We start from the raw sequence: 144,179 nt of genomic DNA, 5'->3' as shown, positions 1-144,179 counted from the left end.
AGGAGTCAGGTGAGGGCATCGTCCCACAGTCTAGAGAATGTGATTGCACCAGTTCCTCCTGTTCCAGTTAAAGCGCCTGGGGCTGGAAAATCAGAGGCTGTCAGGAGACAATGTTTGGCATCATAGGAAGTGACCCTGCACGTACTCTCTGTTGCATTGCAGGGGTACCGTGTCTAGCTGTATACCTGAGGGCTCTATAGGACTTCTGAAAATCAAGAAGCCAGATGGACAGGGATGCGCGGGATCCAAGGTCTCTCAACACACAAAGAAAGTGTGGTGTGTCCTATATACCTGTGCGGGTACTACACCTTTGCATGGGCTGCCTCTGCAACAGTCTTTTAATTAAAGTGCAACTAATTGTAAATACTAGACCCCAGGTACTTTACAAACACATGTGTCATTGGATCCCAGCCGTGCCTCCACGCAGACACCTATCGTCGGGTCCAGGGCATGCTACTGGTCCCTAAATAGCAAGTGTACGTCTTTACTGTGATACCCACTGCTCATGGACAGTGGGGCCCCTACACTTTAATGTCTCACTAGATCCCAGGTTTGCTCTTGTACCAGCTAAGTCAGGAGATCCCAGGAATCCTCCCCTCCTGTCTGTCACTAGTTTCCAAATGTGCCACCGCACGGATACACATGAGCAGGTCTCACCGTGATCTCCTGTTGTGATATTCATTGCAAGATCCCAATTAGAACTCCACCACTGAAGCCTGGATATCCCCCCATTTTTATACTTTTTCCTAAATCACAAGTGATCTCCCACTCTGATACCTGTGGCTAGATCCCCTCCCTCCAATACTAGTCTATAGATCCCCAAGACGTTTACCCATCATAAGATCCCAGAAATAACCCCATCCTGATAAGGTGCTGGATTCCAACATTGCTCATGCCCAATGTATCAAACGAACAAAAATATGCTCATATCTATTACTAGATTCTGGGGGTACATAGCCCTGATATCTGTCTCAAGATGCCACTCAACGTGTGTGTACTCTCAAAAGAGCTAGGGCAACATTAACTCCATTGTGGACATCAGCTTCACAGAAATACTAACAGAGCCATTGATTGCAACAGACTTCCTCAAAACTGACCTAGTTGCTAGTAGAACGGGAGTGCCCAAATGGCAAATTCACATTTTGTCTGAGACTGCAAATTTCTTGGACCTGAAACCCACCCTGGTATTGTTTACTGGACTCCACTCTTACTAGAGCCCTAGAGTGCTACCGCCATGGTAGCCTAGTTTCCTCACATCTGCACACGTCAGTACATCGAAGGCCGCTTCCACACTCTCGCTCTCTGCTGCTTGCCAACCTCTTGTGAACTTGATTTAAAAGCACCCACAGTCCTTGTGCGGGTGGATCCTGGTGGACCTGCAGGATGGCATGCTGCAGGTTGGAATGCTGATGGTTGGAATGCTGATGGTTGGAATGCTGCAGGTTGGCATGCTGCAGGTTGGAATGCTGCAGGTTGGAATGCTGCAGGTTGGAATGCTGCAGGTTGGAATGCTGATGGTTGAAATGCTGATGGTTGGAATGCTGATGGTTGGAATGCTGGTGGTTGGAATGCTGATGTTTGGAATGCTGTTGGTTGTGCTGATGGTATCCTTTGACAGTCCCCTTTTCTTGGTCCTTAGAGTTCCCAAAAGCAGTGCAGTAGTTCCCGGCTTTAGTTCAAGGTAGGGGGGGCTCAAAGCTTCAGCAGCCATGGATGATAGTTCCAGAGGCCAGGTCTAACAGTTCAGGCGGTAGCACTGGACGCTGAGTGTTGGTTGCTGGTGGTAGTATTGGTGAGGGTTCGTTGGCGTGCGTGCTAGTGGTGTGAAGGTGCTTCTTGGTAGCACTGCTGGTTCTGGGTGCAAGTCTTGGTGGCTCTATATGGTAGCACCAGCAGCTCCTGGTATGTAAGCCAAGATTTCCTGCATGAGAGAAGAGAAAAAAGAAGACATCATAAGGACAGATGAGGGAGGATCAGAAAAGAAGCAAAAGTGGGGGCTGGAGGGACATACAATGAACAGTAAGATAATTTGGACATCGACACAAAAAAACAGCTTCCTACCACGTCCAAATGGCTGCCTCTAAAACAACACGAACACCAAGAGGAGGCCATCGCTGCACAGTGCAGGTACAGAGAGGAGCACCACCCCAACATGGATCTACGTGAAAAAGGAGAACGATTAAATGAAAAAATACTACGAAAATACAAAATCAAGAATTCACAATGAAGATTTTATGTTTTTCTTAATACGGACTCATAATGACTAAAGCAAATTAAAGAATGCCATAAGGATCAAATAGAGACCTGATCTCATGTATAACCTTGCAGCAACTTCAAAAAGTGTATTTAGGGGTTTATTGTTCTATTGTATATATATCGAACATTTGAAAAGTTTGTGTCCTTTATTTTTTTTTACACTTATCTAACCAAACTCTTCATATTCGAATGTCTTCATTTTGATATATTATCATGTCACAGGTTTGATTTTCCAGATTTCATTTTTCAAGTGTTGTACTTTGCCAGATTCTATTTTTACAAAGGTTCCAGTTTTGGCAGGTGCTCATCAATACATGAAATTACATAAACAAAACAGGAAATATAGCACGGCATGAATGAGTTACCTCTTATGTCTTCTTTATGAAATCCCTCTGTGGAACTCACTTCTGGGCTGTCGTCTCCTTCGGGCGTGGATCACTCATCGCTGTTGCCCTAACTTGGAATGAGAGGTAGAAAGACATAGAAACATCCTCCCTAAACTAACAGGGCCACGGCCACACCCTACACATCAATCTCCGGAAAAGCATTTTAAGAAAGGCAAAGCATGCACAAGGAACCCACAAATACCCAGGGCTAACCGGATTCCATATGAACATGGAAAACGCAAAAGCCCCACAACCCATTTACAATAGATGGCAAATAACACAGCAGTGAAAAGAAGTATGCAAGCAGAGTACTAGCATAGACATCTATCTACCATCAGTGGCCCTGTTCATATAAGGTGTGCCTGCTGTGTGCCAATGACAACTGTAGAACGAATACAACACCACAAACACGGCAAGGCAAAGAAGTTCAAAAACAAATAGCACAGGGCTAACCGGATTCCATATCAACATGGAAAACGCAAAAGCCCCACATTTCAAATGAGAATAAACAGTAAATAACAATCCAATAATACACACAAACCTTGCCGTTTGCGCACAGGTATATAACATTTGTGACTTGGTTTGTGTTGTGCATGTAGTACCTATTCTACCTTTACAATTCTTCATAAAATAAAACATTCTGTTAACATTTGGAGATTTGAATAAAATGGCTTCTGCGCATTAGCGCCGAGAGGCCCAGGTCCTACCGCAAGATGTCTTCACACAAGCTGCCTCCCTTCAGGGGGGCCCTGTGCGGCTCTTCAAATAGAGAATCCTGCAGGAAGGGTGAAAACAGGTCATATTACAGACCGTGGGAGGGTATGGCAGCACAGTTACATACACAAGTGAGCATCAAAAGAAGATAATACGTTTCTTCCCGGTAACTTCAGTTATCCAGTATTGGTATCTTCCATAGATTCAAATGCTTGAATCACTTCCGGTCGTCGAGGTGGGAGTCGCACGGTACCATAGGAAAGCAGTATGTAATAGTATTATAGGCTGTAATGGCAATAGAAGGCTAGTTTAATCACCTATCTATGTCCTTTTTAAAAAAAAGAACCAAACTTGAATTATGACCAATCAGGTGACAGTACCCTCTAAAACATTCCCAACAGAGGCTCAGATCCTCAGGTTTTCGAGCACAAGGAAAGACCCAAATAACTCGATCCAAGGTGGGGGGCTCTAAGGGGAGGAAGGGGGGTTGCATGTGAATCAATGAAAGATACCACAACTGGATAACTGAAGTTACGGGTAAGTAACTCGTTTTCTTCTCCAGTACTGGATCTTTAATAGATTCACATGCTTGAATCAGAAGAGCAAGCAGTGTGTAAACTTTAGGTAATGTCATTTCCACCACTGCGGATGGAGGTCAGTATTATAAATGAGCATAAGAAAATTTGTATTCATAATAATAGTAAGAATAATAATAATAGTACTTCAACTTCAATGCAAATATATTATGAAATCAGAAAACATTGAAAATCTCAAAGGCTCACCTCACTGAAATAGATGTCCTAGCACTGCCTGTCCGGCTGCTGCATCACTTCGATGTGCTGATCAAGACAATAGGACTGTGTGAAAGCGTGAACGCTCTTCCACGTTGCAGCACGACAAATTGTCTCAAAGGGAACCAGTGAACAAGGCAGCTGAAGTGGAGACTGCTCTTGTAGAGTGCGCCTTTGTAGTAGATGTAAGCAGTTTGCCCGCTTTGGAAAGGTAAAATTGAATAGTTGTGGTGATCCATCTTGCAATTGTTGCTTTAGTAACCGGCCTGCCCTGTTGAACTTGACCATAGGCAACGAAAAGTTGTTGTGACTTGTAAAACTGTTTGATACGATGCAAGTAAAACTTGAGACATCTCTTAATGTCCAATGGATGAAGAGACTGCTCTGCTGGAGTAGTCGGATAGGAACAAAGGTTTGTAGAATAACTGGTTTATTAAGGTGGAATTCAGTGGGCACCTTGGGTATAAACTTTGGATTAGTCCAAAGAATGACAGTGCCGTCTGTGAATCGGAGAAAAGGCTCTTGGATCGTGAACACCTGAATCTCACTCACCCTTCTTGCGATGTCAGTGCAAGAAAAGTGGCTACCTTCCAGGTAAGGAATTTGAGATCTGATTTATGAATAGGTTCAAACGGTGGTTTGATAAGTTGGGAAAGACCAATGTTAAGATGCTGCTCCGGTGGCGGAGGTCTGACCAGAGGGAACACTCGAAAGAGCCCTTTCATAAATTGTTTTATTATCCTTGTGGAGCACAACGAAGGAGCTTGAGAGGAACACCCATATATGGATATTGCTGCAATGTGTACCCTAATGGATACAAGCACCAGACCTGAATGGGCCAGAGAGAAGATACAGTAAGATTTGTTCCGTTGGCGCATCTAGTGGGTGTAAATTGCGTTGTTGACACCACAAACAGAATCTTTTCCACTTTAGTCTGTAGGATCTATTGGTAGATTCTGCTCTTGCACTTTGTTCAATACCCTGCAGTCCTGGGGAATGTTTAAGTTCTGAAACTCATGGAATTCAGGAGCCATCCATATAATTGGAGAGAGCGTGGATCCGGGTGCAAAACCTTTCCCTGGTTCATTGTAATGAGTGTTGGTTTGGTCCGCAGTTGAGTTGGCTTGGACCCTGACAGCAGAAGGAACTTGGTAAACCAATACTGCGGGGACCACCAGGGAGTTATTATGAATAAGTGACATTCCTCCATTTTCATCTTGCTCAGATCCCTCGGAATCACGGGGATTGGGAGAAAAGTGTATGCATATATCCCAGACCATCTTATCAAAAAGGCATTTCCCCATGACCCTCGAAGTGAGTGCCGACTGGCGTAAAATCAGCATTTGCTGTTGTGGTTGGTGACAAAGAGGCCCAGATGTGGATTGCCTCAAAGGTGAAAACTTTCTTTCCAACTCCTGTTGGTCTAGGTCCCATACGTGGCAACTTTGTAGGGACCTGCTGAGTATGTCCGCTAAAGTATTGCTTGTCCCTGCAACATGCTCCGCCTTGAGGGTGATGTTGTGAACTGCGAGCCAGTGCCAATGGTTCTCAGCTCCTAGGGAGGGAGCGAGGGACCTAGTTCCTCCTTTCTTGTTTACATAGTACATGCTGGCCGTGTTGTCTGTATGTACCAGCACCGAAGATCCTTGTATGCGAGGGATGAAGGCTTGGAGAGTGAGAAAAATTGCTTGAGCTCTAGCCGGTTCATAGGCATGTACTTCTGGGAGGCGGACCACCTGCCCTGGATTTGTAGATCCTGGAGATGTCCACCCCAACCATCGAGGGAGGCATCCGTTGTTATGATGAAGTCCGGGTATCAATGGCACAAAGGTTTGGCCCTTTGAGATGTGTGATATGTGCGTCCACCAGTCAAGAGCTTGGACCATTCTTGGCGTGATTTGTATGAGGTCGTCGAATTACCCCTCTGCTTGTATCCATTGGAGTTGCAACTCCTCCTGTAAAGGCCTCATCTTCAGACGTATTAGGGGCACGTGGTTGATTGCAGATGACATCATCCCTAGTAATGATTTGTACAGACGTACTTTTTGGGGAAATTTTGAGAGCGAATTGCACTAGCTTCTGCTGCCTCTCTAATGAGAGAAAAGCCTTGCCTTGTTTGGTATCCAGGATAGAGCCTAGAAACACTATCTTTTGAATTGGGATAGGAGATAACTTTTGAAAGTTTAATGTGAGGCCCAATTTCTGAAAGAGGGAAATTCTGTCTTGTGTGGCCTTGGAAGCTTGCATTGAAGTTTGTGCTTTTAGGAGCCACTCGTTCAGGTTGGTGAACACCTGGTGATCATGTTTCCAGAGAACGGCTACAACTGGTGCCAGGCATTTTGTGAAGATTCAAGGGGCGGATTTGCGGTAAGATCTTGAACTGGTAGTGGGTGCCAGCTACTGCGAAGAAAAGGTACTTGCGATATTTGGGGTGAATTGGAATGTGAAAGTATGCATCTTGCAAATAGAGGGTGATCATGTAATCTGCATGGTTTAAGAGATGCAGGATGTCTGATAGAGTGACCATTCGGAACGATTGCTTCTTTGGGAATTTGTTGAGTGCCCTTACATCCAGAATAGGTCTCCACTGTCCTGATTTCTTCTTCACCAGGAAGAAATGAGAGTAGAAACTCTTGTTCCTTTGATTGAAGAGTACTCGTTCGATTGCACCCTTGGTGAGCATGATGTGGGCCTCTTCTCTTAATAAGTGAAGGAGGGTGGGAACCTCTTGGAGGGCGATTTGGAGGTGTTTTTATGAACTTGAGGGTATGACCGTAGGTCACCAGATCTTATACCCATTTGGTGAAGATGGTTTGAGATGTTCACACCCACAGGGGAAGGTGGCGTTGGGGTAGCTGGCATCTGAATGAGGTCACTGTTTGCGTGTGACATCTCTGGACAAGGTGGGCTGTTTACGTCGGGATGTTTGTCTTGAGTAGGCGGCAGTAGGTGGAGGGCGATGTTGCTGTTGTTGGTAGGATGGTCTATATTGCGTCTGATAGGGTTGTTGTTGCTGATAGCATTGATAGGTTCCTCTGTATGAAGAAAAACCTCTGCTGTGAGCTCCTCAAAAGAGAAATTTATGAAACTGCTGTTCCCAGGGATTTTGCGGTATCCGTGTCGGTTTAGATGGCAAGCAAAGCATCATCGGTATGTTTTCCAAATAACATGTCACCATCATATGGCATATCAACAATTTTGGATTGGACCTCTGGTGTGAATGACGTTGATTTTAACCATCCCTGTCTCTGCAAACAGCAGTTCTGGCCAGCTGGGGGAAACCAGTGGAAGCAATGGCCACTGCACAAACTATAATTTCGGGAAGATGTGCGTTCACCCTCTTGAAGTATCTTCCGGGCTTCTGAATACTGATCTTCAGGAACAAGGTCTATTAAAGTACCGATATCTGACCGGATTTGTCTATCATAGCGCCCTAAGATGGCTAACGAATTAGCCGCATGAATACAGAGGGCAGACATTGTGGAGAAACACTTCCCGATGTCATCTATATGTCTGCCCTACTTGTCGGGGGCAGATATTGGAATGGTAGGATTTTTGGAACAACGTTGTGCCACTTGTGTGACCACCGAATCCGCCTTGGAATGCCCTTTGAGGCAGGTAGGAGAATCGTCAGGGGCTTTGTACTTTTTATCAATACGTGGTACCACAGCAGACGCAGATACCAGAGTTTTCTTAAGCTTGGCGCCCTGTTCCCAAATATGATTTTTTATGGAGATGGCTCGAACAGACTTGTGTACCTGTTCCTTAAAATCATATAGGAAGCAGTCTGATTGCTTTACAGACATAGGCAGTTCAAATCCCGCTGCAGCCCTTTCCATCAAATTGTGGAACCCCCGATATCTTCGGGAGAGGGAGGTAATCTGAAGGGTGTGGTGCTGATGGTGTGGGTATAATTTAGTCATCCCATTCATCGTGAGGTGAAAGGGTGTCAAGAATCTCACCCTCTTCCCTGTCATCATACGAAGATGATGATGGATTATCTCTGGGTGGCGGAAAGGTATTTGAGGCAGATGTCATCCTTGGTGTTGCTGGCGGTGGCATAGGGTTTGGAGTGGATAGAGCATTTGGTAGTGGAGGGGGTTTCCCATGTGGCTCCTGCAGCATTGCCTGCAAACCTTGTACCAACAAAAAAGGCACATGCACTTCATATGGAGGCGTATACTCTGGAGCATGGAAATATGAGTAATGATGTTTTACGTGTGGGTTATTATAATGTCCAGAATAGGTTGTTCTTCCTCATCCTCGTCCTCCTGATATTTTACTTGCAATTCAGATGGGCTATGGATAACGCCGAATGACCCCCTCATCTTCAGAATTGTTTAAATCATTAAGCAAATGATGTGGAGGATAAGGAGACCCCTTGCTGGTAGAACTGTCAATAGGCCTGAAAAAGTATCCACGCCTAGACATTAGAGTGGGGAATCACGACACCAAATTCGTATTGGACAGCGGAGCCTCGCTGAACTATATTCCAGTTACGGAACACGAGAAAATGGTCCCGAAACCCCCACTAACGTTTGCACCGGTCCGTGTCTTCACGTGGATGTCCAAAAAACCACTACCCTGTCTGGGTAAATTCCACACAACTCTCACCCATGACGACATCACCGTACAGGCGGTTATACATGTCATGAAAGGGCCTGAAGCCGACTGCCTACTTAGCCTCCCCACCGCAGAGCGTCTTCATCTGGTGGAAGTCTTATTCAAAGTCAACGACAATCAGAACTGTGTCAGCAAGTTTGTTCACAAACCGGGGAAGGCGGAGAACCCGGCTGACTACATGTCCCGCCACCCTCAGCCGTCGTCAGAATCCAAACCATCGATTGCTGAGGAGTTCATCCACTTCGTGGCTGACCAAGCATTGCCACCGGCCATTCCCATGGATGCCATCCGGGAAGTCACCGCCCAAGACACTATCCTGCAAATGGAACTCCACCGGATCCAAACTAATAGATGGAGATACAACCCGCAAGAAGAAGACACAGACTCTACAATCCGGAAATAGATACAAGCATTCCGGCACGTCCGCGACGAACTGTCGGTCACCACTGATGGAGTCATCCTAAGAGGTCAACGACTTGTCATCCCCAGTCAACTATGGCAGGGGGTTATCGATCTGGCCCATGAAGGCCACAGAGGAGTAGTATCTACGAAACGAGCTCTACGGGAACGCGTCTGGTTCCCCTTTCTGGACCAGATGGTGGAGTCTACACTAAAGGATTGCCACCCCGGTCAGCTGACCAGCAAAAGCAATCCACCGGCACCACTACAAATGACCACCCTACCCAGTGGAGTTTGGCAAGAAATTGCCATGGACTTTTATGGACCGCTGCAGTCTGGAAAATATGTGGTTGCCATAATTGACGAATATTCACGATTTCCCATCGCACAAATAATATCGTCTACAAGCGCCTCCTGCACTCTCAAGGTGCTAGATGAGGTATTTGCAATATGGGGTGTCCCCAAAGTAATCACAACGGACAATGGACCCCCATTCAATGGACACGAATTCAGTGCCTTTGCGAAACACATGGACTTTAAGCACAGAAAAGTCAAACCACTCTGGCCCCAAGCAAATGGCACCATTGAAAGATTTATGGCCACGATCAAAAAGACATTTCAGCACGCCACTGCTGAGAAGAAAGAACTGCAGGCAGCTCTGACTGGAGTTCTCAGAGCTTACAGGACAAACCCCCACTCAACCACCAGACAATGCCCTGCGCCCCTCATGCTAGGGCGGCAAATGAGAAATCGCATCCCGACATGGGAAGGCGCCTTGCAAGCGACATCACCAAATCACATCCATCAAGAAATGGCTGTGACTGACAAGCACAACAAGGACCGAATGAAATCGTATGCTGATGCCAAGAGGAGAGCGAGGTCTCCATCTTTGCATGAAGGAGATCATGTCTTCATCAAACAAGAGCAGCAGAAAAACCGATTCCCGATTCCGTGACGAGCCATTGTTGGTTACCCAACAGAAGGGCACTATGCTGACGGCGGAATCTGAACAACGCAGAGTCACCAGGAACGTCTCCCACTTCAAGAGGCGTCCGCGAGACATGAAAGGACCCGGGATGAATCCGACTGGCACGCCCGCACTTGAAGAATCCGACCCTGGTGATACAGAAGGCAGAGGTCAGCAGAGTGAGCCCGTGCCACGTGTGCACATTGGGGGCATGTCATTGCGGCCACGTCGTGATATTCAGCCATTCAAGAGACTCATTGTAGAGATGGACTGAAGCACTGTTTGTTTGTTTATTTTATTAAGAAAATGGGAGATGTAACGAAGTTAGCTGTCTAGTAGTTGGGGCGGGCGGACCGAGCTGGGAGGAAGGGAAGAGGAGGAGTCAGGACAGGAAGGGGGCAGTTAGTGTAGGGACAAGGCTGAGGTTGGAGGCAAGGAATAAAGCTCCAGTTGAAAGAAGCAAGCCGTGTCTGTGATCATTAGTAGCGCGATGCTACACAGCCCTCGTTCCCTCTAGCCAAATCTTCACTTTTCGGCTCACAGGCAACTTTGCTATTAGGAAAAGGCTGCATGAGAGCACAGACTGTGGACACTGCGTGAGGTATAGGAGCAGGTGTGCTGCCTCCGAAGGGCTCTCTCTGGCCAGCCTCACTTCTCATAACTACTTTAGCATGGCTATTAAGGCTTTTTCAAGTACCACTCACTGATTGCTCAAATGTTTTGCTGCTCACAGCCCTTGTTCAAAAGTCCTTTAGTCTTGCTCACTAAATAACATTTCAAAACCTGCAGAAAGGGGGACAAAAAGTCACCCCGCATCAGCACTTCATTGTAGTAAGGGCCATTCACATTTGTATCAGAGTTCCTTTCTAGCAAAGAGGCGGAGACTTCAATGGGAAAAGCAAATAATGCATAGGAATCTGCATAATGTTTTATTCTGTAGTGGCTACACTCGAGTTCATTCATTCATTCATTGTCTCATTCTCTCATCCACTCACTCATCTGCCCAGTCCACCACACACAAACTCTTCAAACAATGAAGAAGCTCATTCAGTAACAAAGGACGCAACTCCGAGCCTGTTCGCTGTGCAGTCACACCGCTTGTCCCATTGTAATGCTCTGGAATTATTTTGTGGAAATGCAGCCTCACTCACTTGCACGGATGGTGCACTTCTTCTTGCAAGGAATCTCAGCAGCAGTCAGATTGGAGAGTACACAAAGCAGGCGTCTTGGTTAAGCAGGCACAACAGCGATAGAGCCTCACTGCCCAGAGGAACATCCGGCAGAAGATGTGGGTTGCTGATGCGGTGTCCATGGTCACCTGCACCGTCCTTAGTGTATTCACGCCGCTGCTGCTGGATTGTGTCCTCCTGTGCGAGTAGGTGATGAGGCCTCCACATAAGGCACAGTTGCCACACACTGAGCCAAGCTGATGTTGTGCACCTGATCGTAGACAGTGGCGAATTGAACTTGCCGCACGCAGAAGAGCTTGAGGAAGAAGGAGCAGCAGAGAGACAAGACTTAGTCTAAGAAAAACTGAAACAGCATCCAGGGAGGGTGCATTACATCCGGTATCTTTTCCTCTCTTACTCTATCTTCAAAAGACCATCATGTTTGCATTATCTGCGACTACCTCATTATGTTTCTAATCACAACACCTCTAGGCCCCCTGGTTCCGTTAGCTCGTGCAGGGCTCTCAAAAAATGCCGCATACATTCAATCGCACTTGAAGAAAGTTGATGGAATAAAGAGGGCGGCGGCTTGCGGGTCGGCTTGCCTTGGCTCTGGTGATGAAGCCAAAGGTTGGGCAACAGGCTAACCAAGGGCCATTAACCTAAGTGATGACGGGGGCGAGAGTCCAAGCTCACCACTGGCTGATGTGCCGATAATAAGAGGCAGGTGCCCGGCTAGTCACTGGCGAGGAGGATTGTGGTTCACTCACTTCAGCGACTTAGTCGAGGCCACGCCCATCCTTGCTATTATGAAGATGCTCCGCTCCTGTTGCCATGGACTTACTTTCTGAAGAGAATGGTTCTGTCGCTCACCCTGGCTTTGAATTGATGAAAAGGAGGCGTTGGTGCTTTACCCGCTGTACACACACGAAGAGCAGGAGTCACTGGAGGATTGTCATTGGCTGAGATTGAAAACACAACGTGCCTCTGTCAGGCTCACCCTTGTCTGAACTGATGAAGAGGGTAAGTTGGTGTTACCCTGTATATTGGCTCGGGTAGTGGCGGCTGAGTGTCAGTCAAATTCTGAATGGGTTGAGGGGGATTTGTTCCAGACTCACCAGGGGTTGAGGTGATGAAGAAGGGGGGCCAGTGCCAGGCTCACCATTGGCCAGCACGTTGGAGATAAAGTTTCATCGCAGTCCCAACACTGGTTCACATGATGAAGAAAGGGTTTGGTACCTGCACATCATTGGCAGAGGTGTTAAAGTCATGAGGTTAATGCCAAATAAGCAGCTGGCAACATCCTGGGTGATCGCACTCATTATGAAAGGCAATGAATTATTTCTGTATGGGAAAGAAATACAAGAGGTGTTAATGGAAACAAATTGTACATCAGATTCAAAATATTAATAACAGGAATACATTGGCAGTACTGTCCCATACAGGGTATTTGCACAGCATACCCATATCACTAATACACTCAAGTGCATCAAAAACACAACCTTTGCCTAGGAATAATGCGGCGCACCGCATGAGACCTGCAGCATTAACATAGGAATAGGGAAAGATTCTATGAAAAAAATTCAGAATTATCCCAGTCCTCATTGGTTGCCGCCTCAGGCCCCCCTGATGAGCACTGAACCCGAATTCCTCTTCAACTGAGGTTATTTCGTCACAAATCGCCCCTACAGCGCAGGTGAGAAAAGTCACAATAGCGGAGCTGCAGCGCGAGCCTTTGCGATCGTCCACCTACCCGTTCTAAGGAGGTCCAAGGCGTGGACTAAAGAGACGCGGCCTGGTACGGTCTCGGGCGGGTGCGGTCTTGGTCCAGTCTTCATCCGGTCATGTCCCGTCTAGTAGAGACAATGTGCGCTTTTACAGCGCCGTTGCATGGGGCCTACCCCCTCCAAACTGCACCTGTGAAAAGCAGTATGGGATATTGAGTCCTGTTAGCCCCCAATCACATCCAACGCGTTGAATTTTCCATTATAATACTTTTCTATTTTTTGGCTCTTTATTTTCATATAATGCAGGCAATCATATCCGAGGATGCTGAGGCATTATTTTATCGTGCACAAGTGTGACAGAGAGGGGCCTGCCAAGGACTACGCGCACAAAGAAACCCCGTTTCTGAGGCATAAAATAAGAATAAAATGCAATAGCGGAAAGTGTACATCACACAGGGATATTTTGCAAGACTCCTATTCTGATAAGACATCATATGTCACAAGTTTCATTTTTCACACGTTATATTTTTACCACTTGGTTTTGTCATATTCCATTTAATTCATGAAAACATTTTTTAAAAAACAAGAGAAATATGCACTGAATGTCTCACCTCCGATGTTTTCTTTTATTGAACTTCTGGGCTGTCGTCTCCTTCGGGCGTGGATCACTCATCGCTGTTGCCCTAAATTGGAATAAGAGGTAGAAAGACATAGAAACATCCTCCCTAAACTAACAGGGCCACGGCTACACCCTACACATCAATCTCCGGAAAAGCATTTTAAGCAAAGCAGACGCAAGAAACCCACAAATACCCAGGGCTAACCGGATTCCATATGAACATGGAAAACGCAAAAGCCCCACAACCCATTTACAAAAGATGGCAAACAGCACAGCAGTGAAAAGAAGTATACAAGCAGAGTACCAGCATAGACATCTATCTAGCATCGGTGGCCCTGTGCATATAAGGTGTGCCTGCTGTGTGCCAAAGACAAGAATGAATAAAACATTACAAACACGGCAAGGCGAACAAGTTCAAAAAGAAAATAAGTTACTTACCTGTGACGATAGTTCTTCAGTATTGGAATCTTTCATAGATTCACATGCTTTAATCTCGACAATGGGGAATGATTCACGCATGTGAATCTATGAAAGATCCAAAACTGGAATAATAAAAGATTACAAACACAGCAAGGAAAACAAGTTCAAAAACAAATAGCACAGGGCTAACCGGATTCCATATCAACATGGAAAACGCAAAAGCCCCACATTTCAAATGAGTATAAACACAAAAAAATGCAATAAAAAACATAAGCCTTGCCGTGCACTCACAGTTATCTAACATTTGTGACATGGGTCATTTTGTGCATGTGGTACCTATTCTACCTAAGCAATTCTTGGTAATAGAATCATTTTGTAACATTTAGAGGTTTGAATAAAATGGCTTCTGCGCATTAGCGCCGAGAGGCCCAGGTCCTACCGCAGGATGTCTTCACACAAGCTGCCTCCCTTCAGGGGGGCCCTGTGCGGCTCTTCAAATAGAGAATCCTGCAGGATGGATGAAAACAGGTCATATTACAAACTATCCTGGGGTATCAATCCTGGCAGCAAATTTACATACACAAGTGAGCTTTAAATGAACACAAAGGACTTCTGGATGACTTTGTTGCTACAGGACGTGCCTGCATCAGAATGTTGTTGGTTCATGCCCCTACTAGGCCCCGTGGAAGGGGGCATCAAGCATTTAATGCTCCTCATGAGAAGAACATTATTAATTCTGAACTTTCCTTGACAACTCTCATGTCCTGACCCCTTGTTCTAGAAGCACCTCCAGTGGAAGAGTGTGGCGTTCTTCACAACATTTGTATAGAAAGGTTGTTGCAAGATGTCTTCTGGATCACCGCCTCTTTAACCCTATAGTAACTAAGAGGCCGTTGCACCTCTCCCTGTCTACCCGCTCCTGTATTCATGCTGCTGTGGTAGTTAATTTACTAGAACCATGAGAGTGTGTGCTTGTGTGATGTTGCTTTGTGTTACCATAAGACAGGACGCATAGAAAATGCAGTAGGAAACTGATGTATTTAACACTCCGGCCCATCAAGTACTTATGGTAGCAAAGGCTGTCTAGCTTGTCATAACATTAAGTAGTTTGCCTTCTATTGTGTTGACCTCTGCCCCTCTACTGCCAGACGCCCCACAGTCACCAGAGACAGCACTGCAAATCTTCATACCATTACCCCCACAAGCCTGCAGCAAAATGTGTGTGGTTTTAGGTACTAAACACATCCCTTATAGGTCACTGCGGCTCAGCTCAAGCACACATGCGGTCCTGGAACATGGGCCTAACCAGAGAAGCCAGACAGTCGAGCCGCGGTGAGGTCTTGAGAACTGAAAGGGCACTCGAACCACACTTGAGTAGGAAAAACTCTAGGGCCGAGCCTTCAGCAACCCTCGGAGAGCTGATCATCAAATTGGAAGCCTCTATCCTCCCCGGAGCCAGGACATCTAGGGAAATAAGTAGCCCCAGCCCTCCCTCCCGCTAACCAAAGCTTCACCTTTCAGCCCACAGGCAACTTTGCCATTTGAAAAAGGTTGCACAGGAGAACAGACTGTAGACACTGTGCGGGGTGGAGGAGCCGGCGTGCTGCTTCCAAAGGAATCTCTTTGGCCAGCTTGAGTTTCTCATAACTACTTTAGCATGGCTGATCACTTTTCCAAGTAGCGCTCACTGATTGCTCAAATGTGTTGCTGCTCACTGTCCATGTTCTTTAAAAGTCCTTTAGTCGTGCTCACTAAATAACATTTCAAAACGTGCAGAAAAGAGGGCAATAAGTTATGCCCCCTTACCACCACCAGCACTTCATTGTAGTAAGTGCGATTCACATTTTTTCAGAGATCTCTCTTTGCAGAAAGTTGTGCACTTCAATGGGAAAAGCAAAACTCGCATAGATATCTGCATAATGTTGTTTTTTTCTGTAGTGGTTACACTCAATGGTCTAGTACTTCATCCAGCCATTGCCTCATTCTCTCGTCCACTCACTCATCTGCCCAGACCACCACACACAATCCCTCCAAACAATGAAGAAGCTCATTCAGTAACACAGGAAGCCACTCCGAGCCTGTTCCCTGTGCAGTCACACCGCTTGTCTCATTGCAATGCTCTGGAATTATTTTGTGAAAATGGGGCCCCACTCACTTGCACAGCCAGTGCACTTCTTCTTGCAAGGAATCCCAGCAGCAATCAGAATGGTGAGTACTCGAAGCAGGCGTCTTGGTTAAGCAGGCACCACAGCGATAGAGCCTCACTGCCCAGAGGAACATCCGGAAGAAGATGTGGGTTGCTGATGCGGTGTCCATGGTCGCCTGTGCTGCTCTTAGTGTGTTCACGCCGCTGCTGCTGGATTGTGTCCTCCTGTGCGAGTAGGTGTTGAGGCCTCCACATAGGGCACCGTTGCCACACACTGAGCCGTACTGGCGTTGTGCACCTGATCGTTGACAGGGGCGTACTGAACTTGCCGCACACAGAAGAGCTTGAGGAAGAAGGAGTAGCAGAGAGGCAAGACTTAGAGAAATACTGAAAAAGCATCCATGGAGGGCGCATTATCTTCAGTATCTTCTCTGTCTCTCTTACTCAGTCATCAAAAGACCATGTTTGCATTATCTGCGGCTACCTTATTATGTTTCTAAGCACAACATGTCAATTGCCTCCTGGGTTCGTTATCTTGTGCGGGGCTCTCATAAAAATGCCGCATACATTCAATCGCACTTGAAGACATGAAATGGAGTAAAGAGGGTGACAGCTTGAGGGGTGGCTCGCCTTGGCTCAGGTGATGATGCTAAAGGTTGGTCAAGTGGCTCTCCAGGTGCCATTAACTTAGATGATGAAGGTGGGAAGTGAGTCCACGCTCGCCGCTGGCTGATGGGCTGAAAAGAAGAGGTTGGTGCCGAAGATGATTGTGATCGGTGCTGAGTTCACTCGCTGCAGCGACTTAGTCAAGTGGTCGAGGCCGCGCTCATCCTTGCTATCATGAAGATGCGCTGCTCCTGTTGCCATGGACTTGCTTTGTGAAGAGAAGGGTTCTGTGGCTCTCCCTGGCTTTGAATTGGTGAACAGGAGACTTTGGTGCCTAACCCACTGTACACACACGAAGAGCAGGAGTCACTGCGAGGATTGTCATTGGCTAAGATAGCAAAAAAAAAAAAAGGTGCCTGTGCCAGCCTCACCCTTGACTGGATTGATGAAGAGGACACGTTGGTGTTACCCAGTACATTAGCTTGTGTAGTGATGGCCGAGTGTCAATCTAATTCTGAATGGGTTGATGGGGGATTTGTTCCAAGCGCACCAGGGGTTGAGGTGGTGAGAAAGGGGGTAGGGCCAGGCTCACCACTGGCCAGTGTGTGGAAGATAAAGTTTGGTCGCAGGCTCAACACTGGCTGAACACTTGTTCACGAGAAGAAGACAGGGTTTGGTACCTTGCACATCATTGGCAGAGGTGTTGAAGCCATGAGGTTAATGTCAAATAAGCAGCTGGCAGCATCCTGGGTGAAGACTCACTTCATGAAAGGCAATGAATTATTTCTGTATGGGAAAGAAACACAAGAGGGTGTTAATAGGGCACTTGCACGGCATACCCATATGAATAATACACAAGTGCGTCGAAAACCCAACTATGCATGGGAATAAAACCGCACACAGCATGCAACCTGCAGCATTAACATAGGAATAGTGGAAGATACTGCGATAAACTTTCAGAATTGTATCATTCCTAATTGTTGCCGCTACAGGCCCCCCACTTGAGCCTTCAACCACAATTCCTCTTCAACTGAGATTATTTCTTCACTAATCTCCCCTACAGCGCAGGTGAGAAAAGTCACAATAGCGGAGTTGCAGCGCGAGCCTTTGTGATCTTCCACCTACCCGCTATACGGAGGTCCAAGGCGTGGACTAAAGAGATGTGATCCTGGTCCGGTCTCGGGCGGGTGCGGTCTTGGTCCAGTCTTCGCCTGGGCATGTCCCGTCTAGTAGGGACAATGTGCGCTTTTACAGCGCCGTTGACAAGGGCCCACCTCCTCCAAACTGCACCTGTGAAAAGCAGTATGGGATATTGAGTCCAGTCAGCACCAATCACATCTAAAAGCATTGAATTTGCCATTATAATACTTTTCTATTTTTGCTTCTTTATTTTCATATAATGCTAAGAATCATGCCCGAGGATACTAAGGCACAATTCTTTTATGAACACGTGTGATAAAGAGGGGCCTGCCATGTACTGCGTGCAATAATGCACCCCACCATGTGTACATCACACATAGATATTTTGCACGATTCCTTTTCTGATAGCACACTGTATGTCCCAGGTTTCATTTCTCAGGTGTTATATTTTTATCAATTTATTTTTTGCACATTCCATTTGGCAAAGGTCAGGTTTCAGCAGGTGCACATCAATACATGACTACATATCATCAAAATAAGAAAATATCACACAATGAATGTCTTACCTCCGATGTTGTATTTATCGAATTCTTTTGTTGAACTTCCGGGCTCTCGTCTACTTTGGGCGTGGATCACTCATCGCTGTTGTCTTAAATTGGAATAAGAGGTAGAAAGACCTACAAACATCCTCCCTAAACTAACAGGGCCACGGCTACACCCTACACATCAATCTCAGGAAAAGCATTTTAAGCAAGGCAAAGCATGCACAAGAAACCACAAATACCCAGGGCTAACCGGATTCCATATGAACATGGAAAACGCAAAAGCCCCACAACCCATTTACAATAGACGGCAAATAACACAGCAGCGAAAAGAAGTATACAAGCAGAGTACCAGCATAGACATCTATCTGCCATCAGTGGCCCTGTGCATATAAGGTGTGCCTGTTGTGTGACAATGACAAGAATGAATAAAACATTGCAAACACGGCAAGGCGAACAAGTTCAAAAAGAAAATAAGTTACTTACCTGTAACGATAGTTCTTCAGCATTGGAATCTTTCATATATTCACATGATTTCATCTTGACAATGGGGAATGATTCACGCATGTGAATCTATGAAAGATCCAAAACTGAAATAATAAAAGATTACAAACACAACAAGGAAAACAAGTTCAAAAACAAATAGCACAGGGCTAACCGGATTCCATATCAACATGGAAAACGCAAAAGCCCCACATTTCAAATGAGTATAAACACAAAAAAACATGCAATAAAAAACATAAGCCTTGCCGTGCACTCACAGTTATCTAACATTTGTGACATGGGTCATTTTGTGCATGTGGTACCTATTCTACCTAAGCAATTCTTGGTAATAGAATCATTTTGTAACATTTAGAGGTTTGAATAAAATGGCTTCTGCGCATTAGCGCCGAGAGGCCCAGGTCCTACCGCAGGATGTCTTCACACAAGCTGCCTCCCTTCAGGGGGCCCTGTGCGGCCCTTCAAACAGAATCCTGCATGATGGATGAAAACAGGTCATATTACAAATCATCCTGGGGTATCAATCCTGGCAGCACATTTACATACACAAGTGAGCTTTAAAAGAACACAAAGGACTTCTGGATGACTTTGTTGCTACAGGACGTGCCTGCATCAGAATGTTGTTGGTTCATGCCCATACTAGGCCCCGTGGAAGGTGGCATCAAGCATTTAATGCTCCTCATGAGAAGAACGTTATTAATTCTGAGCCTTCCTTGACAACCCTCATGTAATGACCCCTTGTTCTAGAAGCACCTCCAGTGGAAGAGTGTGGCATTCTTCACAACATTTGTATACAAAGGTTGTTGCAAAATTTCTTCTGGATCACCCCCTCTTTAACCCTAAACTAACTAACAGGCCATTGCACCTCTCCCTATCTACCCGCTCCTGTATTCATGCTCCTATGGTCGTTAATTTACTATAACCATGAGAGTGTGTGCTTGTGTGATGTTGCTTTGTGTTACCATATGACAGGACAACTGATGTATTTATCATTTCAGGCCCATCATCTACTTATGGTAGCAAAGGCTGTCTAGCTTGTCCTAACAATAAGTAGTTTGCCTTCTATTGTGTTGCGTTACAAAGCTGAGCTCTGCCCCTCTACAGCCAGACGCCCCCACAGTCACCAGAGACAGCACTGCAAATCTTCATACCATTACCCCACAAGCCTGCAGCAAAATGTGTGTGTTTTTAGGTACTAAACACATCCTTTATCGGTCACTGCGGCTCAGCTCAAGCACACATGGGGTCCTGGAAAATGGGTATAAAGAGAACAGTCGGAGAGTCGAGCCACGGTGAGGTCTTGAGACCTAAAAGGTCTCTCAAACCACACTTGAGTAGGAAAAACTCTAGGGCCGAACGTTCAGCAAACTTTGGAGGTCTGACTATCAAATTGGATGCCTCTATCCTCCCAAAGACCAGACATCTGGGGGAAGGAGTAGCCCCAGCCCGCCCTCAATCTAACTGAATCTTCACCTTTCGGCTCACAGGCAACTTTGCAATTTCTCTGGACTTCTTTAGCATGGCTGTTAAGTCTTTTCCAAGAAGCACTCACTGATTGCTCAAATGCTTTGCTACTCACTATCCATGTTATTCAAAAGTCCTTTAGTCGTGCTCACTACATGACATTTCAAAACCTGCAGAAAGGAGGAGAATGAGTCCCCCTCACACCAGCACTTCATTGTAGTAAGTGCCATTCACATTTTCATCAGAGTTCCTCTCTTGAAAAGAGACGGACACTTCAATGGGAAAAGCAAAACTCTCATAGGAAAGTGCATTGTGTTGTGTTTTTTCTGTAACGTCTACACTCACTGGTCTAGTAGTTCATCCCTCCATTGTCTCACTCTCTCGTCCACTCACTCATCTGACCAGTCCACCACACACAAACTCTCCAAACAAAGAAGAAGCTCATTCAGTAACAAAGGACGCAACACCGAGCCTGTTCGCTGTGCAGTCACACCGCTCGTCCCATTGTAATGCTCTGGAATTATTTTGTGGAAAAATGCAGCCCCACTCACTTGCACAGCTAGTGCTCTTCTTCTTGCAAGGATTCTCGGCAGCAGTCAGAATGGTGAGTACTCAAAGCAGGCGTCTTGGTTAAGCAGGCACAACAGCGATAGAGCCTCACTGTCCAGGGGATCGGTGCAGTGCTGTCCTGCTTCGGGAGGTGTGGCCAGGCTCACAGAAGGGAGAGCACTGGATCTAAGTGGCATTAAAGCTGGTCATCTATGAAAATAAAAGAAAATAGGTTATTAGACAAAAATAAAAATATTTCAGAATTGTGCAACCTGACTGAATGACAAAGAGTGATACAAGCAACTCTCATCAGAAGGCACTGCTCACAAGAAGGTGAATGAGGAATGACAAACACCTCCCAAGAGACATCACGGGCCCAGATCTCTCTTTGTTTGACTGAAATTGAAGGCAACAGTACATTTTTGTAAATAAAGCATTGTGGGGTCTGTGCGCTGGTGCAGTGCAATTGGAAATTTACAACTGGCTGACGAAATCCAAAGTATTATATATTGTCTATTTGTGCATTTCGTGAGCTTTGGTGGAAGCATCTTTGATAAAGGTGAGAGCGCCAACTTTTGTGAATGTCAAGAGCATTGCAAATCTGAACCTGCACGGCAAATCCAGAAAGGGGGCAGCACACAGTAAAGGCTGCTACGAGTGGCAAAAGGTACCCATGACGATGTGTCGTTTATACAGTAAAACCCCTGATGATGTGTCGTTTATACAGTAAAACCCATCCATTCTCTCCATTGGCACAAGGGGCCAAGTATGCCAGATGGAAGGACCATGAACGATTCTGCTCTATTATGTTCTCCTATTTGTTTACATGGGAGTATGTGAGAGGGATTTGAGCATCAACCTAGGCTGAGGTCTCCCTGCCCTCCCCTTGTGTATTTTAAGCTCTGAAAGTCCTACCTCTTTCTGCCAGGAGCAGGTCTGTCCTTGGCTCTTGTCTCGGGAGACGGCTCCGGCTTCTCGTACCTCGAGCTGCATGTAGGTTGTATCTGTGGAAAAGTCTACACCCGTCAGAGGATGTGGGTTGCTGATGCGGTGTCCATGGTCGCCTGTGCTGCTCTTAGTGTATTCACGCAGCTGCTGCTGGATTGTCTCCTCCTCTGCCAGTAGGTGATGAGGCCTCCACAAAAGGCACCGCTGCCACACACCAAGCTGTGCTGATGTTGTGCACCTGATCGTAGACAGTGGCGTATTGAATTGGCCGTTTGCAGAAGAGCTTGAGGAAGAAGGAGCACCAGAGAGACAAGACTTTATCTGAGAAAAACTGAAGAGGCATTCATGGTGGGAACATTACATCCTGCATCTCTTCCTCTCTTACTTGGTCTTCAAAAGACAATAATGTTTGCATTATCTCCAACTACCTTATTTACGTTTTTAAGAAGAACGCCTCAATTGCCTTCCGGTTTCGTTATCTTCTGCAGGCTCTCATGAAAATGCTGTATACATTCAGTAGAACTTGATGAAATTAAATGAAATAGGGAGGGCAACAGCTTGAGAGTTTGGTTTACTTGACTTGGGTTATGAAGCCATAGGCGTGGCAACTGGCTTCCTATGGGTCATGGGGATGAAGTGTCCTTGTCAAGGTCACTGTTGGTTGTGTTGATGACGAGGAATGATGCTTGACTTGCTATGAGCTGAAGTGATGACGATGCTGCGTCAAGGGCAGGGGCATCTTTGGCTGTAATGATGAAAAAGAATCATCCGCAGTCTGCTAGCTTTTGGAAAGGTGAAGAGTAGAGGTTTGTGCCAACTTGCCTGGACTGAGCTGATGAAAACAAGTGGTTGGTGCCTTGAACATCAATGTAAAATAAAAAAGAGGGAAACTGCAGGTCAATAGGATGAGAAGACCATACATTGCTCACCATGGTGCCAGGGCGATGAAGACAAAGATTTGATGATGGGCTCATCATTAACCGAAGAGAAAACAAAACTGAAGCCTGTGCTGGGCTCACCATTGGATGAGGTGATGGATGCTGATGGTCCAGGCGGGGACAGGCTCACCACTGGCTGAGGAGATGATGTAGTAGTTGATGGGACGATGCTGGTCTCACCATTGGATGAGTTGATGGGCGCTGATGGTCCAGAAGGCGACAAGCTCGCCACTGGCTGAGGAGATGATGTAGTAGCTGATGGGACGATGCTGGGCTCACCTTTGGATGAGGTGATGGATGCTGATGCTCCAGAAGGAGACAAGCTTGCCACTGGCCGAGGAGATGATGTAGTTGTTGATATGACAATGCAGGGCTCAGCATTGGATGAGTTGATGGGCGCTGATGGCCCAGGAGGAGACAAGCTCGCCACTGGCCGAGCAGATGATGTATTTGACAGAGTTTGGTACCACGCACATTATTGGCAGAGGTGTTGAAGCCAAGAGATTAACGCCAAGTCAGCAGCTGGCACGCTTCATGTTTAAGACGATGAATTGTTATCTCTGTATGGGACAGAGAAATAAAGGGGCTTCAATGGAAACAAATTACACTACAGATTCACAATACTTCTGACCACAATAAAATGGCAGTGTTGGACCATACTGGACAGGTGCCTAGCAAACCCCTGTGAGCCATACAGAAGAGTGAGCCAAAACCACAGAATTAACATGGGAGTTATGTAGCATACAGGAAGCCTGCGGCACCAACACAGGAAGCCTGCGGCTCTAACACAGGGATCCTGAGCATTAACACAGGAATCCTGGAACGTCTTTCAGGATTCCTGTGTTAATGCTGCAGGTTTCACGCTCCAGGATTCACGCCTGCAGCATTGCCTGCGCAATCACAAATGCAACACAGAGAAAACCCCCTCTAACAAGAACCGTTTTTGACTTAATTTACACATTTTATCTCAGGCCTATTTCACATTATAAAGAATTTCACACAAACTCATTTTCCAACGTAATTTTTTTTTTAAAGCATCAGAATACGAACTCAAAAATGATTAAAAGCCCTCTGATAAAACACATATTGCATTCACACACCATCGAATACACCAATAACACGTTCCTGCCACAAGATCATAGACAAACAGGTATTCCTGGCCCCTCTTCTTCGGTAATGCTAGGCGCACACAGAGTGGACAAACCATAACATATGCCAGTGCACTCCAGCTGGTCATCAAGCCGGTTCTCAACCACAGAGTGCCACCCTCTTTGGTGGGTGAGGGCCCCACACTGGAAGAGGGGAGCTGAGCAGGAGTCCAGGTTGGGGGGCTACAGGTGGTCTCCAGTTTCCTGACACCCAGAACAGGTTAACTGCTGAGTGTTTGTTCTAAGACCCACCAATCAGTTTCTGGGGTATGTACATATTTTGAGGGGCTTCACCAATCAAAGCAAGCAGAATAGGGGAGCCTCAGTAAAGGGCTAGCTTCTGTGCTTTGATGTGTTCAACTCCGCAAGGTCAATCCACAGTCAGGAAGAGACACAGCCAGGAGTGTGCTGACACCACAGGGGGTTTGACTTAACTGGAAGTGGGTGTATTCCACACGCCACTGAAACTTGACTGAAGTGATGCTTCTGGGGTAAGGGCAGAAACTTTCCATAGAATGCTTGGAAATATTAACGCAGGGGGTGTGTCACCCCAGCACACCAGGGACTGGATTTCAGCTGTAGAGACACCTCAAGGGGGCGGGTCCGGTACATTCTAGGTTAAATGAAGGGCTAGCGCAGCCTCAGAGAGGCCCTGGTTTTGAGTTGTCATCTATACAAAGACGTCCCTAAAGGCCCCCCTGTGCCCACTCAGTGAAGCAGACAACAGGCTCCGGGCTCACCCTATCTCACACACGCTCTCTATCCAAGTCCCACATTAATGGGTGAATGATTCATTTCAGAGAGTCTAGTGTAACCTTTTAGCATGAGATGTCAGCTGGCATCCCTCTCCTGAAGCCAACTTGTAAAAGGTCTTTCCCATCCACCATGAATCTATGCTGCCACCAGTGCGTGTCTCAGAGATCACCGAAGAACGCTGGCTTACGGGAAAAGATTGTGTGCTCTTTGTACAGTCAGATAACATGCCGTTGCTGGATGCCAAGCTCAGCGTGTGGTTAAGTGTCCTTGCTGGCGCTTCTACATTCACGCGGAGGGTGGCGGTGGGACTGCGGAGGTGAGCTCTAGGGGAAGGATGTAAAACTTTGGCTTATTTTTTGCCTGCACCACTGACGTTGTAACTTTCAGTAAAGAAGCACAGGAGAGCCACATGAATTGCCCTTTCCAAGATGGCGGCCTGACCAGAGAATTGTGCATGAGGCTCCTAATCCAAGATGAGGCAGAGCCCTTTAATTCCTGTTTGAATCATCTATACGGAGGAATTTACAAATGATGGATGCATTGCAACACTAAGTTCCCTTAATTTTCAGTGCATTATTTGCCCCTTTGCTACAGTTTTGCCCCTACTTCTTACTTCTTGCAGTCGGAACTTTTAGTAATCTCCTTCTGCATGTCCTTGCTTGGCTCGCTCCTCATCGATGTCAGCGGGAGTTTGGTGCCTTGTTATTAACTTCAGTATAAATGTATACATTTTTCTCCTCAGTCAAGAGCTCCAGGACAGCCCAAGAGGATTTATATACCATTTTGTGAACTTTCCTTCTCACTTGGAACATTATAAGAGATATTTGCCACTGTTAGACCTGCCATTTATGGCGTGGTATCCGTCCAAACTTTTTTGCCTTCACTTCCTAATTTTGGCCGTACTCGTTTTGCAGGCATTAGGACTCTGTGCACTTTACCCCGGCTAACCAGTGCTAAAGAGCTTGTGCTCTCTCCATAAAACATGGTAAAATTGTACTACATCCAATTGGCACATTCAGTTTACTTGTAAAACCCAAGTAAATTCGATTTCATGTGCATGTAAATTAAATGCTGCCAGTGGGCAGCAGTAGCGCTCATTGTGCCGCCCACTACAGTAGCTTTAAAAAAATGCCTCAGGTCTGTCACTGCAGCCTGCGCTGCAGCTTTGAACTGTAATTTCGACCTGGCAAAATACAACTTTTTTCAGGCCTAAACCTTCCATTTTAATACTCATGTGTCACCCCTAAGGGAGGTGCTAAAGGCTCAAAGGGTAGGGTGCATGGTATTTAAAAAGTAGGACATGTGAGTTTAAGTTTTACATGTCCTTATAGTGAAAAACTCCTGACATCGTTTTTCACTGTTGTAAGGCCTACCTCTCCCATAGGCTAACACTGGAGATGTACAAAAAATAGATTTCCAGCATTTTATTTTGGGGCTTTGACAACACTGGACCATCTACTGAAGTGGCAAACCCGACCAACAGAGGAGAAATGGGGGCTCTGCAGCGAGAATCATTTTTACATGTTTTGTGTTTCTGTCCCACATTATTAGAACCTCGCAGACGCTTGCTACACCAACAATTTAACCTCCTGAATGCATGGTCCTGCAGGCAGGCCTTTATAGCAGCCCTGAATCCGCCAAACACAGATTTGAACGCCAGGCTGGTCAAATTCATGTCCGTATTTTTGCATACGCTGTAACAACAGGAAAATGGCGAATGAAGTCAACGCCATTCATGATTTCGACTTAATCATTTAGGAAAAAGTGACTTTAATTGCGATCACAAATTCTTGCGCTATTATTTTTAGTTTTATCTGGATTTGTGAATTTTAGATTATGCCTATTCCTCACCCCAGTCCTCTTTAGTTCCCCCTCCGGCCCACCAGCAGTTTGCAAACAACACTTTACCTCTGGCATGTTTTAACATGAAATGATAATGCCTTTTTACCAATTATATATTTTATTCAGTTTTATATATTGGCACACAGACACTTTATATAGTTTTATCATGAGTCTGTTCTTCCACTTAAGGCAGACATCACCTTGAATGTTTTATGTTGGTTTAATTGCAAAGATTTTTTAATAATCATGCAATAACCTTTGATTTACACAGGCTAACACTGGGTTACCTTATTTCGATTAAATAAGGACTAACTTCAGATAGAGAGCAAAAAAGATAAATTATGTTGACACTCAAATGAATTGTAATTTTAAACCCTCTTTAATGGTAAAGCCGGATTTTAGATTAAAACTTTGAAAAAATCACTTTCAGGAGCAGGCATTTTCCTTCTCAGAGTTTCTGAGGCCTTCTCAGGAGTTTCCAGCTGCCTGGGCTTGTTAATAATTCCCCAAGTGAGGATGTGTATTGGGCTCAAAAAATGCACCTGGGTGACTGCTTTATCTCCCCTCGGAGGGATCCTGGGGAGAGTCAGGGGAGCGGGGAACAGACTGCTTTAACTGGAGAGGGTCTCCGAGGGACGCTGGAGAGGGGGACGAAGCCAGGAAGAGAGTGCTTTATCTGGGCAGAGTCTCCTAGGGGCGCTAGAGAGAGACGGAATCCAGGTAGTGACTCCTTTATCAAGGCAGAGAGTCAGGGGAGCGGGGAGCAGACTGCTTTAACTGGAGAGGGTCTCCGAGGGACGCAGGGGGGGGAGCCAGGAAGAGAGTGCTTTGTCAGGACAGAGTCTCCTAGGGGCGCTAGAGAGAGGGGCGGAGGCGGGAAGAGACTGCTTTATCAGGACAGTCTCCTCTGGGCGCTGGAGAGCTCTGTATGGAGAGACAGATACAATGTTTCCGGGGTGCTGCCCGCTCCGGGGGTACAATGCCCCCACCCCCGGCAGCGCTACACTGTGTCCGCTGCAGACCCGGCCTGAGAGGAGGCGCACAGCACCTGTCAGCACACAGAGGTCACCACAGGCACACTCACCCCGTGAACCGACACCAAGCCAGAACCTTACCACACTTACACTCGCACACACTCGATACTTTCCACACACGTTACAAATGTAACCACACAGGAATTGTTCCTACAGGACCGACGGACCCCACCGTCCCAGTGAGAGCTTCACCCCAGGGAATCCCCCACACTTTACCAGACACGACTCACCGCATTGACATTTACCGTTTTAACACAGGGGACCACTTATCGCTTGGGGGGCTGCACTGTGTGGCGCTTTTCACGAGAGGGGTGGACATTACCACACGGACACGTGCGGCCTTCCATCCACGGGCCCTTGAACCACACTCGCCAGAGGCTCCGCGCCTGCGCGGCAGTGAAAGAGAGAGAGAGAGAGAGAGATATGGAGAGATGGGGAGAGAGAGAGAGGGAGAGGGAGAGAGATGGAGAGCGAGAGAGAGAGAGAGAGAGAGAGAGGGAGTGAGGTGGAGTGATAGAGAGAGAGAGATGGAGAGAGAGAGAGAGAAGACGCGGAGGGGGTCTCTCTCAATTGTCAAAGGAATGGTCAGCACGGGCTTTTACCACACAGAGCTTTACATCCCTGTGTAAATTTGAACACACCGACGTGTGTCGCCTTGTACTACAGGAGACCGTCCACAAGAAGCACATTACCCACACCTCGTGTAATGTGACTGGTGCTCAGTAAAGAGCGGGAGTGGTGTGAGGTCTCTCAGGACCCAGGAGCTCCCCCCTCACGGAGGCGTCCGGCAGCCCTTCTCCTGTGTCTCATGTTTCCCGCCTCTCTCTCATATGTTATCCATTCTCTCTGGAGGGGTATTCTCTGACTCTCTCTCGCCCTCTGGCGGCTCCGCGCCCGCGCAACAGTAAAAGGCGGGAAGGCGCGGAGCCGGCCCTGTCAGCAGCCCGCCCTACCCCCCCCCCCCCCCAGGCACCCCTGACCGGGACAGCTCGATGTTCATGCTTCACGCTTAGACCAGCCCGGAGCGGCACACACCGTATGGTCCACTGCCCCTTGGCTCATATTTCACACCGCTCTCTGGTGCGTCCTCCCTTTTCACTCGTGAATTCTCTGACTGAACTCCCCCCCGCCCTTCCCTCACTGAAGGCTCCGCGCCCGCGCAGCGGGAAGGCGCGGAGCCGCGACGGCTCTGTCAGAAGTTCTCGGACCCCCCTGACCGGATACAGTGAGCTCGGCGCCTCGAGGCGCATGTAGTGCTTTGATGTCTGTCTGCCTGAGGGAAATAACACGTCACACTTCTACCGCATGGAACTTACACCCACACAAACATTTACCACTGGAACCACGCATCACACGCAACTTTTACAATACACGCCGGATCTTGACACAAGTAGAGCTTTGGCAAAAATCACACCTTAACCCAGAGACATTTGTCGCTCTGGGTTTTTTTTTCTTTTTTGCCCCAAAGGACCTTGAACGAGCTAGAATTCGTCACACAAATGTGTTTGCCACCTATAACGTTTCCCCACACTATATGAACAAACACCGCAGCGCACCTTGGCCGTCACTGTATAAAACGTCACCACACGGAATGTTTCGCCTTCATCAACACATGACTGACCACGTGAACATGGACCTTTCGGAACCGCATTTGGCATTTCCATGGACCCGGACCTCGTCCCACATGAATCTGTACCAAACATGACCTTGTTTTACCACAGGGAAATGCACCACCACCCGTTTTTTCCACACAGATATTTGCCACCTTTCACCACAGGGGGCAATTAACACACTTGAAATGCAGCATCTTAACCTAGTGACAACTTTACCGCACAGGCATTGCCACGCGGGTCTTTTACTACACCAAACGCAATCTTTCCAGTCAGAGCTGCACTACACGGACATGTGAAAGCTTTTACCATATAAGACCTGCTACCAGAGGGGCACTACTATTTTCATCGAATGCGGCTCTAATTTTCACCACACGGGTCTTTTGTGACAAGACACCCTACCTCAGTTAAAGCCTCTTCCAGACATCGTCTCTTCTTCTGGGAGCTCTGTCCTGGGGCGCCTGAGTGACCGGCGGTCTGTTGGGGCTCAGGACTTCCGCCCCCCCCGGCATCACTAGTTTAGATGGATGCCCCTCACCTTTCTGTATTCCTCCTTTTCTTTTTTCTCCCCTTCTCTTTTGGCTTGTAATTCAGGCCTCTCTTTCTAGAATGTCTCTTTTTCTCTGACTGAACTCTAGTCTCCCACCTCTGCCGGAACCCCCAGTCTCCCATGCCTGTGCACCTGGAGAAGTAGTAAAGAGGTGAGAAGGTGCGCGAGCCTGGCAATGGTCTGACAGAAGTTGCCGGAGTCTGTCAGAAGTTGCCGAGAGCTCCACCAATCACAGGCTGCTCCTGTCCTCCCAGCCAACCAATCCGGTGTCTCTGAGCCCCGCACCGCCTGCTCCTGCTCCAGAGTCGGAGCACTGCGGCTGCGCAGATTGAAGGAGGCAGAGCGGGAAAAAGGCGGGAAGAGCGGCAGGCGGCACGGGTCGCTCATAGCCCCTCAGGCTCACTCAGGGCACGCCGAGGCCTGCGCCCTTGTATATTTAACACCACAGAACAGGCGCTCAGCAGTGAGAGGGACCACTTGGCACAGTAACACAGCACAAGCACGTGGAGAGTGCCCCCTTGACTAAAGTGCGCCCTGACTGATAGACTCTGTCAGGAAGGCAGAACTCGCAGTCTATAACTGGTGATTTGTTATTTATTTTTTTCGTTTAAAACTTTGTGGCAGATTTACAAGCCCCTTGCGCCACTTTTGCGTCCCTTTTCCCATGTTAAAAGCGACGCAAAAGTGGCACAAGGAGTTTGTAAATCTGCCCCTTTATGTTCAACAGACCGAATTTATCCATACAGGACTTTCAGCTCATGGGGGCTTTCACCGACACGCGTCTCCCTTCACAGAAGCGTTACTTAAGTTTCACTACAATGTTTTTTTCTACCACACAATTATTTTTATCACAAGGTCTGTGGCCTTCCCCCAAGCCTCTCCCGAGGCACATCTTTTCTGGATTGGGGTGTGGTGTGAGCTCTGCCAGGACTGAGGGGCGTAACACAGGCCCCCGCATACCCCGCAGTGCGGGGGGCCCTGAGCTGCAGGGGGCCCCCTCAGCACTGTACTCACGCTGGAGAGCTCCGGATTAAATCTGGAGCGGGGCCCCTCTGTGAACCTTGCAGGGGGGCCCCTTCAACTTTCCTTACGCCGCTGTCAGGACTCAGGAGGATCTCCTCCTCACAGAGAGGCCTCTGGGAGCCCCTCTCCTGTGCCTTATATTTCACGCCTCTGACTGAACTCTCCCTCCCTCCCTCCTTCACAGATGCTCTGCGGCTGCGCAGATGTAAAAGGCGGGAAGGCGCGGAGCCAGGTCTACCAGAAGCTCCCTAGAGTCCACCCCTGACCAGGGACAGCTTGTCGTTCATGCTTCACACCCAGGAGCTTATTTACAAGCCCCCTGCGCCTCCGGTGCGTCACTTTTAAGATGGGAAAGTGTGACGTAACGGCAGCGCAAGGGGCTTGTAGATAAGCCCCTCAGTACTTTAAATCTGCCGGTACTCACCGGTACAGAATACCGACACTTTCTCATTTTTTTACCCTAGAGTAGCGGAACTTCTCAGACAACGAGGGTCCCTGCAATCACATGGATATGGGCCCAGCTTCCACACAGGTGGTGCTGCCTCGTGAAAAGAAGTTCTTGTCTCCAGGGCACAGGGATCTGGCTGCTCCGGGTGGCTCAGTGGAGTAATACATTCACAGCAGGGGCCTGTGTTCGACCTCATGGTCACAGGTTAAAATCCTGGCGAGCCCACTCAGCCTTACATCCATCTGAGGTCGATAAATGAGTACCATTAAGTTGTGTAACAATAAACATCTGTTATTCAGTGCCAAGATGTCAATGTGTACTTTACAAATATATGTTGTGTTACCTGTGCTGCTGTGGAAGTAAAGCTAGGATGGGTTGTTGCTGCAGGTATTTTCTTTACCTTACTTAGTGGGGGCAGAAAGGTGACTGTAAAACCCTAATGGGTGGGAAAGCGGAACCCATTGTTCAGGGCTATACAGCCTTTTAGCATGCCATTTGCTTTAAATGCCTGCAAATCTTTGTCCATCAGCAATTTAAAATGAATGTATTTGAATGAAAGAAAACCCCTGCCCTCTCCACTAATTTCCTGATTAACTTCAAACGAAGAAAAAAACTACTTAAAAGGCAAAATAAATTTTAGTAACGTTTCACACATGGCAACTTTTTGATTCAGGTAGAAAACCGTAGTCTGAACCAGATGTGCCACGAGGCTCCATTGAACATGGGACACTTTCATACGGTTTTTGCATATTAGCTGGCAAAACTTTGCATTCTGGGATTTGTAGTTTCATTTGCTCTTTCTAAGTAAGAAACTTTTAAAATCCCAGCATGCAAAGTGTTTATTGCAAAAATCAAGGAGAGACTGAACATGTCACACAGCATGGTGCCCTTGGGAACCACCAATCCCCTGCTCACCTATTTTGTGGGAGTCCACACACATCAAGCATGTAAACAGTCAGCCCATCTCCATCTTTTCCAGACTAGCCAAGTTACAGTCTTCATGTATTCAGCAGAAGTACTTACACCTGCTACCTTGGCAGCGCAGGTTAGAAATTAAGGGGCAGATTTACAAGCCACTTTTGCGTCACTTTTAACATGGGAAAAATGACGCAAAAGTGGCGTAAGGGGCTTGTAAATCTGCCCCTAAATATTTGCAGCAGCTCTTCAGACTCCAGAAACTTTAAGCATTGGTGCAGGAAATGCTTATCCATTTACAGACTGAAGACCGTGAATTGACCGTTGCGGAATTGTCGAAATTTTATGCTGTCAATTAAGAGAATATCAGCTTTGTGAACAAATGAGGGAGCACATTAACCCTGGTGGAGACCAAAGTATTGTAAAAATGACTTCTCATGAGACCAAAATCTACTTTTATTAATCAGTCAAGGGCCAAGGGTAGGCCACAAAAGTGGGCAGAGTCGCAAAAAGCAAAGTCTAAACTTATTAATTTTTAAAACTCTACACCCAAAAAATTTACAGCAAAACACATGATAATAACTTTATTATGACATGCTTAACTGACCACAACAGACTGCATTTCTAAATATCACCTGCGTCAGAGATCTTTGCGTAACCGGCAAGTTTCCGCATACAATGGCACTTTAATAACTCTGGTAGTTAATGCACCGGCCATCAAAGGCTCAACACAGCATACACTTGCTTTAGAGTGTCAATGTGCCTGCTGCAAAGCACAGCATAAAACATGCAGATCACAGATTTGTTCTTTTAATGTAGAAAGCTCAGTTGGTTACTGTTTTTGTTGCAAAGATCCTCGTGTTACCTGCAGGAAACAATACCCTTGTCATATAACTTAGTGACTTATGATCCGGTATCAAGGCAATGCATGCACGCTACAAGACATACGTTTGGAACCTTGCAGTTTTTTCCTGAATAATTTGTTTTTCTAAGATTGCTAAAAAAAAGTTGTTCTTTTGGTCAATAATAAACACTTATTGGTTAGTGCTATAGAAATGAATATTAGCGTAATGACTCATGGGCAGCTACGCGAGACATTCTTACAATACATGCAGATTTCTTGCATACACAGCTTAGAAAGATCATAAAAACCTAGCCCGCCGCTTGGCACCACCCCAATGCTGGCCCCAAACTCCACCCCCAGTTCGCCGCGCCTTCTTCTGGTGAGTACCTGCGCTTTAATTTTTCCATTTAAAGCACTTTTCATACTTAGAGCATGTCTGCATCCAAAGCGGGACTGGCAGGGGTTGAGCAGAGCATGGGCTTCAATGCGCTGTGGCAGTTCAGTGATCACTTTAATCCATACGAGATTAACCGGGCGAGATAGATTACAAATGGATCTAAAGCCGATAGGGCGACTCGTCATTTAAAGATGGGTGTTTCCTTAAATGGGTCTAATCTTGGCCTATTTGCATTCTCATAAAAAAAAATTGCACAAGAAAAGTGAGGCATCAAGAACTCGAAAGAAAATGGAAATTCTTGCTCATAACAAGGCAGAGACACGGTCAGCGGAAGAGTGTGTGGTTGAATTCAGCAGGTCCATCTTTGTTTCCATAGGGATGAGGGCAATGACGAATTTAAGGGTGTCTTGGCAATCCATGCTGGGATGATGCGATGCTTACTGCAGTGGACTGTGGCTTATCATCAAAAGACAGGGCCCTACTTGTCTTTCAAATTTTCCCCAATGAAAATTAATGATAGGTCGACATAGAACTTCTCGGCAGGAATTTGGTTTTCCCTTGAAACGACAGATGTGATAAGATGAAGAACTCTGGTCAGTCGGGAAAAGCAGAACCCGAGCTTGTGTTTCACTAATGCAATCTATAAGATGCTTAATCATAGTAAACGCTGGCTTCCAACTCCGTCGCTTCTTATCCCTTGAGCTATATTTAACGAGTTGGCCCGTACAGTATCCGGTAAGAGTAATGGACTGAGAACGATCGTGTTTATGAAATATTTTAAGTGACTCTCCTGCATTTGAAGGTTACACACATCCCACGATGAGTGATTGATAAACACAAGTGACTTTCTTATAACTGTCATAACAACGTACACATTAAGTTGGTGGGGCTGAAGTCCCACAGTTCCGCTAGCGGCAAAGGTCATGAAAACTACAGCGGATGACGGTGTGTTGTAGCTGAATTTATCTCTCTGCTTTATTCGTCATAAAAATGTAGTATGCCGTATTCACTTCAAATGAGAACATTTTGGTTTGGGAAATGCTTGGCTTTTGTACGCAAAGTGACAATCTTTTGAAAGTTTTGTTACAGGATATATATCTATCTATCTATATCTCTATCTATATCTCTATCTATCTATCTATCTATCTATCTATCTATCTATCTATCTATCTATCTATCTATCTATCTATCTATCTATCTATCTATCTATCTATCTCTCTATCTCTCTCTCTCTCTATATATATATATATATAGATAATAGATATATATATATATATATATATATACAATGAAGATATCCCCAGTCAATCTAATTCAGATCGAAGAAAGGGTACGGACTCCAATTATGTGCAAAATCAGTTTATTCCATCTTTCCGCTCCAGCTCGACATGGCGCGTTTCGGTCTCACTGCAAAGCCAGCCACATCCCCCAAATGGGGGAGAGGGCAGGTCGGCGAGTGTGAAATAAATGTAAATCATGAGCAATATACAAGATTCAGAGCCTGCACACAGCGTGTCGGTTTCATAAAATGTTAGTGTGTGTGTGTGTGTATATATATATATATACTGCAATGGGCACTTGCTTCGCCCCCAGCTATGCGTGCTTGCATGTAGGTTGGTGGGAGGAGCATGTGCTCCGAAAAGAATATGCACTTAACTGGGAAAACATCATCATATTGTGGAGCAGGTTTATGACGATTTATTTGTAAAATGGAAGGGAACAGAATCTGCAGAACTCTTTGTAAATCGTCTAAGCTGTAATAATATAAACTTGAAGTTCACACACACAATAAGCACACAGCAGGTGACATTCCTAAGTGTGGAGATATAATTAGAGGCAGGCAAATTAGAAACCAGACTATTTAGGAAGTCAACGGCGGCAATACTACGTTGCACGCCTCGTGCTTTCACCCCACCCACACCAAGCAAAGTATCCCTTACGGTGAAATGCTACGAGCCAAGAGGAATTGTAGTACACTTAAGGAGTTATCAAGATGTCAGCAGGAAATGAGCAAAGGATTCCATGAGAGAGGCTATAGTGAAGCAACCATTGAAGCAGCAAGAGAGGCGGCGAATAAAAATAAACGAGAGGAACTTCTATTTCTTAAAAGAAATGCTAAAAAAGAGAAGTTAGAGCCTCAGATGCGTTTCTAACCACATACAATCGGCAGAACAAGGAATTCAGAGATCTGCTCAATAAAAACTAGCATATCCTTAAGACTGACCCGGTGATTGGGCCGTTGATCCCCCAATTACCCACCACTCACATATCGCAGGGCACCTTCACTGAGAGATGCCATGGTCAGGGCAAGCCCAGAAAGTGACAAGGACCCTGGAAGGCTAAGACCTTCCCCTGGATTCAAGAAGTGTAGCAAGTGCAGAGCCTGTAGCATAGGCAACAACACAACAGTGTATTCCACCCCCTACAACAGCAGGGAGATGAAGATTAGAGGCACATACAACTGCAAGACGGAATTCGCAGAGTATGTCCTGACATGCACCTGCAATCGTCAGTACGTAGGCAGTACTACGCTGCAAGTACCTAAGAGGATCTTACAACACATGAGAGCTATAACAAATGCGGATAGATCATATCCCGTAGCCCGCCACTGTGAAACCATACATCAAAAAGATCCCACACAAGTCACCTATTTCGTAATAGATGCGATTGCATCAAACAGAAGAGGGGGAGACAGAGTCAGGGCGCTACGTGAACTTGAGACAAGGTATATCCTTTTACTCGACAGTAATATGCCCCAAGGGCCTAACCATGACGAAGAGTTTCACGCATGCCTGTGAATTCACGCTGGTTAGTGAGAAAAGGCTTGAAGTAGAAAGAAAGAATAGAAATGTACTGTGAACATACAATGAGTTCAACAATTACCGAAACCAAAAATTAGAGAGAAATTACTCCTTGTACAGCGCAGGGAATTCAGGGAATTGTAAGCACGCTACTCATCCGTGAGGGTCTCAAGGCGCATGGCATATATCATGCAGCAATTGGGCACTTGTTATTATTCAGGCCCTTGCCGTGGTTTGTGTGATGGTTGGAGGATTTGTACAAAAAATAAGTTATGTGATTTAATAGGCACTTGCCATTATATCAACTGTTTTGAAATAGTGATGCGCCATTACTCAGGAAAAGGTAATGCTTAGACACTTGTCTAAACGTCATTATGTGGTTTTAAGTTTGTACTGTACCCTCGCTGCGTATGGGAAATGTATATCCCTGAAAAAACAATGACACTAGTCTGGTTTGTAACAGTATCAGCGCGACTCCAAACAATAGCATGAAATGCCTGAGGAAAAAATATTACAAGCGCAACACCTTTACAGTTTAGTCACAAAACATCAAACCTCCCTTCACACTTACGATTGTTAAATTTAATGAAATGTAAGTAGCGTAAAACTTACGCGAGTCTGTCCTCGTCACCATTCAAGCACATTATATGAAAGAGCCATTGACATTGATGCTGTAAAAATGTGTGAGCAAGACCGCTGTGTCGCCTGAAACGCGTCATGGCTGACGTGCTTAAAATAAAGTAAATAATGAAGAATCGCACTTGAATTTGGCTCAGTTTGTCTCTTGAAATTTGCCAAGCGTTTGATATATATTACCTACTGGCAGTCACCAGTAGGTAGTTATAGTTAGGACCTATTTTCCATAGGAAATCCGCAACATTCTATTTGGAATAACGTTGGCGTCGATTGATGAATATTCGCGAAATTTTGCAAACTTTTGGCCAGCTCCGGTCCGCTCCTATCCTGAAAATTTCACGGTGATTCGTCAAGCGGGGGCCGAGAAAAAAAGAGGGTCCCAAAACACGTTTTCCCCATGCTTTTTCCCATAGGACATGTTGACGCAGCTACAGCCCGAAGTGCTGAACGGAATTACACCAAATTTGGCAAAGAGGTAGTCCTCAGTTCAAACTCATGCCTTTTGCTTAAATGGTGTAAATCCGTTCAGTAGTTCCTGAGAAAATCAAAAGTAAAATCACATATACATCTGGGCGGAGCCTAACCACACATCTCATCGTGAAATCTGATTGGCTGTCAGCACTTTATCCAAGAAGTGTTGGCAGCCATCTTGGGACCAATATACATGATAGCACCTCATTAAAAAGCATTGCAGTTAATAGAAGGTTTTAAGACTTTAGTTACATTATAAATCATTTGTTGATGGTACCATACTCATTTTAGGAATTGTGGTGTGTTCTAAGGTGATTTTCCATGTGAAAAAGCCTTCTGCTGTGATATCATGAATCATGTTTGAGAGAAAACTATTTTCTCATGCTTTTCCCACAGAGGTTTGGAAGGTGATCTATAAGCTAAACTGAGAGCATATTTTCTGTAAATTCACATTATCTTACTCAGTCATGTGAGAATGAAGTCTGACATTCTCAGTAAAACATGTACATCCAACAAGGGCAGAGACTGTCAGTTGATTCCTTTGTGTTCTACTGCAGCTTCCCAGAGTGTTCTAAAGAACAACTAGAGCGCTAACAGTCCTACTTATGACAAACGTATGGCACACCTGAAGCCATCTTGGTTGGAATTAAGTGGTAACTCTTAAAACATTTCATTTAAAAAGGAACAAAATGAGGGGGTTCATTTTGCCATAGAAAGTATGATTAGTGCTGCAGAAAGAAAAATTAGGGCACATTTTGAGTGACTTCTCAAATCCTCTTCTATTTCATGAAAAAATTCTGACATGCAGACTGAAACATGCACTTTCAATACCAGCAGCAGACTTCCCTGGTGAGCAGTAGCTTTACTACAGTGATCTAATAAGCAACTAGAGTGCTAACATTCTGAATTTATGGCAAATTTGTGACACATCTGAATGCCTTCTTGGTGGAATCAAAGTAAAAAACTGAAAGTATTTCCTACTGAGGAGACTGTAGTAAATGAGGAAATTAGGAAACATCATAACAAATAAGTCTCCCAAAATGGCCACCAGAGACAAAAGAGCCCAAATGTAGCCCAAATATCACCCAGATGTAGCCCACATGTAGCCCAATGACAGAAGTGTGCAAAACACTTATTTTTTGTGTATTTGCAGTTTTATATAGTGCAGACTTGTCAGGTATTGGAGTGCTTTACATGAGCATTGGTTACATCACACAAGATCAAATTCATTTTGGTTGTAGACATGGGGAGATTAAGTGATTTGACCAGAATCACAGAATGTTGAGCTGAAGCAGAAACTCCAACCTGGTTCCCCAGTTGCAAAGACTGCAGCTCTGGAAGTAACACCACATCCTCTCCCGTAGGTGCAACATTTAATCAAGTGGTCAACTGGATAAAAAAACATAAAGATTACAAATAATTTAAAAGTTCTTTGTCTCTATTTGAAAACTCAGAAAATATGTCCTCATTTTAGTTTTTTAGAGCACTAACCATAATTTTGATGCAAATAAGACCCTCTCATATATGTACTTTCTAAAGGAAATGCTCTAGGTATTACAGTTTTGATTACATCAAGATGACGTCAGGCGTTCCACACTTTTGTAATAAATATAGAATGTTAGCAATCTAGTTGTTCATTAGGATACTGTTGAGAGGCAGAGGCCAGGGGCACGGACTCTGAAAATTGAAGGCAGGTAGGAGGGTGCAGAGGCAACAATTTGACCACACTGGGCAGGCAAGAAGGGCAGTGGCAACGTCCAATGTTTTTAATCTCAAATGGGCTTTATTTGATGTGTCTCCTGTCTACAATCTCCTCTTTTTCAATGTAACTCAAAGGGGAAAATCAATACCCCAGTTTTTTTTCAAAATCTCCCTCTTACCAAGTTCAAAATGTTCACAAGTATGGTACATTGGATCATGGTAGGCAGGAGGAATTGGGGTAGGGACATGGACTCGGATAACAGAGGACAGGAGGGACATGGAGAGGTGCACCAAACTGACCCTACAGGGCAGGCATCAGGGTTTGCAGCAGCACAATACACCACACAGCGCATGTGGGACGGGAGTGCAGCACAACAATCCATAGAAAGCAATAGGGAGGGGACAGGACCATACACATGGACAACAGAGACCAGAGGGAAAGAGGCAATGGTAGCTAGCTGACCATAATGGACAGACAGGAGAGAAAGCTGCAGCATAACAGACCATAACGGGCAGGAGGGACGGATCCGGGGCATTACAATGGAACAGACAAGCCAGGAGGGAGGGAATAGGGGTCTGCACATTGAAGCAGAGGGCTGGGGGCAAGGGGGAAGGGCAGGAGCAGCAAGATGACCATGGAGGTCAGGCAGGATGGCCACTAGAAACAACACACACCATGGAGAACAACAATGAGACTATGGTGGCATACACACAGACCATGGAGGGAAGGTGGGAGGGGGTCAGGGGCAGCTAGCTGACCACACAGGGAAGGTGGGAGGGGCCATGGCAGCACAGAAGACCATGCATGGCAAGCGGGAGGGTTAGTGGCAGCACAATGGCTATGATGAGCAAGAAGGAGGGTGCAGGGGCATGCACAAAGGACCATGGAGGATAGAAGGGAGGGTCAGGACCTGGGCACAGACAAGAGAGTTCAGGAGAAGGGGCCTCACAACAGACCGTGCGGGCAGGCAGGAGGAGCAGTTGCAGCACAACAGTCCAGGGAGGGCAGAAGGGTGTGGCAGTAAAATGGACCATGGAGGACAGGAGGAAGGGGATAGGGGCATGGCATGTGGTCAGGCAGGGTGGAAGTGGCAGAGACAGGTTACAGTCATCTGACAATGCTAGGCAGGTGGGAGGGGAGTGGCAGCTCAACAGAACACTCAGTGTAGATAGGAGTGGCAGGTCCATGGAACATGGTGGGCAAAAAGGATGGAGCAGGGGCATGCACAAAGACATCGGAGGGCAGGGGGAAGGAGAATAGGGGCAGCAAGCTAAGCACAGAGGCTAAGCAGGAGGTCAATGGTGGGTCATAGAATTGGGCAATGGAGGGCAGGAGGAGTGGACTGGTACATCATGCTAAATGGAGGGCAGTGGCAGCACATCAGACCATGCATGGCAGGAGGGAGGAGGCTAGTCCATGGATTCAGACAACAGAAGATAGGGAGGAGGTGGATGGGGCAGCAAGCTAACTGTTCAGAGAAGGTGGGTATTAGGAACTTTATTGTTTTTAAAATGTGTGTTTGTGCGAACTACTTAAAATATGAACAAGTATGCAGCATAATCTCACTTTTATTCAGGAAGAAGAGGACGTTTGTGACTGTGACTCCGGGCTCACTTGGCAGAAACACCCCCTGACCCTCCACCCCCCCATCGCAAAATGTAATGCCCGTGAAAAGGGTAGGTGGACGGAGTGTTATATAGAACATAGTCCTGAGAGCACGATTGAAAATGAAAACTAAATATAGTATATGGTATAAACTATGCACCAAAAAATGTGATATAAGATGAACCGGGGCGTGAAATATAATATGCAATACATTGTACGCTATGACAGATTCATTGGAGAGCGCGAGATAGCACAGGCACTAGCGCGTTCTATGCGATATGCGCCTTGGAGTGTAATATGCACAGGGCAGTGTTGTGTAACCTAACTAGTCTCTAAAGTTGTAATATAAAATATGTGCTGGGGAGTGTAACGTTGCATATGCACTGTGACAAAGATATGGATCCCTGATTGTAATATGTATGGCATAGCGCTGTGCGTTATAACATAGGCATCGAGGAAGGCACGTTAGATGGGGCAATATAACCTGTGCAAAGGCAAGTGTGGCATGACATATTCACGGGGTGGTGTTACAGTGCACATGGGCTAGAGAGTGTCATAGCATACGCACTAGCTGGTGGAATACAACACAGAGGTGTGAGGCACTCGGCGGGCACTGGTGGGTGTAACACAGCATTGGGCTCAGCTAGGAGCATGCTGTGACTTTCAAGTGAGGTTTGTCTCCTTTCCAGAGAGTAAAATAAAAAGTATTACACATCCGGCGGTGGATGTGTGTTTTATTAACCGTGAGGGGGGTTTCTTGCATAGTTTGGTCGAATTTTTGTCGAATCCCCTTTGAATGGCTTGGTGTTCGTGTATATTAAATGTGCCCGTCAATAGCTACCCATGTTTGTATAAATAAACGACAAGGGTGTCTACTTGGTGAGTACCCACCGGCAGGGGCGCCGGGATTAGGCACGGTAGGGCGTCAGACACGTCAGAGCTTCACTAGCGGTGTAAATACATTCCATGTGGATTCATTCTATGCATAGTCGCCTTTTAAAGAATATCACGCAAATCGTCATGGTGATAGGTACATACGGTTTGTCCAGCATGTCCTAGGTGTTTCTATAAATATATATTTAAAAAAAAAAAAAAAAAACAAAGGCCGGCACCGGGGGATGGGGTCCCCGGGGCCATAAGTGGCCTGAGGAGGGGGGCAACGCAACCCCCTCCTAAAGATTTTTTTTTTAAAAAAAGGCCATGACCCGGGGGTTGGGTCCCCGGGGCCGATTAAGGCCTTGGGAGGGCCAAATTAATTTTTTTCAACAAAAAAAATTAGGGTGCAGGCCCTGGGGGATGGGGTCCCCAGGGCCAGTAAATTAGAAAAAGAAGGGGGGCCACACAGCCCTCCTTCTTAAAAAAATAAAATAAATAAAAGACCGGCATCGCGCTGGAGGCCACGCCCCTTCCTTGCAGCACTCTGCAAACGCGCCCCCTGGCCAGTTGTAAGTTGGGGAATTAATTCCCCTTCAATACTGAGGGTCCCTGAGGGCCAACTAGCCCAACAGGTATCTCCAGTATGCGCCAGGGAGCTGCGTTGCAGACAGGTTTTCTGAGGCCACGCCCCTTTTGACACCTCTATGCAACACAGCTCTGTGGCGCTTACTGGAGGTACCTAGTGGGCTAGTTTGACCCTAGGGACCCTTAGGATTCAAGGGGACTTAATCTATCAACCTAGAATGGCCACAGGGCGCGTTTACACAGTGGTGAAGGGAGGGGACGGGGCCTGAGGTGACGTGTGCAAACACGCCGTGTGGCGCGTTTTAAGTTGGGGAAATAATTCCCTTTCAATCCTGAGGGACCCTGGGGGCCAACTAGCCCACAAGGTGCTTCCAGTAAGCGCCACTGCTCTGCAGAGAGGTGGTGCAGGCCGTGCCCCTTTTTACACCTCTCTGCAATGCAGCTCTGTGGCGCTTACTGGAGGTACCTAGTGGTCTAGTTGGACCCTAGGGACCCTCAGGATTCAAGGGGACTTAATCTCCCAACTTAAAACGGCCACAGGGCGTGTTTACACAGTGGGGAAGTGAGGGGACGGGGCCTGAGGAGACGTGTGCAAACACGCCCTGTGGCGCGTTTTAAGAGGTAGTTTTAATCCCCTGCCCTATTATATACTAGGGACTTACAGAGGAGGTCATGATGATCACAGGGGGACCCCAACGCATAGTGTTCCCTAGTGTATGTAGGTGTTTTCACTGTATTCTGAGTGTCTTTTAACATAGCACTGGCTCTAGGACTGGTTAGTCAGACTCAGTTACCACCAGTACCCGTCTGAAAAAGTTGAGGGTACAGGATGATTTTGCAACAAGGCTTCTTTCTGCTCTTCTGTTTGTTCTTTCTGCACGTTATCCTTCTTCCTGCACTTTTCTTCGTCTTTGAGGACTTCTGTTGCTTCTTTCTGCATTTCTTTTTTTTCTTTGTGTGCGTTTTTTCTTCTTTCTTCACATGTCCTATCTCTGTAGGCATAGTTAGAAATTAGCATTTAAAAAACCTTTCAAATTCGTTATAGTTAGCTGGACTTTTCACTCGTACAAAACCATTGAAATTCCCCCGTTATAGTTAGTTCAGCTAACTATAACTCGCGCGCCCGCAATGCACTGCTGATGACGTCACATATTACATCACTCATGACATGGTCAGTGACATCACTCATGACATCACTGATGACATCTCAAATGACATTACTGATGACATCATCCTTGTGATAGAGTGGCAGACCTCCTCTCCCCCTAATATAACCTTTGATAACCAAGCACACACTCATCCACCCATACAGTCCTGCACACATGCTGTCTTCAACACATACAAACAGTGAGTCACTCATTCATGCACCTATGCACTACGTAATACCCCCCACCGAACCATACAGACACTCAGACACTCATACTGATACTCAAAAAACCAACTAATAACCTATATAGACACTCATGTAGCTACTCACCAACCCATGCAGCCACTTATGCACAAAGTGAGAGACTGATACAGATATTTACATATTTAAACATTACTCACTAAGCCATGTATTCACTAAGATACACTTAATCAGTCATACAATCAATTTTTCAAAAACAAATCATCCATTTAGACACTTATATACCCATTTATTCTTCCATCGACCTTGAGATATACATATATAAAACATATGTAATTTTCAGAAAAACACACATTCACTGGATGATGTCATCAGTGATGTCATGAGTGATGTCACTGACCATGTCATGAGTGATGTAATATGTGACATCATCAGCAGTGCATTGCGGGCGCGCGAGTTATAGTTAGCTGAACTAACTATAACGGGGGAATTTCAATGGTTTTGTACGAGTGAAAAGTCCGGCTAACTATAACGCCCCTGAAACCTATGGTTTTTTCAGTGAATTTCTAAGGTTTTTTAAATGCTAATTCCTAACTATAACGTGCCTGAAACCTTTTTTTCTGTGAATATATATATATATATATATACACACATCGTAAACAAACTGCCGGAAATTCTATTTTACATGCAGAAAGTTCCCACCCCGTCATCTGATTAAGAGTATTCCTTACGGCGAATTTGTGCGGATTCGTCGTATCAGCAGTCTAGACACAGATACGTATGTCAGCAGGAGGCCCCCTCTAGATTTTTGGTTAGAGGTTATAAGATGTCACAATTGACTACAGCATTGAAGAAAGCTAATAACCATTCCAGAGAGGAATTGCTGGTATCTAAAGAACATACTGCCTCCACTGAGGCAGCGCCTGTTGCAGGTAACATTGTTGAAAAACGTAATGTTAGATTGATAACCACCTTCAGTGTACAGGAACAGAAGATTCGTAATATCATTTACGCCCAATGGCCTATAGTACTTACTGACATGACCGTAGGATCTATTTTACCTGTTTTACCTGACATCACATTCAGGAGGGCACCTTCAATGAGGGATGCCTTGGTGAAATCAAGTCCGGAAATTCTTCCTAAAAGTACTGGGCTTGTCAGCAAAGTTTCCATAAGTGTACTTCATGCAAAGCCTGCACTTTTGCAAGCAACTTAACACACTATGTGACGGCATTTAGCAACAAAAGTATAGAAATTATGGATTACCTCACTTGCCGCACGGAATTTACTATTTACATTCTCCGGTGCACCTGAGGCCTTGCATACATACGGAGCACCAAGCTCCCTGTGCATAAACCAATTCTCCAACATGTCAGGGCGATTGTGAATCCAGATCGCAGCTATCCAGTTGCCAGGCACTTTAAGTTAGTTCATCGGAATAAATTGAAAGATCTGTCATACTCTGTTCTAAGTGCCGTTCCATTCCCCGGATGGGGAGGGAACTGATAGAAAAGTCTCAGGCAACTGGAATCACACTTCATTTTAGCCCTAGATACTAGAATGCCAAATGACATGAATACTAGTGAAGATATGCACAACTTCCTGTAATCTATTTTATTAGCCTAATTGTGTGTATATATGAATTCACTTAAACAATTTGCGTCAAAGTCTCTTGTGTGCTCATTTTATGTATAGCAATTTCACTTTACTCCTGCTCGCTTTAATTCCATCTTTAGTCATTCAAGAGTCTGCAATGATACTTTAGGATTTTTCTAAAACTATTACTGTATTAAGTTTACCATTCAGGCTTGAAGGTAACAAATGCTGCTATTTGGGTGTAACACAGCATTGGGCTATGGTTTTTTCAGTGAATATATATATATATATATATATATATTTATAATGTTCTGATCTATAAATAGTGTCTAGCACTCCATGTTGTATGCTATATTCAGTTCTTACAGCTCAATAAACTGGGCAATACAATGAGATACAAAGAATTCCACCATATCTTCTCATTCTCTGCCTTGTATCAAATGTTTGTTTAACTTCACATTTGGTACATAGAATTCTTCCAATAGATTTAGCATTCTGCAATGCACGCCACACCCGTTTTGAAAGTTTGCATCCAGCACATAGCATTATATCACTTAATCTACAGTGTATGCCTCAGTTAGATCTTAGAAGTTACATTCCGCAGCTGAACGCCATTTTGCAGTCGGAAAAGCTCTGGTTCGTAAAATCGGATCCTTTGCAATCGTAAAATGGCATTTTTGTATCCTCAAAGCCAAAACTACTATTCGGTAGCACATTGCCGAATCGCAATTTGGGTATAAGAATACATACCGAGGCCTAGATTTACAAAGTCACACAAGGCGCCGCAAGTCAACACAAGGTGTCCCTTCCTGCACATTAAACAATGGTGGGTGTTGTGCTGGCATACGTGTACCATGGCATAAAGATGCCGGTGTTGGCTCTAAGCTGCACTCAGTGAGACAGAGCAGGGACACCGCAGGAATGGGCCATAGCTTAGTGCACATGCCTGCCCTCTCCCTGTCATGCAACGCAGTGCAGTAAGTTGTCTTGCTGCGTTGCGTCACTTGTTAGCAAATCTGCCCCCAAATCGGTATTTGGAAGGAGCGGGTTAATGTTTTGTGACTCATTAATATTTTACCACCTCCTCAAAGGAGGTTGTAAGCCATTTGCAAACGGGAAGGTGTCCCCAACGACCAAACGCTGACAAAAATGGTTTCAGAAGTAGGCAGTGGACCACTGCCTCCTCCTTCAAAATGCCTGTGTAATCTTGGTTTTTGAGCATCTTATTTCCCTTCAATGAAATTGGGCTGTAGTTTAAAAAAAAAAAGATTGCTTTATTTAAAAGCACTCATATGCATGGCGCTCTGCCGACAGCAGCAGGCCACCATGCCTATGAACGTAGCTAATAGTAGTAAGTCGCAATTTGCAACCTACCTCTTGCACATTAATGAGGTAGGTAGAATTGCAACCCACTATTTAATATTTTATTAACTGCAAAATCCCAACGTATGCATTCAGTAGAAGGCTATGATCAAATTGTGACCACTTAAACCGAATGCATTTTATTACATTCCATTTAAGAAATAGTCAATTGTAATTTATCACAATTTACTATTTTTTAAACTGAATATTTACACAAGAGGGCCTTTAGTTCCTCGAGCTCATATTAAATAGAGAAATGTCTTCATTAGTTCTTTCATTGTATATTTTGCGCCTTATTTAGTTCTTACTGCTCGTATTTGGTACTCAGGACTCCTGCATTTGTTCATTAAGTCAACATTAGATGTTACATTTCATTTAGTACATAGAATCCCTTCATTAGTTCTCTTAGACAACATTTCATGCCAAATTAAGTCATTAGAGCTCACATTTGATACACAATTCCTTCATTCGTTTTCTAATTCTACTTGTACAGCTATATTTAGCTCTTAGAGCTCAGAAGTGGCAGGCAGAATTCTTGCATTATGTCGCTCACTATACACTACATGTCATATTTAGTTCTTACATTTCAAATCCTCTACATTAAATTCCACCACTTACTCTCTCGTTATAGCAGATAATCCAGCAGTCATTCCTTCATTACTCACAGCTTGTATTTAGGTGGTTGTGTCTAAGGGAGGGGGTAAAGGCTTGCAGATTCCCAAATCGTATAAAATGTGGATTTCATCATTAAAATGGCAGCAATCAAACCACTCTGCAGAACTTTAACATTGTCAGGGCTGGAGGGATAATGCCACATGGAGGACAACAGTAAGGGAAGAGGCCATCTCAAGTATGCGGCAAAAAATTCAATTTATGTAGCAAATTATATTTCATTATTATTTCTATCTATTTGAGATGCATTCCTGTGGTATGTGTTGCTGAATCTGAAAATCTAGTTTGGTGCTAATTGGTGAGGGAAAAAATGTTTTTTTTTAGGCCTACAAATTTATGCAGTTGAATATTTGGAGTGCCGAAAAGACTATTTCTAGGCGCTTGTGGACTAGTCAGTGCTAAAGAGCAAGGAAAAGGGCCGAAAAGATATACCAAATGTGTCCCATGCCGTTTAAACATCCTCCTGGTTTTGAAATACATTCACACTACTCCAGCTTTGATTCTGATGAAGATCCCTCTTGCGCCCCCTATGCATCAGATGTTGCTGTAAATTAAATGGATTTTTTAGGTCTCGCCTAGCTATTGCGTTTACCCAATCGCTATGCGAGACTCTAGTAAGAGGGGCATTTCAAAGTGCTCCCAAAAGTGAATTGCATGGCGAGCACGCGCACAATCACGTGCATCGTGCCGCCATGCAATCTGTTTGGGGAAGAGCTTCAGCCCACTGGCGCCCTCGGCATCATACTTCAAAGGGTCCGCTCCCCCGCCTGGAATGCGCTCCCCTGCCCCCGCCAAGCGCATGCGCCACACTCCGCCGCGTCTCGCCTTGACAAATTTGCTTTCACTTTCGCGCGGCGGGTGCCTGCTCGTGTCCGGAGCACTTTAGAAGCCGGGCTTGTCTTGTTTTCTTCGTAATACGCATTAGTTCTCTACCTGGCTCCCCTCCTTTTCCTAGGCCTCTGTCTCTCTTACGACCCGATTCCCTTTCGCTTATGTTTGTATTTACTGCTCTCTCTCTCTTCGCTTATGTCTGTATTTACTGCACTCTCTCTCTTCGCTTATGTCTGAATTTACTGCTCTTTGTCTCTCCCGCTCTCCCCATTCTATCCTGCTCTCTCTCACAAGCCTTCCATCATTTCCTATCTCTAACCTGTGGTCCCGGTCTACCTCGCGCCCTCTCCCCTCTTTGTGCCCGCTCCCTTTCTCGCGTCGCCACCTCTTCCATCATTGTACCTCGCTGTCCCTGTCTAACCTGCAGTCCCCGTCTACCTCGCGCCCTCTCCCCTCTTTGTGCCCGCTCCGTCGCCACCTCTTCCATCATTGTACCTCGCTGTCCCTGTCTTTCTCGTGCCCCCTCCCTTCCAGATCTCTGTGTCTCCTTCCCTGTCAGGCCTCTTCTTTCCTCCCGGTGTCTGACATTTGAGGGTCGCTAATGAGCGCCTCCGCAGTCCGGCTCTCACTGATTCCTCGGAGGCTGCCGGGGGTATGGGATCCTTTCCCTGCAAATAATTAATTTATCTACGTGTTGCGTAAGAGCCTAAAAGGCTTTCTGCTGCTACCGTGCTGCTCGGCGGGCATTAATATTATATCAGGGCCGGTGCTGTTGCTGTAGTGCAGTTTCATTAAAAATGTGATCTGTAGCTTTAAACATGCAGCTTTCCATGCAGAATTATGCCAAGTAATTCTTGGTCTGCAAACTCGTAATTGCGTACAGAGATTCCCGTCGGTACCGGAAATTCAGAACGCCTGGAACTGCTGCATATAGTTCCTCAATACTTTGTCCATTTCTACTAGTTGTGTTTCATCAGCTTTTAAGAGTAGTGTTCGGGGCACTCCTTACCCCCCCCTCTTATCTAGTCTCCTTCTAGGCCACTTTTTCCATTTTGCTTGGACATTTGATCCTCGTCTTTTGGCTGCCTCTTTCTCTTCTTAATAATTATACTATAATATAATACTTGGATTTGTATAGCGCCGCTAATAACCCGTGAGGGTCTGTAGGCGCTGTCCGTAGGCAGGGGGAAGTGATTTGCCCAGAATCACAGGATGTTGAGCACACGACGAGACTTAAACCTGGATCTCTCAGCGCCCAAGTCGGCTGCACTGGCCGTTAAGCCACACCGTCCCCCTTCTGAATGTAGCATTTGGACCACTTCTTTGTCATTGACTCGACTCTGGAACACGTCCAGGGCCGGACTGGTAATTTAAAACAGCCCTGTCAAAAAGTATAAACTTAGACACCATGTGCACCAAGTGAGTAACCCCCAGCACATTAATCAGTAGGATTTTATGTAGGATAATTTTGGAAAAGTGAAATCAAAAGGTGCATGTTAACTGCTCAATTTTTCAATTATATTTGTCACTTTTACTGACTGCTCCGAAAGGGATTCAAATATAAATTCCAGTACATTAGTGTTTACCACAGTACCGCGAAGCGCTATTTCTACACAGCTTCTAATCATGCATGCCATGTGCCTGGTGAGAAAAAGGACCTATTTGTTGGTACAGTTATGAGAGGTTATCTTTTAATGCTTCCATTCAAAAGTCTTTGAAGCTCATCTAACAAGCATTGAAAATGCAACAGATCTCGCATTTACGCGAGGAAGCTATTGGCATTGTAAATGACAATGCCTTTTATTTTATGTTTTAAAAACCAAAACATAAATAAAAGGAATTGTCATTTACAATGCCAATAGCTCAAACTCCCGTAAATGCAAGACCTATTGCATTGCAAATCCTTGTTGTTTGTTTATTTACAGCACCTACCGTGAGCTTGCTCCAAAGCTCACTCCAGGTCCAATAGTTGGTCCCTTATTCCAACATTGCATGTGCATTCAATTTGCACCTCACAGAGATCTGCAGACCAGGCCCTGAAACAGCGCAGCAGACCCACAGCGAGCATTCCCTGGCCCACTCTACCGACTGATCTATTTGGACAAACAGGATATATTTATCGAAACGAGAGGAGAAAAAATAAGGCATGAAAGTAAAGTGAAGTGAGCAGAAATAGGGACACCATAGAACTATTTATTTATTATTTACTAGGTCAAGAATGTGGACTGTCTTGGTAGCTCTGATTGAAAGTTATTTTTAAACCTTTTTCCCTGCAAAGGGAGTGAGGACTTTTCGCTCTTCCTGTCTATGTAGCCCTTTTAATCCACAACAGATGCCTTCCTTCAGTAATGATTGCCACTGAAAATCAAGGCGGGATTCCGGTGGAATGTTCCCTGATGGGGAAGGCAGACATTTTTAGACCAGCGAGCATTGTATCCGCCATTAACCGGAACGGTGGTAATGGCCGGCAGAGGTGGAGTTACAGTCCATCTGGCCAATGGCAGATGGGTCGGGCTGCATTTTAGGCTTTGCGGCTCCGCCCCTGATGGTTCTGGACAACTTCGCTGCCAGTGCCATATTCCTCCTCATTAGCAACATTAACGGCGCAAACCCTGTCCCCCAAAGGAGTCCATGACAACCAGATGGATAAACCCTATGTGGCTGATTTCTGGTTGCATTTGTTATTACAGAATATCCCAGAATTTATTTTCATTCACAAAACCATAACAAGTGAAAAACTTTTCTCTCTGTTATATACCCTAGCAGCAGATCTGGGGTGTCTATTATAAGCACCAAGGTTGAGCACCGCAGCGCAAATCTATCCCTTCGTACACAGTGGTGAAACCACCTGCATGTCTATTGATGGAGAAGAGTCCAAGAGGCCCTACACCATGCAGTCCACTCAGGGCTAAAGCGCCGTGCCCTGCACAATGTCTCGATCATTTGAACCAGCCTCTCAGGAGGTAAACGCACAGAACTAAAATGCGCTAATCAAATCCTTAGCTGTACAAAGTATTGATTTAAGGGGAAAGAGGTTTTGAGCAATGATGGCGTATAGCATACGTCTCCCACAACAATGGTGACCAGGGCAACCAGGTCCTTCGCCCTCCACACCAACCAGGAGCAATGAGGCAACGGGCCATAAAGCAACAATGAAGAATTCTACCCTATTTTATGTTTGACTTTGGAACCTACTCTGCTAAGCAGACACTTTCATGGTGGAATAGTTTAGGACACTCGATCGGCTTAGGCGGTATATGCCTCAACTCTCCAGTCCGCGTACAAAGTTTTGCTAATCCTGTGTTTGGGAGCTTCTGCAGAATCTGTACGGCCTTGGATTTAATACATGACCCTCGGGGTCCTCCAGGGATCATATGGGACGGGATACGAACGCTCTAGGAAATAGTTTACTAAATCATGAGAATTTGTTTAAAACGCCTTCATGAAGTCTTTTACAACCTATCGCTGATAAATTGTTGCCACCTACATGAACGATGGCTAATTCGGGTGGCTCCAGTTCCTCCCAACTCTTTGATTAGGACACCATGTCATGCCGCCCAGAAAAGCTTAGACTTGTTCAACTGAAGACCACATCCGCAGCACTCTTAAGGTTGCCTTTCTTCTGGACTGCTGTAATCTGGAAGTGGCCCACCAGTCAAAAGAGTGACAAACCACGCACAAGCATTTCGATTATATTGCTTACTAAAAGAGATACAATGTGAAAGTGTTTATTAACAAATTATGTCAGTTCAGGATCCACGTAGCCTGTGTAACAAGATGAAGCCCAGCGTCCTAATTCCTTCAGTTGACCTAAGCTAAAGCTCATACTAGCTGCCGCAACAATGCGGAATGTAGAGAAACATTTCTTGGCACAACCCCTGCTGTGGATTGGACAACAGATGTGAACTAACAATGGGATAGAACCCCCCCCCCCCATCTTCACGAAACAAAACAGCCATAGAAGAAACCCACGGATGCGTAGTCACATACTCTTATAAGCGTACAGCTGGGACACCATCGACCCAAGTGCCTCACGTAGGCTAATGGTAGCCCCTACCACACTGGCCATGCTTTGAATGGGAAAGTCTGATTGTCACAAACGTGTTGTCAAAGTGTACATTAGACAACGGACGTCCTCCATCATGGCCAGATTTAGACCTTCCCAACAGTTCGCCTAATCTAAGGTTTCTGTAAAAGACAAGTACAAACGCTACAGCAAATAATTCTTATTTATAACTTGATTTGCAAATGTAATGCTGTTGCCGCAGAATATTGTGTAACCTATTTATGTCTAATTGTACCCCGAGTCCCTCATTTTTCCTGCTAAATTCGACCACCCAGTCATGGCTCACTTGATTGAAAAATTGCTAAGTCATCCTGCCCCAGCATGCCTGGCAAGGAACCTGATCAAGTGAGATGAATCCTCACATAGTTGACCCCCACCCCCTCCACCCGCACCCCCCAAATTTGATAATTTGTTTTCAGGAAAATATGTAATCTCTCCCCTTCCTCAACAGGCCTACTCATACTCGCTGCACGTTTTTGGAGCTAGGAAAGCGGTAATCAATTCTGGCGTAGCGCGGCAGCAAGTTTCCATAGCTCTTTGGGAATTTCGTCCTGCTTTCGGCTGCCTTGGGGCAGGGGGGTTATGTCTTCTGAATTCCTGCAACTCAGAGCCAGATAAAGCATCAGCAGCAAGATTTAGAATCCCCAGTACAGTCTTCGCTCGAAACAAGACATGGTCTCTGAGGAGTTACTATATCAACTGTTACAATAAACTCAAAATATATTTGCAAGATGGCTTTTGCTTGATGATTGCTTCAACCACCGCCACGTTATCTGACCAAACAATTATACTCGCCTCGAAACTGCGTAGACCATTTAGAGACAGCAACAACATAGGAAAGAGTTGACAAATTTGATAATTCTTACAAGACCAAATTCAAACCACAGTTTGGGTTTCAGAGCCATATTGATTTCTGAGTGGCAGAAACAGGAATAACTCAAACTACCCGCAGAGTCTGCCTTCGATCCTATGACTTCCTTGGAGACAGACGGCACAGGCCAGGCAGCAGATTTATTACATTTCTACAAGGGGATGTGACAGGTTTTCAAATATTCCCTGATCTCACTGTACAATCCGGAGTGACAATGCTTCTGTTTAAGCCTATCATGGACCGTTCAATAGACAGAGCAAGAGCGACCATTTGAGATCATTCTTAAGGCAAAGTTGGGTTGTCCTCCTAGCATCTGCAATTGATGCAACAGGACTTTCTTTACGCTAAAGCAAGTTTCAGTCAATTGCAGAAACGTCTGTACTTTCTCCATTGATCCTCAGGACCAACCAGAGAGTCATTTTCGGCCCATAAAAAGTGATGCAAGTAGATGGACCAATGGTCTTCTCTTGGCTGAAGGGATTCCTATTTCTTTAGTGAGGAGAATGAATCCGCCTAAAGCAGCTGCCCACTCGCTCAACGATTGGGCCCACATGAACAAAAATGTCAACAAGATAGTGGATCACATTGATAACACCTGTGGTGTGAGAAAAAAAACTCACTGCGGAATGTGTTGAATTTTCCAAAATATGCACAAGAAACTGCAGAACCCATTGGCATACATTTAGCAAGTTATCATTACTTGGATGGACTGGAATGAACGGGAAGTTGATTCCGTATTTGGTTTTGCCAGCAGAGGTCTTCGGCCCAGCCACCTTAGGTTTAGTAGCATTTGGTCCAAGAATGGATGGAGAACAGAATACGGGTGGATCAATGGCATCTTTAACAGAGGTGCCCCTTGAGGCTGAAAGATTATACATGTATTGAATCTGGTCAGGTTCATTCAAAGGTACCAATGGAGAACAGACACATTTGTCCAGAGGGGCCCTAAAGGGCCCACCTATCCTGCACTGTGACAATTGTTTTGGATTTTTCCCTGAGCTACCTCTGGGCAGGCAAATTGTTCTAACTGATTGTTATATTTCATTTTACTATCCTTCCCCAAAGCTGGTGTTCTGAATCCTTCTGAAAAACTATAAAACAATTATTTTGTAGTTTTGAGATCATTCTAAATTTAAATTCCTGGTATTAGATCTTTCATTTCTTCTGACGATGGAACTTTTCTTTCACTCTGTTTGCACATTTTAACTCAGGTTGTAACGGAAGGCCGCAAAAGGAACAAATATGTTTACTCTTACTTCTGCCTGGTGGTTGGTTGCAGGTCTTTCTGTTAAAGAACAAGCGAGCACCCATCTTTCCTAAGGGCTGCTGAACAGTTATCTCTGTCTGATCCCACCTATCAGAGGCATCTATTTTTCCACAACATAAGTCCTATGCATAATCCAGCCATGCAGTACCTCCATAATGGTGTTGTGCCTTTAAATTCTCATTTGCATACTACAGCAATGCAACTGCTAGTTCTGGTTTCTTGTCTATCAGCACTGCATGAAAAACGTGAAACTTCACTACCATTTGGTAAACTCCTCCACCTTAGTTTTTTTTCTCCTTGTTGGATTCTTATCAGTCCTTTACTTCAAGCTCGTTCCTTGAATTCGAGCTCCCTTCTTTTGCCCTAATCAAGTAGAAAAGTTCCACAAACTTGCCCTTCCCAATGTTTTCCTTAGTTTCTGTGGAAACATGCACACTTAATTTCCCAGGTTTACACAAAATGGATTCCGATTCCAACAGGCTTTTGCGTGGTTGCATCCGCATCTTGTCGCTCAGGTACTTACTTCTAGCCCTGAAGCCTGGTCTGAGGGTCAGATGTGTCTAACTTCAGCACCTCATTACCTCTATCTGGCCCACACCTTCCTTACTAGAGCTGTTGGCATTGCACTAGGGTAGGACTGGAACCGGTTGTCACTTTTTGGACAGTATCTGGTGGGGATATAGGATTCTGCTGACTAGTACCTAATGGGACCAATGACAATACTCAGTGACTAGTTGTACTACTGAGTTGTGGGGGTTCTGCCATATGTGTTGATAAAGTGGCCACTCCGTTCAGTGCAGTGGCTGTGTTTACTGTCTATGGTGAACTGCTACTCATGACCTGGGTTACCGGGGTGACCCTCGCCTATTTCACCAATGAGCGGCCTCTGGCACATGACGTCGTGTTGGGCTCAGTTGTTGGATTGGCCGATTTAGTTGACTCTGGTACATCCTTGTTGGCCTCAACTCTACTCTTCCACTCAGCCTCATGCTAGAGAGGATTCCTGGATTACTTTGCTAATTTCCTCCAATACTCTTGCGGTGTCGGTTCCTGCATTCGGTGGCCAGCACAGAGAAGGATTGACCGCCAAACTTACCACGTTTCATCCTCAGAACCTGGAGTAGAGAGCAGCAGGACTGCTGGCACCGGGAAGGTTCATACAACTGAGAGATGGACGACACCTCGAACCGGTCTTACATACAGCTCTTCGGACTAGGCATTGTGAGTCGAAAATTGACACATTTCCTGACCGAAATCCAATGGACAACAGACATAAGGGCGCTTATTGGAGCGTGAGGCAGAGTATTGAGGAGACGACAAACCACAGCCATTTGAGCGGTCTGAAGCTTGTTAGGCAGCTATTTAGGCAGACTCATAAGGATAGTATCATCGTGGTCCAAGAGAGGAGATAAAGTAGCCTAGACCACCATCCGTGAGCCCTCTGGTGGCAGATAGATCAAATCCGATTCACTGTGTAAAGGAGACCAAATGAAGCCGATGCCATCGGATTCATAGGCATGAGATGAGCAGTAAACACTGGCCTCTAAACATTTCGCTTTTCCGCTCAAAGTAGGATAGAAGACCAATCCGCTGAGGCCCAGATAGAGGGCTCCTAGCCAAGTAGGAGCTTATCCGAGTCCAAAGTCTGAGAACTGTTATCCATCCATAAGGCACCAGACTTCATACAGACTTGCAGAAGTGTATCTTTGTGGGGCATTCCCATCCAGCATGATCCGAAGATGTTTATTGTCTGTGTTAGTGACAAAGTAAAGCGGGGAAAATGCTCAAGGCTGCCAGAGGAGCAGCAAATATTTTGAAGAGAGTGGGGCAAGAGGCGACTCATCGTGTACACAGAGTCACACCCTACAAAAACTTAGACAAGTCTTTAATGTCTCCCTGAGGGTGAGAAGTTGGTGTATTGTGAGCGCCAAACACTGATCTTAAAGGAGGAAGGGAAGGCCAGAAGCCGTTCTGTCAAAATCAATCAATCAGGATTTATAAAGCGCGACTAATCACCTGGTAGGGAATCCAGGCGGATAAAGGATTTGAGAGAGTAAAAGGCATGATATATAATACCTACGTCATGGAGGTTTTAGCGAGAAACGCATGGGCGTCGGTGGTAGCAAAGGCCACCAAGAGATCCAGAGAGATCAAAGCAGAGGTGCCTTCTGGACAGTGCTTATTTAAAAGAAAAAAAAATAATGTGTCCGGACCACATGAATCGATAAGATGCAGCTGCAGCCTGCACCACCCACTGCCCCCACCAGTGCTGCAAAATGCCTGGCCTGTAGCCACACTAATATTATTATGAGTCCTTATTGGATTCATAAACTGAATTGCCCTGCTTTAAATCGGCAGACAGCGCCACCATGTGGTGGACTGTCACAAAAAAGGGCCAGTGTTAAGAATTGAGTGCCATTGCTGAGCACCGGCAAACCCTGGCACAAATAAAACACTGCTTATGGATCCAAGACCATTCTGACAAAACCTGGCTTGGACAGGATCCAGGGTTGGAGCCCTGGAGAACTCGGTCATTGCATCCCTCCTATTTCGCTAGTGTGAAAAAAATATGTATTTTATAAAAAAGATACATTTGTGCATCATAATGCCCCAATTCCTCTTCAGTTTGGAATGCATAACTCGGGTGGCAGGCAATTATCTCCTAATAATGCCCTCTAGAACATCCCTTAATGCTATATTGTCTTTGCCATCCCCTGCTCACATGAGCCTCATATTTTTCCTACATGAGATCTGGGTTAGGCAGGCCAGGATAAGAGACATTGCAGAAGTCGGGATCTACGCCCCGCAGCCACTGGCCCGCTCTCCAGACAGGGCTTCTTATAAACAAAAGAACACATTTGGACGCCTCTGACAGGAGACCGAAATAAGACAAACAAGCAGAGGCAGGAAACTGAGCAAGCGTGGAAAATTGTACAATTACTTCGGGCTTGATTTTCACTGAGTTGCGTTATTTGGCCCCAGGAATGGCGAATTCTTGGGGCATGAGCGTGCAGCGGAGTAAGCACAATTTCCCATCAGAGGCAGATTCTTGTAGAAAACTTTTTTCATCGAACTAACTCCCACCTCCACCCCAATGGGAAGCATATTTTCTGTGGCAAAGTCAGAGGGTCTGTTTTCTTCATAACAAAAATCACCCCTTGCGGATAATGCCTGCACAATATTCTGGTCTTAGGTTCTCTGTGCTGGAGGGATCTATAAGGCCCCATAGGGACCACACTGCTCCAGGGCTTTTGGCGGGAATTTTGCACCGGTTTGAACTTCCTATCTCAAAAGAGGAGTCTCTAGAAAGCACAGCGCTTATGGCACACAGATTGAGCAACACCACCAGTCACCTGTAAGTCTACTTTTAGTAAAATAAAAAAAATTGCTTTATTTTTCAAAGCCACTGATGACAAACAAGGCTGGCCGGGCTTTTTTAACATTATATTCCCAGGATTGCTGATCTAGTGTACAAAGTTTTTGTTCTAGGTATAATTTAGTTTTCCCCAGGAAAAAGATGTCAAATTAACACATGCATAAATTAGACTTTATTAAGAAAGGTGTAGCTACAAGCCCGTGTGGATGTGATTTGCTCATGCATGCATCATTTTACACATGCGTGCTCTTATCCCACTCAGGGCCACTACCACAAGAGCGCGCAGCGAAATTTTACCCAAAAGTGGTGCACACTGGCCCCGGTGGAACTTAGTTTTCACCACCAAGTGCAAATATAAGTCTTACATTTTATAGTACGTGTAAGTTACACCAGAGAAACACAGGTGCTGGCGATGCACCATGTAATCAACTCTGTTTAGGAAAAGGGAGAGGGGGACCATGCGATGGAAAATAATTAGAAATGAAAAGAAAAAAAACATTCAAACAAACATCAAAAATATTTTAAGATTTTGACTACAAGCAGGGACTTTTCTGCAGTGTGCAAAAATGCACCCATAGGGTCTGGAAAACTGGCTTAAGTGTTATTTATTCACTACTGCTACACATTTACTCCTATTTCTTCAGATAGGTGTAAACTATACCGGTTTGAGTAAGAAAGTTCCATGAGCGACCCAGGAAGGCGTAACGTACACCAGGGTAAATGCAACACAAAACCTCTGGCACATATAAGTTACCCCTGTTTGCATAAATAGAGCTATGAGATGTCCTGTCCAGACAGTTACGACCAGAATGACGGACAGACATGCATGCAGACAGCATTCCCTCAGCAATACCAAGGGTAACGTTTTTCCTGACAGCACAATTTTCTGGAAGTTAGTTACCTGCTGTATATCTGACTGAGCCATGTTTTATTTATATCAGCCAACTCAGAGTAGGCCTTAGATGGAACTGCATTTACAAACACGAAGCAGTGGTGTTATACGTTATTCAATTTAGATTTGTAGGATTATAGAATGATCAGAGCACGGACGCGTTCCTCTGTGCAAAATACAAATAAAATAAGTAAATTAACTAAAAGCAGACACACAGTGCTGTCACCGTGAACTACAACATAAAAGGATACAAATTAATTGCGTGCACAAAAAGAAATAAGCAAATGTATTAGTTACTCTGCTTCTTGCAACACAGACACGCGTGCGACAAGTTTGTCGCAACACGATAAAGGCATCCCTCAGGCCTCATCTACATCACCAAAAGGGTTGCCGGAAAGCCCACGTGATAAACCAACACTTTACTCGAACCATTGTGCTTGGTTGGCAAAGTCCTATCTGCACCTGAAAAGTGCTTTGGTTTTTATAAAGGGTATGAGGAGCTACGAAACACAGTATCAGACATTTCTTGGGAGACACTCTTAGAAAGGGAGACATATTAATACTCACCTGTAGTTTTAAAAAGACAAACAGTATGCATTATTCCACAAAATCGATACTGCGAACACACATTTTTCAGGATTTATTTATTATTAGTAGTTTATAGCGCCGACAAGAGCAGTGGGTGAGGGTGCTTTTTCAGACCAGTTTCGTTCATGACAACAGTTTGGCATCTATTCTGCGTTGCCAAGAGATAGATCCAGCCCGTTTCCCAAGAGCAAACCAGCCAAACATTGTCTTCCGTCGAGTTTCTGACGTCCGTAGCACAAAGCAGGCTGACGCGCATCGATAGGCTCCTTAAGCCACTCGCCCCTTACTGAATTCAGGAGAGGGCCACTCCATTGTGGACAGCCACCATGTAGAAGTACAAAACGGTGCAGCATCTGTGATTTTAAAAAAATGTTATTTTACTGTTTAACTGAGTACAAGCGGTACAGGAATAAAAAACAAATTCCAGCGAGGTCGGCCCAGCCTTTCATCACTCCAAGCATTCTCGGATGCCAGCAGCCTGGTGAATACTCGGTACATATGTAGGTCCCTGCCAGGAAAGATCACGGTTTGCATCTGGTGTCTGCTCCAACTTTACCGACTCGCGGCCCTTGGCATCACGTCGAGGAACACGCCCCAGGGAATACAGGAGTACTTTGTATTGAGAATGAAGGAACTATACATTAAAGGGTACAAGGAGCCATAATATAGCAGGCAGTGGTAGGATAAACAGGCCACAGGCAGGCCAAGCATAAGCCCAGGAGGCCCAGATCTAGGCCAGATTGCTAAAATATTACGAAAAGTTCACATTAAATGACTCTAAATGGAACTAATTGAGAAAAGTCTATGATTAGACTGAAATCCATTCCTCATTTGAAGAAAACGGCCAAGCCTTTCTGGCTACAGCAGAGGTACTCGCATCCCAGGCTAGCAGTAAACAGCATTTTCTTTTCAGGGGTGTTTTATGAGTCACAACTGCAAGTAATGCGGAAATAATGTTTGTGGTCAGCTTCCCATCTTATAAATTCTTCTATTAAAAATTACTCCCACAGAGCTGGAAGTAATTGTGCAGGCTCCGTTTTTCCAGGTTAAATTCCTTACAGAATTCTTGCCTTAGAAGAGAGTCGAGCGGGGGCAAGGCTCGGTTGCACTTGTAGCCCCAACTCTTACCCACTACACCGGCCAGAGTTTCCGACAAGTAAAATTGGTGCCGGTGTCCTAGGACTTGGGGAAATCCGGGTACAATAACATCAGGTCAGTCATGACTTGTAAGAGTGGTATCCCTTTTTTTTTGTCATTTATTCTCATCCTTACAATGTGGATCCTAACCCATCTTACCACTAAACAAATGAAGCACCAACTGGAGGTACCCGACCCGGATGCAAGAGAATGCGTGGCAACTAAACTGAGCCATTTCAGCAGGCTACACAGCAGGCCCACGCAAGCAACCATCTCCAACCCAACTCCACACCACTGCCTGGCTAGATACAAGGAGAAAACTGTAATACATCACCCTCTTTTTCAGTGTCTCTAATGGCTCCCCACGCTTCAAAGCATTTACTTCCCTTTCTTTGTTACTTCCCATAGTTTCTTTTTCCAATGAGTAAGTTATTAATTTTAAATGTGGCATTTTCCTCTTTGGTTTTGCTAGAAGTCCTGTCTCATTCTCCCATTTTGAGGATTTGTTTTTCCTTAAGGGGAGGGCACTAAATCTTTCCACCGCCCCTGTCATCCTGCCTCCCTCTTTTTCGAGTGTTGGCTCTATTCCTACACTTCTTTGTTTGTTTTATCAAGTGTTCGATTTTTCTACTTTGGGATTTGTCACTGTCAGAATGACAAATCTGAAGTGACACTTCCTCAGTGTTGAGGTTACGCCCCACCCCCCCTATTGTACAAGCACCTGGGGTTTTGGACAGTGTCTGATGGATCCATGTCCTGGTGCTGAACCGGGGGGTGAGCTCCCCTTTCATACGCAGCACCCAGAATTAATTTTCACCCCCAAAAACAAGCATGGCTTGCTGTGGCACCAACATTTTACAAGAAGCCCAAAGATTGAAGAACCAAGTGTTACCAAGGTGAAAGGTAGCAGGATTGGATAGTTTCGCACGCACCCTATCGCAAAGTTTCATAACATACTGCCCTAGACACCGCACCCCAGTAATGACTGTGTAGGGGACATGTGGAATGTATTTGTGTCTAGGCTTGCCTGCTCGGTTCAGTTGATCTTGACTGAAATTGACTTTCCTGTGCTGGAATTGGTTAATTGTGTCTTTGCTTGTTGAGGATACCTGGGAAAGATTTCTTATAGGGTTAGCGTGGAGGGATGTGCTGGTTACGTGGGGAGGTGATGGTAGAGTCTAGCTAGCTTTTGGTACGTGCAACCATCAGTAGTGGCGAAGACTTGCACAGGAGCAAAGCTAGCGTGTAGTCACAAGAGAAGCAAGCGCGTTGAGTGTTACAAGTTGTTAGTGGGTAGGGAGTTGGCGGTGTGTGGTTGTGGGTCATGCCGAGGACACACAGTGTGCAGGACAGAGCTGGATTAAGCAGGATGAAGGCGCAGGCATGGAAGGAGGGAAGTGAATCTTGGGTAGAAAGCAATAGATCGAAAGTAGGCTTGCCTTTGCACTGTAGTGGTGGTTAACAGGCAAGTTGGAAGGAAGAAGCGTCTCTGATGAAGCAGGCAGGGCAAGCGCTCAGTACGGTTAAATGGACAATAGTTCACACCTCCATCTATGGTGCTCGTCCATTCCATCCACATGGGGTTTGCTCAAAACAGCTTTGCAATGGAATACAAATGGAGCAGGGTTGCATATTCCTGCAAGGAGCGGCTGGAGGGGCAACGCAATGGTACGGGGAACAAGGGAACCCAGGAGCAGCTACACAAGGTTCATTTGTTGGGAGTCCTTGGGTGACAGCGCCTGTACTTTGCAAGAGGATCAGGTTTAGATCAATGTAATAAGTATTATCATATCTGCCATCGCCAATGCACGGTCCAGTCCATCGATTCAAGAAAGAAACAATTTAGCTTCTTGGCCCCAAAATTATAGGCTGGAATGGAACAGAAATTTACAAACTCCGTGACCTTTCCGTCTGTACACACCTAGTGCAATCTCAAAAGCAGACCATTTCCACTTAAGGTATCATTCAAACATCTCTAAAGGCCAGAAATGTATATTACACACCGAGATGAACATGCATCTGGATTTTGATATCTTTTGGCCCAAGCAGATCTAAATGTGGCAAATGTGTCAGTTCGACTTGCTCTTTTATCAGCAGCCAAGGTGCCGACAGCCCCATTTGACAAGGCATGTGCACACGAAGTCCCCATTCCAACCCCATCATTCAAACTATTGTAGGGAAATGGAGTCACTGGCCAATTTGGTCCAGTGTTGAAACAGCCTGGCGTGAAGAGGCAGTATCCCGCAAATAGAACCCTCAGTGCATCCAGTGGGAGGGATGAGAGATTCGAGGGTGCTGAACTAAACAGAGATCAGCAGGAAAGCCAACAGCAAGTGCCCATGGAGTGGACTACTTTCGAGATCCTGAGCTAGAGACCAACCTTTCCCACACGCCCAATGAAGCGCACCAGTCCAGCTTTTACTGTGTGTTTGCCACCTGCAAGTAGGGTATTGTAGTAGATTCAAAAGCACAAATTAAAAAAATTAAAAAAATTACACGAGGGCAAAGGATCATGCAACTGTCCATTGCACACAATTCTAGGGTCAAAATCTCTCCACAACAACATATTGCTAGCAGTCAAGTCACAACGAAATAATTTGCTCTGACACAGCAACTTTCAACTGCTGGTGTACCTCACGACTAGGAAGCGACCATCGCCTCTGGCAAAATAAATGATACTTATTTAATGGGCAGTTGCTACCCTTTCGTCTTTGCGTCATTTTGACCTTTCCAGCGTGGGGGAATTAAGTGCCAGGTCAATAAACAAAGCATTTCTGCTAGATGCCAGCCTCTTGCAACTTGTTGTTCAAATACAATACTAAACATTCAACTCACTCCCATATCCAAACAAAAATACCCTAGGGCTGCCAACTGAAGCTTCCCTGCTGGTTCTGAGGGTACTACCCTTAGAAATAGAACCAGTGCAGAAGACCCCGGCACTGTATCTTTTAAAGGATGCAGGATAGCTTTGATTGCAAAAAAAAAATCACTCGCGGCTCAGACAGGCAGGAAATCCAAACTTTGGATTCCTGATTGGCAGACGGCAGTCAAGTCAGCACAGACCTCCAGTGCAGTACACAAATAAAAGAGATTTGAAATTCTCATTCAAGTCCCTCACTCCAATAGTCGATCGTATGCATTGGCCAGGTTGGAACAGAGGAAAGTAGAGTCTGCGCATTTTTTGCACATTTATTAGAAATCTTTCTAATAGAGGTGAGGCTTCCTCGAATCGCTAAATATCAAATTATACCGACCGCACCATTCAGGTGACTGTAGGGGAACAAGATGACAATGTAGCATGCAAGCTTGGTGGCCACATGAGAATGACAGATCTGCCCACTACACTTCCAACAAAAGACTATCAGAACTTTAGAAAATCATCCTACGGCAGGCCTTAAACGGAAGTGTCCACCAGGGTAGAAGGTGCTTTGTGAAAAACCCCAACCATCAGCTGTCGTGAATACCAGTATCTCAAACAGCGAGCTGGATGGTGGAAGCAGTGAGGGAATTCTCTTGCCCATAGAATACTCTTGAGTAATATGGTGCGCTTTCAAATGACCATCTAAGCCACAGAAGGACAAGTCAAACTCTGCGCAGTGAGACTTAAAGTTCTCTACGGATGCAGGTAGCGGCAGTGGAATGGTCCACATATTGTCAACTGTGCATTCAGGGGCAGCAGAAAGTCATGCATACTGTTGCCTGTGCATCGCAGAAAGCAATCATCATGAAGGGTAGAAGACAATTGGTGGTATCCTGACTTCCACCCAAAAAGGTGCACAGAATCTTCAGCTCAGGTTGGCACGTGCTACTGTCGCTATCTGGGGTACGGCAGGAACAGCCTTGCACAGCTCCAGCAGGCAAGGGGCTGAACCCGTGTTAATTAAGAGGGTGAACTTGCCCATCTTACTCAATGTTACAAAACAACTCTGTGGGGTATTTGTTGCGGTTGTATGAAGGGCTCCGGCGTCACAGGCCGCTTTATTGAAACGTGTCTTTCAGGTGCTAGGGCAGGAATAAAGCAACAGTCATCAACAGAAAAGTCTGTATTGCCTGGTTGCCCTCATAACTCTGCCTTGAACTAAACACTTTAAAGAAACAAATACTAAAGTACAATTTCGGCGTCAATTTTGCTTTTTGTCTCCAAAATCATAGGCTGTAATAGAACAGAAGTCACAAATTGAGTTACCTGCCTCAGGCCTAGCTAGCATAGACAAGCAGAATGAAGGAAATTTCATTTATACCGAACAGACATCTCTTAAAACCAGAAATGTACATTCCACACCGAGATGAACATACATCTGGATTTTGATATCTTCTGGCCCAAGCAGATCTAAATGTGGGAAATGAGTCGCTTCAACTTGCGCTTTTATCGGCGGCCAAGGTGCTGACAACCCCATTTAACAAGGTATGTACAAAGTCCCCATTCCAACCCCATCATTCAAACTATTGTAGGGAAATGGAGGGTCGCGGGCCAATTTCGTCCAGTGTTGAAACAGCCTGGCGTGAAGAGGCAGTATCCCACAAATAGAACCCTCAGTGCATCCAGTGGGAGGGACGAGAGGTTGGAGGGTGCTGAAGTAAACAAAGCTCAGCAGGAAAGCCTGCTTTTTCTGAAGACAACAGCCACTTGTCCATGGAGTCGACTGCTTTCGAGGTCCTGAGCCAGAGTCCAACCTTTCCCACACGCCCCATGCAGCGCACCAGTCCAGCTTTTACTGTGTTTTCCACCTTCACGAAGAGTGTTGAAGTAGATGCAAAAAGAAAGCCACACATTTAAAAAAAAAAATCTAAAATTGACACGAGGGCAAAGGATCATGCAACTGTCCCATGAACACAATTATGAGATCAATAACTCTCCACAACAAAGTATTGCTAGCAGCCAAGTCACACCAAAAGACTCTGCTATGACATAGCACATTTCAACTGCTACAGTACCTCACCTCTAGGGAGTGAGCATCGCCTCTGGCAAAATAAATGATACTTATTTAATGAACAGTTGCTACCTTTTATTTGCATCCTTTTGACCATCCCGTTGTGGGAGAATTAAGTGCCAGGCCAATGACCAAATCATATACAGCTGGAAGCAAACCTCTTGCAACTTGCAGTTCAGAAACAATACTCAACATTCAACTCACTACCACCCCCACACAAAAAGACCCTAGGGCCGCCAACTGAAGCTTCCCTACTGGTTAGGACACGTTTGTGCAATCCCAAAAGCAGACCATTCCCACCTAGGTTATCATTCAGACACATCTCTTAAGGCCAGAAATGTACATTCCACACCAAGATGAACATACATCTGGATTTTGATATCTTCTGGCCCAAGCAGATAAGATAAATAAGGGAAATGAGTCGCTTCAACTCGCACTTTTATCGGCAGCCAAGGTGCTGACAGCCCCATTTAACAAGGTATGTACAAAGTCCCCATTCCGACCCAATCATTCAAACTATTGTAGGAAAATGGAGTCACGGGCCAATTTCGGCCAGTGTTGAAACAGCCTGGCGTGAAGAGGCAGTATCCCACGAATAGAACCCTCAGTGCATCCAGTGGGAGGGATGAGAGGTTGGAGGGTGCTGAAGTAAACAAAGCTCAGCAGGAAAGCCTGCTTTTTCTGAAGACAACAGCCACTTGTCCATGGAGTGGACTGCTTTCGAGGTCCTGAGCTAGAGTCCAACCTTTCCCACACGCCCCATGAGGCGCACCAGTCCAGCTTTTATTGTGCGTTTTCCACCTGCCAATACTCAAAATTCAACTCACTACCACCCCCAAACAAAAAGACCCTAGGGCTGTCAACTGAAGCTTCCCTGCTGGTCGCTGACCCGGATGATCCTACCCGGAGAAATAGAACCAGTGCAGAAGACCCTAACACGATTTTAAAGGATGCAGAATGGCTTCTAGTGCAAAAATCACTTGTGGCTCAGACAGGCAGGAAATCCAAACTTTGGATTCCTGATTGGCAGACGCCAGTCAAGTCAGCACAGACCTCCAGTGCAGTACACACAAGAGATATTACCATTCTATTCATGTCCCTCACACCAACAGTCCACATTATGCATTGGCCAGGTTGGAACAGAGGAAAAGATTCTGTGCATTCGCTGGAAATTTATTAGGAATCTTTCTAATAGAGAGGAGTCTTCCTCAAATCGCTAAATATCAGATAATAATGACCTCACCATTCTAGTGACTGTAGGGGGAACAAGATGACAATGCAGAGTGCGAACTTGGTGGCCACATGAGAACAGCAGAGCTGCCCACTAAACTGCAAAAAAAAAAAAAAGATCAGAACTTCAGAAGATGATCCTAAGCCAAGCCTTAAAACGGAAGTGTCCTCCAGAGTAGAACTGGCTTTGTGAAAACCCCAACCATCAGCTGTCGTGAGAGCCAGTATCTCAAGTAGCGAGCAGGATGATGGAAGTGTTAACAAACAAGGGAATTCTCTTGTCCATAGAATACTCGAGTAATACAGAGAGCTTTCAAATGACCATCTAAGCCACAGAAGGACAAGTCAAACTCTGCGTCAGGTAAGGCCAAATGCTCTCTTCGGGTGCAGATAGCAGCAGTGGAATGGTCCACATGTTGCATGTACAGAGGGGCAGCAGAATGTTGCACGTGCTGTCACCTGTCCATCACAGAAAGAAACCATCATGAAGTGTAGAAGACACTTGGTTGTATCCTGACTTCCACCCAAAAAGGTGCACAGAATCTTCCGCTCAGGTTGGCACGTGCTAATGACGCTATCTGCGGTATGGCAGTGTCAACCTTGCACAGCTCCAGCAGGCGAGGGGCTGAACCCCAGTTACTTAAGAGGGTGAACTTGCTCAACATTCTCAATGATTTAAAAAAACAACTCGGTGCATTATTGAGGCAGTATGAAGAGTTCTGGCGTCACTGTCCAGGTTATCGGAACTGGTCTTTCAGGTGCAAGGGTAGGAATAAGGCTAAGTTTTAGTTCATAACAGTCATCAACAGAAAAGTCAGTATTGCCTGGTTCCCCTCAAACTCTGCCTTGAATTACACACTTTAAAAAACACACATACCAAAGCACATTTTGCCAAACGTTAAAAAATTCTCATTTTATACACATATTAAACAATTTTTATTACCAAATTTAAAAAAAGATATTAATAAAAAAAAAAAAACGTACAGCCCCCAAAAATTTCACGTGCTTTTAAATTATCTGTTTCGACAGGTTCTGACCTGTCCACTTTCAGGTGAAGCTCGAAAGGATCCCAAAAGACCAATATGCTTCCAGCAACCTTCACAGAAGTTATTAGATGTACACCTCAAAGTTCTATCTGCTTGATGCTCAGACTTTTATGTGAACTAGAATCAAGATAGAAATCAACTATAGCAGTTTATAAAGCATTTTTACAGGTGGAATGTCATTGGTCGATGAAAGCTCTTTTTCCATAGGCTGCCAATGAAAGAACTTTGCCAGATGAAAAACTCCACGAGGGATGCAGCCATTCAGCAACACTGCTTTTTCCATCTGATGAACATTTCCATAATATTTCAAAGTGGACAGTACAGAAACTGAACAAGGAGGAGTCCATAGTGGCTGCCTGCTTCGATCAGCCATTACCAAGAGCCGCAGTTCTTAACCTGCAGTACAAGGGACCAAGTGGGTCCACTACACCTACCCGTGACTGCTTAGAAAATTGAAAATTAAACATTAACAGAATAAATTGTATACAAATAAAGAAGTAACATTTTAAATTAAAAACCCTCTGTAAACGTGAAGGAATTTGAAACTGGAGGCAGAAAATTAAGTTGGTGTCCTCGGATTGTAGCAGAGAAAGTGCATTAACCAGGAGATCATGGGGACGATATGTGTTAAACTGAATTTAGAAAAGCGTCAACAGCTTTATATTGGTTTGTGAATTAGATCAAATATTTCATCATTTCTGTATTCATTTGATGAATGCTAATTTCTCCATTCCATTTTTGTGTATTGCTTTTGGGTTTGAATGATCAAAATTGCTTAAGCTGGGGTCCCTGGCTTCCAGTAATGACGCAGCGAGGTTCCCCAGATTCCAATAATGGCTCAGTGTGGATCCCTGGTTTACAGTAATTCTTGGGGTCCACAGACGTCAATAGGTTAAGAACCACTGATCTAGAGAACTACGTAGAAGAAAATGTTTGGGAAACCCAGCTCCCATCTTGAATGGTTAGAAAAAGGATTCTGAGTTTATGAGTTTATCAAAGAATCCTGGGAACCGTCCAATGTAATGAATGTTCATCCCAATGTACTACACTGGCGGCCAAGCACGGTCACTGCACGAAGGACTGGAATGTAAGGTTCATCCCGCTCAGTGACCTCACAGCGATCTCAATCACTGACCCTCAACCAACATGCAGCTAGTACAAGCTCAGACTGTAGGTTCGACCTCAAAGATCAACCTGGCCATCACTGACTGTCTGACACTGCCGTGGCTCGGTCCTCACCTTTCCTAACGACCTGACCATACTGGACGCATTCAGCAACTCTCTCCATAGTCCTGGTCTGTATTTATGCACATAGAGGTATGTATATAGCACCAACCTAGCGGAGGGCAACAGGCCACTGCAGAAGGCTGATATGACTCAAGGGAGCTATCTTACTGATACACAAGGGGCGACATCAGCAACTAACCAATTCTTATCCCAATGAAAACAAAAAATGCCTACCAAAGCAATACAACCATCTCCGAACCTTACAGAAAGGGGCATGCTGGCCACGAGATGTAAAGAAACATGTGTTTTAGACATACAGCATTCATGTCAGCTCTATCGGGCTCAGGACCTTTCCAGAAATCCCACAGGCATCTCAAATTGCCCTACTGGTCCATACATACACCAACAAGAACTTACATTCAGTCTGTCTCAAATATATCACTCATTCTTATTACACAAGTCATCTCAACCTACGCCCCTCCACTTCCGTTATCACACTACCCTTCCACTTCTACACAATTCTTTCATTCCACACATCTGAACTTATAGCTTCAATCTAGAAACAAGCACCAGTGAAATGTCAATACTTCACGCATGCACATCACACACAACAAGCATTGGCATAGCCAATAGGTCTCGCTTATGAGACCTTATAAGTATTTAGTTATGCTGCACAATATCCTTGGTGCAACAACATCAACTGTTGCATGGCTAAAACACTTATAAGGTCCCAATGGCGAGACCTATTGGCTATGCCAATGCTTGTTTAAAGCGCAGCTGATAATGCACTAAACTTGCCCGATCTTGGGGGAGACCTGTAGGAAACTAGGAATCGTTTTCGTTTGAGGTTTCGGATCGGTTCTAGTTCTTACAAAATCGTGCTTCATTCAAAACTGAAGTTTTGGAGAAATTGGTGTTTTTAATACTGGTTTGCGGGTTGCTACGGTCACATGGACTCTTAGTATTATCAATTTTACCAGGGGATATTACAGAAAAGTGTCACTCGGTTCTATTGTACTCACTTTCCGAGAGAGACAAAGGTGAACGCAGAGTCTGCCATGGCAGAAGTTGGTCATATAACCTGAAGATTTATCAGAGATCTCTGCAGCAAGTGCACTAGCCCACCAAGCTAAGTGGGCTCTGACTCTACGGGACTCGACTCTGTACCGTGTGCAATTATTTCTACAGTCACTGTCTCGTACCCCAGAGCTGTCGGAGGTTCTAACCCGTGTCCCACGGTTTACAAACGGATACATGTAGCCGAGACACCACCAGCCTGCTTCACTCTGTTAACAGATGTTTGGGACTCACACCACAGGGATTGTTTTGGGTGTTGGGGCACTGTGGCAGAGTGTGGATCCGGTGCGAGTACCGAGGAGGCACAGCACCCGCCGAATTGACCTGACAACAAAGCTCAGCACAGGTGCTTGAATCTTACCTGGCTCATGACGCCTCCCATGGCTCCCAGAGGTGCCTGGTAACCAGGCGCGCCGGCTGCAAACAGTACAAGGCGGCGGGGCGCTGTGAGGTCACGCCCCCTGGAACCCTGCTGACAGCAGAGGTCACGTGAGGTGGGGACGTGCAAAGAGCAGGAGGGGGCCATATGAGGGATCTCGACCTGGGAGCGCCGAGAGAATGGTGGGTTGAGTGCCTGCTGCAAAAATTCCTGCAGTGAGACGTAGGGATTAGGAAGCATGCAGCAATCCGCCTTTTATCCTCGGTACATCAATAAAACGTGTAACAATATCTTAACTTCTAACCCAGACAATGTAGCCTTTAGTGCTTGCTGTCCACATGGTCACTTACCATTAACGGGGGTGGAGGCAAACCACATAGGCGATAGCACGAGGCGAGCACTGTGATCGTCCCTCCGTCCACACAGGGAAACATAATGCGCGTGAGAACGGGAGTAGAGTTAGCATTAGACGTCTATCTGTTTTAAGTGTCCAGTCCAAACATTTAAAATGCGATAAGTACTTTCGGAAGTGTGACTAAGGTTTATCTACGAATAGGTCAATAAATATTTGTTATTTCACACCTTCAAATCTGACGAACTTCACTTTTTCAGTGTCGCCTCTACAAACCAGTGGTGCGTGCGCACCACAGGAGGAGCGGGGGCGGGAATCGAAACCAGTGGTGCGCGCACACCACAGAGGAGCGGGTGCGAGGGAGGGCGGCAGCGAGGCGAAAGCGCGCTGCAGCGCGTAATAGACACCGATGGGAATGGGCGGAGCAAAGGCGGGACATGCGCCAGCCTTTGCTCAATTGCGTGCCTTTTTTTTTTTTATAAACACGCTAAAGCCAATAGCAGCCGACGAAAGCAAAACCACACACACACACACACACACACACACACACACACACACACACGAGTGTGTGGTTAGCTTTCAGAACCCCCTACATGAGGTCTCGCACTGCGCGAGCAATGCTACACACTGCATCGCTAGGCGCGAGACCTAAAAGCAAGCACACTCACTTGTACTGCCATCAAAGTGCTGCGATCTGTTGTTGGTGTTAGCCTCATCTGCCCTTAAGAAAACCTTAAAAGTAAAAATTTCGGACTGATCTCCTCTCAACAACCCTAGATTTGGATTCTACCATAATTTACCACTGACCGAAACTCCTCCAGATATCAAGGGTTAGCCATGGCAGTGCAATGCTGACACTATGTTGGTAACTGTGTTCCCCGCTCTATGCATCCAAGACACCCACATGCGCTAGGTACGCATTCTGCATTAAAAGAAAAAGTACCCAAGTGATGGGGATATTTCAATTCTCTACCAAAGGGAGAGAAAAATAAACAAGCATTTGCATAGCCAATAGGTCTCACCTTTGGGACCTTTTAAGTGTTTAGTCATGCAACAGTTGCATAACTAAATACTTATAAGGTCCCAAAAGCGAGACCTATTGGCTATGCCAAGCGGCCGTGCAGCCGCGAAAGTGATCGCGATCAAACATCAAAGCGGAAGTGAAAGTAATTGTGGTCAAGCGTGGCGCTCGCGCCCGCGCACATGCACTGTAGGTCCAGGCTGGCCTGGTAGCACTTTTTGGAGCCCTCTCAAAAAGTCTCGCCAGACCAGCGCATGCGCTGGGTCAGGGGAGACCTAAAAACACCACAGGACTATGAAGAATGCTGGTCCGGGTTATCTGCTTTGCAAAATGACGTGTACAAGTTGGAACCATTAAAGTGCATGAATGATTATCAAACAGACAGCAACAACCAGGGGACAGTGATGCACAGGAGGAAACTAGACAGGATGGGCAGGCTATACAGATGTGAGTGGACAGACTCCCGGGATTTCTAAATGAACAGAGCACATAATATAGTCAGTTGACTTTATTTTATGGGCTATCATACAGGGAACATTTGTTTAGGTCCAGATTATAAAAAACAGCATCCCAAGCCTGACAGGAAATGATGGACTGAACCTATAGGAACCAGGTAAGGAATGCAATGACTGCCCAAAACACTTCCAGAATTCACAATCCCAGATATTCGATTAGTGTGTATGGGCAGAGAAATATGAAAATATAAATACAAGTTTGTGCTGGTGACGGCGACCGCCTCGCCACACTCCACAGTGCTCATCTGCGATAGCGGTACCGCTTGAAGTGAAACCAGAGCTGGAAGATGCCATTGGAGAACTGGCAGCGGAAGCCGTGCCGGTGCGAGTACTCCCACTCGCGGTTGACTATCTTGAAAGCAATGTCCTCGTAGGGCGGGCCTGCGTGAAAACGCAAGATGGCAAAGTCCTTGTTGTCGTGACAGGCCTCCAGGAAGTATTCCGGCGTAGAACGTTTATTGATCAGGTCCGGGTAGAAGATGTTGAACTTGTAGCCCTGCACAATCTTGGGCGGGGGGTTGTCAAAGTCATAATGAGTTTGGTTGTATTTGTTCCACTCGAAGCCGGTGTGCACTCGGTTGAAGAAGCGAGGCTTGCGGGGTCGGTACTTGTCTGCCCAGAGATAGGCCTTGCTGGTCAAGGGCACCTCGACGCTGAACTGAGCCTCGTCTTGGCCCATCCCCTCCTTGGCCTTTCGAACGAAGATGTCCTCGGCTGTCTCAACCGCATCACCTAAAGTTTAAAACACAGTGAGTTAGAGCACACAAGGCAAGATGAGATGCTGACAGATCTGAGAACTTGTGGGCACACAAACTAAGCTTAGATCGATAAACAGAAGACAATTGAAGAGCTATTAAAGAACAGTCTTGAGAAAGCACATGCTGAATAAATTATCCTTGGTGTAGAGCAAATCGATAAGTATATGACATGGAAACTGAATATTAATCCTTGCTTTTAAATTGAGAATCCAAGACACCCAACGATTCAGATAAATACAAGTACCTATCCTCGTCTACAAACAACAAATAGAAATAACAATGGACCACATGCACACAGTGTATTATAGCACAACCCATGCTTTGGTTTTTGATTTGTCTTCCTGCTGTGTTGTTTAACTGGGTTTGAAGTATTATTACAACATTGGAATTTTGGGAGCCCCATTGAAGACAATGGAGTACTCCAGGCTTCTAATGGCCGTTAGAAGCCGGAAGCTCCAACATTCCAATGTTTGTTCACATCTGTTGCTGGGAACTAAGTCCTCACGGAGCCAGAGGGTATTTCAACACCCTTGGGCTCCGTAAGACCTTTTTTTTATTTGTTAGAGCATTATGCCCTCTAGGGGCGGAATGTTCTAATAGCCTTAGAACCCTCCGTAGCTGGGTAATGCCGGCATTAAAGTCCCGCTCGCCTGTTAAAGGCCCGAGCCAAAATGCTGGTATAGTCGCTGGTATAGCCGCTATGGCTGCGCACCTACACACCCACCCCCCAACTACCTAGGTCTGCGCCTGTCAAATGGGCCCAGAGGATAATGGAACCGACAAACGTTTATTTGGAATATCCTCAAAGTGTGAGAAACGTGGAACTTGTCAGGTTACTCACAGCAAACAGATCAATGTGACAAACGATCTGAATGAGAGAACAGTCCAGCCTTTGTTCAGTTATAAAACACAACTTTCTTTTGATTAGGAGGTGTGTGTGTTTTTTAAAGCTGTAAAATTCCTACTTCAGTTGTCTTTTATTTTGTACGTGTGTAAATATACAGTGTTCAGTTACCGATGGGACCAAGAGAGAGAAATGTGCCTGGAGTTTAGATGGAAGGAAGGCGGCATCGAACTACGGATTAGAAGGAAAAAAATCTGCCACACCATTGAACTGATATAAAAAAAAATCCAATATTTTACTTAAAATCGATAAATGCCATTTCACTATCACGTGCTTCTAATAGAAAAAAAAACACATCTTTGTGAACGAAATAAACAACATATCCGAAAATGACAAACTGAGCAGTTCACACGAACTTTAAATGGAGTCCTACGGTCGCACAATTCCAAAAAGGTTATTAATTGTAAGGCTAACTACTTGACGACATGAAATGGAAAAAAGAAGGCAGTGCAGGCTTTAAAAGCTGTCCCAGAGAGGAGCGGCGGAGCCCGACCTTGAAGCGGCAGGAACTGCAGCCAGCTTGCTTTCCTCAGCCAAAGTTAAGTCACAGTGACCTGCTAGTGGGACTAGCAGAGCCATCTCCCGCCGCAGGGCTTGGCCAGGAGTAGGGCTTCCAAGGTAAGCCCCCAGAGGAGCCCTCTGCCCCGGGAGTCGGGTCTAGCCGGGCAGAGTGCCATGTACCCGCCGCGTGCGCCAAGGAACCCGGCTGGAACAGTGAGTTTATTTTCCTACAGCTGGTTCTACTAACAAAAACTGCGTTTATAAAACACCATGACACAGGGCAGACGCGCTGGCGTTGCCTGGGGCTGTTCCTCATTAACCTCCAAGTCAGCAGAGAGATCCCGCAGCGACATCGTGTGGCCGATAGGCGGAAGTGCACCAGCATGTCACCCCTTACACTCGCCTCCCAGCTGCAATCATTAAAACTCGGGTAGAAAGCGCACAATTGGGCTCCATCGTGCGCACGAGGATAGATTCCGATGTCCAGGCCCATCCCGGAGCGCCCCTGTGCTGTACTTTATTTAGAATTTCAAATTGTGAATAGAGTCGAAAGAAAACGCTGTAGTCCTCGGATGGTACTCGAGTCCCGAATGTTGGGCGAGAAATCAATCCGCCGCTGGGCTGGAGGGAGACACGCAGGGGAGCTGAACGAGAACTTATTTCAAGCACCAGAAATTCAAAAACAGTCACTGAAAAACTAAAACTAAAGTTCACCAAAACACCCAATACTGCGGTCCAGTATTAAACAGAGTCACTGCCTCGCACTAATAAGTCTCTCTTCTGAACATCGGCAATGAGAGGCACAGAGTAGTCGTATGGTATTCATTTAACTATTTAGCGTAAGAAATTTTCAAGGCATCAGTGACAGATATCCAGCTTTCGTCTGCAAAGTTTTCCCAAGTTCACCACTTTTGTGAAGCCAGAGTTCTGCGCAGCTCGCAAATCTCTGAGCGCATTTTTTTGCAAAGACATCGCGGCATGAAAACCACTCCAGCTCTCGCTTCCTCTTTTACCCAATACAGTTGCAGATGTTTCCCTCTTAACCAACCTATCGAGGGGGTTTGTAGAGAGAGCAGCTACGCGTGGGGTGTCCTGGCGCTACATGCAAGATCTGATCTGGAGCGTCCTGGGGTTTAGAACGCGCAGCCCAAAAGCCAGGCTTCGAGCAGGGGCTTGAAGACCAAGATGTCCTCTGTGGTGTGAAGCTGCTTGGGGAGCTTGTGAAGTTTTTACAAAAATTTGTTGAGGAAAAGCTTTGCAAATCCCCAATAAAATATTCGTGAACCAAGAGAAACGTCACAGAATCCATCCGTGCGACACTCTAATGCAGACAAGAGGCCACGTCACGCCGTCAGCCGGCATCTTAGCTCGGTTTACTGCTGTGGCTAAAAGCCTCCTGCAAACAGAACCCGCAATGTAGAGGTTTGGGAAAATATTACGAAAGGGATGCCTAAAAAGGCAAAATTCCAGGCTCTGAGATACAACAAATAAAGATGTCTTGTGACTGACCACTGGTTCTACAGATGGTCTGGTGAAATCCATGCAGAACCGCACAATGCAGCGTCACCTGATTAGGGGGCGCCCCCCGAGCACAGCCGAGACGCCACAGAGGGGATGAAACTTTAAAGAATGTCAAGTACACAAATATTGTATCTTAAGTAGAACGAAAGTCTGTGAAATGTTAATTTAGATATTGTGTCTTCATATCATGCTGGCATTCCACACAGATTACGGTGAACTCCAAAAGCGTTCACAAACATCTTCCTATCCCAAGCATCTTCCTATCCCAAGCCTCTTCCTATCCCAAGCCTCTTCCTATCCCAAGCCTCTTCATATCCAAAGCCTCTTCATATCCAAAGCCTCTTCATATCCAAAGCCTCTTCATATCCAAAGCCTCTTCATATCCAAAGCCTCTTCATATCCAAAGCCTCTTCATATCCAAAGCCTCTTCATATCCAAAGCCTCTTCATATCCCAAGCATCTTCATATCCCAAGCATCTTCATATCCCAAGCATCTTCATATCCCAAGCATCTTCATATCCCAAGCATCTTCATATCCCAAGCCTCTTCATATCCCAAGCATCTTCATATCCCAAGCATCTTCATATCCCAAGCCTCTTCATATCCCAAGCCTCTTCATATCCCAAGCCTCTTCATATCCCAAGCCTCTTCATATCCCAAGCCTCTTCATATCCCAAGCATCTTCCTATCCCAAGCATCTTCCTATCCCAAGCATCTTCCTATCCCAAGCATCTTCCTATCCCAAGCATCTTCCTATCCCAAGCATCTTCCTATCCCAAGCATCTTCCTATCCCAAGCATCTTCATATCCAAAGCATCTTCATATCCCAAGCCTCTTCCTATCCAAAGCATCTTCATATCCCAAGCATCTTCATATCCCAAGCATCTTCATATCCCAAGCATCTTCATATCCCAAGCATCTTCATATCCCAAGCATCTTCATATCCCAAGCATCTTCATATCCCAAGCATCTTCATATCCCAAGCATCTTCATATCCCAAGCATCTTCATATCCAAAGCCTCTTCATATCCAAAGCATCTTCATATCCCAAGCATCTTCATATCCCAAGCATCTTCATATCCCAAGCCTCTTCCTATCCCAAGCATCTTCCTATCCCAAGCATCTTCCTATCCCAAGCATCTTCCTATCCCAAGCATCTTCCTATCCCAAGCATCTTCCTATCCCAAGCATCTTCCTATCCCAAGCATCTTCCTATCCCAAGCATCTTCCTATCCCAAGCATCTTCCTATCCCAAGCATCTTCCTATCCCAAGCATCTTCCTATCCCAAGCCTCTTCATATCCCAAGCATCTTCCTATCCCAAGCATCTTCATATCCCAAGCATCTTCATATCCCAAGCATCTTCATATCCCAAGCATCTTCCTATCCCAAGCATCTTCCTATCCCAAGCATCTTCCTATCCCAAGCATCTTCCTATCCCAAGCATCTTCATATCCCAAACATCTTCATATCCCAAACATCTTCATATCCCAAGCATCTTCCTATCCCAAGCATCTTCATATCCAAAGCCTCTTCATATCCCAAGCCTCTTCATATCCCAAGCATCTTCATATCCCAAGCATCTTCATATCCCAAGCATCTTCATATCCAAAGCCTCTTCATATCCAAAGCCTCTTCATATCCAAAGCCTCTTCATATCCCAAGCATCTTCATATCCCAAGCATCTTCATATCCCAAGCATCTTCATATCCCAAGCATCTTCATATCCCAAGCATCTTCATATCCCAAGCATCTTCATATCCCAAGCATCTTCATATCCCAAGCATCTTCATATCCCAAGCATCTTCATATCCCAAGCATCTTCCTATCCCAAGCATCTTCCTATCCCAAGCATCTTCCTATCCCAAGCATCTTCCTATCCCAAGCATCTTCATATCCCAAGCATCTTCATATCCCAAGCATCTTCATATTCCAATGCATTTCGGTCTCAAATAGACCTTCGTCAGGGGACATATTCGAAGAATAAATGAGGAAATAAGAGTGGTTAATGGGAGGTAAAACCACAACCAAAAAGTAACGAAGTCAACAAAGCTCATGGTGGCTGACGTTTCAGTAAATGTGCACCCTTCGATAGAAAGAAATGGGTGTGAAGCAACTCACAAGACCGATATTGTGCATAAAAATCATAAAGATCCACCCAGCGAGTGAATAAAGAAACTGAGCAAATCCGCTCAATATTAGTGCTTCAAAAACAACAAAACAGTGTTCACATGAATAAGAGTTCAAACAAAACGCTGTTCTTAAACAGAAGAAAACACTGTGTGAAGGAAACGTCTCGTACGTGAAAGTGCCAAAACTACCAATATAATAAGAGACTGTGTACCTAAAAGATATCGCGAGTGAACAAACAAAGAAGCATAAACCATCTCATGCTGTTTATGTGTGAACGACAAGCCCCGGGTAACAACCTTTGGTTTCACACGGGGAGTCTGTACTGATACTTGGGGAAAATCCTGGAACATCCCACCCCTACCCCCAGGGAGGCTTCAAAGACCTCTGCCGCCTTTGATATGCAACCCAAGACTTCCACAGACGTAGAAATGCCATCCCCTGCCCATTTGGCACTAGGACAGGCGGGAAAATTAGCTAGTCAGGCGGTGTGTTCCCCATCAGGCTAGTTCCACCCCTAAGGTGGGCTACCTGATGTGAACATAAAACTCAGAACTCCACCATCTTGGGATTGGTGGAATCTAGGCTCTCTGGGTCAAGGTTATGCCTACTTCCCACAGGAAGAGTTCATATAGGGGGATGTAGATAAGTAGCCCATTGCCCACTACTCGTCACTCCCCTTAATGCCCCTAAATTGACTATTTAGGAGGCACCCCTGATGCCAGGAACTTAGATTAGACGGAATAAGAGGACAAAAAAAAGAGCCGCTGGTAAAAAGAGAACTGAAGACTTGCTGTGGACTTTTGGCACCAAACCCTGCCTGCACCAGTCTCAACAATTGTGACCAGCGACTCGTCCTGCAGCTGAGCATCTATCAAGAACCCCAGGAGACTGCCAGTCCTTCGCAAATTGCTAGCAATCTCCTTTTGCTTAGAGGAGCTAATCCCCTGCAGTCCGCAGGCACCAAAGAAACAAAGTCTGGTTCACCGAGTTGCCGCTCCCCAGCCAGCACACAGCAGCAGGCCACAGGAAGAGGCTCCTGTGCTCCTGAACATCTGATCTGCCTCCCGCTGACTAAGAGGACACTAGGACCGACCGGAGATGCACAGGACCCATACCAGGGGTACCGGACTCCTTGCAACAAACGGAGCCCGAGAGTCTCCAACCCGGACTCCCACTACACCAAAACCGAGCAGCCGTCAAGGTACATCAGCACAGCAGAGACCCACCTCCAGAGTGGCCCAGCTTTCCTGATATTTGCACCCTCCACTGGCGAGGGCGACAACAGCAAGGTCCTGGGACGCAAAGGGCCCAGCCGACCTTTCCACCCTGCACTTGAGTGCCTTAGCCCTGGTACGACGAACCGGTTGTGTTGTGACCCACGCCCCTCCCAGCTCTCGGTCTTGTCCACAAGTCTCCCTCTGCAGCCCGTTTCTAGGTGCACCCCACCATCCCCTTTTTCCACCGGCATAGCGCGCAAAGCTACCAACCTGACCAACACCTCTGCATCCGGATGCCCCATTGCAGGTAACGAGTAGCTGCTGGTGGTACTTTGGACCTTGGCCCCCTACGACCCCAAGTCCCAAAAGAGAGGCTTGGAAACCGATCGCAAATAACTGTATGCAACATTTGCTTTTTCTCCCATAAGGAAGCACTGCTGCGTAAAGACACATTTAAGTGAACTGTTTACTTACCTGTGAAATTCAATATTTTAAAAAGTATTTACCTGATAACGAAGTTCTTGGTATCAAAATCTATATAAAAATGACTTCTTTTTCTAAATTGGTCTCAGATTTATTCTGGAGGGTTTAATTTATTACCTCTGTAAGCACAACAAATGCTTATAGCACTACCCTCTGATAAGTCCTATCTGCTCGCCCACACTACCACAACACAGAGCATTTAGTGTTCTCATTTTTGCCTCTGTAAAACAATAAGGGTTGCCTGGACTATTTACACAGAGTACCTCGTTTTGGTCCACAATATAAAGAGCCAGCCTTCTACAGTGTGGTACTAAAGGGACATTTCACCAAAGAAGGAGGGATGGGATGATGCACATTCGCACCAGCCTCTTCACCCACTCATCCTCCTTCAACAAGATGTAGATCTCCACTCCAACCAGACAAAACGGTGAGGGTGTAGGAGTCCGGAAATCCAAACAGACTTTACTCAGAGCGTAGAAGAGGGTTCATATGCTGTACCCAGGCCAGCCCTCACGGCTTGGCACTGGTAACACTACCTTCACCTACACGCCAATCAGGATCTTCTCCCTGCTGCCCAATTATCTTTCGCATCGAAGGCGCTCCTGGTATGGGATTGTCTGGGATGCCTCCAATGGCCAGGGTTCCACACCACAGAGTGCTCCGCATAGCCAGAGAGGAGTGGAAGCCGGTGGGCCAGCACAAGCAGACGCTGCTCCAGTGACCTCGTCTTCTCTGGCAGCCCGCCAGAGAAATCAGGAAACATACTAATCCTTCTAGACAAGAGCCAGAGGTCAGCTATCAAAAACTAATCTCAAGCCCAATCATGCAGGCAAATATAATCCCTAAGAGTGGAGTGATGTTTAAGATTGGTGAGCCAAGACAGTGATGTAACAGGAATGCCAGAGCAAAACCATCACACAATTTTAGTGCACAGAAAAGAGGGTCAAACTGCAACCCCTCATAAAAACTGCCTTTAGCAAACTCAGCTGGTAACTAATCACGCTACACATACACTATGCTCTGAAGCTCCCAATAGTAACATGGTCATGTGTTCTGTCGGCCAAAGAAAACTACAAACCACACATTACTGTAGGACAGAGGTCTTCAAAGTTTTGGATGCCGAGACCCCCCTGTCAACATTTTGAGGCGTAAGGACCCCCTCTTGACAAAAATGTCTAAACCTGTTGACTAAATTGCGTGGGATGAAAATGTAAATAAGGTTATGTGATGCCGCGTATTTTGGGATAGCATTGCTTCATTATTTTGATATTTGTTACACACAGTAACGCTGAGGAAAGATTTCACCCAATCAGTACCCATTTATAACCAAAATACAGCAATTATCATCAGAAAGATTTCAAGTCAACGTTTGTGAAGGGCCTTCCACTCTGCAGCAATACGTGCTGCCACATTAGAAGCTCACCTGGCCCTGACCGGAAGAAGCAGGGGTCCCTTAAAACCCTGGCGGTTTTGTGTAGAGTTAAGCCTTTTACCCATGCAGCTTTCCTCTCACCCCCCCCCCCCCTTCCATCCCTCTCTCCTCTCCTAACCCCGGATCCCTCTCTCACTTTGCAGGTCATTTTCTTTCACCCCTTTTTACAACTTCTGAACTCTCCCCATTCAACCTCTCACTTCACCTTTAATCACCTCTTGCCATTCTGTCCTTTCACTGCCCTCATCTCTAACAGTCTCTCACAATTATCTCATGGCCTCTCTGGCCCTGTCACCTCCCGTGCCCCTCAGCACTTCTCATTCACCTCGTCTCTTCATTCAAATTTTTGTCTATTTGTATCTTACACCTCTCCTGTCCCCCCATTCCTCTTTCACATCTCCCCTTTGTTCTAACAGAAGCCCTCACCTTTGGATCACACTCACTTCTTGCGTGTCCACACTTCTCTTCGGCAATTCACATTTCTCCTCATCCCTGACCTCTTCAATCAAATTCTCTCACTCCCTTGCTGTCCTCTCTCATTTTGGGTGCGGATGCAAGTTCAGAATGGGATGAATGAATGTATGATTACTGATGGGCTTGTTTGAGTGAGTTGCATATTGAGTAGTGAGGGGGACAGGTGAGTGAAGTGTCACATGAGTGCAGGATGAGTAGTGTACTCGTGTGACTGCAGGTTGAGGTATAGTGTGAGCAAGACAAGTGCATTTTGAGAGCAGAGTGATCACTGTGAGTGCAGGGTGAGCGGGTGAATGGTGCAAGTGCATGGTGATCAGTGTGAGTGCATTGTGATCGCTGTGAGTGCAAGGTGAGCGGGTGAATGGTGCAAGTGCATGGTGATCATTGTGAGTGCATTGTGATCACTGTGAGTGCAGGGTGAGCGGGTGAATGGTGCAAGTGCATGGTGATCAGTGTGAGTGCATTGTGATCACTGTGAGTGCAAGGTGAGCAGGTGAATGGTGCAAGTGCATGGTGATCAGTGTGAGTGCATTGTGATCGCTGTGAGTGCAAGGTGAGCGGGTGAATGGTGCAAGTGCATGGTGATCAGTGTGAGTGCATTGTGATCACTGTGAGTGCAGGGTGAGCGGGTGAATGGTGCAAGTGCATGGTGATCAGTGTGAGTGCATTGTGATCACTGTGAGTGCAAGGTGAGCAGGTGAATGGTGCAAGTGCATGGTGATCAGTGTGAGTGCATTGTGATCGCTGTGAGTGCAAGGTGAGCGGGTGAATGGTGCAAGTGCATGGTGATCAGTGTGAGTGCATTGTGATCACTGTGAGTGCAGGGTGAGCGGGTGAATGGTGCAAGTGCATGGTGATCAGTGTGAGTGCATTGTGATCACTGTGAGTGCAAGGTGAGCAGGTGAATGGTGCAAGTGCATGGTGATCAGTGTGAGTGCATTGTGATCGCTGTGAGTGCAAGGTGAGCGGGTGAATGGTGCAAGTGCATGGTGATCAGTGTGAGTGCATTGTGATCACTGTGAGTGCAGGGTGAGCGTGACAATGAAGGGCGAGAATGAGGAATGAGTTGTCTGAATGCAGGGTGCATTCCCAGACGCATGAAGTAACTCAGCATGTTATTGACGGGGCGTAGACTTTAAGATCTAAGTTAAACTATTGCGGCATTAATCGGGGATCGAGGGTGAAGGAAATAAATAATGTGCTGATCCTGCAACAAACTTCCAGTCCTATGGTTAGGGTTGCCAGCAGATTATTTTGGTGGCCCAGTCGGTACAAAAAAAACCAGTCACCTAAAGCGGTATTTTCAGCGCTTATCTGTGCATACTTCCCAGGGCCGGCTTTAGTGCTGGTGGTGCCCTGTGCGACCATGTTTGTTGGTGCCCCCCACAATGACCACCCCCACCACGGATTCTCTCACTAGTACCCTTTAACAGTGACCAAGTCTCCATAACCCCACACTCTCAGATGCATTGAATTAGTTATATAGTGCCACTCATACCAGTGTAGGGTGTCCGGGCACTTTGCATCACACACACATTACACAGAGACAATCAATCATAAGTGTGTAAATCAGTGTATAGGAAATGTTACATAAGCCAAAGGACTAAAAGTATAGGAGTCACATGTCATCCATACTGGTAGGCAGTATAGTTCCAGAGTGCTTGGTGTGGAGAAGCACAAACTCAGAGTCGAAAAAGAAACAGCATAGTTGGGAGTTTCCTTTAATAATAAGAATTGATTTCTAGCCAAATTAACCCTTTTTGCAACATTAATCAATGGTCTAATAATGTATTCTTTGTAGTGTGCATGCTGTTCTAGGATGAAAGTTAATAGCTCACTATTCTGTATTAGGACTTTAAGTTATAAATTGCAAGTAATAAAAGGATGTCTCTTTTGAAAGCAGTAACCTGCTGATCTCTTCACATCATACACACTCTGTAATCTACTTGGTACACGTTCTTTGCAGCAGGCATATTAACCCTCTGCACTAACATCACCCAAGTCAAAACCTCAACTATACAACATTCTGATCTCTCTCCAGGAAGATAATTAATCACACAAGTTATCTTGACATTTATGTGAGGCCTGGTAATTGCCGGGGAAAGAAACGCTGCAGCAGGTGCTTCAAAAGCACAATAAACTTTCACACACAGCGCCCCCAGGAAGCCAACTTTGTATTCCTTTCCATGAAATGCATTCTCACACTACGGCAGTGAATGTAAAATCCAAATGTAAGGAATAGGCACAGTGGGGACCCAGGGGGTACTGGAACCAGCAAAAAAAACTAAACCTCTGTAAGCAGTTTACAAAGGCATGTTAAAATGCAAATGGTCTTTAAAGACCTGTGAAAAAACACGGGGGTGCCGGAGATAGGAATCCAGACACTGCCCAGCTGAGCCCCCAGCAGCTCAAGTTTCACTGCAGCAGCCCGGGCTGAGACACAGGACAGGGGAAGGGGGCGGGGGGGGGGGGCTGAAGCCCTTGGGCCTGGGCAGAAGTGTGACTGGGAAGGCGCGACCCCCTTTGCATCACTCCACGGCCCCCCTGGGGGTCGCGCCCCACAGTTTGAAGACCCCTGCTGTAGGAACAGAGGATGAACAGGCTTTGCATCATCACAACAAGCCGTACCTGTGACCTGGAACTGCTGCCGGAACACCATAAGTCGCTGAAGGTCCTCTTCCATCTCCACCACATGGGCATCGAATGGCAGCTCGGAGGTGGTGAGCAGCTTGGGGCTGTACTTCCCTGCGTCATAGTCATCCAGGCTCTGCTGGATGAGATCCTCCTCCAGGAGCACGGCCTCTCCACCCTCGACCTTTACCTCCTCCTCGGCCGCCTCAGTCGATGGGCCCGGCTGCTCCGCAGGGCTCTCCTCTGGTTCTGGCCTAAACAGAGCAAACGAGCAAGAAGAACACAACATGAGGCAAGATAACTTGTATCCCACAGCAGAAGGACCAGTTACGTAAAAACAAGGTAAAAAGCATTCTGAACTTCAGTGGATAACTCCGCAAATCTAAAGCCACTGGAAATAGGGAGGATCAAGAAGCAGCTTTCATTACAGTCAGTAAAAGTGTAACTCTGAAACAAGCATTAGAGCAGTCACTGGGGGTTGAGGGAAATCATCACTGACAATGCAAGATTATGAGGGTCTCTATCAGACAACTCAGATCAAGGAAAAACAGTTCAGCAGTATAGCTGATGGGTTGTACTTCTTGTTGGCAGAGACCAACAATCAGAGTATAAGGGATCATATTTAATCATCTTTGCATTTAAAGTTTTGCACACTGAAAATTATTTAAAAAATGAAACACTTTTAAAGGACTCAACTGGGAATTCGCGTACAAGAGTTTGTGCTAGACTCCTCATGGAAGAGTACATTTGAGAGGATACCAAAAGGGAATAGAGGAAAAACAGCAGAGAGAAAAGAACAAAGGGAGGATGTTAAAATGAGCGGGAAGAGTGCGTGTTAGGAGGAAACACAGAAGAGACCAGACGTGAACTGCACAGACCTTTCATCCGGGGACGCTGGCTCCTTCTTGAGGATGGGAAAGAGAGGCTCACTCTCTACACCTTGCTCTTGCTTCAGCTTATACAGCTTCTGTCGCAATACATCCTGATGCCTCTCTCGAAGCCTGGACAAAACAAAAAAAAAACAAGATTCAGAAACTGCGAGCAGAGACCCACAGTTACCAGATGCATCATTCATGACAGATTCCAAGAATCAACCCACACTTCCAGCGGTGGCAGCAGACTGAAATCAACTCGTCCTGGGGACCATATGTACCAGAAATGTACACTTATGAAGTTTACAAATATATGTTCAGCCTGGCCTCTGCACAGAAGCATCAGGCAGACAATACATTTGTTATAAAATGTTAAACGTTTCTGTGAAAAACACACCAACACAAGACCCTTTCTCCGCTGAAATTTGCAGGCAGAGAGAGAAGGTGTGGATTGGCAAAGTTGGCTTAAGTCTGCAATTCACAAAAAAAACCTGGAAATACAAGTAAAAGTGTACGTACCGACTCTGTAAAGTCGGAGTCTTTCGACAACTGCAAGCAATATTTGTTTTCTGACATGATTTCCTTTAACACACAGAATCACAGTATAGTCCATTGTTTCTTTTTATTTTTTAATTTACAGAATTTATGATTTATTATCCCAGTTTTCTAGAGCACGAAGCACAGAAGGCATGCAATACAGTAAGGACAGAAACATGGACTTGACTCTGGATCCCATTTAAAATATTACCACACGGGCACCCGGGGTAAATCCATCACTGTGTCGCTGGCAACCAAACCTGCTTGTGCGCATCACATGAGGGGGTTTGATGAACCACTAAGGTCGCTGTTCCTAACCCTCTGCATTTAACATGATTTCACAAAGTACATTCCTGACAAAACCAGCATGGAAAAATAGTTACTTACACGTTACAATATTTCTCAAAAAAACGCACCCCCCCTCAGTATAATAAAAAGTTCTCGATTACCAGGTGGTCAAACATGAGGGAGGAGGGGGGGGGGGGGGGGGGGGGGGGTTTGAGTCCAGCACAGAGTAAATTTGCGATGACAAACAATATTTTGCAATGTACTGTATCTCAACAGATGACTGAAAGCTAAAGCTAAAAATGTTTCCATGTTGAATGCAGATAGGCAGAGAGAGCGCAGAGAACTCTCGCGAGGAGATACAAGGGGTGGTTCAGCCTGGAGATCTACTTATACCTGCAAAGGAAGCCCGAGCAGTCAAGAAAGGTTCCAGCCAAACATTCTGTCAACCCTAGAATCCGAGACCGAATAATAATGAGCACAGATGTATGACCCAACAAAAAGGCGTGTAAGGTACGGACCACACTACATCGAAATAGAAACGCTTCACTCCAGAAAAAGTTTAAAGAAGCAGTAAATCACTTTCCCATTTAGATTCATATTTTCAAAAGATGCTGTTTAGAAGTGAAAGGAGAAAACGAATGTATATGAAATAGACTTTGCAAATACATATTTGTATATTTGCAGGTCCAATTGACCACAAGGAACTACTGCAAGGCTTAGAACATTGGGAGGATCCCTTAAAAGGGAAACAGCATTTATGATTCAAGTTGAGAACAGGAGTGCAATGAAGTGGATAAGTAGAAACACCTGCTGGTTAAAGGCGCTCCGTAAGAGTGGAACTAGTTTGTGGTTTAGTATCTCCAGCTCACCTTGCCCTGGCCATGTAGGCCCGCAGCTGCTGCAGCAGACTCTCCCAGTAGCCGATGTCCAGGTTGGGCCCACCTGCCCGGATCTTGTTCTCGATCCCTTGGTAGATGACCTGAAGCTGAATGTAGCTCTTCCCCTTGAAGACCTGCGCCACGTCCGAGCTAACTGAGGCGTTCACTCCTTCACGCCGCTCTCCTGCCAGGGATCAGAAAATAGATCTGCAAATTCACAAAACATAACTGCACTTACAGCGGAAACAGATTCTTTGCTTACTGCACAATGGAAGGACACACAAGATCTGCTCCATGAAATCAAAGTGACAGGCATTAAACAAATCAATGACAGATGCCATACCATGCTTGTCACACTTGTGATAATTTCTCTAGGTTAACATATTTGGGAAAAAAAGAGGGTTGTCACACTAATACGAATCAGATGTGAAGACCCAGCGGTTTCTAGAAGTTACTTTCAGTATCAATTGGCGCGTGAAATATAACCCACAATGTACAGGGCCACTTTGAAGGTGTTAAAGCTGCCGGGTGTATGCAGCAGCACACAAGCACCTACTTGAGTAAGAGAAACACATTCCTTCAGGATTGAAAGCTGCTTTACTCTTCGGGTGGGGGAGCTTACCGTTTTCAATTAAAAGGATGAAAAAGAACACCTTCCACAGCAGCAGGTTTACTGAAAACATTGCAGAAGCTGGAGTTGTAAACCCAGCCTGTCATGGGTCAGAATGTCACAAAAGGAGTGCGAAAACTTACAGCACTGCTTGCATTTCACTGGTTGTCCTGTTCTAAACTGCCAAGCTCTGTATTTTGGTGTTACGGTCATCATGCACAAGAGCGACAGTCGGTGGGCACAACGGGCTACAATTTCTCAGACAGCAAAGAATCGTTGGCTAGGATTTGGTCTGAAGGCTCAGGATGTGGTAAGGTGGTTTAATAGAGAAGAGTGTCAAGGATCAGTTTTTACAGACTGCAGTGCTATGGAGGAGGCACTGAACCGCACTAGGCTGCTACAGAGCATGGGTCCTCAACTGCTAGGGTGCCGATAAAAACAAAAGAACAGATTCTGGGCCCCGTTTGATTTCAAACTCACCTTCCCCTTCTGCTACAGAAGAGCTTTCAATTTCATAGAGCCAGCAGTGGAATTTCTATTTCACAGCAAAGCAGCGTCCCCAATAATGTCCTTGCACCGTAACTACGTAATCAGTCACGTACCCCTCTCTACAGATGTAGAGTATGGGCCCTAACAGGTCTTGCAGCATTACCCACAATTCAAAAATCTGTGCAAAAGCTTTGAATATAAATTCCATTCCTATGCCCCGCCCCAAGCCTAATGTGAGACCACAGTTAGTTCTTACTTGTAAAAAATTATTTGCCAGAGGGGGCCATTTCTACTTCGGATTTATAAAGCGTCAAAGTAGATGTGTAGACTTTGAAGACCAATGCATAGCGATAATCAAAGTCGGCATAAGTTACAGTTTCCGAGGCAGTAGTGCTTGAAAGAACAAAAGCTGAGACAGTGAGCAATATACTCCAGAGCAAGAGAAAAGCCCTAAGATAATTTCATTTTTACAGAAAACCATACATGAAATGAGGCCTCAAAACATTTTTGCACCAGACAAACACAGTGAGAAACATGCCAATTATGGCACGCCAAAACAAAGCTTCCAAGGAGCCTTTAACTACCTGCTTCCCGAAGAACTGTTATTTATGGTTAATTGGTGTCATATCAACCTACTTTATTTCTTGGGGTCAGACGGGGAAACCACTCATACCATCATTCAGCCTACCCCATAGCTACCGTGTTAGACCTGTCAGCCCTTTGGGTGGTCCCTCCTCATCATTATTTATTTTGTCCCACTTTTGCCTCAAACCCTGTTTGAATTTTTCTTTTTGGGAACCACCAGACTTTTTCGTGTTGCTACAGATTCAGGGAGCCATTTTAGCTACCCCTGAAACTTCTGTCTGAGGGCCTGGAGCACAAAATGGTGGCCACCTGTGACATCACCAGCATCCACTGGAACCTACCAGCACCTTCCAGAACATTCCAGGAGATTCCAGAACCCTGTGACCGTTGGAGGCGGTTTAGAATGTTGGGAGGACAAGAGAGGCAGTTGGCAGTTGGAGCTGGCAGTTGGCACCTGACTGGTGAAGAGAGAGGAGCACAACAGTGAAGGAGGAAGGAGTGAAGCAGCAGGGGTGGAAACTTGTGCCTGGAGTGGGGTCCATAAACCCACCCTTGATACTTGTCCCTACTGATGGATCCCAGCCTATAGCCCTGTGTGGGAAGAAGACAGAAGAAAACCATCCTAAGGACCTGGACAGCAGGAACAGGCCTTAGAACCAAGAAAACAGCAAGATTCTGACCTGAGAACTGGTTTCCCTGGAGTCCGGCGTCGAGTAGCCTGAAGACCTGGAGCCCGAGGTGGAGAAGCGGCGCTGACTGAAGTAGCAGACGTCGTACCCGGAGCCGCCTGAGGTCGTGAGAGGGCGCCGACGGGGGTCGAGAGGAATACCAGAGGTCGAGGAGGAAGTGAACCGAGGTCGAGCGAGCGGCGTCATCGGAGGAGTGAAGTCCGCCCTCCGGAGTCGTCGGAGACCGAGGTAGAGGAGCACCGGAGGTCGGGAGTGAGGATCGCACTCCGGAGTCGCCCGGAACCTGTGAGGAGGAGCACCGGAGGTCGGGGGTGAGGATCGCACCCCGGAGTCGCCGGAAGTCGACATCGAGGCCAGGCCGGCCGACGTCATCGGAGCCGAGAGCGCCATCGGACCGGAGCCGCCCGAAGTCGACATCGTGAAGAGACTGCCTGACGCCGTCGAATCGGAGGTCGAGATCGAACCGAGGCCACCGACATCGGACCGGAACCGCCTGCCGGCGTCGTCAAAGAACTGACATTGTGCCGAGGCCGCCGAGACCGAACCGGAACCGCCTCACGGCGTCGACACGACTCCAGCGGCGTCGGAACATCAGAAAAAGGGCAGTAAGTGGAGTAGAGGGCGCCTAAGGCCCTGTGGAGACCTGAGAGACTGCTCTAAGGGGCTAGGGAGGTGCTGAAACCCATCTGACTGTGCCTGGGGTGAACTGGGACTAACCTAGAGAGGTTGTGTGGAGAAGGAAAGCCAGGGCATTGGTATTTCCCCCCTTTGATCTACCTCAGTTTAGGCCTCAGCCTTGTCCCAGCCAGGGAGTAGCCTCCCCCCCTCAAGCCTTCCACAACCCTACAAGCTGTGCCTGGGCCAAATCAGCCCTTAAGAAGTGAAGTGTCATCTGATTATATGAGGGGTGCTGTATACTTGTAATTATTTATTGGGGATACTGTATTTATTGAATTCTTATCTATTTATTGCTGCACTATATTTATAGGTCCACAGGACTTGTTGGTGTACAATATTTATTGGTACAGTATTTATTGCCTCAAAGTATTTAATTGTCTGTATATATTGCACTTGTATTTATGCCCTGTTATTTATGATCACCCCTATTTATTTCATCAAACAGCCAATATTTATTTGACCTGCACTAATTGAAACTTGTATATTGTGATTGACCTATTTATTTTTCCAATCAGCAACTAAGAGAAAAAGATAAAGAAAGAATATTTTCATAATTTTTACGGTGTAGAGTCGTTTTTGGAACGGATGCACGCATGGTTATTGTATGGGTATATTGTATGCTTAGCACTGTGCCTGTTTCCTGACCACTCGAGCCAAGCTAACACAGTGTGTTCGAGGAGTCCACCACCACCCTGCGGAGTGGGAGTGGGCTGTTTCCAACATACTGACAATTATGTTTTTTAAATATTGGGGCACTATAACTAGCTTCTGATCGTTCATTACCTGGCCCTTTCCCAGAGGCCTCCAGTTTGCGAAGCTTGGAGATTTCATCCTCGGTAATGATGGTCATGTCTCGCCAGAAGTCCACGTTTTTACCCTGCTCCAATTCCATGTATACCTGTAAAACGAACAAACACATAAGTAAAGAAGGTTTCAAGGAGACAAACCAGCTTAAGAAGCACACACAAAGAGCGCTGGCATGGTGAAAATTTAGTATATAGCTTCTGACAGGCAAGGAAACAGCAGGAATAATGTAAAAGCTGAACAAAAGCCTAGGTAGGAGCAGTTCAGGTCCTCGCAAACACTCACTACATCTGTATGCAAACTCAAGGGTCAACATAAGGTCACCGATCCCCATGGACAGGGTAATACGAGGCACAAGAGAAACCAAAGGAACTAAAAGGCACTAATGTGACTATCACTGAATTAGCATTCGGCCCCAAAAAGTGAATCTGGCTTTAAACAATGGAGATTCAGGATGTTGGATTTCCACTGAATAACAAAAAAAATAAACAATGAATGGTTCCTTGGAAGATCAGCAAGGGCGACCACCATCGCATACCCATCAACACGGGTGCAGGTCACTTGTTCATCCTGAGCAGTCACCCTTAGACATTTTCCAGTCTTGCTTACTGAGTTAACAGCTCATTGCTGCATTTGACAACTGCAGATAAAAGGGCTGAACCCCAATAAGCCTTAATCCCTTTTGAGTTAGTTGAGGTATTTGTCATGCCTAGAATTTAAAGAGCAAATAGAAAAAACTGAGTTTTGAAACTTGTGTGATCTCAGTGGGAGATTAACACCAGCTTATAAATTACTGTATCATTCCTACAGGCCAGAACTCAAAACATGGACAAATGTTCCTTTTAAATTCCCAGAGGTTCCATATTCTCATTCATCATATGCTGCATTTACTGGGGTGTTGTCTGATAATGAGCAATGTGATGCTAGAGGCGAAGTCAACAGCAAGCTGATGACAGGTCCAGGTTCAAGCTCGTGCTGAACAAACACGAGAAAATTGATAACTACCATGTTTTAGGGCTCGACTAAAGGGTCTATTATGCGGACGCATAATGGGATGAAGTTTAAAAATCTTACTAGAAACGGGTCCCTTTGTAAATAATAGGGGCAAAAGGAACCTATAATAAATTGAGCAAACATGCCCATTCGTACTTTGCTCAAGCTTATTTTTTTCTTTGCATATGCTGACTTTTGGAGGCTAAAGAAGAGTATTTTAAAAGAACATTACTAGGCAATGGTCTCCACCATCCTACGCTCCAGAATTACAGCCTTTGGATCCACAGTTTTTGCCTCAAGTTTGTTCTACATAATCCTCCACCAAGGAAAACTCCCGATTCATTTCTCCTCTCAGTGAAAGCTACAACATTTACAGAACGTGGCTGTGCTACTTTAGTCTACCTGTCGCCTTAATAGTAGCTCACACTCCAAGATCAGCACTGGCCACCCAATGTTTCAGATTCAGAACAAAGTGACTACTAAGATCTACTAAGAACTCAATACAAGGGAACACCAATTGCCAGCTGTATAATGAAACTGAAGAGCTGTACAAGAGTGCAGGAGACCCAAGTGGGAAAATCTATTTTTGGAACTATTAGTGAATAACCAGAGCATCCTTATAGATTGTGGTTAGTGTGTATGGAATGCATGTGGTTGGATGTCACGAGTAAAGGAAAACAACCTTGGCATAGGCATATCTTCAAATCTCTAATTTAACGAGCCTAAGTATCTGTAAACCTATTTCTGCCCTGGTCACTTTGGTATTAAACAGCAAGCAATAGCCGGCCAGGCTACATTTGCTTTTTTTAAAACAATTTGAGAGATAATGAAAGTAAAGACTTAGCTAAAGAAACTTTGGAGCAGCAATAGTAAACCACCCCCAGCTTCCCTAACCCAGACCTGGATGTCCTCCAAAAGGTCTTCAAGGTCAGAGGCTGTCAGTCCATTCAGGAACGTGTAAGGCTCGTGCATCTCCACGGCAAGGTCATCATCCTCTGCGCTAATGTACTTGGCCAGCAAGTCTATTGGTTTGGCCCGACCATCCCGGATACGGATTTTGGACCTGACCATAAAGAAGAAAAAACAGAATATTTAAAAATGAACAAACCTTCCAGAGGCACCAAGGCAGTGCAAATGCACAGTTCCACAAACAGCAGCGCTGATCAGTCTCTTTCTCTGCTGGTACACTCACCGGAGCTTGGCTTGGTGGAGGTGGAAGTTGTCCTCTTGCTCTTCCCAGGTCTTGAAATGTTCTGCCTCTTTCTCCCTCTGGAGCATCTCCAATTCCTGTTCTCGCATAACTTTTTCTCGTTCACGCTCCAAGCGCAACTGCTTAACCTAGAAAGTCGATTGCACAACAAACCAATGATAACCCAGTACATGTAAAGAGCTCGCTAAATGGACATGGTGGGGCCTTATGATCAATAAACGAGGGGACACGACATAGAAGCAGAGATGAAAAGCACTGCAGCCAAGATCTGGTCGGTACTTACATGTGTCACATTCTCATTCCACAATAAACATCAGACACCCCACCTGACTGCCAGCAGGAAGGTTGAATAAGATGACCTGAAGCACTTGTTAACATTTGACCGGTTATCATTTAAATACTTGAAACTGCTTTGTGGATAATTATCCATTCAGGTCATCCTTCAAAATGAAATACACCAACAAGTTTTATTAGCAGACTGCCAAACGGTGACCGCATAGACTTCCATCTTACGTCCATCACCTTACTCTAATAGTACTACTGCTGCAATAGGCAGAGGCCACACGAAATGCACAAATATACAAAAGAAAAGACTGGCCATGCCAGACAGAGCAATATGAGGATAACTTGGCAATAAATAGGCAAGATTATAATGGTGTCTGGAGGCAAGGGGACTAAAGATGGCACATTTGACAAAGGATTCAGATTGGCAAGGACAGCAAGAAGAAGCTAAATCACCCTCATGTCATAAAATAGGAAAAAAAAAATCACAACTGTCAGGACAGATAGATGGTGGGTCTTCGTACCTTCTGCAGCTCCAAGCGGTTGTCCTCCTGGATTTGCTTGTTCCTGTCTTTCAGGTCCTTCTCCCCGAGATGCGAAATACCTTTTTTTTCTAGAGCCTGAAAAATCACATCAAATTGATATGCATCTTGGTTAACATTGCCACACAGGAAAAAAAACACATGAAAGAACACAGATATGGGCAGACACACCCTCCCCGATTACTTCTTCCAGCCACCCCTGTACACTGAACTGTCAAGGCTAAACCAAATGTAATACATTACACACATCAAAAGAAGGCAGGGACAGAAACCATTCTAGAACACACATCCTTGTCTGGCTTCAGCTTTAACTACTCAGTAAGTTTTAGTCAATGACTAGGTGACCGTAAAATATTGTGAATCACAACTGGACAAGATTGTCACTGTCTGGCAAGTCCTTGTATGAAGGCACTTATCTTAAATCACCAGTACTTAAAACAAACATATGGGAAAACTCATGATTAGCAGTGGTAGATGCCATGTAGTTTTGGTATTTTGTTGAACTGAGCCCTCAGTCACCCTTAGACATTTTCCAGTCTTGCTTATTGAGTTAACAGCTCATTGCTTAAGCATTTGACACCTGCAGATAAAAGGGCTGAACCCCAATAAGCCTTAATCTCTTTTGAGTTAGTTAAGGTATTTGTCATGCCCAGAATTTAAAGAGCAAATAGAAAAAACTGAGTTTTGAAACTTGTGTGATCTCGGTGGGAGATGAACAACAACTTGAACTGAGCAAGAACAGGAAAACACTCAAAAATGGCTCCCATTTTCTTTTGCTACTCTAAATATATCTAGATATAAAAAGCTGCAGTTTGCTTGCCCAACTAAAACAGCCGATGTATTAGCCTTATAGTTGCGAAAACTTAACACCGCTCCAAAAGCTGACAATGACCAAGCTATATCTTTTAATTTATGTTCCTGGAGAATAAAGTATGCACATCAAGTGAAATAGGAATATCCGTTAAAAACTGGCACAAAAAGATGGGTTCAATTGCCCAAAAGATTGCTGGCTCTGAGAAAATAGCCATTTTCTTTTTGATCATCTAGTTAATATTTACTTACTCAGCTAAACTTAGGCATTTGCGGCAGAAGGCAAGCTGTATAAATTGAAACCCTAACTTCTGCATGTCGAACATATCCAAGTGAGCTCTAGCAAGCTGCTGCCAGTACAATTCAACACAGCGGAGAGACAACTTTGAGCATGAAAGAGGGTTCATTCACGTCAACTCTTCAGGGGTCAGATGGAATTAGTCATATAGCCATTTCATCCCTAGTTGCAGCAAGAGTTACTGTAGGAACAAGGGGAGTTAACCGTATTTCTCAGCTTTGTGTTTACGAAGAGCTTTCTAATCAAACATGAACTCACTTTATTCTGAACAGCTCTGCATTGTGTAGAAAGGAAAACACCAAGCAGAGGAACGACTGTGCCAACAGACAACACATTTCACACTGGATTCCTCGGGATGGTTATTTCTGCGCTCCAGGGTAAGACAGGAGTTTGTTCTGCTGGCACATTCACTTTTTGGCCAGTGTATCTCTTCCGTGCCTCAAGAGAGGGAGGAGTGACATTAGGCCCTTCATTAGTCTCTCTTATTTCTGAAACATTCCATCTGAAGAGAGAAGCCGGCCTGGTCCTGGAATTAACAACCAATGAACCGCTCACCTCCGTGTTCCCCTAGGTCGAGAAGACATCTCTTTATGTGCCTTCGAGCTCCTCAAACTTAGCTGCCAGAGTTTTCACACCCATTTAATAGAGCCACTTCTAAAAGCAAAAATGTTCTGAAGCGCTTCACAGGATGTGTCAAAAAGTCTTCACACAATACTTTCTTTTCAAGGCCCCCTAAAATAAATAAAAAAGTGTCAACTTGCCCGTGAGCTTCACACCGCCACAATTTATTTTCTGCATTAAGGCAAACAGGATGACCAGTTTGTGTCAGGATTTTGAGATACTATAAAATAGAAATAAAGTCTAAAACACACAGTTGACACAAGCAGTTGGTGTTTGGCGAACAGTTCTCCTGTCTATAGTGTACTAGTACATTAATTCCTCTGCCAATCACAATGTTGCCTGGTGGGTGTGTTGAGGAGCTCATTCTCTGTGTACCTTTACTTCTTGTAAACTCAGTTTAGCACATCATGGTAGAATTTTAAAATGTAAATCATTTACTTATTTCAGGATTACTTTTGTAGGTTAAATTTTCTCAATTTAATTTCTCTGGTTTGTAAAACAAAAAAAAAAGGAAATAAAACATACAGAAATACATGCTTTTAATACATTTCAGAAGAAAGCATACATTTGCTGTTTTTGATCTTACTTTACATCTATGATTGCTTACCCAACCCCCTCCCCAACCAATGTGGCCCGTCCTACTATCAATTTACTTGGAAAGAGCCACGTTTTCAATTCTTTCCTAAACCTAGCATGCTTATCAATTAAACGAATGTCTCAAAGGTAAAGAGTTCCATTGAACCGTAGCCAAATAAAAGAAGGAGCAGGCTCCCAATTTGGCCTTCCTTATTCGTTTAAATGTGGCTAAAGTCAAACTATGGGATCTCAGTTCGCAAGCTGGTATGTGAAATTCCATTCTGGCTTGTAGAGTCCCCGTTCTCTCGTCACTTGCCATTCACTCCCTCATGTCTCATGCACATTCATTTACTCGTCTCTCTTGTGCATTTATTCCCTGAGCCAACTGGTGCATTAGTTTAAGAAAGACTTTCGAGCATTACTCTCCAGTTGCCCCTAGCTTGTCAATAGAAGCTTCTGACTCTTCACAAACTCTGCATATTCATTCCATGGCCAGATTCACAAAGACAATTGCTAAGATTATCTGACATGCACGCTACGTTAGACGTTTATTTTTTAACAGTGCACCAAGCTCCTGTTCTTTGGCCTCTTGGCACTTTAGGTAGACAGCGGTCTGTGATTTTAACTTCACCTAACAACTATTTAAGACCATGCCTGGGAGTGTGTGAGAATTTGTATTTAAAAACAGATCTCTGGTGCACGAAGGGTGGGTGGATTAATGTACCCTTCTAACCTAAGAGTTAAACGTGGACTCTCCCGGTTGTGATTTCAATGGTGATAGAGGGCTCCTCAAAGGACATGTGGGCGCTTCTCACTGCGGTTGCAGTTTTGTTTTTGCAATTTTGGTAAGTGCTGTTCGCCGATGAGCAAAGTTGAGTACAGCCTGTGTCGTTCTTACTACTTGTTTATGGCCAGTTACTGGGACAGAGTTGTCAATCCACCCCCACCTTCTGGCTCTTTCTCTGGTCTTTTTTCTAGTTTTTCAGACAGTACTTCTCAATATGATTTTGCACGGTCCCAGAGTTTCCTACCTCTATGATCCAATATGATCATGCCTCTTTATTTCAAGGGTTGTTGTCGGTGGAACATGTAGTATGTATTGCAGAACCAACTGACAAAAAGAAACCCGCTGGGTATTTGTATATGGTGTACCTCCTACCTGCTCGGTTTTATATCTTCATAATCAATCGTTTTACAGCCAAACGTTCAGACACTTACATGTCCGTTTGGTGTTAAGTAGTGTTCCTTCCCGACCACTACAACTTCAATACCTTAGAGTCCACCCAGTTCTCATCCCAGTAGCAAATATTTGGCTTCCCATATTGCTTGGCCCTAAAAGGAAGATTTAGTCAACCATAGTTGTATATTTAACTTCGCTCTGAAAAACACAAACCAGACATACTGTCAAGTTTAATGGACTTAAGCTACACAACAAATTACACCTCACCACCTTTATACAGATTTTTGGATAAAGCTTCACTCACCTTGTTCCAAATGAAGGACCCCAGCAAGTTGTTGTCCCCAAAAGGGTTGTCTGTATTGGTGTAGCCCATGTACTCCTCACCCCAGCCCATCTTCTCCCGCTTCTTCCTTTCCTTGGCCTCCTTTTTGGCTAAGCGTCGGGCCCTCTTTTCCTCAGGAGTCTCCATGGCCTTCAGCATCTCCTGTTGACGTTTTTTGTCCTCCTTGAGTCGAAGCCGCTCCTGAAGAGTCAGCTTGATCTCCAAGTCCCCCTTTGGACTCTGAGAGCGAGCCGGTGATATTGAGCTGACAGAGGACACAGAGCAATGGGACCTCTGCCTGCTACTCCTTTCGCGGCTGCTTCGGCCCCTTTTCTTGTCTTTGCATGGCACACTGGAGTCTGAACCAGAAGAGGGGTCCCTGGATGGGGAAAGTCTGGGCTGTTGGCTTGGTTTATTGAAGCCTGCACTTCGGATCGTCTGATCTTTTTGTTTCTTCTGCTCCTCCGATGAATCCGATCTGAAAAAAAAAACATTAACATGATTTTAGAATTAATGAACAAAGTGACACCGGTTAACTAGAGAGATGATGAGCAATCTAAGCAGGTGAAAGGCGGATCACCATGGTTGGCTTGCAAGAAAGTAAAGTGAATCATCACGACAGAATGAGTCTGGATGTCAGTGTCAGTCACCAAACATTAGGTTTCCTCAGATATTTTTTATATACATGTACCCCAAGAGTACAATCTTTCCCACTGCTCAACCAGCAGGACAGCAAGCACTTCAATTCTATGCCAGGGACGGAGGCTCCAATTCTGCTCCTCTTTCTTTTACTACTTCAAAACAGCAGGCAACCACAAAGTTTTTTGAAACACTACATTTCCCATGCCTCCATACAGTCACCTGACCAACCATAGAGACCCAGTCCTATAGAACTCCTCACATCCCATGCACCTCCTCTTTCTTATTTATTTATAAAATTGTATATAGCGCGAACAAGATCCCAAAGGATATCAGAGCGCTTTACAAAGGAAGGACATAAATCCAATATCGTCGTCCAGTAGGAATACACAACAGGAATAATCCCAGACAAATAATCGCATAAATCCCAAACAAATGAATCAAGGAGAGTAGTAGAATAAACAGGTATGTAGCAGGCTACGAAAGGGGGTACACATGCGAAAAAGAAGAGCATAGATCCAATATCGACATCAAGGAGGAATACACAACAGGAATACTCGTATGTTACTCGCATGTTTCCCAGACAAGGGAATCAAGGAGAGTAATACGATAAACCAGAATATAACGGGCTAAGAAGGGGGACACACAATGCAGTAAAGATGAGCAGCGTCACACGAAGGTACAATGGTTGTAGGAACAATGATTTCGAGCAAGTGATCATAGCCCAAGTTAAGGTAAAAATGTGTTCATTAGGAATCTTTTGGCTTCCAGTATGAAAAGCAGTCGTTGAAGAGATTCTGTGTACTTCCGGTGGAAGTGAGTTCCATATCCTTGGGGCAGCGCCGGAGAAGGCTCGGAGACCGGTTCTCTTTTTGCTAAGGATGGGTCGTTTCAGGAGGAGAGTGATATCGCTTCTTGATGCTCTCCCACCGCAGGATAATTCAAGCTTTTGCGCAAGGTACCTGAGAGTTTTGAAATGCAGGGCTTTGTGCGCTAGAACGGCAATCTTTAACTGAATTCGAGCTTCATAGGGCAACCATTTAAGAGATTTTAGGATTGGGGATATGTGCTCACTTCGTTTGGTACCTGTGACCAATCTGGCAGCAGCGTTCAGTGATGCCCTTAGGGAAGCCAGGGAGTATTTGGGAAGGCCACAGAGCGTAGCACTGCCGTAGTCCAGCCTCGGCAGGACCAGTGCTTGTACCACCTGCTTGAAGTCCTTTTGTGGAAGGAATGGCTTGATGTTTCCGAGTGTCCTCATCAAGTGATTAGCTCCCTTACACACATTGCTAATATGATTTTTTATATTCAGGTGTTTGTCCAGGGTGATTCCGAGAGATTTGGCGGAGTCTATGATGAGAGGGGTGCAATTGAAGGCAGTGAGGTGATTCAGCCAAGGGTCTAGCTTAGGGATGTGGTTCGGGGGAGAGATGAAAAGGAATTCAGTATTGGAGGTGTTGAGCAGTAGATGGTTCTCCGTTAACCAATTTTGCGTAGTATTTAGTGAGATGATGTTGTACGGAATGAGATTTTCAGATAAAGATGTGTGTCGTCTGTGTACATATGGAAGAGAACGTTGGTGGAATTTAGAGAATTAGCTAGTGGTTCCAAGAAAAGGTTGAAGAGGATAGGAGATGGGGCGGACCCTTGGAGGACACCCATGAGTACTGGGAGAGGGAGTGGTTTGCCTTGATTCTTTGTGATCTGTGGTGAAGGAAGGACGAGATCCATTGTAACACTCGACCCAAGAAACCCATCCTGTTCTTCAGAATGGATAGAAGGTTGTAGTGATTAACCGTGTCGAAATCGGAAGAAAGGTCAAGAAGGATTAGCAGGCAGGAATCATTTCGGTCAAGCATTTTTAAGAGGTCATCCATAACGTGCGTGAGAGCCGATTCGGTACTGTGCCCCTTCCGAAAGCCGGATTGATGCTGTCTAGGAGTTAGAAATTCTCTATATGAGCACAGAGTTGGGATTGTAAGCATTTTTCAAGTAGTTTGGCTAATGCTGCTTTTAGGCTGTCTGGGATCGTGCCTTGTGATAGAGAAGCGTTTACAATCCTTGTCCAGGTGGGGATGAAATCAATTACACAACACAAAACCCCTTTCAATTATAGCAAAACAATGTCCCACAGAAGAACTAACACATTAATCTCACATAATTAAATTTTATTCTCCAAACTATATTTCATTTTCATTCAATAATATACATAACTAGATCAATAAATACATATAGCTATAATCTTCATCCATATATGAAGGATCTCAAAAAACGACAAAGCAAACACAGTTAATCCAGGTACATGACTCAACAATTCATAACAAACAAAGAAGAAACATACATAATCAAAAAGAAAAACAAATACAGTTAATAGTGTGTACTGCTCGATTTTCCCGGCCTTCCGGTGTTGCAGAGCAATCCATATGACTTCAGTCTCTTTCCATCCGAGTCTAAGGACTGGAGTAGTGAGTAGGGCCTATCTATTAGACATTTGTGACACCATCCCGTGCTCCTACCCTTAGCTCAGGGCCTACACACATAGCCTAGGGGATAGATTCGTTAGCCTTGAGGATAATTTGCCCTATAGTGAGGTTGTTTCATGGAGCTGTGTTGAATTCAGGCCTGGTAGGCCTCAAACGGGAGAGACTCCATCTTTCTTTCTGCTCCGGCAGCCCGGGACCTTTCCAGAGGGAGGGGGATGTTTTAGTTATGAGGTGTTATTCGCTCGGAGAGAACCGGTTCAGGCCGGCCCTTATCGAAGGATTGTATTTTTCTTCATGCCGAAGACACTACATCAGGCCGGCCGGCTGGGAAAGTGTCCTTGGTACGGGGAGGTACAGGAATTTGGTGGGCGGCAGGTTTCGAGCTGGAAATTTCCATGAGGGAATGCACTTCTATATTAGTGAAAGTCTGAGTGAGATAAGGACACTTGCTTCTAGACCATAGGCGGCATCTGGACGTTAGCAGAAGAGCTATTACTTATTCCAGGGAAGACTGATGATGAACTTGAATCCAAAGAGGAGAGAGTAGCCGATAAGGACGAGGTTCCAGTGACTCGGAGAGGGAGAAGGGAGCAGACCCATAACTGCAGAGGGGTGACTTCCAGGCTAAGCCGAGGCATAGACGAGAAGGGAACCTAGATGACCATTGAGCACGGGCTACGTACCATAAAGGTGAAGTCGACCCCTTTTTCTTTAGAGTATACAACTTAACCTTTCACTTTCCTTGCAGGTTGTATATATATATATAATGTACTCTGCGAATGTGCATGTGGCATTTAAATAAAGTATTTAGCTTGTTGTACGTTAGCATGTGTTGTGTACTTTTGTATAGGAGGATAGCCTATTCTTTAGTCAGAGTTGCCGTAAAATGAACAGAGGTTAATCCTGGTCAGGTAAGTGGTAACTGGATGAGGGGGAAAACGAGCCCCTCGAACTAAGGAACAGGTTGTGCTCCGCTAATGGTCTTTGTGTGATCTGATATATAGTAATCCCAATTCCCCTGTCGTGTACTAATAGGATGAGCTCGTGCTAAGGCTGCCGTGTAGGTAGGAGATTCTGGGTCTGACTGAGGCCGCGAGATCGTGTGTGTGTCGCTGCCGAATGGGTAGGAGATTCTGGGTCTGACTAAGGCCGCGAGACTTTGTGTGTCGCTGCCGAATGGGTAGGAGATTCTGGACCTGACGAAGGTCGCGAGACTTTGTGTGTTGCTACCGGATGGGTAGGAGATTCTGGGTCTGACTGAGGCCGCGAGATCGTGTGTGTCGCTGCCGAATGGGTAGGAGATTCTGGGTCTGACTAAGGCCGCGAGACTTTGTGTGTCGCTGCCGAATGGGTAGGAGATTCTGGGTCTGACTAAGGCCGCGAGACTTTGTGTGTTGCTGCCGAATGGGTAGGAGATTCTGGACCTGACTGAGGTCGCGAGATCGTGTGTGTGTGTCGCTGCCGAATGGGTAGGAGATTCTGGGTCTGCCTAAGGCCGCGAGACTGTGGTTGCTGAGATTGCAAGGCTGTGAGGTCTTTATATATATATATATATAATAGGAATTCCCTGTCCTTAGGTGGTACGTATATATGTGGTTATTTGGGTGTAAAAAGACCCTAGGGAGGGGGTAACGTTCTGTTTTGGGTCAGAAGGGCTCTGTAGAGCGGGTTCCACCCGATCCGAAAACCCAAGCAGAACATTTGGCGTCACGAACTGTTTACGTAACCTGTGTGCGTTGTGGTTGTCTTGTGTTTGCTTTCGGCGTGTGCGTGATTTTCTTTTTTGTATATTTGCGTGTATACTTTTTCTTTCTCTTTCTTTCTCTCTTCCTTTCTTTTCTCTGCGTCTTTTTCTTTCTTTTTCGCGATGTTTTCTAGGAAATCGAAATCTACTCTTAAATTGTCCGTTGATATTCCCGGATGGGATTCAACGCCTTATGGTGCCTTGGCCCGAGAGTGGGCTGATTCTACTGGTCTGAGTGAAAATTGGAATTCTTCTTTGGAGTCAGCGGAACCGGCTGACGTGATTACTTGTTTGCAGACGGCACCTGTCTTGAAGGGTGAGGAGGTTCCCGCTTTGGGGCGCAGAGGTTGGGTTATTCTGTCTGCGTATCGGATTCTGCATGAGAGGTTGCTGAAATTGCAGGTCTCTTTTAAGGATGCGGAATCACACCTTGTTGAGATTCAGAATTCTAACACTTTATTGCGGTGTCAAAATAAGTTGCTTTCCGACAAACTTGACACTTACCAAACGGTTGCCGAAAGGGCGGCTGTGCGGATTGCTCGTTATAAGTACAAGAACAGGCGTGGTCGTGTTTCGTCGCGTAAAGTGCGTCTGGTCGTGGCGAAAGCTGGACTGGATTTGAATCCTGATGAATGGGATGGTAATATCTGGGACTCGACTACGTCTTGTTCCTCGGGTGAGGAATGTGCTATGCATGAGCTTTCTCGTTCCCGTCCTGACAGTAAGTCTACTTCTCGCACCTCTGATGGTGCACCCTGTGATTGCGCTCGTTCTTCGGGCGGGATTGATACTTTTCACACTGACTGTCCCTCTACTCGTACTGCTCGGGCTCCTTGTGATGCTCGTCCCGTTGTTTCTGCGCACCCGGTTTTTCGGCGGAAGTTGCAGCAGTCTCCCAATGCTCCGCAGGGTGTTTCTTTGGACTGTTTGGAAGATTTTACCCAGCAAGAAATTAGTGATATTTTGCAACGCTTTCGGCAGCGGACTGGTGAGGCTTTGCTCACGTGGATGGTGCGCCTTTATGAACTAGGCGCTGCTGGTATTATGTTGGATACTGGCGATTGTTTGAAGTTTTGTTCTTTGAGTTTGGATTCTACTGTGCAAGATCATTTTCGTAACTATAATGGTGGTGGTCAAATTTCTTTGCTCCAATTGGCGACTGAAGGTTGCAATTTGAAGTATCCTACTGAATCTGACTGGCCTGTCAATGACAAGCCGTGGTATACCTTGCGTGATGCTGCGCAACGTCTTAAGGAGGAAGTGATGAAAACGGCTATTTTTCTGGGCACTGCTGACAGATTGCTTGATGGGATGTTGACTTCTTCTGTGCGGAATCGTATCATTCGCTCTTCTCCTGTTGCCTACAAGCAGGTCATGATGACTTTGTTGATTAACCAGACTGGTAATGTACTATCTACGGTGTTGGAGTCGGTACGCCAACTCGGTGAGTTGGGTGAGTGGTTTAAACCTGAACGTCAGTCCCGGCCTGACACCCGTACTCCTGGTGAATATAAATTTACTAGACGTGATATCTTTACTGGTCTTTTGGCTGATGGTGTGCGTCGGGAGGATATTGATGGTGAGACTACTGCTCGTTTGTGGGAAATGTTTCGCAAACGGGGCTTGGACCGGAAGGAGGGTGCCCGGCGTGTTCGGACGACTGAGTGTGATCGTGGTTGTTCTGATGGTAGCGGTGATGATGATCGCCGTGGGCGCTTTGATCGTCGTGATGATCGGCGTCCTGTACGTGATCTGTCCCCTCGTCGAGAGCGGGACAGGGAGAGAGAGGGGGAAAAGGAAAGGGGGAGAAATGATCATGCTTACAGCAGACGTAGAGATGATAGGGATCAATCCCCTGAATTGAGAAGGAGGGAGGATCGATACAGTTTGGCCGATCGAAACTCGCAGTGCAATGTAGAGGACAGGAATCCATTTCGTAATAGAGATGGATATGAACAGGAGGTACCGATACCTAAGAAACGTGAGAGTCTTTATCCTGATTTGTCCTGGTACACAGAATGCAGTAAGAATGACTAGGAAATAGGTCAAGCTCCGGTACACAGATGGGCTCACAGAGATAATAGACCCTATGTAGATATTGATATTTTTTGGAGACATCGTAATATCCAAAGGGCCCGAGCATTAGTTGATACAGGAGCGGAGGCCACTCTTATTCATGGAAAATCAAAGAAATTTACAGGGCAGCCTTTCACTATTACCGGATTAGGAGGAAAGGAAACCCCTGCAGTTCAAACTTTGCTTGAAATGAGAATAGGTAGAATCCCTAGAAAGGAATATTCTGTATTAGTGGTGCCACTTCTAGAATTCATAATTGGAATTGATATTTTGAAGGGAATGACATTGCATCTTGATGATGGGTGTTACCAATTTGGAACGACGCATTATATCTCGTCCAGACCTATACGGGTTGGTCGTTTAAGGATGCCCCCCATACAAGTTCCCCAGGCGACCAAAGTGGTTTGTCAGAAGCAGTATCGTATTCCGGGTGGTCATGAAGAGATTAGTACCACCATTCAGGAGTTGGTTGATGCAGGCGTTATAACTCCAGTTACTTCTGCTTGGAATAATCCTGTTTGGCCGGTGCGTAAAAGTGATAATTCTTGGCGCATGACTGTTGATTATCGAGAATTGAACAAACACACGCCCTCTTTGACTGCTGCAGTACCGGATGTTATCACCCTGATTGAAAGAATCCAAACACATCCAGGTACATGGTATGCGTCCATCGATATTGCTAATGCTTTCTTTTCTATTCCAATTGCCCCTGAGTGTCAGGAACAGTTCAGTTTTACGTGGAACGGGCATCAGATGACGTTCAGAAGTCTTCCTCAGGGCTATGTGCATAGCCCTACGATCTGTCACCGGCTGGTGGCAGAACACTTGACTGAGGTACCAGTTCATCCCAAAATTCAGATATGTCATTATATTGACGATGTTTTGATCCAAGGCGAAACACAAGAGGATGTTCAGACACAATTAGATAGAGTCATTGAGTGTCTGCGTGGGAAAGGTTGGGAGATCAATCCGGACAAATTACAAGGTCCGTCCCAAGCTGTAAAATTTTTAGGTATTAATTGGCATGAGGGACACCGCGAGGTGATCCCTCAAGTTAAACAGAAGATGCTTGATTTTTCGGTTCCGAGGAATAGGAAGGAAGCCCAGAGCTTCATTGGTTTATTTGGTTTTTGGCGCCAGCATATTCCTCATTTGAGTCAAATATTGGCCCCGTTGTACCGTGTTACACGTAAAAAGAATGCATTTGAATGGGGTAAGCAACAACAAGATGCATTTAGTCTAGCGAAAGAGGCAATTCAACATGCTATGGATCTTTGGCCTGTACGTGATGGTGATGTGGATTTGAATGTGTCTGTGCAAGGCCCTTATGCAAACTGGAGTCTGTGGCAGAAACAAGGCAGGTGCAAAGTACCATTAGGGTTTTGGACCAAAAAGCTACCTGATGCTGGTGAGCGTTATACACCCTTTGAGAAACAGCTACTTGCTTGTTATTGGGCTTTGGTGGATACCGAGCAATTAACATTGGGACATGACATATTCTTGCGTCCTGAAATTCCTATTATGCAGTGGGTTTTGAGTTCACCAAAAACTCATCGAATTGGGCATGCTCAGGAGGCGAGTGTGATTAAATGGAAATGGTACATACAAGACAGGGCACGTGTGGGTCCGAAAGGAGTTGCGTCTTTACATGAGCAAGTGGCGCAAGCACCATCGACTGAGACTGAGAGTGAGTGTTCTGTACCTTTAGAACAGGAGTCTCCTGTCAAGTGGGGTAAACCTTTTGATGATTTGTCCGTCGAGGACAGGAACCATGTGTGGTTCACAGATGGGTCAGCAAAATTTATTGGAACTACACGGCACTGGAAGGCGGTGTCTTATAATCCGATCACACAGAAACTGTTGAGCACAACTGGTGAAGGGAAGAGTAGTCAGTTCGCAGAGCTCTATGCCGTTTATCAAGTTTTGAAACAGGAGTTACCTGGTGTATGCCATATTTTCACCGACTCCTGGTCCACTGCCAATGGACTGGCCGTTTGGTTACCGACCTGGCATTCCCATAATTGGAGGTTACACTCCAAAGAGTTATGGGGAAAAGAGCTTTGGCAAGAGATTTGGGAAATGCTCCCACAGAGTACTGTTACCATCTTCCATGTGGATGCTCACACCCCCATAGATTCTCTTGACAAATTTTTTCATAACATTGCAGATGAGAAATCTAAAATTGCTAAGGCAGTGGTGGACAGACAAGATCCTGATATTGCGGGATTGGCGAAATGGGCACACCAGAAGGCAGGACACTTTGGAGAGAAGGCCACTAGCAGGTGGGCTGCTGATAGAGGAATTTATATTCCCCTGGACCTAATCAAAAATGTTATTCTACATTGTCCCGTCTGTCAGCATATCAGACAGCGTAAAGTACCCCAAATTGTTAGAGGTCATTTACATCGCGGGAAATTGCCCGCTCAAATCTGGCAGATTGATTACATCGGACCCCTTCCCATGAGCAGAAATTGTCAATATGTTTGCACAATTGTCGATACATATAGTGGTTTGCTGGTAGCTTTTCCATGTAAGCAAGCCACCCAATTGAATACCATTAAAACATTAGAATTGATTATGATGTATTATGGTGTGCCATTCCAAATTCAATCTGATAATGCATCCCATTTTCGTGGAAGATTGGTACAGGAATTCTGTGTGGAAAACAATATTGAGTGGATCTTTCATATACCTTACTACCCGCAGGCCTCGGGCCTGGTGGAGAGATTGAATGGCCTGTTAAAGGATCAGCTACGTAAATTAACAGATGACAAGTATAAAAATTGGCGAGACTTTTTACCCCAAGCACTATTAATCCTGAATAATCGTCCTTTTTTAAATGCTGAATCTCCACTTATGCGTTTGTTCCCCCCAAAGGTTGAGACTATGCCTAATGTAATTAATGAAACTGTGATGTATTGGGAAATTACTTCCGGAGCTCTGGCTCCATGCAGAGCGACCCCAGGGTCGGCAGGCTTAGATTTGCATGCTATGGATGACACCGTTCTGGAAAGCAAAAATCGGGTCATCATTGCTACCGGTGTTGGTATTCATATACCACCGGGGAATTTTGGATTGATTGCCCCTAGATCGGGGCTGGCTGTAAAAGGCATCCAGGTACTTGGAGGGGTAATTGACAGCGACTATCAGGGAGAGATTAAGGTACTTCTGCTAAATAGCAGTGAGAATGACTTGCTGATACACCGCACCGACCGAGTGGCTCAATTACTCATTATGCCTGTTTTCAGAGGTGAAATAATGAAAGGCACTGCCCCAACTTTGCTAACTGTACGAGGCCAGAAAGGCTTTGGCTCTACGGATAACCCTGGAGCCAAGATTTGGGTGCAATCGCCTAAGAATCCCCCTGAACAAGCAGAGGTTATTGCCACCGGTCAGGATAACACCATTTTGGTTATGAGGCCAGGGAAAGATAGCTGGGAAGCTGTCCCAGCTGATAAATGTTATTTACGAGAATGATTAATGCCTGTGTTTGGTTCTTTTTCAGATCATTCTTTGGATTGTTGCTGCAGGATGTGTCGGTACTGGACACCGTTCGGTCTACTTCGGAGAGAGAGAAGGGATCCCATTAACCCGGGATGAATTGGGAACCAGAGTGTTGCGTTCCTTCAATGCGTGGGACTCGTCATCGAACTTTTGGACACTGCTGGCGAAAAGAGTAACTGATGCCCCTCACTTCTGTTTGACACCGATGAGATCTGTGCACGATATCTTAGCGACGTGCCTAGTTGCTGTCCCCGCTTCGCTGGAGACGTTAATAAGCATCTTTAACGTTTCAAAGGCTCGTCCGAATATTATTCTGGGTGATTTTGCTACCCATGCATATTGTCCTTTATGTACTGAACTGCCGAATGAGCAACTTCCTATCCAATCCCAAATAACTACGTATAACATTACACAAGGTGATCTATGCTTTTTCCTCACATGTAATCCTAATGCAATTTCTGAATGTCTACGTCTCAAGTTAAGAGGCGCCACTGTTCTCACATCTCATGAACGAACTCTGTGTTTCCAGAGGACACCGACCACATGTGTTTCGGTCCAGAACAATATGACTTGCAATAGTTTGGTAGTTACTCCCAGTCACTATCGTGCAATATTGCTACCTGCCGGATGGCTTTTCTCATGTGGTAATACTTCCTGGCCCTATGTCCCTGCGAACATTTCCGGAGGCCCGTGTGCCATTACTAGACTCAGTTTACTTATGTTCTCATCACATCCAAATGCCAACTCTCGTGTGCTCCGAGATACAACTACGTTACAGGAGGATTGTGACTCATCTTTGCATTTATATTCCAAGTCTGAATACCTTAGTCTAGCTGTTTCAATTATTGGTGTCCCTGCTTTGGCGGTTTATAATGCTAAATCCATTGGGAAAATGGCTTGCTGGATGGTCAAATCTATTAATCATACTTCTACAGTCTTGTCTGACTTGCTATTAGACGCCCAGGGTGAACGTAGGGCCATTTTGCAAAATAGAGCAGCCATTGATTATCTTTTGCTTAAACATGGACATGGTTGTTCAGATTTCGAAGGTCTCTGCTGTTTTAACTTATCTGATCATACACAATCCATTCGTGCACACATAGATAAATTGCATGACCTAACTAATGAAGTTAGGAAACACATTGATCAGAGCTGGTTTGACTGGCTCTTTAACTGGTTGCCAGACATGAATATGCTACGCCACACATTAGGTGGCATTTTGATTGCTCTTGTTGTTTTAATTTCTATCTGTTGTTTTATTCAGTGTATCCCTTCACTGCTTCAATTCTGCACATCTGGTACTAGACATAGATCAGTTAGTTTTGTTTCATATTATTCTTCCACAGATGTTAGTTCCGTTTAGTATATATATGATAGACTGAAGTCAAGGGTGGAATGTACTGCTCGATTTTCCCGGCCTTCCGGTGTTGCAGAGCAATCCATATGACTTCAGTCTCTTTCCATCCGAGTCTAAGGACTGGAGTAGTGAGTAGGGCCTATCTATTAGACATTTGTGACACCATCCCGTGCTCCTACCCTTAGCTCAGGGCCTACACACATAGCCTAGGGGATAGATTCGTTAGCCTTGAGGATAATTTGCCCTATAGTGAGGTTGTTTCATGGAGCTGTGTTGAATTCAGGCCTGGTAGGCCTCAAACGGGAGAGACTCCATCTTTCTTTCTGCTCCGGCAGCCCGGGACCTTTCCAGAGGGAGGGGGATGTTTTAGTTATGAGGTGTTATTCGCTCGGAGAGAACCGGTTCAGGCCGGCCCTTATCGAAGGATTGTATTTTTCTTCATGCCGAAGACACTACATCAGGCCGGCCGGCTGGGAAAGTGTCCTTGGTACGGGGAGGTACAGGAATTTGGTGGGCGGCAGGTTTCGAGCTGGAAATTTCCATGAGGGAATGCACTTCTATATTAGTGAAAGTCTGAGTGAGATAAGGACACTTGCTTCTAGACCATAGGCGGCATCTGGCCGTTAGCAGAAGAGCTATTACTTATTCCAGGGAAGACTGATGATGAACTTGAATCCAAAGAGGAGAGAGTAGCCGATAAGGACGAGGTTCCAGTGACTCGGAGAGGGAGAAGGGAGCAGACCCATAACTGCAGAGGGGTGACTTCCAGGCTAAGCCGAGGCATAGACGAGAAGGGAACCTAGATGACCATTGAGCACGGGCTACGTACCATAAAGGTGAAGTCGACCCCTTTTTCTTTAGAGTATACAACTTAACCTTTCACTTTCCTTGCAGGTTGTATATATATATAATGTACTCTGCGAATGTGCATGTGGCATTTAAATAAAGTATTTAGCTTGTTGTACGTTAGCATGTGTTGTGTACTTTTGTATAGGAGGATAGCCTATTCTTTAGTCAGAGTTGCCGTAAAATGAACAGAGGTTAATCCTGGTCAGGTAAGTGGTAACTGGATGAGGGGGAAAACGAGCCCCTCGAACTAAGGAACAGGTTGTGCTCCGCTAATGGTCTTTGTGTGATCTGATATATAGTAATCCCAATTCCCCTGTCGTGTACTAATAGGATGAGCTCGTGCTAAGGCTGCCGTGTAGGTAGGAGATTCTGGGTCTGACTGAGGCCGCGAGATCGTGTGTGTGTCGCTGCCGAATGGGTAGGAGATTCTGGACCTGACCCAGGTCGCGAGACTTTGTGTGTTGCTACCGGATGGGTAGGAGATTCTGGGTCTGACTGAGGCCGCGAGATCGTGTGTGTGTCGCTGCCGAATGGGTAGGAGATTCTGGGTCTGACTAAGGCCGCGAGACTTTGTGTGTCGCTGCCGAATGGGTAGGAGATTCTGGACCTGACGAAGGTCGCGAGACTTTGTGTGTTGCTACCGGATGGGTAGGAGATTCTGGGTCTGACTGAGGCCGCGAGATCGTGTGTGTCGCTGCCGAATGGGTAGGAGATTCTGGGTCTGACTAAGGCCGCGAGACTTTGTGTGTCGCTGCCGAATGGGTAGGAGATTCTGGGTCTGACTAAGGCCGCGAGACTTTGTGTGTTGCTGCCGAATGGGTAGGAGATTCTGGACCTGACTGAGGTCGCGAGATCGTGTGTGTGTGTCGCTGCCGAATGGGTAGGAGATTCTGGGTCTGCCTAAGGCCGCGAGACTGTGGTTGCTGAGATTGCAAGGCTGTGAGGTCTTTATATATATATATATATAATAGGAATTCCCTGTCCTTAGGTGGTACGTATATATGTGGTTATTTGGGTGTAAAAAGACCCTAGGGAGGGGGTAACGTTCTGTTTTGGGTCAGAAGGGCTCTGTAGAGCGGGTTCCACCCGATCCGAAAACCCAAGCAGAACATAGTGAAAAATACTTTTAACAATAAAGTACATCAAAGACAATATACAAAACAAAGAAAGAAAAGTGCGCCGACGCGCGTTTCAGCATCCAATGTACCGTCCTTCCTCAGGGCGCTGTTGGTATGGACGACCAATATTTAACAATAACTAATAATTTTTATTTTCATATGACCAAAAGTTTTTTTAAATAAAATTTCGTTTACATAAAAAGAATCCAAGTATTCGTCGAGGCTTCGCCAATAGCATTTATCACATCACAGGTAATTAGAGTGGAGTACTCGCAATCATAAGGGTTGAATCTGACTCTGACACGCTCTTCCCAGGTTTCGAAGTTAAATAAGTGTCTTCCGGGGTAATGGAATCATTTCGACCCTAAATAGAGCCCACCTGCAACTAGTATAGGTGATGTCCATGTATATCCATAATATGGGATATCATGAAATTTTAGATGGCATAAATGGCGTAAAAAAAATCGATTTCCACAGGAAATTATTGGTAACGTAAAATTTAACAGATAGCTCAAGTATGGTACATGCCGTGTGTGACGGGTAGTCCTACAGTTAGACCACAGATCCTCTATCTCAGGGTCATAGATAAAAAATAGGGTCAGGGGAAAGAATTCCTCGCGAGTACAAAATTCGTTGTCAGTCTTCTTCTCGTGAGTTGGGGATGAATACATTCTTGATTTCTTTGAAGATGGCCGGTGGCAGCAGGTTACTGAAGTGGTTAGATGGATTGATGTTCTGAAGAATCTTGATGTCTTTTTCACTGAATAGGGTAAAGGTGCCCCATGTCGCATTGTTTTTGTGTTCAGGCTGATAGGTATGCGCTTTTTTGAGAGGTCAAGGGGTGGTGCGGACCCGGAGGATGGCAGTAGCGCCTTCTGTGGAAAAGTGTAAATTCTAGGTTAGCATAAGTGGCAGCCATTTTGACTGTCCGGTCCATTTCGTTTCTGTCCCATTCATTTTGCTCTCTACTGTTCGCCATTTCACCCAGCCTGTGTCCTTAACTTTAGATGACCTCTCTGACATGGTCAATCTGATGTACGTGCTGGGGAGCTGCAGCTGCCGGTGCACCTTGATTGCATATTGCCGCCATAAACGTTCCTTACTCCCCCTCATCTCCTGACCACCTGGTCACCCATCTGCTCTTGTTTTCCTGTAGCTATTTCCGTGCTTAAACCTGTTCCCTCTAGTTTTCCTTCCCATGCAATTACACTGCAACAAACTGTATATAAGGGTGTTTTTTTATTTTTATTATTCAATGTACTTCCTCCCACAACACTTCAGAGGGTTTTCTGGAGCAGTCCCAACTTGGTTTGTTTTACTTCAACTCCAGTGCCGATCTCTCTTAAGTTAGTCTTCGGACCCGTGGACGAGAGGGTGACCCTGCACCAGTGTGCCCTCATGGGGGTACATTTTCATACTTCTTAGTAGCGAGTTCAATGGTGATGAGCCTTGATTTCTCGGTGAAGAAAGCAGCAAGATCGCAAGGAGGTGGTCTGCCTCCGGAGTCAAGAGTTGTTTGGGCCTACCACTGATTGCTGTTTGACCAACTCAAAAAGTTTCTTGGGGCGGTTTGCAGCTTGATCAAGTTGGTGTCTGAAGTAGTCTGCCTTAACGCTCTTGATTTGTTTGCTGTGAAGGCATCTAACATCTCTAAGGAGTATTAGTTGCTCCAAGGAGGGATTGGATCTCCAGGAACATTCAGCTGCCACAAGGTTGCGGCGCTCCGTGTTTAAATTGTTGTTGTACTGTGGTTTGGATATTTTTGTTGAGGCATTTTTTTGCTGGAGCGGTACGATGACGTCCATGATGTTGGAGATGGTCGAGTTGCAGGAGCCAGTGAGTAACTGAACATCGATCAAGTCTGCTTGGGAGGAGAGGGCAGATTTACAGTGGGCTACTAGATCAACTGAGCTTATTGATCTGAGGTTCTTTGCTGCTTCACAGCCAGTTAAGTACACTCTTCATTATGTCCTTATGAAAGTTTGTGCTATTGTCTGTTGATTAATGGTTTTACTTTCTTGCAATTTTTGGCGCTTCGGGCACTCTTTATGTGTTATTGCCAACTGTTAAGGTGTTTTTTATACCGTAGTCCTGCCGCACCACTCGCGTTTCACTTTTATTTTTTCTACGCCTTGGACGCGTGCTGCCTACTAACGGGGCACTTGCTGCCCGCGTCTTGTTTTGAGTGGAGCTTGAGAAGGGAGCGAGGACACGTGTCTGTTTGAGGCACAGTCCTCTTTCTCTTTACACGCGGGGCGGCCCTGAGCATGCGCGGAGGCCATTTTGTTTGCCTTCCACAATCAGTGGCTTTAGCTGAACGTGCAAAAATGCGTTAAACTTCTTCGCTGTCCCGGCCGTCGTGAGCAGCTCCCAATTTACGTCCTGTTGCTTCTGCTACTGTACCGGGTTGGGAAATTTACATAGGTTCTGCCTAGAGTTCATGGGGCAGACACTTCCTCCACTCTTTATCGACTTTATTACTTTGAACACTTTGCCAGACTTGGGGTTTGGATTACTGCTCCCCCGATTGCTCCTTATTGAGGCCTTATTCCTCTGATACTCTTTGGTCTCTTGCCCTCCTGGGACATCTTGGCCTCTGCTGTGCAGAAAACTTAATTTTGGCTGAATGTTAGGAAGAGGGCATTATTATGAGGACCCTGCTGGACCTCTGGAGGAAGACCAGGTGGACGCTTTGGATGCTGAGGAGCAGCATTTAGTCAACAAAGCCCTAGTAAGGGCCACTGAGCCCTTGAACCACCACCTCTGTGGGTAAGCTAAGCAGCAGAGTTGGCTGCCTACCCCTCCCTTAAATTCCAAGACCAGTGGGAAGGTCCCTAGAGGTCCACATGCTGCTGTCTTTGAGAGGTTGGCAAACTCTCTCACTGCAGATCAGTACTATAGCACCGCATCCTGTTTTCAGGCACCCAATTTCAGGATGAGGAGTCCGGCTCTTCCCCTGACCAAATCTCAGACCACGAAGATGCATCTGGCCATAGCAAATGCAAGGAGCGTCGCGTAGATCCCACTCCTCAGGCCAAGCAGCTTACATTTGAGCCCCCTTAAACTGTACACCTGAAATCTACCGCATGGCTCCCTCAGCAAGAAGTGGCAGACTACGTTCAGTCACATATCTGACTGGCTTTTGATAAAGATGTGCAAGCTCAGTTATGGTCCGAGTGCCCTAGGCCTGACCTTCCGGGCGAGGTCTCCCAGACCCTCGAGGTTGATCCTACCATTGTCAGGTACAGAAAAAGTATTCTAAAGATCCGAAAAAAGGGATCGATTGGGCCAGGCCATCCGGTCAGGATAAGCTGCCGGACTTGTCCGGTCCTTTAACAAATATCCTGGAACTGGGCTGCCGAGAAAAGGAGTCAGACATGTCCATCGACCCGGTTGAGTTGGTAGGTTGGGCGCAACAAGCTATTTGTCAAGTAGGCAGCATAAACTGCGCCATTTCCAGCGAGAGGTGCAGCTCCAGCCTCCTTAAGCTCGAACCCAAGCTCCCCGTACTTGCATCATCGGAATCAGGCCCAGTGGCACGGGATCTACTGTTGGGCCAACCTTTCCTAAAGACGCTTTCCAAATGTGTGGCAACCTTTAGCAATTTGGATACGGTGCAAGCGCCCCTAGACAAGGTCTTTTGCCAGGTTTTTGGCAGGACTGGACGTTTTAGAGGGCGCATGTTCGGCCGTTGGAAACCAACAAGGCCAACCGAGAGGTTATTACCAACAGAACTGAGGTGGCTACCAAGACCCCAACAACCCCACCCTCTACCCCTCTCGTCCCCGCTCCAACAAGAATCGTTTCCAGAAAAGGCGCTATGGAGACTCTCATGGCTCCACCCAGGAGTCTGGTACCGCAGGTGAGATGAATTCTGTTTTCAGATGTCATTCAGTCTTTCCTAAACGTTTGACAGACACTTACTAAAGATGATTGGGTTCTGGAGACTGTTCAGGGTTACAAACTGAAACTCTACAGCTGCCTGAGGCAATCCCTTTCCCCTCCAATGATGTATTTCTCCCGAGAGCGAGATTTAATCTCCTCCAAAGTTCGTACCCTTCTTCAAAAGGGTTCCATAGAGATCTCGGCCTCTAACCCACACGATTTTTCAGCTGCATCTTCCTTGTGGAAAAGAAGGGTGGCGGTGCTCGTCTAATGTTGAATCTCAAGGACTTCAATGGTTGGGTTGTCTACCGCCATTTCAAGATGGAGAGCATCCATCTTTTGTGGAATATTCTTCAGGAAGGGGATTGGCTGGTTAGTCTAGATTTGAAGAATGCATACATTTCCATTCTAATTGTTCCACCCCACAGAAGCTTTCTGCAGTTTCTTTGGCAAGGCCTTTGTTACGAGTTCAAAGTTCTCCCCCTTGGTCTCATCAGCCCTTTGGTGGTTTACAAGGCTCCTAAGGCCAGTGGTAGAACCTCAGAGCTCTCAGGGAGGTGCGTTCGATTATTTATTTGGGCGACGACATGCTCATGGCCCAATGCCCTCAGTTGGTTATCACTCACTTGAAATGGACAATCATCTTTCTCCAAAATCTGGGTTTTATAGTGAATCCTCAAAAGTCGGTTCTTACTCCATTCTAATGCATAGAATTTCTGGGATATCAAGTAGATCCCATCCTGTGCCAACTGATTCTCTCTACCCAAAAAGTCCAGAATATCAAGAGAGTTGAGGTAGACTCTGAGCAGGCAGACTGTATCCTTGGTGTTGTTTGCTCAAGTACTGGGTTTGTTGGCCTCATCGATACAAGCCATTTGCCCAGGTCCCCAGCATTATTGTGTGCTTCAGAGATTCAAGATTCGACACCTCCATAAAGGCCTCAGCTATGCCGAACAGTTTCTCCTCTCCAATTCTGCGAGGTTAGATGTTGTGGAGATTAAATCTCATGGAAGCCTGGAATGACAGGGTGAAATGTGGCTCAACTCCAGAGATTGTGATAGAGTCTGATGCCAGCCACTAGGGTTGGGAAGCGCGTTGCGGCACAATTTCAACAGGAAGTCATTGATCTCAGGAGGAGCTGTCCCTCCATTTCAATTGCTTGGAGCGCCTAGCAGTATACTTTGCCATTCGCAGCCTCTCACCGGAGAGGTCGGGTTGTTGCCTACTGCTTCAAATGGACAATATTTCGGCGGTTCGCTAGGTGAACAAACCGGGCGGGATGAAATCCTGCATTCAATGGAGATTGCCATGAATTTATGTCATTTTTAGGTCGTGCCTAATCAGCGCGCACGCGCTCCTTAGAATCTCACCTTTTGGAATCGGTCTGTACTTTTTGGAAAACTTGTGCATGTACTGCACGGTTTCCAATGAGTACACGTGCATGTTAGGCATCCACCTTACGGAAGCGAGCAGCTTCGCCATCTGTTTCCAATTATCGCGCCCGCGCTTGTAAATTGGAAACAGTGGGCGCTGCAAGGTAGATGCTGAATATGCACGAGTGCTTTCACTTTCTTGCCGGCTCTTTGCTTCGTCCTGCTAATGGCCCCTCCCTCCTGTCGCCTCCCCTGTCTCGGTCAACCTCTGTGCAACAAAGGCACTCAGAGCGGATTTTATGTTTTTTTAATGTTTAATTTGTCACAGGTACAGGATCGCTTCCTTCCAATTTGAACAGTCAAGCCTTGCCACAAATGTCACTTTCCGTGGATGGCGCTCCCTTCCGAGAAACCCATCCACTGAAATAGAGGTATCGGTCCCTCTGCCCCCTCACAGCCAGCGTGCGCTCTCTGGCCTGCCTCTGGCACTGCTTGTTTCAACATCCACTACAGCAGGCCTGGTAGGAGCAAAATATATGACCCGCTCGATGCAACAGCGCATGAGATGTGCAGCAGTGTACAGTAAAATCTACTCTGCAGCGAAGCCCTGCTGGCTGTAGGGACAGAGAGCATTTGGGGGCGGGGGGGGGGGGGGGGGGGGGGCTAGGTCGGTGTGGTCAGATTCTCTTCAAGCCCGCCTCGATTTAAATACAGATGTCTGCGCTACTGAGCGCGGCTTACTTAGTTGATTAGGCCCGCTTTCCTTTTCCAAACATACTTTGAAAACATTCATCTAAAGCCCGATTGCCGCGTATCCCGGATACCGGTCACCCCACTGTACTCGTCGTACTGAGTGTGCAAAGATAAATTCGTACTGGCAGCATCCTTGAGACCTGGCACTGTGTTTGGAGGCAGGTAAGATGTTTGCTAGGCTAGGTTGCCTGAGGCTGCCAGCAGCGACTCTACGCTGACAGAGAGAGAAATATGGTGAGCATGAGTGTTTCACACTGCACTTTCATGGTTCAAGTCCTTTTTCTCGGTTTCATTTCACTTCAGCTTACTTACAAGGGCACACGCTTTAATAATCCAAAATAAGTTTAAGAAATTTTTACAAATGACTCCGATAGCTACATGAACAAAATCTCCGTCATATAGGAGCTTTGTGCGCGTTTTGAATAGTGCAAAAGGTGAGCCTTTGCTTCTGGATCACAAAAGAGGCCTAACCAGGCCTTTAACTGGGCCGGGTCCTGGCGGTGCTCAGCCCGCAATTCTAACAAGCATTGGCATAGCCAATAGGTCTCGCCTTTGGGACCTTATAAGTGTTTAGCTAGGCAACAGTTGCATAACTAAATACTTATAAGGTCCCAAAAGCGAGACCTATTGGCTATGCAAAGCGGCCGTGAAAGTGAAAGTGATCGCAATGGCGATCACGATCAAACATCAAAGCGGCCATGCGGCCGCGAAAGTGATCGCGGTAAAGCGCAGCGCGAGCGCCCGCGCACAGTAGCTCTAGGCTGGCCTGGTAGCACTTTTTGGAGCCCTCTCAATAAGTCTCGCCAGACCAGCGCATGCGCTGGGTCAGGCAAGACCTAAAAAGCAGGTGCTGAGACAGGTCCCTATCGGGCTCTCCGTTTTTGCCACCACCTTCAGAGTTAAAAACATATTTTAACTCTGCAGAAGTACCACTCTTCATTGGCTTTGAGGTAACTTCAAAGAAACGCATAATAGTACTTTCACCGTCTTATGTCAGAGCGGAAGCCTTTTCAATATTATAAACAGTTAAGCCATAGATGTTGCTTATTTATCTCATGCGATTTACAACAATTTACAAAAGCCAATAATCCTGGATAATTGTTGGTGTAATGTAACTTGTTGTATTATATGCCTGAATGCAATGACAGAAGAAGCAAAATACCAATGCTCAGCAAAGATTTTTAGCTTAGGTGTTTTAAACCATGCCCATAATGATATCGACCATGCCCCTTTGAGAGACCCCCAGTTTTCTTAATCCCACTTAAAGCCCTGGGCGTAGCACAGTCTCTATAGTGCTTTGCATCCCCCCCAAGGGACGGCTCTTGATTAAAACAGGAGCCTCTGAATTCCTGTGACACATTACTCTCTGGGCATGGGCCTGCATTGTATTCTGCAGGGACCCCATCATTTTGTGTTACACCGGTAGTGGATACCCTGGTTTTGTCAATATTGGTTATGTTGGTGACTATAAGGGGGCAACCCAGTATCTTTATCACCATTGTACCAATGTACACCCTCGCTTATCAAGTGCCTTCATCCAGAATTCACTTTTAAGGTGTCTCCATCAGCATTTTAAATGAAGTCTGGGGCTAGTGCTGCTTGTCTCATGCTGGGGAATAATGCAGGACTCTGCAACCTCAGTAGCACGAGGGCGGGCTGCCCTTCAGGGTTCCCCGGCCCTATTCACTCTAAAATCCACTTCTATCAGTGAGATATGGAAGGATATGGTGCCCTCATCACATTTTGCAGTGGCATTCCATCATTTGCGTTATGCCGCTAGTCTAATGGTTTCTGTGTGTCATGGCAAGGACTCTTTCACTCCGCTTGTTTGTTTAACCCCTTCGGTGCTCATGACGGAACGGTTCCGTCATGAGCCACGGTTGAGCTGTGCTCATGACGGAACCGTTCCGTCATGACCACGCCCGCGCAAGATTCCGTCAGCACAGCGGCGGAATTTGCGCAGCATGGAAGGGGTTAACTTTCTAACATGCTCTGTGTTTTGCCCTTTAACTCTACATGTAAAAGCCCTTGTGAGGTGCTTTATATGTTTGTGTTGCTTCAACATTTACTTTTCACAGCGGCTCTGATCAACAGAGGTAAGCCTTCAAAGTTACTGCCCCATAACAGGTAAAAAAGGAGCATGACTATCATAACAGGAGAGATTATAATAAGTATCACGCCTTTTTACCTATTTATAATATTCATTAAGTAAATTCTGCTTCCAAGCTTTAGATCCAGTCTGCCAGGTTTAGAGAATCTACATTTATTTCATGCCATATAGGTGCACGACTGGAGAGCAAAGGAATCGGTAACACGGGTTCTGGTGCTTTAACAGGCCTGTTAGGGCCGTCAATAAAAATAGTTACCCCTGTGGCGCAGGCACAAAGTGTTAATGCTCAACTACACATCTGTGACGCTGTCCTTGGGCTCCTCCTTTTGTGCGGCTCTGTGAGTTGTCTTGAAACCATAAAGATCCCGGTCACTGCATCTCTACTATTTTTATAAAACTTTAAATATACCTTTGATCAGTTAGAACCGGTTCACACCCCAACTTTGAACAGTAAGTTCAGGAATGTGATTTATAAAATTAGCAGTATAGCTTTAATACGCTTTATGGCATCAACAGAATAATGTGAGTGTATATCCTAAGTTAGCCTGTAATTGAACTGTGATCGAGACTCGTGCTTGCATTAACATGGTAAACATTGACAAAAATAATCTACCAGCAATACCCAATCATTTGGTTTGCTGGCAAGTGTTTGCAACATCGCCATATTATACTAGACAGTCTTTGTTAAGTTTGCTGCAGGGGCAAAGGTAAGGATGCAAATACTGGTTGTTTCAACAGAGCAAAATCAGTAGAATAATGTATATGTAGTTCTTCGTTTTAACATGTAGGTACTACACCTGCCGACCAAGATGCAGGCCAGACAACTGTGGTGGCAAACTCCATTCAATCATGTTATACAAGATCTTAAATATATACTTGACTGCCTTTCCCAATTAAAGTTCTGATGTTTTTTGCAAATTTGACTTCCGCCTGCACAACAGTCATGCTTGTATGCTCATATGTACACTGACCTGAAATGCAATCTAGAATGGCACTCTGTGGTCTTTAGAGGGAAACCGCATGCATCCTCCTTTACCGAGTATCACTGCTGTGAGCTCACTTGGCTGATTATAGTGGCAGGGCAGGCTTGTTTATCGCTGACGTGACAAAGAGGTCACTGGCCTGTTTATCTGTCAGTCCTGTGCAATACACCGAAAAACACAACTACTATCCACATAACTCCACTGCACACCATGCCACATAATTCCACCACACAAATCCACAAAACACCACACAGTTCAATGCTACAGTTAACAATTCCAATCCAACCCACATAATTCCACTACACACCACATACATCCACTTCAAAACACATAGCTAATAGACATTTACATTTATAACACCAATAGCTCCAACTCTTTTCTTTAACACTCAAACACACACACCTGAAGCTTAGCTCCTACCTATTAGTTCTTTTTCATCAACAAAAAGGCTGAGCTAAGCAGTTTCACAACACACAATTCAACTCCACACATTTTCAGTCCACACCACTCAATTCAACACCATACCACATAATACAATTCAAAACAAAAACACAATTACATAGCACACCACATGCATCCAATCCACACATTTCCACATCATTCTACTAAATTCAACAGCACACCACATAATGATTAAACTCCACTACATAGAGGGAGGAGCCTAGCGCGCAACCAAGATGGCCGCGTAGGCACAGGGCTCCCGAGGGCCTCCACAACCTCCCACGTCTATCCTGAATTTATCCTGATTTTATCGACGGGCTTCTACGGGCGAACCTCTGTGGAGGTGATACCTGTTGTCCAAATTCAAATCGGACTTCAGGAACCGGAATAGCATCGATTCCAAGTTGGCGGCCTACTCCGGACCTTGCCCCGGACTCGAGTTGGCACGGTGCCCGGGCAGAAAGTGAACAACAACGGCATGCAGGACTTGGGCCGGTGCGCACCCCATACTTTCACTTTCAGGTCTCCTCGCTGAAACTGACTGAGGGGCCCTGGATTGTCAGCACACATTCATAGTGGGACAATTGGGTATCCTGCCTGCTCTTGGACACTAGCCTGGACTACCTTTCGTGATCGCCGAGGCTCCCTAGATTGGCTCTCCGGGGATCGCTCATCGTGTTGGTGGCCGATACCCTTGGCGACCATCAGACAATGGCGGCTAGATCAGACGGAGATAAACACAAATCCAAGACGACTAGGCGGGGAGCTCATACCCAAGCTAACAACATGAACCGCTATACCCAGTCGAAAGGATCCCCTAGTGGCCTGCATAAGTCACCGGAGAGACCCAAGGAGGGCCCGGGATCGTCTACGGAGTTAACATTGCAGGACGTCATGGGTGCCATCGATGAGATGAAAGCGGCGGTCGGCCAGCAATTTGATACATTGGCCCATAAATTGGACACGGTTTTGATCGACGTTAAACTAGTCAGAGCGGACCTTTCACAAACGAATGAAAAGGTCAAATCCTTGGGTCTGACGACGTCGAGTCTGGTAACGGACGTGTCTGATCTGCAAGCCGAGGTCCGTAATCTGCGGACGTCCACTGCTCTGTCTGTCCGTCGACTGGAGGATTTTGAAAGTAGGGCTCGACGGAATAATGTGCGCATAATCGGGGTGCCGGAGAAATCGGAGGTCCCTGCGGCTGACCTCTTCGTGGAAGACCTCGTGATCAACCATCTCGCATCCAAAGGCCTGAGTAAATTCTTTGCGGTTGAGCGGGCCCATAGAGTTCCGGGTGGTAAACCTAAACCGGGCGCTCCCCCACGGCCCATCATTGCCAGAATTTTTCATTTCAGGGACAGGGATGCTATACTGCAGGCCTCGAGGGTGAGTGGGCCGACGAAGTTCGAGAACACTCATAAGTTTCTACCCGGACTTCACACAATTGGTCCAAAAGCAGCAACAGGAGTTCATGGGTGTTAAACGGCGACTGAGAGACATGGACCTGAAATATGCGATGCTCTTTCCGGCCAGGTTGCGTGTTGAGTTTGAGGATCGAACGCATTTCTTCGATCGACCGGAGGAGGTTGGAGATTGGCTTGATACCCTGCCTCAGCAGCGACGTCGAGAGGGACAGACCGAGGGGAACGGAGTGGGCTTGGCTGGACAGGAATAGACTTTTGGTTCCCGGTGACTGACTATTGTGATGACACTTTCATATTTTGGTTTGGTGTTTCTATTCAATGCCTTACCCTTCAATGCCCGGGGGTTGTGGGGTACCCAGTGAGGCTCTTTCCTTCTCTGGGTTTTCTTTTGGAGCGTAGTTAATGCTAGGGCGACAGGACACTGCAAGTTGTGGGGGCTACATGGGCTCACCCAGGGGTGCAGGGTGGGGGGAGTTGTAACGGGAAGGTTGGGGGGGGGGGGGGGGGGGGGGAGTTGGGGAATGTTTGAATGTTCTACAAGGCAGCGTCACGCCATACGACTGGTGGTCGGGATCGTGTTCTCTGGGGGTGGGGAGTTGTGCGCGGGGTTGGGATGGGGGGTAGGGGATTGAGAGTACTCTCGTGGAATGTGAATGGCTTGGGGGGATAGGATCAAACGTGGAGTAGTGCTGCAGTTTTTGAAACGGTTGTCGCCAGATATTGTCTTTCTGCAGGAAACGCATCTAACTGGGAATTCTTGCCATGCTATGAATAGGCGGGGATATCGTCTCGTTGTGCATTCTGGTTTCACTTCTGGCTCGCGTGGGGTGGGCCCCTTGATTAGGGCCTCTCTCCCGTTGGAGGTGGACGATGTGATCCATGATGATAGAGGGCGGTATGCTGCACTTGTAGGCCGATGGGAGGGCAGAACCATCTCGCTCGTTTCGGTCTACGTCCCACCAGGATTGCAGACCGTAACTTTCGCTGATTTGGGGCGAATGGTCTTGGGACTCCCGGGGGGGGGGGGCGGGGGGGGGGGTTCTGGTGGTGGGGGGCGATTTTAACTCTGTTGTATCTGGCAGGGCAGATCGTCACCCTCCCAGGGATCTCGCGGGGGCACAGGCCTGGCTGAGTGAGTTTATAGATACCCTCAGACTGATAGACTGCTGGAGACTAATGCACCCGGGGCAGGCGCAATACACTTTCCACTCAGGGGCTCATGGGAGTTTGTCAAGACTTTATTATGTCCTTATGCCGGCGGCCCAAGCTGTGATGATTAGGGAAGTAAGACATCTGGCCCGGGGTATTTCCGATCACTCCCCACTACTGTTGCATATTGAGGTCACCTCCAGGGCTGAGGGGAGGGTGGCACCGATTAAACCCCTGGTACCTGCGTAATCCTAAAATCCGGGCGGACCTGGTCAAGTCTATTGAGCGCTATTTCACTGAAAACGTGGGGTCAGTGTCCTCTGCTGTCTCGTTATGGGAAGCCTTCAAAACAGTGCTCCGTGGGCAGGCTCTTTCTCTAATTTCCCACTCCAAGAAAAGCAAGACTGAAGAGGTGGTTCGCCTTGAAAACGACATAGCCAAGTTGGAGGGGGACCTGGAGCTGGGTGTTACGAATGATAAGTTGCATGTTCTCAGTCTTAAGCAGCTTGACTATAGAGCGTTGGTTAGTGACGCTGCCAAAGTGATGAGTAGAGAGCAACAGGGGCGCTTATACGATGTGGGGGACAAGGCTGGAAAATTGATTGCATGGTTGGACAAGAAGGAGAGCGCGAGTCGAGTGGTGCCGGTGATTGAGAGAGCGGATGGCGTGCGTGTGACTGACCCTGTGGCAATTGTTGAATGCTTCGCGACTTATTTCCGCGACGTATATTCTCCAGTCTCGAATGGCCTTGAGGATGACTCATCTGTTGCTGAGAGATATAGTGTTGCCGTCTTTGTCAGAGGTGGATAGGGTACTGATGGATGCGACGTTGTCGCCTGATGAGATTGCTTTGGCTATTCGCTCGGTCGCTTCTGGCAAGGCCATGGGTCCCAATGGCCTTCCCATTGAACTGTATAAACTGCGCCCGGACAAGATGGCGCCTCATCACTGCGACATGTTTTTTGAGGCACGTGACGTGGGCTCCCTCCCCTATGATCAGCGTCTTGCTACCATAGTCGTGATTCACAAGGAGGGGAAGCCGCGGGATCGGTGTATTTCTTATAGGCCCATCTCATTATTAAATGCTGAGCCTAAAATTCTTGCTAAGGTTTTAGCTAATCGTCTGGTTAGGGTTGTTGCCGACTTGATCCATCTGGACCAGTCCGGTTTCATACCTCACCGTAATACGGCTCTGAACCTGAGGCGTCTTCATGGAGTGCTCGCCAGAGCGGAATACATACGTGAACCGGCCGTTTTGGCGTCCTTGGATGCCACTATGGCGTTCGATACCCTAGAATGGCAGTATCTCTGGGCGGCGCTCGCAAAATTTGGTTTTGGCCCCGGGTTTATCGGTTGGGTGAAGTTGCTGTATGAGGAACCGTTGGCTCAGGTTGTTGTGAATGGCAGAGTGTCGGCACCCTTCGGGTTGGGAAGAGGCACGCGGCAGGGTTGTCCGCTTCCGCCCCTCCTTTTTGCACTTGCCTTGGAACCTCTGGCTGCCTGGTTACGATGGGAGCCCTCATTGCGCGGCATTAGGTGGACGCCTGAATTTGAGGACCGCATCTCTCTTTATGCGGACGACATTCTCCTGTACCTCACATCTCCCCGGCAGTCTTTGATAGTACTGGTCGATGTGCTGAACTCATTTGGTCGCAACTCCGGCTTGGTCATTAACTGGGCCAAGTCATGCGTCTATGTTCTCTCTGGGGATGCCCCTCTCCTTCCGCGTGGCTGCCCTATCCAGATTTCGCAGTCAGGGTTTAAATACCTGGGAGTGTTCATAACTTTGGACCCGGTGGCCCGTTATGAGCGGAACCTACTCCCCCCACTCCAACGATTGAGGGCCGACGTCTCGAGGTGGCGACGGCTTCCGCTTTCGCCGCTCGGACGCGCGGCGTTGTTTAAAATGATGTCGCTGCCACGATTCCTGTATGCACTGCAAAATACACTCGACGTCATACCGGCCCGCTATTTCCGTGAGGTGGAGAGCTTGCAGAGGCGGTTGTTTTGGGACGGGCGATCCCGAATCGCTCTCACAAAATTGACACTCCCTTGGTATGATGGAGGTATTGCACTCCCCGATATCAAGCGATATTATTGGGCGTCCCAATTGGCGGCGGTGAACCACGGGATGTACGGGCCGGCCCTGAACCCGGCATTCGAGATGGATAAAATGCTGTTGCCTGGGGGGGGATTATAATAGAGCACACTTTTCGAAGTCTCCTGGTGTGCAGTTGACAGGCCCAACAAAGATAGCGGTACGTGTGTGGCATGCTGCTAATGCTGCGATGGGTTGGAAGGACCGCCTGACTCGAGCGACTCCACTGTATGCTTCGGAAAGACTGGGAGGTTTGTGGAAAACTAAAGGGTTTGAGAAATGGGATATGATTGGCATACGTAAGGTGAGTGACCTCTGGGTGAAAGGAGAGTTTAAAACGTTTGAAATGCTGAAAGCGGAGTATAAGCTAAACGATAGGGAGTATTTCCGGTATGCTCAGGTCCGTCATGCGTTGTGCTCGGTTTTCCCTGATGCTACTGCTATCCCGGAAAACTCCCCGCTGGAGGATAGGGTGCTCGATGGCTACGTGCCTGACAGCACAATCTCCTTGATCTATAAAAAGCTTATCAACGATCGGGCGGATCCGTTGACCCGCTTGAGGGAGATCTGGGTGGCTGACGGTTTGGAATTAGATGATGAGGACTGGGTTTCGGCAATAGCCTCCCCGCGGGAGGTGGCAATTCCGGCCCGCCTTCGGTTCGTACAACTAAAGATACTCCATAGAGTGTATGTCACTGGTCCCCGCCTGATGCGCATGGGTTTCTCCGTGGATGGGATGTGTAAGCGTGGCTGTGGTTCGCTGGGTGCTTTTCTTCACGTTATATGGGAATGCCCTGAGGTGGCGCTCTTTTGGCGTCGGGTGCATGCGGTAATGGAGGAAGTCACTCACGTTGCTCTGCTTCCAGAAGCTAGGAGATGCCTGCTGAACGTGTGGGAACCAAACGATTATAATGTGGCACAGACGCGGTGGGCGACTTTGGGAAATATGGTGGCTAAACGTAATATTGCCCAGTTATGGGGTTCCCAGAGGCCGCCCACGGTCTCGGTGTGGAAGGAGAACATGGATTGGTGCATGTTTAGAGAAAAGACGGTGTATGTAGCGAGAGGCAAGCCGAGGAAATGGACTGGGGTGTGGGGTCCGTGGAACGCTTATCGCGGAGACATCTGTGCTCCTCCTCTGGCTGTTGTATTGGATGCCTCTTTGTCCCCCTAGCCGAGCATTCCTCGTCTGTTAGGTTACGAGTGAGTTACAGTTTGATTTTCCTCTGTTCCCGTGCCCCCCTCCCTTTTCTGCCGCTGATCATTGATTCCCTGCCCCGGGGAGCGCGTCCTGACATTTACAATGCCTATTGCCTTGCTTGTATGTAATGTTTTTTTAGTTTTAAATTGAAAACTGAAACCGTATTTAATATTGTCTCTCAACTATTGCTTCTGTCTTCATTGGGAGCGATGATGGACTGACGGGCTCCCCGGATTGACCAATCTGTATAACGGTGACTGATACGTCTCATGCTAATTAGCGGCCGGCCCAAAGGGTTGTAGGCCCATGTCTGTAACTCCTTGAAGTCAAATAAAGGTTTCTTTTTAAAAAAAATTTTTTTTTTTTTAAAACTCCACTACATACCACTCCACAAAATACCATTCCACTTAATGACACTCCATTACACACAATCCCACTCCACATAATTCCATTACACTCAATACCAAATAATTACTATCCATAAAATTCCCCAGCACACCAAGCCACATAATTCCACTACACAAATCCACTCCACACCAAACAATTACGCAACTAATTAAATTCAACCCACATACTCGCTGTACTCCTGAGGCACAGCCAGGAGCTCTGCTCGAAATTGAACTGTTTTTAAAACTTGTGTGTTAAATTGATTTTAATAATTGCGCACCTCTCCCTCACCTGCTAGTCTGGTTGGGGCACTTATCCAGAATCCCTAACACCCGTGCAGCCGATCTGAACGCTGCCACGGGGTAGGAAATCGCCATCACCGCCATCAGCGAGCGAGCCTGCTCACAGGCCACGCCCACTTCATCAGGCCACGCCCCCCACGCCATCTCCCGGCATAAAATCATGTGCAGCACTCGGACGCGCAGCGGACGGGCGCAGCGGGCGCGCCGTCAGCACGCCGAAGGCGCGCCAAAGGCAAGCCCGTCTGGGCCCGGACGGTCCCAGGCCCAGCCACTATGCCCATTTCTCCCAAGAAATGCCCTGTCTATACCCGAGATAGGCTTTTGGCCCTGAATACACTAAAACATCCCTCCTGCAATTACACCCTCATGGGCGATAATCCATTTACCGGCTGCAGTCTCTGTAATCCTCCCGGCGCAGATATTGAACGTGGTGGCCTCCAGCTAGGCCTACTCAACTGCAGGTCGCTTGTTAAACACGCCCACGAAATAAACCTCCTGATCTCAAACCACGCCATGGACATTCTGTTTCTCACTGAGACATGGCTCACCCCCAACAACGGCCCTGACATTGTCAACGCGCTCCCTCCGGGCTATCAAATCTATTCTCTGAATAGACCGCGTGGTAGAGGAGGTGGCCTAGCCATAATATTCAAGGATTCCCTCACCTGCAGAATCTTAGATGGCAACATCAAAGACTGCGAAAGCTGCCACTTCACCATCCAAATTTCACCAGTAACATCCCTGTCGGGACTGCTTGTATATCGCCCCCCCGGCCTACTCGCCGAATTCCCCAGCAAGCTCATCGACCATGTCACTCTCGAGTCTACAACTACCTCTAACTACCTCTTGTTAGGGGGATCTCAATCTTCACTTTCTGGACCCAGTCGACACTCAGGCAGCCGAATTTTTACTGGACATCTCCTCCTCTGGTCTCTGCTTAAAGAACCCACAGGCCACTCACGACAAAGGACAGCTACTTGACCCCATCTTCACAAACATTCAAGACCTTAATACCCGCGCTCACCTCCCTCTTAACTGGACCGACCATTTCCTGGTCCCCTTCGAATGGCACATCAATATTCCTCCACCCCAACCGCCCAAAATCAGAACTCTTATCAGACGCTGGCACAAACTGGTCACAGAAGAATGGGCAGCCAAACTTAGGGAAGATATCCCCCCTCCCTCTCAAAACACCTTTACAGCCGACACTGAATTCAATACATGGCTCACCCAATCACTGGATTGCCTCCTACCGAGATCCAGCACCCTTAAACGTACCAAGAGAGTTAACCCCTCTCCCTGGTACACCCCCGAATTGAATCTCTTACGGAAGGAATGCAAGAGAAATGAACGCATATGGAGGAAAGACAAGACAGCAGACAAGAAAGGTACGTTCCGTGCTTCCATAAAAACTTACAAACGGGAGCTCCAAAAAACCAAGAGCGCATTCTACGAAGATAGAATTAAAAACTCGCCCTGCTCTGCCCAAGAAACTTTCGCTATTCTTAAAGAACTTCTTCAGGCTCCAGATCCCCCTGCAAAACCCCTGGACCCCAAAGCCGCGGAAAGTAAATGTATTCAACTGGCCACTTTTTTCGACGAGAAAATTCAAAAAATTCTCGCATCCCTACCCCCCGCCGGCCATACGGACAGGGACCCTTCTAACTCTCCCCACTGCCACAGTCATTCCACCGATGCCCCCTCACCCCTTCTCGACACCTTCGGCCCAGTATCCACGGAAGAGGTCGCCGCAACGCTGGCCACAATTAAAAGTGGCTCCCCCAGCGACCCTGCTCCGCTTCATTTCCTGAAAAAAGTGTCCAGCACCATTATCCCTCCTCTCACGTCCCTCATCAATGTCTCCCTCACTCAGGGAGTAGTCCCTCCCAGCTGGAAAGCGGCGGTGGTCAAAGGTCTTTTGAAAAAACCTTCACTGGACCCCCAGGACCTAGCCAACTACAGGCCAATCTCCCTCCTCCCCGGAAACAGTAAAATCACGGAGAAGCTAGTGAATAAAAAACTATCACTATTTCTTGAAAGTAACAACATACTCAGGAACTCCCAGACTGGTTTCTGCCCCGGCCAGGGCACTGACACCGCCCTCCTGGCGGCAGTGGAGAAGGCCAGAAGCATTCTGGACACAGGAGGATCAGTGGCAGTGATCCTCCTGGACCTCAGTGCGGCCTTCGACACTGTAAATCACCAGATTTTAATCCAGCGGCTGAGAGACACTGGAGTAAGGGGCACGGCCTTGAAGTAGCTCATGTCTTTTCTAGATGGTCGCTCTTTCCAAGTCTGGGAGAATGACAGCCACTCTCGCGCGATCCCCCTCCGCTGTGGAGTACCGCAGGGCTCATCTCTTAGCCCTACGTTATTCAACGTTTACATGTCTCCGTTGGAGGAAGTGGTCACCCCGTTCGGCGTGACGATCATCAATTACGCAGACGATACCCAGCTGGTGGTAACCCTTTCACACCCACACCAAGATCCTTCCGATCTCCACAGCTGTCTCACCGAAATCCACAGCTGGATGAACACCTCAGCGCTGAAAGTGAATGGGTCCAAGACCGATATCCTGCTGCTCGGACATAAAGAGCCCTCCCTGCCGCCTAACATCTGGCCCGACTGTTTAGGTGACCCCCCTGCCCCCAAGGAGGAGGTCAAGAGCCTGGGCGTATGGCTCGAAAAGGATCTGAGCTTCAGAACTCAGGCCAAAAAGACAGCAGGAATATGCTTTGGTCTCCTCAGGGCATGTAGGAAGGTCTTCCCTTTGCTTCCCGCCACTTCCCGGAAACTATTGATCCAGGGCCTCATCCTGGCAAGGTTAGATTACTGCAATGCAATCTACCTGGGTGCCCCGGAAGCTACTTTTAATACCCTGCAGAGAATCCAAAACGCCGCTGCCCGACTACTCACTCACACACCAGCCAGATCTTCGGCAAAGCCAGCTTTGAAGCTCCTTCACTGGCTCCCAGTCAGAGAGAGGGTTGCTTTCAAAGCCCTCTGTCTGGCCCACAAACTTCTCCATAACAAAGGCCCACCCATCCTCAATAATTTTATCATCCCCTACAAAGCAACAAGAGCTCTTCGATCAAACGGAGAGAATTTCATCACGGTTCCCAGAGTAAAAAAAGCTCGGTCTGGAGGACGCCGCTTCTCGGTCCACACTGCCAAACATTGGAACAGCCTCCCTTGGAGTCTAAGAACCGAACCAAATCTCCTTCAGTTCAGGAAGGCACTGAAAACTCTTCTCTTTCCCTGATTCCTCTTCCCTCCTGCTGCTGTTCCCCCCCGAAGTCAGGTTCAAGCGCTGGGATGCTCAAGGGTTACTACGCGCTCTACAAAAACCTTAAATTAAATAATTCCACTACACACCACATACATACATACACTCCATAACACATAGGTAAAAGGCATTGCCATTTACAATGCCAATAGTTCTAACTCAAACAAATGCGATATCTATTGCATTTCCAATGCTTGTTGTCTACAGCATTGGATCTCTGTAGTGGTGGAATACCTTCCGGGACAGAGCAATACTGCTGCGGAACGGCAGTCCAGGCATCTTCAGGATTTCAGCAATTGGAGACTCCATCAGAGAGTGTTCCATGCGCTGAATCGCAAGTGGGGTCCTTGTGCGATAGACATGATTGAGTCTCAGCTCAATCGCCAACTCTCAACCTTCTTCAGTTGGCCTCCAGATCCGGAAGCCCAAGCCACGGGCGCTTTTCTTCACGACTGCACTTCCTACCTGTTTTATGCATTTACCCAGTTCTTGATGAGCCCCGAGGTGTTGGCTCAGCTGCGCCATCAACGAGCAGAACTGGTGCTGGCGACACGTTGTTGGAGAGGCCAGGCTTGGTTTCTAGTTCTCCTGGAGCTGACCTGTGCTTGTCTTGATTCTGATTCAGTTTCGTAGGAACCTCCTTCCGTCAACCCCCCCCCCCCAACTCTCTCCCTCCGTTGATCTTGTCACAACATCTCTCTCTAGTAGCTTGAAGGGTTTTAGGAGAAGATGGAGTGTTCCAGGACTTACGCATAGGGGATAATGACCTCATCAGTCAGGCCTGGACTTCCAGCACTCACCAACGACTTTCTTCCATTTGGAATCGTTGGAGTGGCTAGTGCCATGAAAAGGGGTGCAGATCCCGCTGATGTAGATTGTTGTTTGGTAGTGATTTTATTGTCATCCCTGGCATTTGTGGGTATTGCATACCGATCTGTTAATTTTAGGTATGCCATTTTTGTGGGTCATACATCTGTTGAAGGTAAACTGGTAGGCAAACACCCCACTGTCTAAGTTACTAAGAGGCATCCATACAGTCCATCCTCTTCCTCCTCTTACGTATTCTGTTTTGTGGGATGGGTCTGTGTTCGTGCGGTTTTTGGACTCCTGGTCTCACAAAAGATATTGGCCAAACTAACTATGCTATTGTGGCTCACATCTTGTAAGAGGGTGTCAGACGTCTGATAAACGGATCTTGCAGGATGAGTTTTTTCCTCAGAAGAGGTAACTTTTCCCATTTTTTGGTGCACCATATGTAATTCATCATCTGTTTCTTATCCTGCTTCTCCAGATAACCCCAAACTTCATGTGGTGCAGTGTTTGAATGCATACGAAGTAAGTTCTGCTGAATTTCGTACTGATATGAGAGGCCAATTGCTTTACAGAAATCCTTTCGCCCAGTGGCCTCTGCCACTCTTAAGAGATGGGTGCATTGGCTCATGAGTGAAGCTGGGATTCATATTTACATGTTTGGTGCCCACTCAACGTGTGGCGCAATGGCCTCTAAATTATTTGCTTTGGGTTCTAGTTTGTCTGACATTCTGAAACCGGCAGATTGGTCAGCGGTATCAACGCTCAAGTCATTCTACTGTAAACCTATTGTGGATGATGCTTCTGTTGTGGCGGCGCAGCTTTAAACAAGCATAATCGGAACCTCTGGTCCTGACATAGAATAAATGTTTCCAACATTCGGGACAAGAACTTCCAATTCTATTAAGAACAAGGAGGCGAGGATTATCCCAACCACGATGTTGTATTTATCTCTCTGTGATTATGTATTACAGTTGATTTGTAATGATTTGATTAATCCTTGTTTCCTACCTCTTGACTGTATTCTGCTTATGAGATGTCTGTGGCTAGGTCAATTTTACGGCTTATTATTTTGATTCCTTACTAGAAACTGGTAACAAATGAAAGTCAGATTATACAACATTCCGAGGCAATGGAGATTTCCTGCTTGGCGAGTAGCTAGTTTCCGGCGGAGATGTTCATCAAAGGACCATTGGAACGAGTCACGATTCCGACCCCTGTTGGGTCTCAAGTACTGTTAGTTGATGCCTTGTTGCAGGGGCCTGAACTTTGGTTGTATAATCTGGCACTCCTAGATTTTCAGACTGACTTTGTTTCATTGAACTGAGCAAAGAGAGGAAGCGCATGGGATGTTGAGGAGTTATATAGGGCTGGGTCTCTATGGTTGGTCAAGTGACTGTACAGAGTCATGGGAAATGTAGTATTTTAAAAAACGTTGCGACTGTCTTGTTTTGAAGCAGTAAAAGGAAGAGAAGCATAATCCTCACCCAGTTTCCTTGACAGAATTGAACAAGCATTTAGAATGCCAATAGCTTAAACTCACGTAAATGCGAGACCTATTGCATTGCAAATGCTTGTTTAATAAGGAAATGTATCTCTAATAACTTGTCCACACCTATTCCCTCTCATAAACAAGTGCATGGAACAGATTCACCTCAGAAGTTATTACTGAGGTTGATGTCAGCTAGCAAACGGCAAGCTCTAATACCAGCGCACAACAAAAATGAGACGTCATCGATGTGCGCATTTGCGCTTTTGACTCAACGGATGGGGGCTTTCTTGAACCACAGACAGTGATGTCTCCAGTAGGAAAACCGCAAAATCACTCAACAGCATAACACACTGTTATAAGCAGGGTCACTGGAATTATGTGATTGTGCGGCCACTGCTCTTTTCCGCATAATTATAGATCTGACACATTTGCCACACATCTCATCATTTGCTGCATAATCTGTAGATTTCAACAAACAAAAATTTTGTTTCTCGCGCAAATTGTTCAAAAGTTAATAACAACGAAGCGACACGTTTTGCACGCAATAGAAAGCCTTTTGCAAAGGTTGACTGGTTACATTTCTGTTGCTTATTGCTGCATTTGGGTTCTAAACTGGTACTCATGAGGTGCAACCAAAGCCCAGACGAGTCTTAAGAAGTGTGTAAAGGACAAAATAATAAAGTAATAGTATCACAAAATCTTACACATTAAGCCGCATCATGTGCCTTTTTACCGCATAATTTACTCAGCCGTACCACATAATTTCAGGTGCTCTGGTTATAAATCAACTTCAGCCCGCCCCTGCAGCCGTACGTAATAAGTAAGGCAGGTTGAATGAACGTTTAAATCATGCCTCTCTGAAAGCCCCAATTGCAACTCCGACTGCACTTTGTACGCTTAAGAGGAGCTCCGAAAATAGCGATAACTCGCTTAACTCCTCCCACCACCAAGCGTAACCATCCTTGGCAGGTGGCTGGAAATCCAGCTCACGCCGATAACCGCATAATCACTGCCGTTAGCATGCTCTGCGGGAACACGGCTTGAATGCTAAGACAACTCATGGGTTAACTGAATCTTTTTTTTGCATAGCACGACGTGCCACACTTCAGCGGTTTTAGAAACTATGAATAACACAATGAAACTGTAACCCAATTTAAACCACTCGTAAGGACGGAAGGCTGAGTAGAGTTTCAACTCATGACCTTCAGGGTACTGCATTTTACAGGCGGAGGCCTCCTGCACACTTTGTAGTGTGGAGTCTGGGACTTTCACCACGGGCGTGCCAGCCCTCCCTGCAGCTGCGGCCTTGGAGCACTCCCACGCCTGGGTTTGTCTGCTGGGAGCTGCGCAGGGTGGGGGGTTTCCTGAATGGAATTTTACTTTTAATGTTATTTTATTATTACTAGGGGGAGTGACATATATACAAACTTTTATTTAACTTCCGCCATAGCTCTGCTTTGATATACCGTACTGCGCTTGTGGTGAATGCCCCACCCACTCTTTTACCGCTTGCTGTGTCTATGCACCTGGATTGCCACTCTGCATGCGTACAGTTGATCTACTTGTTCCCTTGAACCGTCACCGAGAAAGACATGTGCTGATCTCAAGCAAAACGATCCCCCCCCCCCGTGCCACACATCGCCATCAGGGAGTTCCCACCTTACACGCCACCTGCCTGCCTCTCCCTGACCTCTGAGCCTTCTTTGGTAGTGCGCGGGCGGCCCTTGCGGCATCTCTGGCCTCACGGGGATCCCAAGATGGCGGCTCCGCCTTGGTGATCTCCCGGCCCGCTCCGAGGCCCCTGAACTCCGGTACTCCTCCTAGTGCACCCCAGAGAGAGGAGGATCCTGGAGAATTGCTGGCGCTGCTCCGGCTGAATTAGCGGTGCCGCCTCCCCTCCTTGGCACCAGCAGTGCACCTGCTGGATTGTGAGGCGCTGGGAGCGCCTAGAGAGATCCTACCCGCCGTACGCCCTGGGCAGACCTGACTGGAGGAGGTGCGGCGCCGGACAGTCGATACACACTCGGCCGCCGATCTGGCGGCGTCAAAAGGAGAGGAATGTTGCTTCCCCCTACTGTTTCTGTGCCGCTTTGCCATAGAGGGAGCCCACACAAACTACTGGGTCGGCGGACTGCGCCTGTGACTGGTGGCCTGGTGTGGCGGTGGGCCCTACGGCAAGTCAGACGCTGGCAGAAGGGTTGCGCGACCCAATCATACACGCCCCCTCCCCACGCTGGTCTGCGCCGGTGTGCGGGACCGGACTGCCACTGCAGGGATCCTGGGCAAGACACAAGGCCCCCCTCCTAGGAGGTGACTGCAAGTCAGGAGCTGGAGTGAGCCTGGGAACGGACTGTCGCACTTCCTGGCAGCCGCTAAAGAGGCGAGGAGCCTGGGCGCTTGCTTGATCCTGGGGAGTGGGGGATCTGGCCGTCAGTCGGGCGCCAGGGTTTTTTCCCTTCCCTTCTTCCCCCCCCCTTTTGCCGCACTCCCAGCCCCAGCAAACCCCCGCCTGCCCCGCGCATCTCCCCCACCCAAGACGCCATGACGTATTTGCTTGGCTTTTTCTGCCGGCCTAACCTGCCAAAAGGTTTCTTGTCTTTATGGGGCCATGTGTTTTTAGCCCCATAAAGTTAAGAAACCTTTTGCGACCAACGCAAAGCTAGCGAGTCCATCCAAATGGGACGTCTCGAAAAGCCAAGCAAATACGTCACCGACACCTCTTTTCCAATGGCTGGCCACCGTTTAGCATAAACGGTGACGCCAGCCAATGGAAAAGAAGGGTGGTGCTTAATGCCCCTTACAGAAAATACCTGTTAACACTAAATCTCCTCAGCGAGACTGCGCATTCGCGCAGCTACACCAGGCGCGACCTAAAAACTGTGTCCGGAATATTGGAAAATCTTGAATTGTTAGTTTACTAACTTGCCAGCCTTCAATCTTTGCAGGGGGTTCCATAAGTATCTCTTCATACCTTCTACAGCCACACACCACATTCCATTCCAGAATCCTAAATATATTTCACTTAACAAGTTCGACCCACCCTTCCTCAAACTGTTATACTATCAACCTGCATTACATGAAGCTGGTTATTCAGCAGTTTTCTGCACCAATGAGAACATTCCAAACAGAAAACTGCAAAGTGTCTTTGCTCTAGGAAAAACTTTTAAAATATATATATATATATATATACATAACATACATACACATACACACAGAGCGAGTTGATGCTCACACCAGTAGCAAAAGGCTGATTGTAGCCTCCTGGCAGGCTTCAACCTAAAAATCTGGGTGGATGGTGGGGAGGCCACTGAATAAACTAGAGACAGAACAACAAGGAATGTGAGGGCACTGGAGAAGCAGAAGCACATGGGAGAAGCAGAAGCACATCGGAGAGAGAATAACAAGAATTCAGGGACGGGTACCAAAGGGGAAAAACATACAAGAAAGAACAAGCATTTGCAATGCAATAGGTCTCGCATTTATAAGAGTTTGAGCTATTGGCATTGTAAAATTACAATGCCTTTTATTTATGTTTTGGTTTTAAAACAAATAAAAGGCATTGTCATTTACAATGTCAGTAGCATAAACTCGCATAAAAGCAGTGTGTGGAGTGCAGCAGTGTGCGGCCTGCAGCAGTGTGCGGCCTGCAGCAGTGGGAGGCCTGCAGCAGTGGGAGGCCTGCAGCACTGTGTGGCGTGCAGCTGCGTGCGGCGTGCAGCAGTGTCGTGCAGCATGCAGCATTGAGTAATGCAGCAGTCTCCAGCAGTGTTTGGCGTGCAGCAGTGTGCGGCGTGCAGCAGTGTGTGGTGTGTGGCGTGCAGCAGTGTTTCGTGCAGCAGTGTGAGGCATGCAGCACTGTGTGGCGTGCAGCGGCATGCAGCAGTGTGCGGCGTGCAGCAGTGTGCGGCGTGCAGCAGTGTTTCGTGTAGCAGTGTGAGGCATGCAGCACTGTGTGGCGTGCAGCGGCGTGCAGCAGTGTGCAGCAGTGTGTGGCGTGCAGTAGTGTGTGGCATGCAGCATGCAGCAGTGAGTAATGCAGCAGTGTGCGGCGTGCAGCAGTGTGCGGCGTGCAGCAGTGTTTCGTGCAGCATTGTGAGGCGTGCAGCAGTGTGTGCCTTGCAGCAGTGTGTGGCGTGCAGCAGTGTGTGCCGTGCAGCAGTGTGTGCCGTGCAGCAGTGTTTCATGTAGCATTGTGCGGTGTGCAGCAGTGTGTGGCGTGCAGCAGGGTGTAATGCGGCAGGGTGTAATGCGGCAGGGTGTGGCGTGCAGCAGGGTGTGGCGTGCAGCAGGGTGTGGCGTCCGGTAGTGTGCGGCGTCCAGCAGTGTGCGGCGTCCAGCAGTGTGCGGCGTCCAGCAGTGTGCGGCGTGGTTTGTAAACAACAAGAAAAGCGGACATCAAAGGAAAGGGGGGGGGGGGAACGAGCTTATGGGGTGTGAGTTATAACGAAAGTTAATTGTTGTAAGAGGGGATGCAGGAAGTGAGGCCGAGCGCACGCTGGCGAAAGCAGTCTGCTGCTTTCAAGTCCGATGCCTGATACCAGCTTCGCGCTTGAATGCCTCACATGCACTGGCCATAAACCACATTCCTAAGGTCTTGTGCCCCTTACTAAATCTCTCTGAATGCGTGAGGCGGCGCACGCGCAGGAAGTAGCTGGTGGCAAATGGAATGCGCGTGGTTGTGCGCGTAACCGCTACCCGATCCGCCTGGGAAGCCTTTGTGAGCATTTTCTGAAGCCCCCTACATAAGTCTCGCTGAGCGATCGCTTATGCGATAGCCAGGCGAGACCTAAAAACATGTACTCTCGTTAAGTGCTTGATGAAAAGAAAAATAGTTCCCCAAAAGAGAGGATTCAAAGAATACAAGTTAGCCAATCCAAAGGATAGCAAGAGACCATGCTTCGGGGAGGAACAAAAACAAGAAGAGGAAGTAAAAGGAACAATTGTCATCAAGTATGGAGCAAGCAAATGTGTACGATAAAGCCAGCTAATGGAAGCATTTGGCAGACTCTAAACCCACAGTAAATTTGTGGTATGGCCCACAAAAGATCTTCTGCCACCAGGGGTGGGCACAGAGTCAGTCACTGCCTTACCAGCCATGGAAGTGCAGTGAAGGGGACAGGGCTTAGGAGACCAGTTCTTACTAGAGCATCTACTTCCTTGTCGCAAATAACACTAAAAAGCTTCTGACACAGAAGTCTATCTCCATGAAAGATTTTAAAAAGCATAATGGCCATCAGCCATGCAGAGCCTGCTCAAAGGCGCTGGAAACCCTCTCTGGTTTTTTTGTGGGAGATCTCTGTGTGATAAGGACTCTTAAATTATAGACTGTATGCAAAGAGCCAATACCATGTGACAGACCGAGTTCCATATATGCCAACACACACTTTGTCTCCTATTATTATAAAAGACATATTGCTAGTAACAATCAACACCAAAAATACACGACTGACATTGCAGCTCACAAACCAAAACAGACTTGGCACTATGCCACAATCCTCGAACTAAGGTGAAGAAGGTACCTAAACTCACAAGTGATGCAAGGTCATACTGACGGCAGAAAATGTTTTGCAGCATTAATCTTTTATGGATTCACATGCAGTGCATTATTCTGTCATCTAATGGTTGGGTTGAATTTTAGAAAAACTACTCCCACTGGTAAGTAACCTTTTTGTTCATTTAAAAAAAAAAAATAAAAAAAAACTTTGTACCACTATACATCGCAACTTTATAATCAACAGTCTTAGGACTGTCAGATATAATACAAAATAAAAGTGGACATTTTGACTTATTGACAGGGGTGGAAACAGATTTCATGCTCACCTGCCACTGTGTTCCCTCTTTCGCTGGCGCCGTTCTTCTTTCCCCCGGGAGTTATCCCCCTTTCTCCGTGGATGGGAGTTCTGCGGCGAGTCCCGGACACGCTTCCGCTTCTCTTTCGATGCCCGTCTGTCCCTTGAACCAGAGGACCTGCTGCGTCTCCTGTGCTTGGCTGCGCTCCCCACAGACCGGGCCGGCCTGCCCTCGGCAGGGCTACCATGTCTGGAGGCCGAGCTGTTTTCTTTGCGGGGCCTGTGCTTCTTTCTCTCCCCTGAGGCACTGGATCCAGAAGAGCTCGAAGACCTGCCTGTCCTCCGCGGACGCTTTTTCTCTCTACCTCTTGATGGAGAGGCACCGCCGACACACTTCATCCTACCTCTGGAGCCACTGCGACTCCTCCCTCCGGGGCTTCCTAGTCGTCTGTCCCTGGTACCGAGTCGAGCCTTATCCCGGCCCCCCGGACTGCTGGATCCTGAGCGGCTTCTCCTGCGGAGCTTCTGCTTCCCATTGTCCTTGGAACTTGAGCGGCTCCTTCTGCAGGGCTTCTGCCTCCCCTGTTCCCTGGAGCTACTCCTGGCTCGGGGCTTCCGCTTCCCACGGTCCCCAGAGCTGCTGGACCCAGACCGGCTCCTCCTGCCCAGGGCCTTCGGCTTTCCTCGTTCCCCAGAGCTGCTGGACCCAGACCGGCTCCTCCTGCCCAGGGCCTTCGGCTTTCCTCGTTCCCCAGAGCTGCTGGACCCAGACCGGCTCCTCCTGTCCAGGGCCTTCGGCTTTCCTCGTTCCCCAGAGCTGCTGGACCCAAACCGGCTCCTCCTGCCCAGGGCCTTCGGCTTTCCTCGTTCCCCAGAGCTGCTGGACCCAGACCGGCTCCTCCTGCACAGGGCCTTCGGCTTTCCTCGGTCCTCAGAGCTGCTGAAACCAGACCGGCTCCTGCCGCCCAGGGCCTTCTGCTTCCCTCGGTCCCCAGAGCTGCTGGACACAGACCGGCTCCTCCTGTGGGGCTTCTGCTTCCCTCGGTCCCCAGGGCTGCTGGGCTCAGACGGGCTCCTCCTGACCAGGGCCTTCTTACCCCTGTCAGTAGAGCTGCTGGACCCAGACCGGCTCTTCCTGCGGGGCTTCTGTTTCCCTAGGTCCCCAGGGCTGCTAGATCCAGACCGGCTCCTCCTGCCCAGGGCCTTCTGCTTCCCACGGTCCACATGGTTGCCCGATCCAGACCGGCTCCTCCTGCTCCGGGGCTTCTGCTTCCCACGGTCCCCATAGTTGCTGGACCCAGACCGGCTCCTCCTACCCCGCGGCTTCTGCTTCCCACGGTCCCCAGGGTTGCTGGACCCAGACCGGCTCCTCCTGCGGGCCTTCTTGCCCCTGTCACTGGAGCTGCTGGATCCAGCGCGGCTCGGCTTTCCTTTCTTTCCCCTGGCTTCGGCTGAAGATGGGCGGCTGCTCCTGCGGGCCTTACCCCGGTCCCACCTATCCACCGGACGCTCTCTGTCTTTCAGGCGGGACGTAGGGGGGCTTCTTCTGCGCTCCTTGTCACTGGCGCTGCTCAGCCGTCCCTTTGCCCTGTCCGCAGAGCTCCCGGAGGAAGACCGGTTCTTCCTCCCGGCCTCCGCGGGGATACCCGACCCCAAGCGGTTCAGCTCCCTCCCTCGGCCTCTCTCCGGCTCTGCACGCCGCCTCTCCCTCCTCCAGCCCCGGTCACTATCGCTTTCAGAGTCCGAGGACTGCGGCCTGCGTCGTCGTCTGCTCTCCCCGCCAGAGTCTGACTCCGAGTCCCGCTTCCTTTTCCTGCGCTTCCCGGCCCGCTCCCGGGAGCCCATGGCAGGAGCCGCTCGGTCACTAGTTCATGTATGGGTCTTTCTCCATCAGGCGTCGTCGCGGGCACCTAACCCTGCGACGAGAGCTAGGAAAGACCCCGCATGAACCGGGAAGAGCATTGACACAAACGAAGGCCTACAATATCCCACTGCTTGGAGGTTCGTCGGCCATATTGCATTGGTTTAACCATATTTTATTTTCGTATTTGTTTTTCTCCTTATAAGTGATAACTGATGTTTGCTAAAGGAAAACGATAAAGAAAAATCTCCTAGCAAAATTATAAGTGTCTTGCTGTCGTGATCGATATCATACAACGGCTCTAACCTGTACAGAAATTATTCTTCAAAATATGCTAGTCAAACAAGCATTGGCATAGCCAATAGGTCTCGCCTTTGGGACCTTATACGTTTTGAGTTATGCAGCACAATATCCTTGGTGCAACAACATCAAGTGTTGCATGGCTAAACACTTATACGGTCCCAAAGGCGAGACCTATTGGCTATGCCAATGCGTGTTTCTCCCGAAGCTAATACCACTATGGACAAAGGAGCCAGCACGGTGCCAATCTTTAAATTACTCTATAAGCACATTATGTATTATGATTATATAAGAGTGTTATTACTCCCTTGATAATTGTTAATATGAATACAGGAATCTCAAATTGAAAGCATTTCACAGATTTCCGGCACCAGTGTTAGAAATGCACAACATTAAATCAAATACAACAAGCTGAACGGAAATCTTCAGTGATGCTGTCCACATAAATAAATACAGTCCGCAGTACACCGAGGTGCCAAAAATCACCAAGAAATTGCAGCAGCTGCATAAAAAAAACACGAGAGACGCTCCCATCTAAACCCCAAGGCACACATCCAGCCAGCAGAGCCAACATTTGGATTTTGCACTAGCTACCTAAACAAAAACAAATTTAAGTTTAATATTTTCATGCTGACTCATAATGCGCCTTAGATCGCTGAGAACTCATGCTATTAAGGGAACAGCCGACGTGAAAGCTCCTTGGCAGGTCCTTCCGCCTGAGTGAGCAGCACCTGCTGAGCTGTCCACCCGAGCGCTGCAACGTCTATGCGAATAAAGGGCAGTTTCTGGGCCCAGAGCTTCCTATATGGCTCAACCCATCTGGGAACTTGCGCACAAGGAAGACAATGCCAAGTGTAGACATTTGTAAATGACTCCTCTGTTTAAACAAGCATACGTCATCTTAAATGGCACAGCAAGGAATAGCAGAATGCAGCGAAATGGAATGCCACATTTTCTTATTACAGTGGATTCGTAATGTCAGAAATAGTCTGTACGAGAAAACCGAAGCTAGGTGTTCGTGTATGCTTATTTCAGGTATTCAAAGACCGTACAACATAGTTATGTACACAAATCCTTTCTTTAAAAGGGTAACTGGTGGACATGCGCCTCAAATACGGATTGTAAAGGAATCCCTAATATAAATGACATTAAAAAGAGAAAAAAACAAAGCGGAACTCTAAGTATTTTATTTACAAGCTAGCTATTCACCAGTACATTGACTATTTAGATCTCGTCCAGGAAGGGCATTCTAATAAAAAAGGTATGCAGAAATAAGCCACCTCTGTTCATTTCTTGCTAGGCAGGGACGGTTTTCTGACACTTTCATTCACTTTGTACTTCTTATACTGTGTGTGGACTAGAATTCTCGAACTTCCCATGGCTGGCAATTCATTTTACAATAACAGAAAAGCAATTCATAAAATGAACACTGCAGGTCAGTGTTAGCTTTAAGAAAATTTTGGTAACACGCAGAGAGTCAATATAAATATGCATTCCTTTACTTCGGAAGGTTATAGGTGTTTTCGAAGCAATGTGGGTTTCTGTAATCAATGTTTTCATTTAGGTGGGGGAGGGGCAGAGCGAGGCGCTTGGGAGAGCAAGGCTTAATGAGCCATGAAAGCCACATGGCGGCTGCTCTCATGAACGCAAGCTTGAGGCCTGGAATGATTGTGGCGCACTTTGAAAAGCCACTAACTAAATGTCTCGCAGCACAGCGCATGCGCTGGCTCAGCGAGACCAAAAAGGGCCTTGTGCTCAATGATCCAGGATGTGCTTGACATGACAGCTTGCAAGGGTGCTGTTTCTACTGAAACATGCCTAGCTTGTGCGCCCTACGGTATCTCATCGAATACACAAGGTAACATTCGTTTTATTTTTCACAGGGAGATGAAGGGATTTGCGCAGAATCACAGTATCCACATGGAGCCTCTTGAATGAGTGAGGCCAGATGGTTAAAATGGGGAATCCTATTAAAAAGAATTGAAGAAAACCCTTTTTGGAGAGTAAAGCAAGTTTTCTAAGAATAAAGTAACTTTAACTTAATGGGGTCATGTTGGTTGATAGTTTACCGTATTGGGCTCAAGGCCCACATACTTGTGAATGATGGACATGGACACCATGGAATAGTACTGGTAACTGGCCCAGGGCACATGTATTCAGCCCCTTTTATTAGCTGGGTCACCTGTCCGGTGATGGATGGATGTAGGAGCCATCCCTCAAGGAGTGGCCGGTGGAAACACTACATGTACAAACACTAGACTGTATCCTGCCAGACACTACATCCCTCCCAAACTTTATTGAAAAGAAACAAGTACAACCTGTGGGAAAGAATAAAACAACAAACCACCACTAAGTCTCTTCAGGTTGTCCGCAGGACAGAATGAGTGAGCAGGTGCAGCTGGGAACACCCGGCTTCACAGCATGCATCCGCAGTTTAACCAGGGGACTGTCGGCAAGGAATGCAGTGTGAACAGTCCGGATCTATCGATCACCTGTCTGTGGGGCTACAGTCCACCACGGCACTGTTCTGTTCCGCCTGGTCTCACAGTGTTGGAGTCTATTTACACAGTTCAATATGAGGGTGCATCAGGAGGTGGAGTCTACTGTGGAGAGCTCCTTGAAGGCACTCAGGCTCCAAGGGATGGAAAACCTGCAAAGACAGAGGACAACATTGATTAATGGGACTCTTCCTTGAAGGACATGATGCTTCCAAGTACCTGCTGGTAGAACAGCTTCAGACTTCCCTCTCTTACCAGGACTCCCCTCTCAGAGAAATTTTCTTTAGGCCCTTTTTAGCAGGCTGTTACGGGACTGTGTGGACTGTGTGGGGCCTCTCGTAGGCTGAACAAAGGCATTGCTGAGGAACTGCCAACAGGACCACAACGAAGTCGCACTTGCAGCCGCAAAAGGGTGGTTGTCTCAGGGTCTGTGCGCTCCAGCTGTCAGGACTCAGGTACGCGGGCCTTCATCAGATAGTCTTTGGGTGACCAGTTTCTGTCCGTGCCCTCAGTGCTTCCTAGTGCCTGTCCTGGAGCTGCTGCAGTTGCATCTCTCGTGTCAGGATTCCCCGCTCACTGGAATTCCCTTGAGTCCCTTGCCCCTGGCTTGTGACAGGGCTGCCTGGCTTGAGCGGGGCCTCACTGAGGCTGTACAAAGGGGTTGCTGAGGAACTCTCAACAGGGCCATGGCCAAGCCTCATGCAACCCCAAAGGTGGATGGTCCAATTGTTGAGTATGCTTTTTCTGGCAGGTCCCAGGTTCATGGGGATTCACAGATTTCTAGGTGGCCCGACTCCCACGGCACTAGGAATGGCTTGTTGGTCTCTGGATGTTTTATGTGTTTTGATCCACTCTGGTGGTGCGATGCCCTTTAGGTGGTTCTGGTGATGCACCTGGTAATGACGGAGATTACCATTTTACACTTGGGCTACAGGTAGCAATGTTTAACTAGGAATGAGGAGGACTGGAGGAACTTCGTATCCACTTGCAGTTCTTCTTCAGTCTGTGCAATTG

The 144,179-nt window shown here is 46.5% G+C and overlaps 1 protein-coding gene across 1 annotated transcript; it reads right to left on the bottom strand.

Annotated features, from left to right (window-relative positions):
- Window positions 1–71,910: 71,910 nt before the first annotated feature.
- CACTIN (cactin, spliceosome C complex subunit) lies at window positions 71,911–140,458 on the bottom strand. The gene is made up of 10 exons (XM_085639102.1): window positions 138,538–140,458; window positions 97,232–97,727; window positions 93,425–93,520; window positions 92,601–92,746; window positions 92,309–92,471; window positions 90,395–90,509; window positions 86,552–86,744; window positions 84,864–84,986; window positions 83,983–84,239; window positions 71,911–72,664 (listed from the first exon to the last, which is right to left on the bottom strand). Exons 1-10 carry the CDS (start codon window positions 140,349–140,351, stop codon window positions 72,174–72,176), a joined length of 3,894 nt encoding a protein of 1,297 aa, XP_085495228.1. The 5' UTR covers window positions 140,352–140,458; the 3' UTR covers window positions 71,911–72,173.
- Between the last annotated feature and the right edge of the window lie 3,721 nt (window positions 140,459–144,179).

This window comes from Triturus cristatus, chromosome 12, assembly GCF_964204655.1.
Source record: "Triturus cristatus chromosome 12, aTriCri1.1, whole genome shotgun sequence".
NCBI classification, from domain to species: domain Eukaryota; kingdom Metazoa; phylum Chordata; class Amphibia; order Caudata; family Salamandridae; genus Triturus; species Triturus cristatus.
The sequence above is the reverse complement of the archived record's forward strand: the minus strand, read 5'-3'. Positions and strand labels throughout refer to the sequence as shown.

Excerpts from the sequence above, each read along its gene's own strand:
- CACTIN (XM_085639102.1), bottom strand. The coding sequence starts at position 140,351 with ATGGGCTCCCGGGAGCGGGCCGGGAAGCGCAGGAAAAGGAAGCGGGAC. Across the intron at positions 92,472-92,600 it reads CTCCACCAAGCCAAGCTCCG|GTCCAAAATCCGTATCCGGG; the intron begins GTGAGTGTACCA and ends CTTTATGGTCAG. Across the intron at positions 72,665-83,982 it reads GCAGCAGTTCCAGGTCACAG|GTGATGCGGTTGAGACAGCC; the intron begins GTACGGCTTGTT and ends TTTAAACTTTAG.